Genomic DNA, 121,896 nt, shown 5'->3' with positions numbered 1-121,896 from the left:
ACCTCTAGGCAATAAGTTAACAGTTGCATAAAGAGGTGAATTGATTTTTTTTAAAAAAAAGGGTTGAATCAATAGTGATCAAATGGTTTTCAGTCAATGATAGATGTTCAATAGATTGGTTTGGAATGTCAGATGTTTGAAAATGAATTTTTTTTTAGCCAAACCCGCTTTGGGGCCCAACTAATTGCACCAAATTTGATAAGATGAGAATTTGAAAATATTTAGAGGCCAAAATGATATTGATCATTAGGAATGTATCAAAGAATTGATCACGTTGTATTACTTAAGGAGGTTTGTAGGCTTGAGTTTTACTTAAACCAAATTAAAGAGAAGCCTTTTGTTAGTGGTTGGAGATGATAAAGATGATGATGCAAGTGATAAAGTCAAGGTTGCTATCTCTGACTATGATGCATAAACTCAATATTGATTTAAGTTTGATTTCTCATCATCTTAATAATGTGGTTTCTTCAATGAAGTTGATATATACAATATTCACAAGTTTGTTTCTGTTGAACTATGAAGTTTTTGTTTTCATGCTTTATGCACCTTATGCTAGGTTTTAAGATGCGTTGGCATAAGAACTTCCATGTCACTTCTTTATTGACAGGAGAGGGCTAGCTAAAGATCTCTCTTATGTTATACTTTCTACTTCGTAAAAGAATGGTTGGAATTGTGAAAACAAATCTAGACACCCAGTTGGCAAAGGTAAAACCCATGGTAATAAGAGCTAAAGTAGTAGGGGCATGTATTGAAATGATGATGTTTCATGGCTCAAGATTAATACATATAGTGGCAAAAGTGAAGAATGATCCAATGGATTTATCATGGGTTAAAGCCTAGAAGGATGTCATGACTCACAACAGAGTATGTAGATGAAATGTGACCATAGAAAATTTTGGGGGGGGAGGGGGGGGCATGTGAAGAGGAAGGAGAGTCTTCCATTTAAAAAAAAATTCCTTCATCATTCGTGGCATGAGAGGAGGGAAGACTCTGCCAGTGCAAAAGGAGAGGTATAACTGACACTCTTGCAGTTGGTTTGGGTAGCAATCTTCCAACTCTACCCTCAAGAAAGAAATCAACACTACTGATGCCTCCTCTACATGTTCTTCATGGCAGTGATTGGCCTTTTCTTAGGGTTGCCAAAAGTATTTTTGAAGGTAATTTGGAAAATTCTAATACTGTAGCTTGCAAATAAGAGGACCAAGGGAATGATGCTGATTGGGGTGAAGACAAATGATAAAGAAATTGCAGTTGGAGATGATGAAGATGGGGAATGGGATATGGAGGAGCTAGAACTTCCTCAAGATGTTGGTATCAATCATAATACATTGTTTCTAATCCCAACATATGGTATGCCAATCAAAGAAAAAATGCAAAACCAAGGAAGACGCCACATTCAAGCCAAAAAATGCAGGAGGACTTTCATATAGCACTGCCCATGTATGTGAGCTAACCCATAGCTAGCCCATGTTTGGTCAAGATGGAGACATTAAACCTAGGCATAAACCAATCCATCATGGGATGTTTATTTGTGAACTTACTCTAGATTTATTACCATGCATTTTCCTCACTTTGAAGCAGGTGCCGGGTCTTCAAGCAACTGTTTTAACACATGAAAGTTTAGTGCAGTTTTGAGAACCCATTCACCCCATTTGCATGAAAGCATTAAACCTTCATTGACCATCCTCATCAATGGAGGAGACCTCGTAGAGAGAAGGAAAAAGAGAAAATGGTTTAAATTTTTTATCCCACATGGGGCAAGCGAGGAAACATTTTAATGTTTAAATACCCAAATGCACACATAAAAAAATGTCTTAAAGATGCCCTACCTTTTGAAGGAAATTGCTTGCATGTGGGACTCAACTAATGGATGACTTAAGAAATTTTGAACACCTGAACATGAAAATCTAAGGGATGACATGGAAAAAGAAGAATGAATCTTAGATTGACACATGGTCACTAGTGGACCCAAAATGGATGATCCAAATCTCACCACATGGTGAGATCCAATGGCTAGCACATTCCTACATTGCGAAGATGCACAAAAGATATGTAATGTGGTAAAGCACTTGGTGCCATGTGGTAGTGGGCCCTAGTCTATGGTGATGTGGTAGGAGTAACTCCTAGACCAATAACAAAGTACCACGTGGTAGCTACATGGCAGGTGCAGATAAAGAAATGATGTTGCAATTGTTTGGGTGATCAAGCAACGAATGAGGTAGTGCCATGTGGTAGTAACTGGCAGATCAATTAGAAGGTGCCATGTGGCACTTGGTGGTAGGTGATGATGTAGAGGTTGACCAATAAGATGGTGACATGTGTTAGCCTAGTCAAAGTGGGTTTGACCCAAAATGCACGGTAAAGGGAAAATAGAGAATGTTAAAAACTGAATTTTTAAATAGTTTTCTTAAAAATCCAGTGCAAGAGAATTTAATTTTAAAAAAGAAAAAAAGATAAAGCTAAAGTTTGAACTTTAGAAATTTTAAAAATTTAAAAGGGTGAAGTGCAGACTAGAGACCATTGCTAGGGGCATATTTTTCAAAACTAGATTTTGGAAGTTTCTGATAAGCCCATATAATGATATTATATATTACTGGAACTGGGAGAAGATGGACTTTCTATTTTGGAGTTTTTTTTTGCATAGGAATATATTTGTTTAGGTTATACAAGGTTCTCTCTCAGATTCCCAATTCGCAACCACATTAGGTATTGAAGTGCAAATGTGAGTTCTAGTAGGGAAATGAGCTGAATGTATGTAAAAGACAATAAAAATGTAGTTAGCGTTGAGTTTTGTCACATTCAAGTCAGTTAAATCCATATTATATCATTATTTCATGATGCATTTTAGATATTTGAGCAACACAAGGGTTTTTATCATTTATAAGAGATATTTTCAAGTTTGTTACAGAATAATGATGAAAACTAAATTAGATTTTAGGGGTAGAAAGAGGAGATATGTTTTACAACAACAAAGAATGGAGATTCAAGTAGACACATGTCATCTTCAAATTAGATCTGGGATTCCATTCTTCCTCTATATCTTTCTCTTTCTCATCCATTGTAAGGGTTCTTGTTTTGGAGAAAATTTCTCATTGCTGTGATACCATGTGTGTTCCAATCTTGAGTTTTCTCAAATTTGTGAGGCCATTGGTCCTAGTTTTGATGTGTTTTCATCACTGTGACACCACATTCTTCAACATATTTTCTCTTGTATGAATAGCAGTAGTGAAGATAATATAGCTAGTTCTGATATGTTAGGCATTTCTATGTTTCAATTTCATGCACCTAAATGTATAGTTTCAAGGAAATGAATACAAATGAGCAAGAATCTCTTTAGTTTCATTTTGATTCTTGTCTCCTATCTCTGTAATATGCAATCTTATGTGGTTTAAGGACAAAGAATTAAGACCCATTTACACCCCCTTAAGGTTGTATGTTAGATATATTTTGCTGTTGGAACAAAGGGCCAAGTAAATCCTTGATGTGTTTGATAGGGCTACTGGTTATTTGAGAAGGATATTTCATAAGAATGATGTCTTTATGAACACCAATGTCTGATTCACAAAGTGATAGGATAGATTTGATATCTTAGTGTATGAAATATGTCACTGATATCACATATGTTTGTATTTAATTTGTGGAATTTACCAATAGATAAGGCACTGATCAGCTATAGGATCAACTTGTTCTTACTGCTGCATATTCGGAGTTTTGCTAAACTCAACATCATTAATTAGATATCTTTACCTTTAATGTTGAATGAACTGCAAGTGTTACCCTCACTCAACTTGTGGATTTCGTAGAGTTGTAATTTGCTACTGCACATCTTTGTTATTGCATAAGTATAGGAAAAATAAGGGTTTTATCTACTTTGTTTAGATTCATTGTGTGCTTTAACAACTGGTGCCATATAAATGAATCTGAGGTACACCCATCTAGGTTTTGCAGAGCCTGAAGTAGAAGAAGGTTCTAGCCTTATAGTTGGCTCAGTGTCTGAAAGGATATGTTAAGGATGGGAAGTAGCTTCCTTTAGATGTATCTTGTTCTCATCAGGGTAATTTGAAACCATGTTGTTTCAAAACACCAACATGATATTTTCTCAAGCTTCTAAACTTCTTCACTAAGAACCACAATGCTCTAATACCAATTGTTGGAAATACAAAGTAGGAAAGGTTACTAAGGGTTGGGGAGGGGGGTGGGGGGGGAGGGGTTGAATCAAGAACCAATAAGACTTCAACTTATTTTACCAATTAATCCTTCATAAAATATGTTGATCTAATTGCATGCATGAAAGCAATAAAACATTCATAACACTTTGGCACAAGAAATGGTGACCTAGATGTTGGATACAATTTTCTAATTATGTGTTGTCTTTGATGTTATAAAAATGTCATATCAGTTGGTAGATAGTGTTTACAGACCTCAGTTGGTTAGTAAGGCAATTTTTTATGTCTACTGAGCATTCCTGGAAATTACTCTATGTAGACAGTATCTACCAAGCTCACTCGGGCATCAAAGGAAATTGTGGCAAAAAGTAGTGTTAACGAAGTTCTCATGGTTAATGAAGGTGAGTTAGTGTTTATTGAGTTCACTCAGTCTCCAAAGGATTTTGCAAGTTTGCAGTGTTAACCAAGCAACTGTTGGTTAACACAAGAAATCATTTTAGGATCAGTATTTACCGAGTATGGTTGGCCAATGAAGGATTTTATTAATTTGAGAAATGAAGTTTAATTATTTGAAATATTGATTCTAGCTAACTGAGGTAATGATTATTGGTAATTGTAAGTTATAATTGGGCTGACTTGATAATCTAAATGGCATAAATGAAAGGTGAAGTTGAGATTCTAAAATGAATGAGCGAGTATGCAAGTGTATTTATTATTTGAAGAGGAAAGTGTGGGAAAATTAGAAGGATGGTTAGATATCCTTGAGGAGCAACAAATTTTTATTCAATCAAGAAGGATCTAGTGTGAAGCAGAATATAGATTTGTAATCAACAATTTAGTTGCATCTCATTCAGGTCATTTCATTGTTACTTTCCTACCATTGTAGCAATAATCCCAAAATCTCTTAGTAGAGTTGGTTTAACAGCTAGTTGTAAATCCTCTAACAAGGTGACAATTCCATTGAATTTTTTTAAAGACCTCTAGCAAGGCCACTCCTAACAAGGTGATTAAATTTTCTAACAAGGTCACACCTAATAGTGTGTATTTCAAACTTTAACCAGGTTGGCTCCTAACAGGGCTCACTTCAAAAGAGTGAAAATAAGTAGCTAGTTACTTGGTGGTTTTTCCCATATTGGGTTTCCACGTTAAAGCTGGTGTCTCATGTGTTCATGTTATTTCTTTTATGCTGGCATGTTAATCACTGTGAATGTTTAAAGATCAGTAATAAGTATAACATACAATGCATTTACCGAGTCACAACATTTTCAGTATGTTTACTAAGTGACAACAATAAATAGCTTTATCAGACATCTAAGGGATCTATGGATTTATTTTTCTGGTAACTAATTAACCTTGCTCTTAGTTACTCCATCTATATTTTCAAAATTTGGTATCAGAGCTTTTGGTGCTTGTAGGAAGGGTTTCAAGGACCTAAGATAAAGATCAGGATGTCTTACAAGAGAGAAATTCCAAGGCTTAACAGAGATAACTTTTCAGCATGGTAGGGTCTCATGAGACTTCATCTGGCTTCCATTGGTGATTCATTATTGAAATAACTTGATGAAGAATACACAACTCCTTCTGGTACATTATCTGTTGGTGAAATTGCTGAGAAAAAGACTCATAACACCATGATGATAGATATTGCATCTACTTTAAGCTATGAAGAATTTGAGGATATCAAGGACTGTAAAACTACCTTTGAAATGTGGAACAAACTAAAAGATATCTATGGTGGTGATGACAATGTAAGGAGAGCTAAAGCAGAAAGCCTTAGAGGACAATTTGATCAGATGAGAATGAGAGAGGATGAAAACATTGCCAAATATGTTGAAAGGATCAAAGCAAGTGTCAGTGCAATCAAAGCTTCTAGAGGAGAGATCAAGGAAGAAATAGTTGTAAGTAAAGTTCTTAGAACATTGCTTCCCATTTATGCAATTAGAGTAGCCGCAATTCAAGAAAGAAGGTGTGAGACAAATCATAAGATAACTTTGGATACCTTAGTAGGAAGATTGACAACCTTTGAGCTAGATAACTATGAAAATTGTGTTCCAACTTTCAAGGATATTGAATATGAATTTGAGGTCAAGCTTTTTCTTAAGGAAAGGTAAGAAAATAAAAGACACTCAGTCAAAAAGTGAAGAAGAATCAAAGGAAAGTTCTGACAGTGATCTTGAAGTTTTTGAAGCTCTACTTGCAAGAAAATATTCCAGAGGTAGAGGAAAATACAAAGGTAAAGTTCCCCTAATCTATTTTTCATGTGAAGAAATTGGTCATATTATAGCCAGGTGCCCAAATAAACAAAGAAAGGATGAGAAGAAAGGTGACAAGTGCAATGGCAAGAAAGATTTCAATTCATTCAAGGATAAAGGTAAGAAAACATGTTTTATGGCTAAGGATTCTGATAATAGTGAAGATGATTTAGTTTACATTGCTATGAAAGATGAATTTGATGATGATGAAGAAGATGAGATGACACTTATCTCTCATGTGAGCAAAAATGATACATGGATCATAGACAGTGGATGTTTACATCATATGACTGGTGACAAATTAAATTTTGAACACTTTGAAGACTATGATGGTGGTAGTGTAAGGTTTGGAAACAATGAACCTTGTTGCATAAAAGCAAGAGGTTGAATCCCCTTAACCAAAGAACTTGTATGTGATAATTCCTATTGGGTTGAAGGACTAAAACATAATCTATTGAGTGTGGCACAACTAATCAACATTGGATTTAAGGTGGAATTCATGCATGGCAAGGCAAGACTATTGGATGACAAAGGAAAACTAATTAGATCAAGTAAAAAAACAAAAGGTAACTTATTTTATCTTGATCTTGGTGAGTGCTCATGTTTTATTGCCCAAGTTGAAGAAAGTTGGTTATGGCACAGAAGGTTATGTCATGTAAATTTTGATAACATGGTGAAAATAAGCAAATTGAGGAAAGTAAGAGGCATTCCTAGTTTGAAGAAACCTGATGTTGGTCTATGCAAGAATTGTTAGATTGGTAAAATGGGAAAGACTAGTTTTAAAAGTAAAAACTATCAGTCTGAAGATATTTTAAAAATTGTGCATACTGATTTGTGTGGACCTATTGGAATTGAGAGCTATACTAGAGAAAAGTTATTTATTCTTTTTATTGATGACTACTCTAGAATGATATGACTGTTATGTATCTAAGAGAGAAGTCAAAAGCATTTAAGAAATTCAAATGGTATTTGGCAAGAGTAGAAAGGGAAATAGGGAAAATATTGAAATGCTTGAGATCAGATAGAGGTGGTTAATTCATCTCCAATGAATTCAATAACTTTTGCATTGAAAGAGGAATCAAAAGATAGGTATCAACCCCTAGAACTCCTGAGCAGAATGGAATAGTTGAAAGGAGAAACATATCTATCATGGATTGTGCAAGGACTCTAATGATTGAAAAGATCATTGCTATCAAATACTGGAAGGAAGCTATTAGCACTGTAGTTCATACCTTAAACTGAGTACAGTTGAAGAAGGACTCATTCAAAACTTCCTATGAGTTATGATATGGCTATAAACCCAATGTAAGTTACTTGAAAGTATTTGGAAGTAAATTTTACATCTTGAAAGAATCTAAAAAAGGAAAATTTGATGTGAAAGGTGATGAAGGTATATTTTTAGGATATTCTTGCAAAAGTAGGTCATATAGATATTTGAATTTGTCTACTCATAAAATCACAGAAAGTGCACATGTGAGAATTGATGAGTTTGCAAAAAAGACTAAAGAAGAAAGCACAAAGGAACTAGAAGATTACAGGAGATTTGTTTACATTAAACCTGATACATTGCCAGACACATCTATCAATGAAGAGACTTCTACTCTTGAGTCTTCCTCAGTCACCAAGTTGTAAGAAGTTCAAACCGAGTCACATTCTAAAGCTACTTAGCCAATGTCTACCAAGTCTGAGCAACCAGAACCTGATGCTAAAGTTCAAGAGGATGACAATGTAATTCATTCAAAAGGTAAAGAACCTTTATTGGCCAAGTATGTCAGGAGGCATCATGCACCAGATCATATTATTGGAGATAAATCAAAAGGTACTATGACAAGAAGTAAGCTAAAAGATACATGTTTACTTGCTTATTTTGAACCTAGAAATGTTAAGGATGCATTGGAAAATGAAAGTTGGATTGAAGCTATGAATGAAGAGATAGAGCAAATAAAAAAGAAAAAAACTTGGACTCTTGTACCTAGACCTAAAGATAAAAATGTGATTGGAACAAAGTGGGTATTCAGGAATATGTTGAATGAAGATTGTAAGGTATCAAGCAACAAAGCTAGATTGTTATGTAAAGGCTACTCTCAAGAAGAAGGAATTGATTATGGTGAGACTTTTTCTCCTATTGCAATATTGGAAGGTGTCAACACCTTACTTGCATATGCAATACATAAAGGATTTAAGGTATATCAGATGGATGTTAAATCTACATTTCTCAATGGGTATTCTTGATGAAGAAGTCTACATTGAACAACTTGAAGGTTTTTTTGATCCAAAAAAAAGGGATATGGTCTGCAAATTACACAAAGCATTATATGGTCTGAAACAAGCTCCTAGAGTATGGTATGAGAGATTGCATAACTACCTTATTTATATTGGTTTCCAGAGAACTAATAATAACAATAGTTTGTACATCAAGGAAAGACTAGACAACAAGATTGTTTTAGCATTAATTTTTGTGGATGATACTTTGTTTATAGGGAATGATGATCTATGAAAATAATTTTTAGAGAAAATGAACAAAGAGTTTGAAATGTCTATGTTTGGTGAGATTAAGTTCTTTGTTGGTCTTCAAAAATAGTAGAGCGATAATGATATCTACATTACTCAATCTAAGTATATCAAGGAGATACTCAAGAAATTTCATATGGAAGATTCAAAACCAATTGAAACACCTATGTGTACTAGACTAAAGCTTACCAAAGATGATGATTCAAAAGAGGTAGATCAGACCTTATATAGATCAATGATTGGAAAATTACAGTATGTAGTTCATACAAGGTCTGATATTGCTCTTGCAGTTGGTATAGTGGCAAGATTCTTGACAAAATTGAGAGAAAATCATATGATGGAAATCAAAAGAATTTTGAGATACTTGAAAGGTATTGAAAATTATGGCTTGTGGTATAAACTTAGAGGAAATCTAGAATTAAAAGTGTTTACTGATGCTGATTGGGTAGGAAATATTGATGACAAAAAGAGTACAAGTGGTGGAGCATTCTTTCTTGGAAAAAGCTTGGTATCTTTGACAAGTAAAAAGAAAAATTGTACATCCCAATCTACAGCAGAAGCAAAACATGTTGTAGTAGCAGTGAACTATTCTAATATTGTTTGGTTCAAATAGTTGTTGGAAGGCATGAAGGTTGAGATCAAAGAACCAGTTGTTATGTTTTGTGATAATACAAGTGCAATTAACATATCATAGAATCTAGTGATGCATTCCAAAACCAAGCAAATTGCCATAAAATATCATTTTGTTAGAGAATTGGTGTAGAATAAAGAAATTAGATTGGAATATGTCCATACTAAAGAGTAGATTGCAGAGATATTCAGCAAGCCATTACCTAAGGATGCATTCTTGTATCTAAGAGGTAAGTTAGGAGTCATTCCCCTATCTGAAGCTCACTAAAATAAAGTTTTAGTGATGCATCAACAAGAACCAAGTTGAAGATCTATTAGTTGATGTAGCATAGTCAAGGGAACATTGCATATGAATTAGTACTCAAGGTACATTGATAATCATTTGGTATGTGTTGTCTTTGGCATGTGTTGTCAAAGAGGGAGAGTTTACTGACATATCTTTCTGAAATTTGTTTAAGGGAAAGTTTTCTATTTTGAAGAAGAAGCTATGTAATTCCTTCATAGAGGGAGATTACTACATTAGAGAAGTTTGTGGCATAAAATCTAAGAGGAAGAAAATTCTTGTTAGAGAAAGACTTGTTTTCAAATTTTATTATGCTGTGACATGTTGTGTTGCCATCAATGCCAAAGAGGGAGATTTTTGGATACAATTGTCTAATTGTGTGTTGTCTTTGATGTTACACAAATGTCATATCAGTTGGTAGATAGTGCTTACCGAGCTTAGTTGGTCAGCAAGGCAATTTTTTGTGTCTATCGAGCATTCCTGGAAATTACTCTATGTAGACAGTGTCTACTGAGCTCACTTGGGCATCAAAGGAAATTGTCACAGAAAGAAGTGTTAACTAAGTTCTCATGGTTAATAGAGGAGAGTTAGTGTTTATCGAGCTCACTCAGTCGCCAAAGGATTTCACAAGTTCATAGTGTTAACCAAGCTTCTATTGGTTAACATAGGAAATCATTTTAGGATCAATGTTTACTAAGCACGGTCGGCCAATGAAAGATTTTGTTAATTTGAGAAATGATTAATTATTTGAAATATTGATTCTAGTTAACTGAGGTACTGATTATTGGTAACTGCAAGTTGTAATTGGCTTGACTTGATAATTTGAATGGTATAAATGAAAGGTGAAGTTGAGATTCTAAAATGAATGAGTGAGTATGCAAGTGTATTGATTGCTTGAAAGGAAAGTGTAAGCAAATTAGAAGGATGGTCAGATATCCTTGAGGAGTAGCATAGTTTTATTCGATCAAGAAGGATCTAGTGTGAAGCAAAACATAGATCTATAATCAGCAATTCAGTTGCATCTCATTCAAGTCATTTCATTGTTACTTTCTTACCATTGTAGCAATAATCCCAAAATCTCTTAGTAGAGTTGGTTTAATGGCCAGTTGTAAATCCTCTAACAAGGTGATAGTTCCATTAAATTGTTTTAAAGACCTCTTGCAAGACCACTCCTAATAGGGTGATTAAATCGTCTAACAAGGTCACACCTAATAGTGTGTATTGTAACCTTTAACTAGGTTAGCTCCTAACAGGGCTCACTTCAAAAGAGTGAAAATTAGTAGCTAGTTACTTGGTGGTTTTTCCCATATTGGGTTTCCACATTAAATTTGGTGTCTCATGTTTTCATGTTATTTCTTTTATGCTCGCATGTTAATCACTATGAATGTTTAAAGATCAGTAATAAGTATAACATACGCTACATTTACTGAGTCACAACATTTTCAGTATGTTTACTGAGTGACAATAATAAATAGATTTATCAGACATCTAAGGGATTTGTGTATTTATTTTTATGATAACTGATTCACCCCCCTCTTAGTTACTCCATCTATATTTCCAACACTGGAAACCTTCCAAATAGAAAGTAAAATTGGGGTGGGAATGATACCCACAAGCTTTAGTACTGCAGTATAAATTTGGCCAGTTAAGGCTTACAATTGATCACTTCTGATGATCTGCCCTTTTAGGAGCAATAAGAATTGCTAGGTCCACCTTTTTAAAGGATTTACAAAACATACAGTGAAGTATGCTGTCAGTAAAGAGATTTGTCAAAGACTATTAAGTCTACGTTGTTAAAGGATTTAGCTGATACACCTATTGGGATGAACTAGTGGTTAATCTCTAATCTGCAACTTTGATTTGCTGGTTGAGATTCCTTTGAAATGTGAAGATCAGCTTGTTGTGATAGATAAATCTTTGATGTCCCTTATACTGCTTGTAGCCTTCTTACTTCAGACTTCTGCTCTTTATATTTGCTTCATACTTTCTTCTTATTTGGATGTGATACAATACATTACTTATATATCAATCCAAATCATAATTCATCAAAGTCAACTACAACATAGATTTCCATCGAGATCACAAAGTTAGCCCAACTACTAGCACTCAGGTTCCAAAGACAAACTTGGTGATGTTCTGATACTCGACAACCATTGTCAACACTTAGCATTGTCATGCTCTCGATAGACATAGAAGCTCATTTCATACTAATCACTTCCAAGTAGCTTGAACTTGATCAACACTTGGGACACAATGAACACTACGAAACTCAACATATAAAATAAATCACTTGGTTGACACTGTGTGGCTTGATCAACACTAACACTGTGATCTTGGTATAAACTGAATCACTTGGTTGACACTCCTTGGCTCGGTCAATGCTAGATTCACATCACTGACATTTTGAGCTTAGTAGACACTAGAGAACATAATTGGCATTGTGTAACTTGGTTAATACTATGAGGCTTTGTTAGCATTATCAATGATCAACTCAATAGATACTGCTTGGTGTGAACCAAATATAGATTCTAAAACTTAGTAGCAACTATAGAACTCGGTAGTAACTGGATTGCTTGGTTAACACTACAAATTACTAGATAAGCTTGGTAGCAGCTTAAGCAATTGACTAAGTGTGAGTCACTAATAAAAAAAATTAACCTTAATGTCAATAGTTTATATATTAGCACATAATTTTGTGGGTACCATCCCCACTAGGGTTTTCCCTCTGATGAAGGGTCTCCCTAGTTAACAAATCTAGTGTAATTTTGTATGGTTTTCTTGTTGTGGTTGTTGCACTTGGTGATTACTTGTTTCAGACTTAATAAGGATAAAAAAAGTTTTTTTGATTACATAAATAATTCAGCCCCCCCTTCCCTTTCAATTATCTTGGTGGACTTTACTTTCTAATAGTTGCATTGTGTATTAATTGTCCTACTGCACTTGACTAGGTTCCTATAGTTGTGTTTACTTATGTGGTTGACCATGTGAATTATATGTTTATGGTTCCATTTATATTGTTGATTAATTATCATAACTTCCATTATTAAATGCTTTAAAATTTAAAAAATGATTTATCCATATTGGATTCATTGGTTTATTGTGCCACAAATAATTACCTTGTCTTTCATTAGTTTATGCAGAATAGCTTGTTCAATGATTATTTAAATAGAACTAATTATATGCTTTAATTATGTAGTTATACATACTTGTTGCTTTGGCTATGATATATTGTGCATCTAAACTTGATTGTGTTCATTTACTATACATGACTTATATCCCTAATATTGGCCTATGGAGTTAGTGATCAAACTTTTCATGTTGAGCCAATCTCATCCTAGTATGGGTGATGTATCTTTATTATGTTATTTTAACCCTTCGATAATTAGTAAATTTGGATTCATTTTGTGATTAGACTTGTCGATGTGTCTGTGCATTTAGGAGTCCATAGTTGTTGAGGAAAAGGTTAGATTAAATGCTATTTTAATGGCCTAGAGGGATTTTATTGTTTTATTTAATATTTATTTTATTGACAATTAATTTGCCTTAGTTAAATTCTAATTAATTGGAATTGCTTGGTTTATTTGGGAAAGGGGGCAAATAGATTATTAAGTGGGTTAATAATCTATTTTTATAAGTCACTTGTCAAAATGCTTATATTATGCCAAAAAAAATTTCTACTCACTTTCTATTTTGACCTTTTTTCAGAAATGAGGAAGTTCCTCCAAAATCCTCTTGGAGAAATTCCCTCATTTTCTCATTGTGATCAATTCGATTGGAAAATTTGAGAGTGGAGTGGCTCATTGGATTCATGTTAGTATTTCTCTACTTCCTCGATGGTTTTGTATGATTCAATGACCCTATTATTTTATAGTGGTGTTTCTCATTTTTCCATTTTGTCTATGAGGTAAGACTTTATGGTTTATTTAGTTTTAGTCCATTTTATTTCCTATTTTTGGTTGCTAAATGTTAGGGAGTGGAGAACTAGTGTTCCCCTCTATTTTTATGCAAATCCATCACCTAGTTGGGCGGGGGTGAGTATTTGATGTTTTTAGCATAAGGGTTTGTAAGTTTTTCTATTGTTATGTTGCTAAATTTTCATAAAGTATTCAAATCCAAGATTTTATTGGAAAAGTGTGATGTTGGGTAGATTTAGACCAACGAATTTTAATTTTGTCAATTTATTTGATGTTTTATTTTTGGGTTTTTTGGCATTGTCTCATTTGACATGCCATCTAGTTTTTGCCTGTTTCTTTATTTGGCTTGATTAGGATTGGATCTTGTAGCCCTTTTCTTAATGATTAGGATTGTGGAGTCAAAATGGTTATAGACAATTCCACAGTATTTTATTTCATGATTCGAACTTGTATTTCCATATTGATTTTTCATGGACTTGTGTCTTTTTTTGAATTTTCTAGATTATAAATCTGAATCTATTAATTGAATTTTATTTGACCCTTGGTCTTGTGACCCTATTCTTGTGTTGGGGTTTCAGTTGAGTTTCTATCTAAGAAGTTTGAATTTTGGACTTTTTATTCTTACCTTGTTTTACATGCCACCCATATTTGGTTGGGGTTTTAGCAATGTCTTCTTGGATGATGGAAATAGATTGTATTCCATGTTTCCTTGTTGTTCTTCTACATCATGGACATTGGGATTCATGTAGAATCCATACTCCTAGATTTAGGTCAGTTGAGTGAGTCCATGGTACTTGGTGATTTATTGCATTACTGAGATTTGTGTCAAATTCATACTCTCAGATATAGGTTGGTTGAGTGAGCTTGTTATACTTGTTTCATTATTGCATTCATCATATCTAACCCTTGCATTGGTATTATGTGATTACATTCATTAAACTGGTCATGCCTACACATGAGCACATGCATGTGTGTATGATGAGATCTTGTGAGACCCTAACTCTCAGATATAGGTTGGTTGAGGGATTGTTCATTTGGGGGTTGGGTTAGGAACTTGCATTTCCTACAAGCACTCATCATTTGATGAACATGGGTATGTAGGGTACATGTGTGGAGTGGCTTCTCTTGTGTATGACAAGGTCAAAAGTATTCTGACAAGGTAACATGAAGAGGTTTTGACAAGTGATAACCAAAATTAATAAATGGGTAATAAAACTTAATGATAAGATAAGAGAATACCTGTATGGTTAAGATGAGGGTGTGTGCCTATACAGTTAATCTGAGGGCATGGTGTGATGGTTTCCCAAGGGATTCATTTTGCACCAAATATAGATCAACTTGCCAATGAAAAGCCACTTATACCCCACTAGAGTCCCTACATAATTATCATATTGTGGTTCTGACCAACAACCTAATGTATTGTACTATCTTCATGATCATATAGATATTGGTATCATATTATGCTTGGTGTGTGTGTTAGGCATGGGTGATTTGTCTTATGTGATTGTGGTTGGATCATTATCTCCATTAGCATGACAGAAGTGGGCCTACGGGTACCATGTGATTTGTAGGCATAGCTACCTATACCATTGTTGGGGACCAATGTACAAAAATGATTCATGTCTAGTCTTGGGGCTAGAGTTGATGTTCTCTTGGATTTTTTGTGATTTGGAATATATTTCCTTGTGAATTATGTTTTAATTTGGATGCAATGTTTTCATGCTTTAGATTATGCTTAATATGTTTAGTCATTGCATTCTTTTATCATGACATTAGATATAATTTCTTAGTTCATGCTACTTACCATAGATATGGATTAGCGATGTGATTGGTGTATTAGCATGTTGGATGTACTTATTCGTGTGATGTTTAGAAATGGTTATTTGGTAAGTTAGATCTCTTAAGGTAACACTAATGATCTTGTTGCCAAATTGAGGTTCATGCTTAGGGGTATGGCGAGGATCCTTCAGGTCTCATGATGCAATTATGGTTGGGAGGAAATGAACACATATATTTTCATTTGGTTGCTTCTTTGCCCGTGTTTTTCCTTCATTGTGATGTTTCTTCTGTACATATTTCTTTAAAGATGTTGCTTTTGTACATGTTTCTTTGAGGATGTTTATTTTCATGGATTAGAATAGTATGATATACATGTTAGGTATGTTGAATCTCTCTTGAATCTTTTCTCCTTGACTTTGGTGGTTCTGATACTCCTCAGTATGGAGGTTCTAACCCTATTTTCTTCCTATGTTAGCTTTGTAGTCTTGTCTGTTGACTTGGGTGATAGTGGAACAACATATCATACAATATTGGTGAATTATCACCTCCAATATAAAGAAATATAGTATAATACTGGTGAAGTATCATAAAAAAATTATATGGTATGTAATATGATACTAATGAAGTGTAGTATTGTAGTTATATGTTCTATTTTACTGTAGTTATGTAGAGTATCGTGCTACAATTCTTGGGAAACTTGTACGTCCAAACAATGGGTATTTCTTGACTTGTCTAGTGAATGTCGATGGGTGATTTGGATACCCTTTTGGGATCTCTAGACCTTGGCAATTTGTCTATGGGATACACAAGATTTAGATGTCAATTTTGGACATCCTCTTAACATTGTTAATAGTAGTTTTAACTTGTATGTATTAATCACTTGGGGACTTTGGATTTGGACATTAAAATGAACCTTGATCATGATGTTAGATTAGATCTTGAGATGAATCCTTGTATGAATCATTCATGTAAGTGGATATGGATACATTTGTAAGTGATGAATGCTTGGGGATCTTTGGTGGATTGGTGATGCAGGAGCATCCCATACTCATCCGGGGCACATTGGAGATTCAAGGACATATAGAGGTCTTGGAGCATCTCATGATATCAATTGGTCTATTTTACAACCCATCATGGTTTTTGAAAGAACAAAAGGTTATAGTTTTGTATGATGTATGGGCTGATTCCAATGTTGAAGAGTTGTAATTGATCCTTGGAATGGGATCTAGTGGTTGTTTAAGGTAGAGAAGTCATTAGTTAGGGTCTAGTAGTATGTCATAACAACCCCAAGTCGTTGCATACGTTAAAATAGTCAATAAGTCCCTTTAGACATAGTTTCATGCTTTAAAAAATTCAAATTTTGCATAAGAGCCATTTTGGAGGGAAACCTTCTAATTTGAATTTTATAAAGGGATAGGTAGTGAAACGAATTGGATTTAGTTAAGGAGGTTGAGAACTATCTCCCGAACATATATATATATATATGTGTTGGTACGGCCTGTACCTTAAGATAGTACGGATTGTTATAGAATTTGCAATAAAAGTGCTTCATTTCAAGAGCAATTTGAAGAATCCTTTGTTTTGTAAGCATTTTTTGATATTGGAATGAATGGTAATATCATTTTAGATATGTATTGAGGTGATTCACAAGGTTTTGCACTCAGATTTGAAGATTTGGTCATCAAAATTCTGTACTGTTGGCTGTAACAGTTATATTTTAGGCATTTTTGACAGTTTTCTTTGATTAATCATGGTATTTCCATGAAATGTTTACTGTTTCTTCATGGAATACCATCCATTTAACATGTATTATGATTACTAACCTTGTATTGAGCATTTAACCAGTGATTGGTGGCCACCAAAGCAATTAAGGTGTGAAAAAAAGAGGAAAATCCAAAGGGACAAGTATAGCAGCAGAGAATCTACCTTAAGGAGGTAGGGTTTTTATGTTTGCTGGAGTTAGAGCATGCCATAAATATGGTGTTCCATCTTTGAACAGATTCTAGAAGTGATTGGAAGTGGGAGAACCGTAAAGCCCTTGTTTTATGTCATTTAATGAGAGGGTTTGTTGGAAAGCGTGCCTGGAAAGGTCAACTTGAAATAAAGATTAAGGAATCCTTAGTTTGACATCAAAATACCATACTGTAGAAAGTTTGAGAGTCAGGAGACAAGTTTGAAGGGTACTTGCTTTGTAAAAGTGGCTTAAAAGGCCTAATTTTGAGACAAAACTGTCCTATTCCGTACAATCTTTCCAAAATAGTGATATCTGATTTTTTAATATGTTATAAAACTCTGAAAAGGGTATCTAAAAATAATATTTTTTCTACTTGGTGTTTTGTAAAGTTTGGAAGAAAAGTCAAGAAAACAGGGTCTACTGATCCGAAGAAGAGAGTAGCCTAGTCAAGAGGGGTAACTTGGGTTTGTGCATGAACTTGGTTTTGGGATTGTAAAACCTATTTATACATGTCATTTTGAGTCTGTTGAAACACTTTGTGGGGTTCAAAGAGATAGTTGAGGGTCTATTCCATATTTGTGGTATTTGCCCTTTAAGGTGTTTTAGAACCTAATAGGAACCTTGGGAGTTTGAATCAGTTTTGTGGGAATCCATCACCTTTTGCATGCCACTCTGCATCAATTGGTCATTTTTCTTTCGTTGCAATCTCTTTTATGTTTGTAGTTGTGTGTAGCTTTTCTTTATCTTCAAAAACAAATGTCTATCTTTGTTTATCCTTGTTCCCAAGGATCTCTAGGTGGGGCATTAAGATTTTCCTAAATTTTCATGAAGATACGTGGGTAGAAAGGTTTATTATCATGATTCCAACACCTATAATAATGATCGTATTGGAGTGTCAAATATGAAGGTATTACCAAATGAGTGAAAGAAGGAATTAATGTTAATAAAAATAAAGTTAACTTTTCAAATTAAATTTCAAAAAGTAACCCAAATAAAAGTGTATAAGTTCATTCTTTACCTTTTGGAAAAGTCATTTGTAACTCTTGATTTTGAAGGTGAAGAAGAAGAAAAGAGAAGATTCTGAGAAGGGGAGAGCTAGGGACATCATAGATGGAGGTGCTTTGATAGATTGTGGTAGATGATGTAGAGCTAGATGAGGAATGCCTTAATATATGTGCTTATCTTACTTCTGTTTCCATATTTTTGTTCCTCTTTGTATATTTAAGAAGTTGATGTAGATATCCTATGGATTATATTGGACCAAAATCTCAAAATGTCAGCCTATACCTAGGAAGCTAATGTGTACCTATGAAGTAAACATGTACCTAGGGGTGTAAGTTGACCTATACCCAAAAAATTTGACCACTACCTAGGAATTTGACCTATACCTTTGTAGCTCAATTTTCTAGATTTGATGCTTGATGATTAGATACTTTATTTGTGCCTGCAAGAGTTTCCCATTATATGGAAGCAATATATAACATCAACCATGACATATGTGCATAATCACATGGTAGAAATAGATGCTGAGAGATACAAATGTTGAGAGATATAAATATTGAGAGATACATGATTGTATTGGATAGCCCAAATACCACAACTATAGTACCATAAGACCGTATTATTAGCTTTGATAGAGAAGTGGGACAAGGATACATGCATATTCCACCTACCTATGAGGGAGATGACTATCACCATAGAGGATGTGTACTCAAACTTAATGACTCACAGTTTGGGGATTGATGGTTAGACAATGAGTTCAGTGGGGGATAGAAGAGATTAGGGCAGACTTTGATTATTGTATGGGATTACCATACAAGGCCATAAAGAGGCTTGATTAGGTCAAATTGCAAGGCATAGTAATTGTTAGAGCCCCTTTGATATGGTGTGCACAATTTCCACCATGGTAATTCTTGACATAAAGGGCACAATATGTTTTTACCCCTCTTAAACATGTGGTTTGGAGAATGGAGAGGGACTCAATTATGTATGATTGGGGAAAAAGAATGCTTGTAAATATGTACTGTGAGGTAGGTAGATCCATGAGATATTAGAGATAAATCCTAGCAAGTATGAAAACTCCTAAAGGTGTGGTCCTTTGAGCATATCAACTAAATTAGACCAATGGAATCACTAGTGGTGATACCAACAAAGTCATCGAGAGCCTTTGCATATCCACTAAGCTTGACATGGAAATTTGGGGGTGTTCTATACTAGAGAGTCACATTGGACCATTTGCTAAGTACTGATGTGATATGGAGGTCAAATTGTTTGATTGAAACATGGTCAAAAATAGCAGTATAATTGAGATGGATGAAGAGATAGAGATTACTAGAGGACAAGTATGAATACATTGTGATGCCCTACTATTATGATAGAGTGTTGCAATAGTTTGGCCTTCAACAGGCCCCCCCTAGACTAGTACCTTGGTATATCCATTGGAAGATATATATAGAGAGGCTTGGGAAGATACCACAATCGATATTAGATGATATAGAGTTGACAAACACAAAGAGCCTATATGATGTCATGATCCTTCCTCCAAGAGATGATACAATTTTATCAAGGGATTACTTTCAATTTCAAAGTATTGAGGGAGTGAAAGTTATATTCCCCATAGATTACCTTATTGGAGATTCTGGTCCATGTTATAGAGGGTAGTGTAGATCATCAGATTATAAGAGAAATGATGATGATGCGAGTAGATAGAATGATGATGACGAGACAACACTAGAGGGAGATGCTATAGAGGTGGATGGGGAGGAGGAGATACTAGAAGTTGGAGGTGTAACAAAGGAGAAGCCACTGATGATCAGAGGCATAGTAGAGGAGGATACATGAGCCTTGGTGCATGTCATTCCCCTATATACACAACCAATGTGACCACAAAAAGATACACCACCTTCCAGGTTGAGATGGGAGAATGTACAGAGAAGTCAATTTGTGTCCCCAATTTCATCTCAAGAGAGAGATCCCAACTTCCAAGAGGAAAAACTAGGTATAAAAGAAAGATTTGAAATTATATGAATATTTCTTTATTATGAATAATTGTAAGTATATGATATGTATTCCAAAATACTCTTAGGAGTGAAGGAACTTTTTGAGTGATGTCTTCAGAGATACAACACTTGTATCCAAATATCCTACCACATCTTTACTATAATGTGATTGGAAATGAGATCTAGGGAGATGCATGGATATCTTTACACTCATGGCCTTTGAATTCTAGTTAAGGAGAGAGAATGAGGATTTTTTAGAGGGTGAGAACACAGGGATATAAAGCTTACTATAGAGTTAGCAAAATAGGAGTTCCTCTAGGAACTACACCCATACCTCTATATCACATAGACCATCGCCATCACATGAAATCTCCAAGAGATTTGGATCAGAATGTCCCAAGGATGAGAAATGATGTATTTGGATATATAGAGCACACTTGTATAGTTCCTCTTGTATACCAAAATGTTTGATGATATAAATGTGTGTGTGTGTGTGTGGTTGATTTTCATCCTTATTGTCTCTTCTAATGTATTAATGATTAATTTTTATAATTACATAAAGATTAGAATCATAAACATGAAGTAGATAAAGAAAAACATGCACTACCATTTTAAAGTGTAATATTTTAATGATAAACATCACAAGCCATATTTAAGAAAATATACATAATGTTCAAAGGGAAAAAGTAAGTACATGAAGATGATGCATGAGCATCCTGGGGTAGTTGTTAATCATATATGTTGGAATGGTTTTGATATTGGGGTTGGAGAACTCAATTGAAGGAGGTGTTGCTTGGTCACTATTGGGATAGTTTTGTTGAAAATAATTATTCAATTGTATGTTGTCTTTGATGTTACACAAAATGTCAAGCCTTTACCAAGAAGTTAGTGATATTCAAGCTCACTTAGGAATCGAAGGTTGTTTCCTTTATATGTTGAGCAATTAGTTATAACCAAGTTCAAAGACAATATTGACCAAGCTTAGTTAGTTAATGAAGCAAAGTCTCTATAGACCAAGTTTAGTCAGTTAACAAAGGAAAGTCAACATGAAGTAAGTATTGACTGAGTTGGGTTGGTTAACATTAGAACTTCTGTTCTACCCAAGTTGGGTCAGTTAACAAAGGGATCCTCTATGTTGACTGAGTACTCAATTTTGTGTTAGCCATTTGACAACATATTTAGTCTAATAAATTTATTGGTTAATATAAGCCAAGTAAAGGGATGGAAATTGTTTTATCAAAAGAGAATTTGAGCTGACTTGACAAGGTGAATCATATATATGAAAGGTCAAGTTGAGAATTGAAGAAGATGAGTCAAGAAGAAAATTTGAAGGATATCTATAAAATACAAAGTATCTGAGTTGACCGAGCTGCAAAGAACATTCTAATCAAGGAGTATAGAGTAATCAAGATAGAGCTAAGATTTGAATCAAAAAAAGTTAATTGCATCAAAAATTAGGTCAAGTCATTATTACTCTCTAATAATTGTAGTAGTGAATCAAATCTCCAAACAGAGTTAACCTAACAACTATTTAGCAAATCCTCTAACAAGGTGGTATTTCTAGATTGAAGTGTCTAAAGACCTCTAACAAGGCCAATCTTAATAGGGTGAATTAAATCCTCTAATAGGGTCATACCCAATAGTGTGTTTTGTAACCTTTAAAAAGGTTGGCTCCTAACAAGGCTCATTTTAGAAGAGTGAAAAATAGTAACTAGTTGCAATTGGTGGTTTTCCTAAATTGGGTTTCCACGTTAAATCTTGGTGTCTCTTGTGTTCATGTTATTTCCTTATATATTTCTACAATTAAGTTAATAAAGGCTAATCACATTAATATCTTCAGATATAATTATCTTTGTACTAACTGAGTGACAATAATATATTCAATGTTAAAGAAATTAAAACATAATATTTAGTGTTAACCGAGTTACAACATGATTTGGTTTTATATTTGTGTTGACATATTAAAAGGGAATTGGATTTATTTTTGTAGTAATAGTTTCACCCCTCCCCCATTAGTTACTACTTTCCATTTCTAACAATTTCTTGGTTGTAGTTCCACCCGAGGAGCTTGGTGAGTGAAGGAACTCAATTAAGTTTTTGGTGCTTGGTTGATATTCTGCTTGGTGCAACCTATGTTCAATAATGCTTGTGGGAGCTTGGTAGATGTTCTTGGTTTGTTTAGTGGTTTTTACTAATGGCTGGTAGTTTGGTTCACTAGATGGTGTTCTTGGGATATTTGATCAACCAACTTGGTGCATTTAATGTGCGTATCATGTGATCATGGTTTGGATCAACCTTGGGATATTTGAGTGTTAGAATATATAGTCCACTTTTATAATTGAGAGGGAGGGGGGTTTAATCAGTTATACAATTATTATCACAGTTATGAACCTTAAACAAAAATAACCATATGAGTAATATAAATTGAAACCACAATCAGATACTCATACACAATCATTATAGATATGTTAACTAGGGAAATCCTCGATCAGAGGGAAAACCCTAGTGGGGATGGTACCCACAAGATGATGTACTAATATAAATATTCCTTGTTATGGGATGGACCCTATTAGGTGTCTATGAATACATTCAGTACATGTGAGTCCCTGTTAGGAGACTTTGAGTCCTTGTTAGGAGATTCCAACCCTATTAGGAGTTGTGGAAGACAGTTGGACCCACTGCCCAAATAGCTTCAAGGGAAAGATCAATGAACCCACTGTCCAAAAGATCTCTATACTATTCCTCTATCTCATCAAGTGGACTTTTGCTCCTTTTGAACTTGTAACTAGATCAAAAATCTCGCATCCAATAATCCCTTGGATTGCTTATACACATTTAGTAAGCACTCTGCTTTTTTTTGCACTTTTCACTTCTTACAACAATGGATACACATTACAAACAAGGAAAACATATTTCCTTTATACCATATCTTCATAATAATTCTTTAATTCAACCTTGAGGCTTTCCCAATTAATTATAATAAGATAATTAATTAATTAAAATTACAATAGCACCATCGGCTCATAGTCTATACAAAAGTTTACATGTGTGATATTAGGGCTTGCACACTCATTGACATCATCAATTGAATATCCTCTATTACTACCTAATTGCGAATCTTCTTACTCCATCTCAGATGTGATCTAGCAAAAAATCATTAGGAACTTCTTTCCTAATACTCTATCTCTAAACTGCTTTGTATAAATCAAGTAAATCTTCCTTATGTCTTTGACTTAGACTCTACGTACTTGACCAAGTCATCAAGACATGTGCTGAATATGTTTGTAACTACACATTACCAGACAATCAAACCATTGTCTATACCATTAAGATCTATGTCTTCTACTCAACCAGTCTTTATAGAAACAATGCTATGTTGACATCAATGACAAACACAATCATGAATGCAACATGTCAATAATCTCCAAAGCTTAGGATAATCCCTCAATGTAGTATCATCAACATTGATGTAAACAATCTCCCCCTTTGGTATTGACTGAAACATAGATGAAAAAACCATCTAAGTTCCAAGAATAACAAATAGTGTTTTGTTGCTGCTACTGACTAGCATCATTTATCCACATGCTAAAAAGAATCTCAAAACAAAAAGTGCACAATAGGTGCATGCTCCTACTTCTTAGACATCAATTGTTTACTTCACATTAAAAAATTCTCAATACATCAGATGCACATTCCTACTTCCTTTCATGAATATTTTTAAATCTCTCTAAAGAGACATCTCTCTCCCATACTTAGGAGAAGTTTCTTTCATGCATACTCTCCCCCATGCCTTAGGAGATGATCTCCCCCATGCCTTAGGAGAAGTGTTTTTTCATGCATACAATCCCCCATTGACATCAATGTCAAGGATGTCAATCTCAATGCTAGTTCATACCAATTGATAAATACCAATTTCTAAAATGTTGCCCCAAGTCTTCAAACAACTTGAGTGTCCAAAGACACTATTCAATACCAAATACCAAGAGTCCCCAGTGACTTAGATCATCATAGATATTCCCCCATATGGGAGGCATCAACATTTAGTCTAGGCTAACAATAGTGCTCTGTACCACTAGACTGACGTAATCTTTGCATCACCTACTCATAAGTAGGCAGGGGCATAACCCCAACCATACCTCTTAATTACTCAAATGTATCTTTAGGCAAAGGCTTCATAAAGATATCTACAATCTAACCTTTAGTACTCACATACTCCAATCCAATCTCCTTTTCTGCTACCTTCTCTCTCAGCACATGATACTTAATAGATATATGCTTAGTCTTAGAATGTAATACAAGAACTTAGACATACTCACTGTACTTGTGTTATCACAATAAATGATAACAAGTTCTTCAAACTCAATTTTGATAACCTTCAACATCTGGTTCATCCACATAACTTGATTACAATTATTTTTTGCTGAAACATACTCTTCTTTAGTAGTATTATGTGAAATATAATCTTGCTTCTTGCTTAGCCAAGAAACCAATCTTCCTCCAAGAAAGGATGCTCCACCACTAGTGCTCTTTCTATCATCCATACTGCCTGCCAAATATACATTAGTATATACACATAGAGTGAAATCACTTGATCTGGCATACCAAATTCCATAGTCAAATGTCCCTTTCAAATATCTAAATATCATCTTCACTGCTACAAAATGATACTCCTTAGGATTAGCTTGAAATCTAGCTACAATCCCAACTGCATTTTCTATATCTAGTTTGGTGTGAGTCAAATATTGCAAACTTCCAATCATGGATACTTCTTCTTCTCTATTACAAGTTTCTCATCTTTGATAGATAACTTGTGACTAGTTATCATAGGTGTACCAATAGGTTTACAAATTTCTAAACCAAACCTTTTTAATAGATCATTCAAGTACTTAGCTTGTGAAATAAAAATATCATCACTGTTCTATACAATATGCAATTCTAGGAAAAATTTCATTTCTCCTATCATGCTCATTTCAAACTCATTTTCATTTTTTCTAGAAAAATTATCACTTGCTTCATCATTACCTCCAAAAATGATGTTATCAACAAATATTACAATAATCAACAAACCATTTTAAACTTCTTTCAAATACAAGTTACTATTTGCCATACCTTTAGAAAATCCAAGCTTTGCCAAATAACCATCCAACCTTGCATACCAAGTTATAGGTTCTTGCTTTAGACCATATAAAGCTTTCTTTAGTCTACATACCATGTCTTTGTATTCTGATAAAGGAAAACCTTCAGGCTACTCAATATATACCTCTTCTTCAAGTTCTCCAATCAAAAAGGTTGATTTAACATCCATTTGATAAATCTTGAACTTCTTATTTGCTGCATAAGCAAAGAAGATCCTTGCTGCTTCCATTCTATCTATAGGTGCACATGTTTCCTCATAGTCTATGCCTTCTTGCTATGAATATCTCTTGCATACAAGTCCAACCTTGTTCCTCACAACTTTTTCTTGCTCACTCATCTTATTTCTAAATACCCATTTGATTCCTATCACATTCTTGTCTTTAGGTCTAGGAACTAACTCCCATGTACCATTCTTCACAATATGATCTAATTCTTCCTTCATTTCTTGAATTCAACGATCATCTTTACATGCTTCATCTGCACTCTTAGGCTCAATTTGAGGTATCAAACATATCTCCTCATTTACTTTGTTCTTTTTCATCACACCTTTGTCTTTGCTTGTAATTATCTATGTAGAAGGGTGATTCTTTATCAGATTCCTATTAGAGGTTGGAGTTGACATCTCAAATCTTATCTTTTCTCTAGGTTTAGATCTCTACTCTCCTCTTTGCTCAATAATTGGCACATAATTCTAGAAATCATTGTTACTCTCAAAGAAAACTTCAGTATTCTATATAAAAATTCTAGAATTATTTTCTTCTTTAACTAAATTATAATCTACCATATTTTCCTTAGTTCCAAACTTTTCATTAATCCTTACATTTTCACATTCAACTATTTTCTTAGTTCTATAGTTAAAACATCTTTTCAATGAATAACCAAGAAACATACCTTCATCACTTCTTGGATCAAACTTACCAATGTTAGCATCTCTCTTAATGTGACATTTTCTCCCAAATATTTTGAAATACTTAACTGATGGTGAATGACAAAACCATAGTTCATAAGGTGTCTTGTTCATACCTTTTCTAATCTGTACTCTGTTCAGTGTGTATATTATTGTATTGACTGCTTCTCTCCAAAATGTCTTAGAAACATCATTCTCAAACAACATGGATCTTGCTACTAATGCTACTAACTTATTTCTTCTTTTAGAAATTCCATTTTTCTCAGGTGTTCTAGGTGAAGATAGTTTCCTTTTGATTCCATTCTCTTCACAAAATATGTTAAACTCTATAGAGGTGAATTCTCCTCCTCAACTAAATCTCAAACACTTTATCTTAACACCATATTCATTCTCAACTCTATTCTTAAATATATTAAACTTCTCAAAAGCTTCAAATTTCTCCCTAAGAGATGCTACCTACATCATTCTATTCAAATCATCAACAAAAATCATAAAATACCTTTCACCATAGAATCCTCTTTTTCTAGAGGGATAACTCAAATCCATGCAAATGATCTCCATAATCTCTTTTGTAGTTAACTTCTTGCTGGAAAATGATACTTTCTTCTACCTAGAAAAAATACATTTTTTACACACAACATTAGTAGGCTTTTTAATCTTAGGCAAGTCTTTGACTGCAAAAGTGCTACTAACCTTCACAATATTATCAAAGTCTATGTGACAAAATCTTCTATGCCACAACCAACTATTATCCACTTTAGCTACCAAACAAGCCATTTTAGTAGGATTCAATAGAAATACATTACCTATGGATCTAATGATAGTTACAATTAGCTTACCATCTCTATCATTGATAATGCAGGTCTTCTTAGTGAATTGCAATTGATAACCCTTGTCCACCAACTATCCAACACTCAACAAGTTATGCTTCAATCCATCAACAAAATAAACACCATCAGTGTTAGTTTTACCATCAAGAGTAATGGACCTAATTCCTATTATATGATAGGATGCATTATTACCAACTTTAACAATACCTCCATCATGATTCTTGAACTTCACAAACTTATTCATATCACTAGTCATGTGATGTGAACAATCACTATCAATTATCCAATCAAATTTCTTTTCCACTTGGGAAATTAGAGCTCTTTCTTCTCTAATTTCTCTATCATCTTCCTTGATAGCCACAAATCCCAATTCATCATCACTTTCACTTTGGCCTTTCTCATCATATTCTTCATCTTCATTTGCATACAAACAATTTCTATATCTATTTCTTCTAGGCTTAAACTTTCCTTTATTCTTTTTCTCTCTTTTAGGACATTTAGATGCATAATGACCAAATTAATCATAAGTTCAATATTTAAATATTTTCTTACCATATTTTTATCTTCTCACAAGAAGGATTATTCCTTTCTCAATCTTCTTGTCTCCATCAAATCTGCTGCTACCAAAAAAATCTCCACTTGTGCTCGCACTCCTTGTCAGATTAGGTTGAATGTTCAGGGCACTGAAAGCTATTTTGACTCTTGTTAGATCTCCAAACACTCTCAAATCTACTTCTACTGATTCTAATCTTCCAAGCAATGTTTTATTTGTGAAATCTCTAGTGCAAGGAATTACTAGTTGAATCATCTGAGCTACTTTCTTGGATGGTGGTGTCAAAATTTTCAAGATCTTCCATATAACTTCATCTTCTTCCTTAGTTCCACCATGAGACTAAATTCTTGCAATTTTTTTTGATATTATGCCAATATAGCTTCTTATAGATTCATCTTCCATCATTTAATTAGCATCGTGAAAAGCACATATCCAATTCTATTATCTAATTCTTTTTGCATGATCATCACATTCAAAAGTAGATTCTAATACTTTCCAAATTTCATAAGATGTTTCAACTAACTTTACTTGACTGTACTCATTCTCTAGAATAGATTTTAATAGAGCTTCTCTTGCTCTCATGTTACACATGAATAAATCTCTTTCTTCTTCACTACATCCTTCAACCTTTTCTTCTTCAATGGTTTTCTTCTTACTCTTTGTCAAGATCCAATATCCTAGACCCATGCATAACATATGAGTCTTCATCTTCTCCTTCCAACTATTATAGTTTGTGAGCAGGGGAGGGGGGGGGGGGGGGGGGGTGGGGGTGAATCAGTACCAGTGGTGGGGGGGTGAACGATATGAGTAATATAAACTAAAACTACAATAAGATAGTCATATACAATAACACTAGACACGTTAACTAGGAAAACCCTTGATTAGAGGGAAAATCCCAGTGGGGATGGTACCCACTACTAGAGATATAAGAGGAGTAACTAAGAGGGGAGGGGTGAATTAGCTACCACTAAAATAAATCCCAGATCCCTTAGATGTCAGCACAAAACATAAACACTACTAAAAATATTATTTCTTTGCAAACACACAAGCACTCTATTAATACTTATAATATATTGTAACTTGGTAATGACTAAAATGACAACTGTAACTCAACAAATGATTTAGCATAACAATATTAAGATATTATCTATGATTAATATTAATTAACTTAGTTACATACACATGAAAGAAATAGCATGAACACAAGTGACACCAAGATTTAATGTGGAAACCTAATTTAGGAAAACCCACCAATTAGAACTAGTTACTAATTTTTACTCTTGTGAAGTGAGCCCTATTAGGAGCCAATGCTATTAAAGGTTACAAAACAAACTATTAGGTGTGATCCTATTAGAGGATTTAATCACCTTGTTAGGGGTATCCTTGTTAGAGGTCTTTAGACACTTCACTCTAGAAATGCCACCTTGTTAGAGGATTTACAAATAGATATTAAGCCAACTCTGTTAAGAGATTTAGATCACTTCTATAATGGTTAGAGAGTAACAATAAGATGACCTAATTTTTGATGCAATTGGATTGCTGATCATAGATCTCAATTCTAGCTTGAATACTTGATCCTTCGTGATTGGATGTATCTTTGTAGCTCCTCAAGAATATTTTGTTTATCCTTCTAATTCAGTTCCTCTTAGCATCTTCTATTCTTCTATACACTTGCACACATTCAATCCTCAAATTGACCTTATACTTATATCATATACATTGTCAAGTTAGCTTGAATATAACTTAGAATAATTAATATTTATTTCCTCATTTGGCTAGAACCAACAAAAGAATCTATTGAACTAAATATTCCAAAATAAGAAAATCCTTTATTAGTTGACACTGCTTGGTAGACATTAACTCAGAAATGATTTTACTATGTTAGTCAAGTGAACTCAATTAACATTGCATCGTCACAAACTTTCTTTGGTGATTGAGTGAGCTCAATTAACATTGGTTCCATCCAACTTACTTTGTTACTGGAGTGAGCTCAGTTAACACTTAAATTTTATGAACTTCTCTTTGACACCTAAGTGAGCTCGGTAGACATTGCCTTTTAAACTTGGAAAACACTAGAATGCACAACAGAAAGATGAAATTGTCTTCATCACCCAAATGAAATGAATATACACTAACTAGTAAAGATACGACATTTTTTGTAACATCAAAGATAATACACAATTAATAAATTATTTTCAACAATCTCCCTCTTAGTCATTGATGCCAACACAACACATCATAATTTACAATGAAATTTTTGAGCAAAATATTAGTAAGGATAATATCCTTAGTTTCATTCTGATTCTCATCTATGAGAACTCCCTCTATCCATGTGGACTCTCTCTACCTTCAGTTTCTCCTTTTGTCAACAAATTCTATCTTCAACATCTTCTTCTAATAGCAAACTCTCATTTTCTTGATATCAGACCAAGTTCTTCCTCTTTGACATTTTTGCAAATTCTCCTTCATAGAACTTTTCCTCTTTATAAAATTTCTACTAATATGACAACAAACTCTCCCTCTTTGAAATCTTATGCCAAAGACAATATTCAGTGAATAGAAATGTACCTCATGTACTGATTCATATGCAATCTATCGTTTTCAATAGTACATCAACATAACTAATCTTCAACATGCTCTAGTTGATGCATCACTAAACTTCATTTAATGAGCTTTAGATAGGGGAATAACCCATAACTTACCTCTTAGATACAAAGATGCATCCTTAGGTAATAGCTTAGTGAATATATCTATAATTTATTCTTTAGTATTCCCATATTCTAATCTTACCTCTTTATCTTGCACCAATTCTCTCAGAAAATGATATTTTATTGCAATGTTCTTAGTTTTGATATGCACCACAAGATTATTTGATATATAAATTGCATTGGTGTTATCACAAAAGATAACCACTGGATCCTTGATCTCTACCTTCATACCTGCCAATAGTTGCTTGAACCAAACAACTTTGGAACAATTAACTATTACTGTAACATACTTTTCCTTTGTTTTAGATTGAGAAATACAATTGTACTTCTTTCTTGTCCAAGACACTATTCTTTTACCAAGAAAGAACACTCCACCATTGGTACTCTTCCTATCATCAATACTTCCTGCCCAATCAACATCTATGAAGGCCTATAAATCCAAATTGCCTCCTTTCTTGTACCATAATCCATAGTCTTCAGTACCCTTTAGATACCTCATTATTCTCTTTATTGCCATCATATGATTTTATTTAAGATTAGCTAAAAATATTGCTACCATACCAACTATTAATGCAATATCAGGCCTTGTATGCACTACATATTGTAGTTTTCTAATCATTGATCTATATGTGCTCTGATCTACCTCTTTGAAATCATCATCCTTAGAAAGCTTATGTATTGTAGAAATAGGTGTTCCAATTGGTCTTGAATCTTCCATTCCATACCTCTTTAGTATCTCCTTGATATACTTGGATTGAGTAATGTAGATACCATCATTTTTTACTGAATCTATAAGCCAACAAAGAATTTTATCTCTCCAAACATGGACATCTCAAATTCCTTGCTCATTTCCTCTAAAAATTCTTTACATAAACCATAATTTATAGTAAATAATGTTTCATCCACAAAGATTTCTACCAATGCAATTTTCTTGTCTGGTCCTTCTTTGATGTATAGATTGCTATTATCATTTGTCCTTTGAAAACCAATCTTTATTAAATAGTTATGAAGTATTTCATACCAAGCTCTGGGAGCTTGCTTGAGTCCATAAAATGCTTTGAACAATTTACCAATCATATCCTTTTTCCTTAGATCTACAAATCCTTCTAGTTGTTCTATGTAAACTTCCTTTCCAAGAAATCCATTCAAGAATGCAAATTTTACATCCATTTGATAAACTTTAAATCCTTTATGCACAACATAAGAAATTAAAGTCCTAACACCTTCTAATATTTCAAAAAGAGAATTTTTTTTTATGATAATCAATACCTTCTTCTTGAGAATAACCTTTGCATACTAACCTTGCTTTGTATGTGGAAACTTCTCCATCTTCATTCAGCTTAATTTTGAAAACCCACTTTGTGCCAATTACATTCTTATCCTTAGGTCTAGGAACAAGAGTCCAAGTGTTATTCCTTTATATTTTCTTTTTCTCTTCATTTATTGCTTCTATCCATATCTCATTATCTAAATCATCTTTAACTAATCTAGGTTAAAATTTAGTAAGGAAACATGTACCTTTCAATTTGTTTCTTGTCATTGTTCCATTTAACTTGTTTCCAATGATCTGATTAGGTGCATGGTGCCTTTTGACATATCTTGATAACACATGTACTTTGGATTTAGGACATGTTCCACTTGCCTCACCATTATCTTCTACATCATGCTCAGGTCCCACTATCTATGACTTAGGTCCTTCAAACTTGGTTTGCTCTGGGTGCAATGTGGTAGCTTCTAATTGTGACACAAGTCTTTCAAACTATGATTTAGGTTACACTAGATATAACTTGATAGCTTCTAGAGATTTTGGGGACTCGGGAGTTGAAGTCTACTAACTTCCAATTAGATTTGGCAATGTATCAGGTTCATAATAGATAAATTTTTTGTAGTCCTCAAGTTCTTTGCTACTCTCTTCTTCACTCTTTTCTTCAAAGTCATCAATTCTCACATGTGCACTTTCTATGATCTTATGAGTGGATAAATTCAAAAATTTATATGCTTTACTTCTATAGGAATATCTTGTTAGTTTATGGTGACTGATCAGGAAATTACTGTACATAATTTGTGGCCAACATGTTGTAACTAATTTTTACCCTAAAGCGGTAGAAATAATTGTATAAAAGGGCTTAGGGTTAGGGATTTTCATAAGATATGATGCAAAAATTTATTTTTGGGGTCGTATTGAGCTGTAAGGGATTGTGAATAGTAATTAGGTTGTAATCAATGGATCATAATAATATTGGACTCACTGTTTGGTGGACATATCCCAAGGATTGGGTGAACTATGTTAAATCCTAGTGTTGTGTGTTCTCTTCTTTGCGATCTATTTTTTTCTAATATTATTTATATTTGCATATAATTTTTATTTTTGTCTGAGGTTAATCCTAACATATCATAGGAATATACCTTCATCACCTTTGACATCAAAATTACCTATCCTAGATTCCTTCAAGATATAACATTTGCTACCAAATACTTTCAAGTAACTTACATTAGGTTTGTAGCCATACCATAGTTCATAAGGAGTTTGATTTGAGTCTTTCTTTATCTATACTCTATCCAAGGTCTATATTGTAGTACTGATTACTTCCTTCTAGTATTTGATTGCAACATTCTTTTCTATTATTAAAATTCTTGCACAATCTATGATGGATCTATTCCTTCTTTTAGCTATACCATTGTATTATGGTGTACCAGGGGTTGATACTTGTCTTTTAATTCCTCTTTCAGTGCAAAATTTATTGGAAATAAATTCACCACCTCTATCTAATCTCAAATACTCTAGCTTCTTTCCAGTTTCCTTCTCTACTCTTGTCAAATACTGCTTCAACTTTTAAAATGCTTCAAACTTATCTTTTAGATACATTATAGTCATAATTCTATAACAATTATTAACAAAAAGGATAAAGTACTTATCTCCACTATAGCTCTCAATTTGTATAGGTCCACATAAGTCTATATGAACCAACTCCAAGACTTCTTTAGAATGATAGTTCTTTCTTTTTAAACTTGTCTTTCCCATCTTAACAATTTGAGAATTTTTGCATAGGCGCATATTAGGTTTCCTTAAACTAGGAATACCTCTAACTTTTTTTTTTCTTATCTTGATTAGATTATCAAAGTTCACATGACACAACCTTTTATGCCATAAAAAACTTTCTTCTACTTGAGAAATGAAACATGAACTTTCACTAAGATCTAGGTTGAATAAATTACCTTTTGTTTGGTTACCAGACCCAACTAGATTTCTTATTCCATCTGGTAGCTTGACCTTCCCATTCATGAATTCTAACTTGAAACCAATGTTATTCAATTGTGCCACACTTAGTAAATTTGTTGGAATACTTTAGAATAACTGAGAGAGGGGGTGAATTAGTTTATCCAAGGTCTAGATGTATAAATAAAACTTTTCATAGCTTACTGAACCCATAAAACATTTGTCTTCATCATGCATCCATAAGATTATGCAATCACTTAAAAATTTTAGGTTACTATCAAATCAACTTGTACAAATGTAAACATGAAATATAATAGATTTATTGACACACTTGACATAATGATTTATGTGGAAACCCAATTTGGGAAAAAACACTAGTAACATGCTACTCTTTTTCAGTCTTCTGAAGTGATGCCTCATGAAAGGCAAACCCTATTAAAGGTTACAATGCAAACTATTAAATGTGACCCTGTTAAAGGATTCCAATCACCCTATTAGGAGTGAGCCTTATTAGAGGACTTTAGACCATTCAATTAGAATGTCACCCAATTAAAGCATTTACAAATGATTGTTAGGTCAACCTTAATCCAAAGGATTTACCCTAGAGTAATAGAATTATTAGAGAGTAATAGTAAGGCTTGATCTAATAACAACTTACAACTCCATTTGTAGATTATAGATCACTATTTGAGTCTTCCATTCTACATGGCTTTCACTCATTGTAGCTCTAATAGCTTGTTAACTCTTCAAGCATTCATATCCTTAAACCTTATTTCTTAACATGCCATTGTAGACTCTTCTCTTAGGTCAAATGATGAAGCAAAACCCTTGACTCCTTTTCTTCCTTAGGTTCTCGCACATGACAACCTTTGCTTATGACCATCCATTCCTATAGATAGGAAATTAAGATCTTTTGCCACTCATTCTCCATCGTCCAATTTAGGGTTAGGATAGATTAGGTAGGATATAATGAATCTATCCCACATTCCATATCTCTTCTAGAAAATTCTCCTTGAATCCTCTTTGAATTTTCCTAAAAATGGTTTACCTTGAGTTCTGTGCCTCCAGCTCATCAATCTTATCTTCCACCTGGTTCACACAATCCAAGGAAACAAACTTGTCAGCTCAGATCAATCAAATTCATGATCTTTTAAATAATGTAGCAACTCAACATTATTTTGCTTCTGATGCTTGACATATACTACATTGCTCGACATCCTCTACAAAATCACTTGGCATGAACTAAACTTATTGGTGCTTGACATTAACTAAACTTTACTCGACATCCACTATTTTTCTCGACATACACTAGAATAGACTTTTAATTGGCTTTGACTAATTTTATGTTCATCTTACACTAACTTTTCTTAGCACCTACTATCCACTCGGTTAAGCTTGGTAGATAAACTTTGTGTAACTTGTTCATCTAAACTTTCTTAGTGTAATAAGCCTTTGTAACCTTAACTAGATTATCAATGCATCTTATTATCATAGTCTTACTCTATTCTTGTACTCCTTTACATAATCATAACTCAACCTTTCCTCTAGGTCCTATTTTTACATCTTTTGATCAAATCCTCTTCATCAATCAAATAAGTGATAGTACTTAAATCATATAAGAAATTGTCTTACCAGCAAATAGCAGGTTTGACATTAGTGACAAAACAATGATTGAAACATATTGATCATACTTGTATGTTCTCAACAATCTCCCTTAGAAAATCTCCCTCTTTTATTGCTTTCAATCTATTCTCAAAAATGATTTAGTCATTCAACCCAATAAGAATTATCACATCTAAGTTCATTGGTTAGTGAGATACAACCTTTTCCCTTTATGCAGCATGGTTCATTGTTTCCAAATCTCACACTTCCACCATCATAACGTTCCATATTTTCAAACTTTGTTTTGTCACTAGCCATATGATGTGAACAACCACTATCAATAATCTATGTATCACTTTTTCTAACATGAGAGATAAGTGCCATTTTATCTTCTTCATCATTAGATTGATCTTTTACAGCAATATGGACCATCTCATCATCATCACTGCTATTTGAATCTTTAGCCATAGAACAAGATTTCTTACCTTTTATCCTTGTAGTCCTTGAAATCCTTCTTTCCTTTGAACTTTTTGTGCTTCTTTTCATATTTATCTTCTCTGTTTGGACACCTTGCAACAATGTGACAAACTTCTTCACAAGAAAATCAAATTAAAGGAATTTTACCTTTATGCTTTCCTTTGCCTTTCTGATACCTTCTTGCAAGTAATGCTTCAATAGTTTCAAGGTCACTATCATAAATATCTTCTTCTTTAGTTTTAGATTGTTTTCCTTTTGACCTTTTCACTTTCTTCTTGAGTGACAACTTGGCTTCAAATGTAGACTCAAGATTGCTAGAACTAGGAACATAATTATCATAGTTATCTAGCTCAAATGTTATCAATCTTCCAACTAATGCATTCAATTTTATATCATTCTTTGGATTGCATCTCATTTCTTGAATTTATGATACTTTTATTGCATATATAGGAATAAGTGTCCTAAGAAACTTACTTACCACCATCTCATCTTCAATCTTTCCTCCTGAAGCTTTGATTCTGTCATTGTACTTTGCAATGTTCTCATCTTCTCTCATCTTTATTTTATCAAATTATCCTCTGAGACTTTTAGCTTTAGCTCTTCTTACATTATCATGTCCCCCATAGATGGATTTCAGCTTGATCCACATCTCATAAGTAGTTCCATAGTCTTTGACTTCTTCAAATTTGGCATAGTTGAGAGATGAAGCAATATAAATCATCATAATGTTATGACTCTTCTCTGCAATTTCTTCAATAGTCATAGTTCTAATAGGTGTCACATATTTTGTGTCTAGGTACTTTAGGATTGAATCTTGAATGGTTTCCAAATTTAGTCTCATGAGTTCCTGCCATGCCTTGAAGTTATCTCTGTTTAGCTTAGGGATCTCCCTTCTGTAAGACATCTTGATCTTTAGATTAGGTCCTTAAACCTTCTCTACAAGCACCAAAAGATCTGATACCAATTATTAAAAATATAAGAGGAGTAACTAGAGAGGGGAGGGGTGAATCAATTACCACTAAAATAAAATCCAAATCCCTTAGATGTTAGCACAAAACATAAACACTACTGAAAATACTATTGCTCAGCAAATGCACAAGCACTCGATTAATACTAACAATATGTTGTAACTTAGTAACCACTGAAATAACATCTATAACTTGGAAAATTATTTAACATGAAAATATTAAGATATTATCTATGATTAACCTTAATTAACTTAGTTTCATACACATGAGAGAAATAGCATGAACATAAGTGACAGCAAGATTTAATGTGGAAACCCGATTTCGGAAAAACCACCAATTGCAACTAGTTACTAATTTTCACTCTTCTAAAGTGAGCCTTGTTAGGAGCCAACTCTATTAAAGGTTATAAAACACACTATTAGGTGTGACTCCATTAGAGGATTTAATCACCCTGTTAGGAGTGGCCTTGTTAGAGGTCTTTAGACAGTTCACTCTAGAAATGCCACCCTCTTAGAGGATTTACAAATAGTTGTTAAGCCAAATCTATTAATAGATTTAGATCACTGCTACAATGGTTAGAGAGTAATAATGAGATGAATTAATTTCTAATGCAACTAAATTGTTGATAACAAATCTCAATCTGGCTTAAATACTTGATCCTTCTTGATTGAATGTGTCTTTGCAACTCTTCAAGGATATTATGTTTATGCTTCTAATTTACTTCCTCTTAGCATCTTCTATTCTTCCATACACTTGCACACATTAAGTCCTCAACTTGACATTATACTTATATCATATCCATTGCCAAGTTGGCTTGAATATAACTTAGAATAATTAATATTCATCTCCTTAGTCGGCTAGAACCAACAAACAAATCTATTGAACTCAATATGCCAAAGCAAGAAAATCCTTTGTTAGCCGACCCTACTCAATAGACACTAACTCAAAAATGATTTTCTTGTGTTATCCAACTAAACTTAGTTAACAGTGCATCTTCAAAAAATTTCTTTGGTAACTGAGTGAGCTTGGTTAATACTGGTTCCATCTAACTCAACTTCTGCGAACTTGTCTTTGACACTTGAGTGAGCTTAGTAGACACTACCTTCTGAACTTGGTAAACACTGGAATGCTTGGTAGACATAGGAAACTATCTTCATCACTTGAGTGAGATTGGCATACACTGACTAGTAAGTATATGACATTTTGTGTAACATCAAAGATAATACACAATTAACTAATTGTTTTGAACACCCACAAAATGATTTACTAATATAAATATTCCTTGCTAGAGGATGAACCTATTAGGAGTCTATGAATACATTTAGTACATATGAGTCCTTGTTAGGAGACTATGAATCCCTGTTAGGAGATTCCAACCCTTTTAGGAGTTGTGGAAGACAGTTGGACGCACTGCCCAAATAACTTCAAGGGCAAGATCAATGAACCCATTGTCCAAATGATCTTTGTACTATTCCTTGCACAATAATAGAATTTTACTGTATTGTTCCTTCCTCTTCCTCTATCCTATCAATGAGAGTTTTTCTCCTTTTGATCTTGTAACCCGATCACAAATCTTGCATCTAATAATCCCTTGGATCGCTTACACATATTCAATAAGCACTCTACTTCTTTTTGCACTTCACACTTATTGAAAAAATGGGTACACATTACAAATAAGGAAAATATGTTTCCTTTATACCATATCCTCATAATAATTCCTTGAGTCGGCCTTGAGGCTTTCCTAATTCATTATAATAAGATAATTAATTAATTACAATTGTAATAGCATTGTTAGCTCACAGTCTATAAAAAACTTCACACAGGCAATACTAGGGCTTGTGCACCTTCTAATGTCATCAACTAACTATCCTCTATAACTGCCTAAATCTGCATCTTCTTACTACATCTAATATGTAATTTTGGAAACAAACATCAGGAACTTCTTTTCCAATACTCTATCTTTGAACTGCTCTCTATAAATTATGTACATCTTCCATGCATCTTCAACTTAGACTCTATACACTTGACCATGTCATCAGGACACTATGCCAAACACATCCATAAATGTGCATTACCAAACAATCAAACCATTTTCCATACCATTAAGATCTCTGTCTATTACTCAACTAGTCTTTACAAAAACAATGCTATGTTGAAATCACTGAAAAATATAGTCATGAATGCAACATGTCAATACTCTCCAATGCTTAGGATACTCTCCCAATGTAGTATCATCAAAATTCATGCTAACAATCTCTCCCTTTAGCATTTATGGAAACACAGATGAAAAAACCATCTAAGTTTTAAGAATACCAAATAGTGTTTAGCTGTAGCTGCTAACTAGCATCAGTTGTCCGCATGCTAAAAAGAATATCAAAAAAACAAGTGCATACTCTTGCTTCATAGACATCAATTGTTTTCTTATTTTCTAAAGAAAAAAATCATAAATGAATTTAGGTGTAGCAGAATGAAGGGGACAAGCTTCAACCCATTCAGGAATTAGTTAGTAGTTGTAAGAATATAGGTATGTCCTTGAGAAGAAGAAGTAAATATTTTACCAATGATATTTTACCCATCTTGTATATAGGAGCATGGATAATACTATTATGTTTTTTAAATTGAGGACACTTTTTAACAAAGGTGAAGGAGTCTCGTTCTATAGTTTTCCAATAATATCCCATACAAAGAAGTTTATTAACCAATTACTTTCCACCAAAATTTCCCCTACAAGATGCAACATGGGCTTCTTGTAAAGCCACAAGAATATCTATTTTACCTTGGCATCTAGGAAAAAGGCCATCATAAGAACACTTGTAAAGAATGTCTACAAGTATAGCATATTCACCTACAAGTTTTTGAATTTTATTTCAAGAAATTTTAGTCACTAATTCAAGGAAGGTACCATCTCTTAGATAATGAAAGACATGTGAATAACATTCATCTAATTGCACATTAAGGAAAGTAGTATCCAACATAGCATCATTGGAAATAGAAGATTAGAGAGAATTTGAATAGTAAATTGAAAACGTGTCATATTATCCTTTAAAAAAATAAGGGATGTTATACTCACCATAGCATCACTGCGTTTGTTGCAATTTTGAGGTAATGATTGAATAAAAGAAAAAGAAAATTTCTCAAGAAAGATCTTATAAAGATCATGATCCTTAATCAATTTATCATTCCTAGCTTGATAAGCTTAATTATTTTTTTGCACAATCAATGGTGAATCACAAAAGATGCTAATATTCTTGATTTGATAGGATAAAGTTAATTTCACTCTAGTAATAAGGGATTCATATTCCACTATATTATTGGTGCAATATAAATTAAGTGTGTATGATGAAAGAATTGGTTTCTTTTATGGAGGTATCAAAATGACTTGGTATCAGAACTGGTTTGACATCTAGATCAATCAAAATATAATTCCCAAGTATCATAGCTTTTGATTGGTAAGACAAACTCATCACAAAAGGAAATAGGATTTGATGTACAAGAAGATGAAGGAGCCTCAAAAAAAAATAGTTAAGGCTTGTCCTTTAATAGATTTTTGAAAAATAAATTTTAAATTAAGCTTAGTTAAGAACATGAATCATTTGGCATGATGTCCTAATTAGTCAATTTTTTGAGGAAAGATGTTTCAAAGGATCAAATTCTACTATAAAATTAACTTTTGTATTAAGGAGATAATATTTGATCTTTTGGAAAGTAAAAATGAAGACAAGAAATTGATTATTAGTTTTAGTGTATCCAGTCTCATAGTAAATAAATGTACAACTTATATTTATCTAGGACATTCCTTCCTATTTTCATCACACTAAGCCAAAACAATGATCACGACCTTATACAAAGTCAATGTATAAAGAAAGAATGGTTTATTTGGCTGTGTAGGTTGCAAGATAAGTCTTGAATTTGTCAAAAAATGTTTACATTCTTAATTACATGAGAAAATGTGATATTTTTGTAGCAAGGAAGTAAAATGTTATCTATCATAATGTCCATGTTAGGAAGAGGAAATTCATCCTTGAAGGAGGCTTTATTTGAGTCATGGAAATTAGTAGACATCTTGATTTTGTTTTCACCTTTAGAAACAACTAACCTTCGAGATCCAAGGGCAATAGTTAGTCGTGTTGAAAAAAATTGATACTATTGACATTAAGATCAATTTGTCTATTAGTGACTCAACACTTAGTCAATTGGTTACATTGCTACCAAGCCCTACAGTTGCTACCAAGCCTATTATATAGTTTGCAGTGTTAACCAAGTGATTTAGTTGCTCCTAAGCCAAGAAGTTAGAATACAATATCTTCTGAGCACCTGAGTCAACATTCAATGTTTGCCAAGCTACATAGTGTTTACTGAGCTTCATAAATAATGTACAGTGCAAACCAAGCATAACAGAGGCTACCTGGCTATTCCATGGAAGTGAAGAAGATCATAGTGTTAATCAAGATCTGTAGTGTTAACCAAGTCCATTAATGTCTATTGAGCTCACAGGGTTAAAGAAGTGGATCTAGTATTGACCAAGTCATGTAGTGTCAACTGAGTGATCCAGTTGCTACCAAGTTTTCTTAGAGTTCACCAAGTCACAGAGTGCTGACCAAGTTCAAGATACTTGGATGTGATTAGTATGGACTGAACTTCAAGTTAAATTGAGTGTCAAAGATTACCAAGCATTGATAGTATTTTTCATCTATCAAAACATCATCGAGTTTGTCTTCAAAACCCAGTTTCCACTAGTTAGGCCGACTTTGTATATTATGATAAAATTTGTATTGTAGCTAACTCCAGTAAGTTGTGATTTGGATTGGTATATATGTAATGCATTGTATCATATCCAAATAAGATATATGTGTAGAGATATGATGAGCATAAGTACAAATTAATAAGGTTACAAGTAGTATAAGGGACAAAAAAGATTTATCTATCATAGTGAGGTGATCATTGTAACACAAGGAATCTCAACTAGAAAATCAGAGTTGCAGATCAACGATCAATCATTGGTTCATCCTAATAGGTGCATCAATCAAATCTTTTAATAGGGTAGACTTAACAGTCTTTGCTAAATCTCCTAACCAAGTGCATACTTTATTGTATGTTTATAAATCCTTTAACAAGGTGGACCTCACAATCCTTATTGCTCCTAATAGGGCAGATCACTAGAAGTGGTTAATTCATAAGCCTTAATAGGTTAAAATTTATACTCTAGTACTAAATCTTGTGGGTATCATCCCCACCCTAGTTTTACTTTCTATTTGGAAGGTTTTTAGGTCACCATATCTCATGTCAAAGTGTTAAGAATGTTTATTTTCTTTCATTCTTCATGCATGAAATTAGATCATAATATTATAAGAAGGATTAAGCTATGAAGCAAAGTTTTATTGGTTCCTAATTCACCCTTCCCCTCTTAGTTACCTTGCCTACCTTATATTTCCAACAATTGATATTAGATCTTGTTCAAATTATCACATAAGAAGTTTAACATCTTGAAAAATATCAGAGGTAATGGAGGTCTATAGGCTAGATAAGGCTATTGACAATGAAAATTTGGATCTTGAATTGGCTATCAAATAATTGAAGAAAGAAAAGGAGAAACTCTATCAATCATTGAAAATAAGGAAAGATCTTGTAGTAAAAATGAATGACAATCTCTTCACTAAAGAAATAATTGAAGACATATATCCAGAAAGAAATTTAGATGAAGTTGATGAAGCAATTAGAGAACTATTAGAAAAGAATTCCAATCTTCAAGAAGAAGTTAGAAAGCTAAAAAGAGAATAAGAAATCCAATCAATGAGTTTATGTGAAGTCATGGAAGAAAGGACAAAGCCAAAGAAGAGATAGAATAAAAGAATAATGAAATTCAAAAACTATCTCTTCAGCAAGCATACTTCATTGATCAACTCATTAATACTAATGAATAACTTTTGAATCTATGATCAGAGAATGAAAGATTGTAGAATGATCTCAACATTGGAAAGAAAACCTATGAAAGAATGATGAAATCTTAGGAAATCATGAATCAATTAAATGAACAAATTCAGTATAGGCACAAAGGTAAAGCTGGAATAGGATACATAGAAGAATATGAATCATCTTAGCAAGGTGCTCAAAATAATAAAAGACCTATTTTAAATCATTGTGGTAAGGTCATACATCAAACAAATTCTGGAGTAACGGTAAAGAAAAATTCAATAGAAAGTGTTACAATTGTAATCAACATGGTCATAGAGCAAGTGAATGTAAAGAGAAACCTAAGTTTGAACTTAGGTGTCACATTTGAAAGAAACAAGGACACAAATATTTAGAATGCAAAGCCAAGTAGAAAAATATGTGAAAGCAATATTTGCATGAGATTACAACACATGGTGTAGATGTCACTACTATAGTGAATTTGGGTAGATTGGAAAAAATTGTGTGAAGCATCATATGAGGAAAAAATATACTACAAATAGATGTTTTATTTGTATAGAACTTGGAAATCTTGCCAAGAACTGTATGAATACAAGTAGAATTGAAGATGAAAAGAAAGCCAAAGCTATTGATATTAGAAAACAAATGAGGTAGTAATGGGTACCAAAATCTCCAGAGAATGCAAACCAAGATCATGAAGTGAATGACACCCAAGTCAATGAGTTGGGTGGTTCAATCATTTCAACTTAGTTCATTATGAAGATCACTGGAGTTATGATTTAGAAGAAATTATCTAACATCAGTTCCATCCAGTAAGAAGAATGATCCAAATAAACATTCAAGATGCAGAGAGATCACTGTGCATAATTAAAAGAAGGAGACCTTACCAAGCAAGGTCAGGTAACAAGAACTTATTGAGCAAGGTTAGGTTATGTATTATTTAAGACACAAATCTGGTAGTTCCTAGTGAGTGATGATGACTCTATTGAGCTATAGATATCTCCCGAGCATTAATGAAAAAACCAAGTGGAGGAAAACCTATCATCGAGCGAGTATGAAGTACAAAGAATTAATGGCAATCAATCAAGGGAAATTTGTTAAAAGAAAGAAATCAAAGACATTTTTTTCACTACAAATTTCTAGAGCTATTTGTGTAGAACAATTTTAGAGCCCTCGAGAAAATTGAGTATTTTTTGTTGAAGAATTCTTGAAGTTTTCTAAAACCCTACCGAGCATGGCGTCTTCAAGAAGAAAAGCAAAGAAAGGGTCTAAAATGTTGATTTTTAGAGTTGACTAAAAGGAACCTAATGCAAGGAAGGACAGGGAAAACTAGGGCCAATGACACACACAACTCTTTGAAACACCTTGCAAGAGTTAACACAATGGAAGCAAACACAAAGAATAGAAACCAAAGGAGGAAGAAGAGTAAAACGCTTTCATTAATTCTTAAAATATTCAACATACATGCCTAGGTGTAAGGCCTTCTAGGTTATAGCTATATAAAAATAAGCTCATACACAAAGATCTAGCAACAATTCACACTTTCCAGTTCTGCTTTGCAATCCCCTTCAAAATTGCATAAAAACTCTTCTCTAAAAACTACTTAGCTCTAAGCCTAAACACTCTATTTATACTAGCCAAAATGGCTTATAGATCATTCTAGAACATGGAGAAGCCACAATTCAGCTCTCAACAAATATTAAATGAAAATAAACTAAAATTAAATACAAAAGTCGGCCTACATCAGCAATTAACTATCATAAAATCAATGTCCAAGAAAAATCATGATATCTCCTAGCTTTGATTGAGTTAGAACTTTCACTTTGAACTATGGGTAGATATCTAGGTCCTCTATAACTCGTTAAGTGCACACGGTCTGATTCATTAAGGAAAAGTGCGCATCCATTTTGAAAGTCAAGCACAAAAAACTATCGTGCAAAATTGCTAGAAATTGATATTCTGTGAGAATTGGCATATCTCCCAAACTATAAGGATATAGAACTTGTGCTCTAAAAAATAGATAGTAATTTAGTCCCTCTTCAATATCTAAATTACACAACCATTCATTAATTATTAAAAATTAGTTACACAATCTGCAATAGGGACCCATAAATAAGAAAATGCAGTTTCAACGTAGTACCTAGTTTCAACAGTAAAATAAAAATTGAAAACATGCAGAATAGCAGTGTAACCCAGGATGTTCCTAAATCAAACAACTAGGGTTGGAAGAAATGATTCTCTAGAATCATTGAGATGTCACAACCTGAGCTGAATCCAACTCAGATTGAGAAATCCATGAAGCATCTTCCATAGGTTTGTTCTTCCACTTCACCAAATATTCATAATAATCTTTTCCCCTTGTGCTCTTACCAATTCTATGATCCAATATCTATTCAACTTCTTCAATCTGATTCTTTGGATAGTCCTCTAATATAGTAACTTCATCATCTAACTCATGATACTTATACAAATCAGCAATATTGAATATAAGAGATATATTCATGTCATCAGGTAACTCAAATTCATAAGCATTACCACTATCAAATTTTTTCAAGATCACACAAGGTCCAAACTTCTTCATCTTCAACTTACTGTATGTTCCAACTAGAAATCTTCTTTTCTTTAGATGAACCATCACCTCATCACCAACTTAAAATTTATGGTGTCTCCTAGACTAATCATCATTCTCCTTATACTTCTGATTACTTTGTTCTATCCTCAACTTTACTTCATTATGCAAAGACTCCATATAATCAGAAAATTCTTCTCCTAAAATACTTCTCTTTCCTTCACCAACAATATCTCTTAAAGCTGATACTTCTCTAGACTTCATTCCAATAACAATCTCAAAAGGTGTCTTTCCTATACTCCTATTCACATAATTATTATATGCAAATTCAGCTTGTGCCAATACTACTTCTCAATTACTTGGCTTATTCCCAACTAAACATCTTAGCAAGTTACCCAAACTTCTATTCACAACCTCTATTTATCCATCTATTTGTAAATGAAATGTAGAACTAAACTTCAATTCAATACCCATCTTCTTCCACAAAATCTTCCAAAAATAACTAACAAACTTACTGTCTCTGTTAGAAATAATACTGTTTGGTAATCCATGTAATCTCACAATCTCTTTAAGGAAAAGTTCACCAACATGCTCAACATCTGATGTATTCTTACATGGTATAAAATGAGCCATCTTAGAAAATTTGTCCACAACAAAAAATATGGAATCATACCCTTTACTGTCTTAGGCAATCTAAGAATAAAATCCATACTGATATCTCTCCAAGGTTTCTTAGGAATAGTAATAGGTGTATACAAACTAGTATTTTGACTCACTCATTTTGCAACTTGAAAAACTCCACAACTCTTTACAAATTTTTGAACATCCTTATACATTTGTGGCCAATAATACTTCTCTTTCAGCAAACTCAATGTCTTATCAATCCCAAAATGTCTAGCTAATCCACCACTATGATTTTCCTTAATTAGATTCAACCTCATAGAACTTCTAGGAATACACAAGTTAATAATTTTGAACATCATACATTCTTAAATGAAATACTCATCATACTTACTTATATGATCTATCATATTTGGTGCTCTGCACTCTCTCCATGCCTCACAAAAATCAGGATCAGCATCATACAACTCTTTCATTTCATCAAAACCAAGAACTTTAACCTTCATTTTAGTCAATAGAGAACATCTTCTACTCAATGCATTAGTAACTATATTGGTAACTCCACTCTTGTGCTTAATGACAAATGTAAAATTTTGCAAATACTCAACACACTTCATATGTCTTTGATTCAATTTATGTTGACTTCCCAAGTATTGTAAAGCTTTATGATCAGTATATAACACAAACTCCTTCGGAATCAAATAATGTCTCCACTTCTTCGAAGGTTGAACAATAGCATAAAATTCTTGATCATAAACAAAATACTTCTTTTTAGCATCATTCAACTTTTCACTAAAGAAAGCAATGGGTTTACCTTTTTGAGTTAATATAGCTCCGATTGCATTACCACTTGCATCACATTCAACTTGAAATACTTTTTTGAAATTAAGAAAAGCCAATACAGGTAATTCAACAACCTTTTATTTCAAAGTCTCAAAACTCTTATCAGCTCCATGTGTCCACTTGAATTCCTTTTTATCTCCTCTCATTGTGTCAGTCATAGAATTACAAACAACACTAAAATTCTTTATAAACTTCCCATAAAAACTAGCCAAACCATGAAATGATCTTACCTCACCCAAATTCTTAGGTTTAGGCCTTTACAAAATTGCTTTAACCTTCTTAGGATCCATCTTTAATCCATTAGCTGAAATCACAAATCCCAAATACACAATCTCCTCTTGCATAAAAGAACACTTTTTTAGATTAATTAACAACTTTTCCTCTTTCAACCTTTTCAATACTTGTCTAATATGCTCAAGATGTTCTTCCTCAGTCTTATTAAATATCAAAATATAATCCAAATAAATAATAACAAACTTACCCAAGAATCTTTTCAGAACTTCATTAATCAACCTCATGAAAGTATTAGGTGCATTAGTCAAACCAAAAGGCATAACCAACCATTCATAGAAACCATCTTTTGTCTTGAAAGAAGTCTTCCATTCATCACCTTCTCTGATTCTAATTTGATGATAGCCACTCTTCAAATCAATCTTGGTAAAATACTTTTCTCCACTCAAGAAATCCATTATGTCATCCATTCTTGGCATAAGAAACTTATATTTCACTATGGTCTTGTTGATAGCTCTGAAATTAGTACACATTCTCCATTCTCTATTCTTTTAAGGTGCTAATACAATAGGTACAATACACTCTGATCAAACCTTTTTGCAACAATTCATGCACTTGTCTATTAAGTTCTTCATTCTCTATAGGTGTCAATCTATATGGTGCTTTATTTGGCAAACTGGCTCCAAGAATCAGATCCATACAATGACTTATGCTTCTTACTAGAGGTAAACCATCAAGAATATCATCAACAACAATATATTTATACTCATTTAGCAATTCTATAATTTTTTATGTCATTCTTTCATTACCAACTTCTATTACTTGGTCATTACTACCAACACTCGATCCTCTAGGAACTATAACAAAGCAAACTTGATTCTTCTTTACTTCCTTTTCAAATTGCTTTCCATTAACCATGAAAATTTTTATTGTAGTACAACTGACCTCATTTGGAGTTTCAATCAAAGGAAACAATGTTTGTTTCTTCCCATTTACCCAAAGAGTATATTTATTCAATCTTCCATCATACACAACATATCTATCATATTGCCAAGGTTTACCCAACAAAATATAACAACAATCCATGGGCATAATATCACACAAAACTTCATCAAAGTAATGTCCAATTTTTAACTTCACAACACATTTTTCACTTACCAATATCTTATGCTCATATTTGATCCATGAAACATGATAGGGTTTGGGATGTTTCAGCCTCTGTAACTGCAACTTTGTAACCAACTCTTTAGATGCCAAATTTTTAGAACTTCCACTATCAATGATCACTTTGCAACATTTTCTAGCTATCCTACATCTTGTCTTGAAAAGACCTCTTCTAGGGACAAGTTCCTCACCATTTTCCTTATTACATAAGGTTCTTCTCACCATTAGATTTTCTCTAGCCTTAGGTCTGCTTGGTGAAATCTCAATGTCTTCTTGAATCACAACATTTCTTTTAGTCTACCCACTTTCAGAGGATCTACATTCAAAGGATCTATGCCCTTCTTTGACACATCTGAAACAATTACCATGGAAAACACCTCTAGGATAAGAATTACCTCTTCCTTGGTAAGATTTAGTACCTCCTCGATATGAGCTACCACCTTTCCACTCAGTCTTGTCTTTTTCATCACTCTTCCATTTTGATTTTCCTTTATCTTGCACAAAAATTTTAGATCAACCACCTTCACCATAAGATCTACCTCCGCCTCACTAGAATCTACCACCTCTACCTCTTTGTCTTTGTTCATGCTTCTTTGCTAAGATCTCCTTAGCTTTCAAGGCATATTGGTATGCTTCTTCCACACTATCCAACTTCACAAAACTTATTTCATCTTGAATTCCATATCTCAATCCATTTAGGTACCTTGCAATTTTCTCAACATTATCATCCACATTTCTAGATTTGATGTCCAATTTATAGAATTCCTCGGTATACTCTTTCACAATCATGTCCTTTCATTTCAAATTTTGCATCTTTCTCAACAAGCTAACTTGGTAATCAACAAGAAGGAATTTTTTCTTTATCTTTTTCACCATCTTCGGCCAAGTTATAATCTTCTCCTCTGCACTCCTTTGTCTATCAGTTTGCAAATACTCCCACCATAGTGAAGCATGACCTTTCAGCCTAGTAATTGCAATCTTCAACTTTCTATTATTAGGAGTGTTTTCATACTCAAAGAACTTCTCCATATACAATCCAATCTAACACAACATTGGTATCCAATTTTCCATCATAAAGAAAAACTTCTACAACACGAGGCTTTGAATTTTCCCTAGACAACACTCACAACAATCTTTCCTCATCTTGATTTCTTCAAGTTCTAGATTATGGTTTAGTGTTGTTGCTTCATCATCACTCACATCATCAAGATGTGTTCCTCTCCTTTGGGCTATCTCTACAACATCTAATTTGGCTACAATTTGTATCAATTGATCCAATATAGCATTATCAACATTTCCTCTACCATGAACCATATTTACAAATCAGGTTCCTAGAAGATCATAACCCTTTGCAAGTTATAGGTCAAATCCATAGATCTAACACCCTAAAACCAAATTTGAAATAGGGTTCTACATGATCCAGTCTCCACAAGGATGAACCTCAAGCTTTGATACCACCTGACACAAGGAAGGACAAGGAAAACTAGGGTCAATTGTACACCCAACTCTCTAAACCATCCTGCACGAGTTAACACAATAGAAGCAAACATAAAGAATATCAAGAAAAGGAGGAAGAAGAGTAAAATGATTTCATTGATTCTTCAAATATTCAACATACATGGCTAGGTGTAAGGCCTTCTGGGTTATGACCAGATACAAATACATTCATACACAACGATCCAACAACAATTCACACTTTCCAGTTCTACTCTGCAATTCCCTTCAAAACTGCCTTAAAACTCTTCTCTAAAAATTACTTATATCTAAGCCTAAACACTCTATTTATACTAGCCAAAACAAGTTATAGATAATTATAGAACATGGAGAAGCCACAAGTTGTCTCTCAACAAATATTAAATGAAAATAAACCAAAATTAAATACACAAGCCAACCTGCATCACCTTCTAACTATCCTAAAATTGATGTCTGAGTAAAATCATGATATCTCCTAGCTCCAATTGAGTTAGAACTTGTGCTTTGAATTTTTGGTATATATCTAGGTCTACAACCCTTAAGTGTGCAAGGTTTGATTCATTAAGGAAAGGTGTGGATCCATTCCAAAAATCAAGCATAGGAAACTGTCGTGCAAAACTACCAGAAATTAATGTTCTGGGAGAATTGACATATCTCCCAAACTATAAGGATATAGAACTTGTGCTCTAGAAAATATATAGTACTCTAGGCCCTCTTAAATATTTAAAGTGCACAACCCTTCAATAATTATGGAAAATTAGCTACACAATCTATAGTAGGAACTCAAAAACTAGAAAATGCAGTTTCAACATAACCTAGTTTCAGTAGTAAAATGAAAATTGAAAACATATAGGATAGTAGTGTAACCTAGGATGGTCCTGCATCAAAACCCAGTTTCAAGTTGAGCCTAGTGATTATAGAGGTACTTGACCTAGCTAGTGCTCACTCTCAAATTTTTCCTAAGGTATTGCTCATGCATAAAAGATATTCCTTTTATCACTATTCTATTTAGGAACTCATAACCCTAGAGATGAATGAAGCATTCATGGAATTTTGTGTGGATGGTACATTAAAACTTGAACATCAACATTTTGAAACCAAGGGCTTGATGCATATCTCTCATATGCCAAAAGACTTTTAGATTAAATGGATGAGATATATCCTAAGCCATGTTCACAATGGGTAGTTATGGTTGGAATAACCCATTTAGATTACAAAGAAAATGATTCACAAAATTACTAGGCTTCCCATGCTAAACAAAGCCAAGACAACCAAAATCCTAGGTCGAGTTGAATTGGAAAAGTGGACCCTTGATGAGTGGGATGAAAGATGAATGAAGATTAGTGGTGTAATAGACATGGAGCTAAAGTTCAAAATTCATGTAATTGCACACAAGATTCATAGCTCTAGTCGGTTAAATAGTGTATCATGCAAAGCTATTGATCTTGCATACAAGGTTGTGAAGAATAAACTATCCTTCGATCTTGTTGAGTTACTGTTCAATTAGTTCAACAAGAACATGGAGAGAATTAGAGGATCAAAGAATAATCCATATAATTTTTGATATCTTTTGGCATTTTTATTCTTCTTTGTTCATAAGTTTTTCCCTTTCAAAGGTATAGTAATATGGAGGAAATATGTTCCTATTTTTTATCAAATCAATGAGTATATAGTAGAGATTGGTGAAAAAATTGATAGCATCATGGACAACTACTTTGAAACATTCAAAGAGAAGATGGATAATAGATTTAGGATTCCCAGAAAACTTGTAGAAGACTACAAGGATGATATCTATTTTATGGTGGACTGTGACAAAGTACATAGTTAGGTAGTCAGACCTAGAGTGGCATGGGTTAAGCCTCTAGGGTATGAGGTTAACATTGATGACACTAAGGATATCATAGAGGCTCTTCTAAATGAGCTCATGGATCCTAAAGTCACATATTTTAGAACATATGATGAGGCAATGGAAAAAATTGATCTTGAAATCAAGCTACCTCAAGAAGTGAATAAAGGAAGGAAAATAGTAGAGAAGATACTAAAAGGCACAAAAATAGCAAGTTCTATTCTAATTCTTACCAAGGGAAAAGGTGATGACGTAGAAGATAATGATGCAGAGGATGAAGAAGAAGCCAAATCCAAGGAAGAATAACCTCTCAGGAAGAAAGGTAAGGTTATCATAACCAGACCTACTAAGTCATCTCCTATTGTATTCACTAGAAGAGTAGCTAAGTCAAGGAAGAAATTGAAGTTAGTTGAAGATGAAGCCAAGTAGTTAATCTTCAAAAGAAATGCACCTACACTTCAAGAAAGATTAAAGAAAATGGAAGGAGCTGGCATGGAAAATTTCAAATCTCTTAAGTATGAGACCAAGAATGTAGATGAGAAAAATGAGATTGAGGATATGCTTGTGTCAAAATTAGGCAAATGGAAGTACTCACTAGATCATATTGCACAAAGAAATTCCTAATGAACTTCTACAGGTAATCAAACCTAGATGAGAAAGTGCAACAAAGACTGTCAATGACATCTTTGAGAAGACTTTGAAGCAACTCATGCAAAATCTCAAAAAAAAGGAGGTAAAGGAATCCTTGAAGAAAAATGAAGAGAAATCCACTCTTAAATTCAAAACATGTGTGATATTGCTAAGATACATTGAATATGTGGTCAAGGTAACTATAACTACATGGAAAAAAATCTATCAATTGCATCAACCTAGTGACTTTGTTGTTCATGTTGATGACACAGATGATGATGATGATAAGGAAGGAAATATAGAAATAAAAGATGATGAGTTAGATGATGTTAATCTAGATGATGATGAGGAAGAATAAGAAGCTACTAGAGGAAGACTTCTATAGAATCAAAGCATTGAGGAAACTGATGCAAAGAAAATTGCAGCAATAGTCATGGCCTCATTTCCTCACTCTCCAAGCATAGCCTTAATGACATCTAGCTCAGAGATAGCTTCTATCGAGTTGGGTGTCAATACCATTTCTATACCAAGCACCCAACCTAGCTTTGAATCTATTCAACTGAACATTTCATTGATTGAAGTACCCAATACTTCATCTACCAAGCAACAAGGTCCTCCATCATCAAGCTTGACAGAGAAGAAACAAAGTATTTATGTTAGTGTTGTTTCAAAATTTGTTGCTAGTCCATCATTTCCCATAGTTATTTCTATTAAAAATATATCCATAGAAAGTACAATGATAGTTGAGAGCTAGTATGAATCGAGTATTGAAGTCTTAGACAAGGGAAAACATTTTTTTTCCACCATTCTGAAAGAAAAGGGTAAAGAAGTAGAAGCTTTCCATCTAGATGAGGATATAGTTATGCCAAATTGGGATATCTCTACCCTTACTCCTGATCAAATGTACACCATGGGTGAATTGCTGAAGAAGAGAGCTAAGAAAAAAAAGCTTAGATAAAAGAAGAAAAAAGACAATCAAGTTTTTGAAGACATCAAGAGCATATTTGGTGATGCTCTAAGTATTGAGGTTGATAGTACTCAACATATTCTTGATTAGTTAGTAGAAATTGTTCACAAATTCAATGAAGACTTGAATGGACAAGAGAAGTTGCTATAGAGAGCTAAAAGAAAGTTTGAAAATAGAGTGTTAGAACAAGTTGCACAAAGAATTCTAATAGATGAAGTAGAGTTAGCTAGTATTCTTGTTTCACTCAAAACATCTATTAATAATGTTGTTTCATTATTTGTCAAGTGACACATCTAGTTTTACAAATGATATCCAGGAGAAATTGTCCAAGATAGATGAAGACATGAAGGAAAGTGCACACCAGTTGTTACTTGACCCAAGCCATAAGTCTACACATTACACAAAGATCAGGTATCTAACAAACTTACAAACAAAATTATTGAAGGAAGAAGTCAAGATCAGGGCCACACTTGCAAAAATCTGGGACATGATTCTTTCAAACTTGGATGCATTGTAGAAACACATTGCACATGCAAAGACACTCATCCATGACAAAAACTTCTTTGTAGCTAATCACATGATGAAATTATTAGTAGAAGTTTTGATCGCATTGCATGAAAGTAAGGTACTATGGGAGATTTGGGACAAGACAATGGTACTTATTCTGAAGGTAAATTCTAAATTCTTGTCACATTTTGGTATTATCATATATTTTTTATACACCTTTGGAATTTATGTCAAAAAGAGGGAGATTTATATATAAGATACTATAAAGGAGAATAAATATACTATACTCCATTTGTATGTATATACGTATTGGGGACCAATATAATATCATGGATATACATGTACAGATAAACAAAAAACATCTTTACAAAAGCAATTTTGAAAAATATAAGTAAAAATAGAGTATGTTACCTAGTCATAGCTTGAGTAAGTCAAACTAAGTAGAAGACACAAAATGATGGCAAAGGAAGTTTTGACTTATATTTTTGAAGTTCAAATTTTTGGTTTGATAAGTATTTTTGTCACTAATGCCAAACAAAGAGATTGTTGACATTAAGGTCAATTTTTATATTAGTGACTCAACACTTAGTCAATTGGTTACATTGCTACTGAGCTCTATAGTTTCTACCAAGCCTATCATATAGTTTGTAGGGTTAACCAAGTGATTCAGTTGCTCCCAAGCCAAGAAGTCAAAATGCAATTGTTGGAAATATAAGAGGTGTAACTAAGAGGGGAGGGGTGAATTAGTTACCACTAAAATAAATTCTAGATCCCTTAGATGTTAGTACATAACATAAACTTAATTGAAATTACTGATGCTTGGTAAACACCAAGGCACTCAATTTACACTAGTAAATGTTGTAACTCAAAAAATGCCTAACATAAAAGTCTTAAGATATTATTTGTGATTAACCTTACTTAAATTTAGTTGGATACACATAAATAACATGAACACAAGTGACAACAAGATTTAACATGGAAACCCAATTTGAGAAAAACCACCAATTGCAACTAGTTACTGATTTTCACTCTTCTGAAGTGAGCCCATTTAGGAGCCAACCCCATTAAAGGTTAGAAATAATACTATTAGGTGTGACCTTGTTAAAGAATTTAATCACCTTATTAGGAATGGCCTTGTTAGAGGTCTTTAGACACTTCAATCTAGAAATGCCACCTTGTTAGAGGATTTAAAAATAGTTGTTAAGTCAACTCTATTAAGAGATTTAGATCACTGCTACAATGGTTAGAGAGTAATAATAAGATGATATAATTTATGATGCAACTGAATTTCTGATTATAGATCTCAATTATAGCTTGTATACTTGATCCTTTCTGATTGGATGTATCTTTGCAACTCTACAAGGATATTCTACTTATCCTTCTAATTTGCTTCCCCTAAGCATCTTTAAATCTTTTATTCACTTACACACATTCAATCCTCAACTTGAACTCATATTTATATCATACACATTATCATGTCAGCTTGAATACAACTTAGAATACTTAATATTCATCTCCTTAGTTGGCTAGAACTAGCAAACAAAACTATTAAACTCAATATGTCAAAACAAGAAAATCCTTTGTTAGCCAACCTTGTTGGGTAGGCACTAACTCAAAAATGATTTTCCTATATTAACCAAGTGAACTTGGTTAAAATTGCATTTTCAAAAAGTTTCTTTGGTAACTGATTGAGCTCATGTAACATTGGTTCCATCCAACTTCTCCTTCATTAACTGAGTGAGCTTGGTTAACACTCAACTTTTATGAACTTCTCTTTGTCACCCATGTGAACTCGATAGACATTATCTTTTGAACTCGGTAGACATTGTCTTCTAAACTTGACAAACTTTGGAATGTTCGGCTAACATAGGAAAATATCTTCAATTCTCAAGTGAGATTGACATACATTGACTAGTAAAGATATGACATTTTGTGTAACATCAAAGCCAATACTCAATTAATTAATTATTTTCAACAATTTCCCTCTTTGGCATTGATGGCAACACAACATGTCATAATACAATAAAATTTTTAGAGAAAGAATAAAGTAAGAAACATATCCTTAGTTTCATTCTAATTTTCATCCATGAGAACTCCCTCTATTAGTGTGAACTCCATTTGCCTTCAATTTCTCCCTCTATTAGCAAACTTTTCCTTCAACATCTTCTTCTAATAGCAAACTCTTCTTTTTTGATATTAGACCAAGTTCATCTTCTTCTCTGACATCTTCAAATATTTTTTTTGTGAAATGTATACTCTTCCTCTTTAGAAAATTTATGTGATATGACAACAAACTCTCCCTCTTTGACATCTCATGCCAAATGTAATATTTAGTGAATATTAGTTTACCTCATGTACTGATTCATATGACATATGCCCTTTCCAATACTACATCAACTGACTGATCTTCAACATGCTCTAGTTGATGCATCATTAAACTTCATTTAGTGAGCTTTAGATAGGGGAATGACCCCTAACTTACCTCTTAGATACAAAAAATCATCCTTAGGTAATATCTTAGTGAATATGTCTACAATTTGTTCTTTAGTATTCACATATTCCAATCTGACCTCTTTATCTTGCACCAATTCTCTTAGAAAATGATATTTTATAGCAATGTGCTTGGTTTTGGTATACATCATAGGATTCTTTGATATATTAATTGTATTGGTGTTATCATAGAAGATAACCACTAGATCCTTAGTTTCTATCTTCATACCTACCAATAGTTGTTTGAACCAAACAATACTGGAGCAATTAATTGCTACTTCCACATACTCTTCCTCTGATGTAGACTAAGAAATATAATTTTGCTTCTTGCTTGTCCAAGACACTAATATTTTACCAAGAAAGAACACTCCACCACTAGTTCTCTTCATGTCATCAATACTTCCTACCCAATCAACATCTGTAAGTGCTTTAAAATCCAAATTGCCTCCTTTTTTGTTCCATAATCCATTATCTTTATTACCCTTTAGATACCTCATGATTCTCTTGATTTCCATCATATTATTTTCTTTAGGATTTGCTAAGAAATTTTCCACCATACCAACTGCTAATGTAATATCAGGCCTTGTGTGCACTACATTTTGTATTTTTCTAATAATTTATCAGTATGTGGTATGATCTACCTCCTTGGAATCATTATTTTTGGAAAGCTTATGTCTAGTAGACATGGGTGTTCCAACTGATCTTGAATCCTCCATTCCAAACTTCTTTAGTATCTCCTTGATATATTTGGATTGAGTAATGTAGATACCATATTTCTTTTATTGAATTTGCAGTCTAACACAGAATTTTATCTCTCCAAACATGGACATCTCAAATTCTTTACTCATCTCTTCTAAAAAATATTTGCATAAGTCATCATTTCCAATAAATAATGTGTCATCTATGAAGATTTTAGCCAACACAATCTTTTTGTCTGGTCCTTCTTTAATATACATTTTACTATTATCATTTGTTCTTTGAAAACCAATCTTTGTCAAGTAGTTATGAAGCCTTTCATACCAAGCTCTAGGAGCTTGTTTGAGACCATACAATACTTTGTGAAATTTACAAACCATATCCCTTTTGCTAGGATCTACAAAACCTTTAGGCAATATAGATTTCACATCCATTTGATAAAATTTATATCCTTTGTGTCCAACCTAAGCAACTAAAGTTCTAACACCTTATAATCTCGCAATAAGAGAATAAGTTTTACCATATTCAATACCTTCTTCTTGAGAATAGCCTTTGCATACTAACATTACTTTGTTTCTAGAAACTTCTCCATCTTCATTCAGTTTATTTTTGAAAACCCACTTTGTGCCAATTACATTTTCATCCTTGGGTCTAGGAAAAAGAGTCCAAGTCTTATTCCTCTCTATCTATTCTATCTCTTCATTCATAGCTTCAATCTAAATTTCATTATCCAAAGCATCTTTCACTAATCTAGGTTCAAGTTAAGTAAGCAAACATGTACCTTTCAATTATTTCTTATCATTGTTTCATCTGACTTGTCTCTAATGATCTAGTTAGGTGCATTTTTCCTTTTGACATATCTTACTAACACATGTACTTTGGATTTAGAACTTGTTCCACTAGCCTCTCCATGATCCTATATATCAAGCTTGGGTCCCACTATCTATGACTCAGGTCCATCAGACTCAATTTTCTCTAGCAACAACTCGATAGCTTCTTACTACAACTCAGGTCCTTTAGATTGTAACTTGGGTTGCTCTGGTTGCAACTTGATAGTCTTTGGAGATTTTGCGGACTTAGGAGGTGAAGTCTGCTAACTTCCAATTAAACTAGCAATGTATTAGGTTCATAGTAGACAAATTTGCTGTAATCCTCATATTCTTTGTTTCTCTCTTCTTCACTCTTTTCTACAAACTCATCAATTCTTACATGTGCACTTTCTATGATCTTATGAGTTGATAAGTTCAAACATTTATATGCTTTACTTTTGAAGGAGTATCCTAGGGATATGCCTTCATCCACTTTGAGATCAAATTTACCTTTTGTAGACTCTTTTAGAATATAACATTTGCTACCAGATACTTTCAAGTAACTTACATTAGGTTTGTAGCCATACCAAAGTTCATAAGGAGTTTGAATTGAGTCTTTCTTTAGTTGTACTCTGTTCAAAGTATGCACTATAGTATTGATTGCTTCCTTCCATTATTTGATTCCAATACTCTTTTCTATCATCAAAGTTTTTGCACAATCTATGATGAATCCGTTCCTTCTTTCATCTATACCATTGTTTTGTCATGTACTAGAGGCTGATACTTGTTTCTTAATTCCTTTTTCAATTCAAAATTTATTGAACTCATTGCAAATGAATTCACCATCTCTTTCTGACCTTAAACACTTCATCTTCTTTCCAATTTCTTTCTCTACTCTTGCTAGATAGCACTTAAACTTTTGAAATACTTCAGACTTATCTTTCATATACATTACATTCATTATTTAGAATAATCATTAAAAAAAAGAATAAAACACATATTCATTGTAGCTCTCTATTCCAATAGGTCCATGTAAGTATGTATGGACTAGCTCTAAGACTTCTTCAAATTGATAGTCCTTGCTTTTGAAAGTTGCCTTACCCAACTTACCAATTTGACAAATTTTTCATAGGCACATATTAGGGTTCCCCAAACTAGGAATTCCTCTCATTCTTTCATTTTTGCATATCTTGATCATATTATCAAAGTTCACATGACATAGCCTTTTATGATATCACCAAATTCTTTCTAATTGAGAAATAAAACATGAGATTTCACTTAGATATAGGTAGAATAGGTTACCTTTTATTTGTTTACCATAACTAACTAGATTTCCTTTTCCATCCTGTAGCTTGGCCTTCCCATTCATGAATTCTACCTTGAATCCAATGTTGTTCAGTTGTGCCACAGTAAGTAGATTATAATTTAGTCCTTAAACCTAATAATCATTATCTCATCTAAGTTCATTGGTTACTGAGATACAAAATTTTCTCTTTATGCAACATGATTCATTGTTTCCAAATCTCACACTTCTACCATCATATGTTCTAAATTTGATGTGGGTATGTTTTTGGGAACTCTAAACCTAGATGAGTTGATTGATTTGATCAATGAACTAGAGGAGTATTTTGAGTATGAGGATATCAGGGACCTAGAGAGGGTTAAGTTTGCAAAGGCCATGCCAAAATTTGGTGGCAAGAGATTCAGTTGGAAAGGAATAGAAGAGGAAAGGAGAAAATCACAAGGTGGGATTGCATGGTGGAAAAACTAAAGAAGTAGTTCATTCCTATTGATTATGAGCTTGATTTGTTTAAGAAAATGCAAGGGTTAAAGCAAGCAAGAAAATCTATCTAGGAATATATGGAGGAATTTTATAGACTTCTTATTAGGGTAGGGCATGCAGAAGCTAATAAGGAGAAGGTTTCCCGTTACCTCAGTGGGTTATGACCTAGCATTTAGGAGGAGTTAAGTCTAGTTAGAATGACTAGCATTGAAGAGACATACTAGTTTTCCCTATGAGTTGAAGAGAAGATAAACAAAAAGTTTGATGGAAGGAAAAGAGGGCATGATCAAGGAGGAAGGGGTGGTGGTAGGTCATTTGGAGGCCAAAATGAGATGCAAAAGAAAAATGGAGGTGTGGGTACTAGCATGAACTACAGGAATGAGGTTTTCAACTACTTCCATGATCAAAACTTTGGAGATCAGAGAGGAAGAGGAAGAGGACATGGAAAAGGTTTAAGAAGAGGAGGCTTTTGTGGTACTTGTTTTCATTGCAATGAAGAAGGTCATCATGCATTTGAATGCCCTCAATGACAAGGAAGGATAGATAGGAGAGTTGATGATCAAACAAGGGTTGCTCATGTGGATGAGGATGCACAGTCATCACATTCTAAGGATGTAGAAAGAGGAGAGGTTCTCATAAATGAAAGGGTCTTAATAAGCATTGAGACTGAACCTAGACAAAGGAGGAGTTTGTTTTGTACCAGGTGCTAGTGTGAGGATAAGTGTTGTGATGTGATTGTTGATGGTGGTAGAACTGACAACTTGGTGTCTGAGGAAATGGTCACTAAGCTAAAGCTCAATAGGGAGAAACACACCTAACCTATTAGATTTCTTGGATGAAGGATGATCATAAGGTCCTGGTCAGTGAACAATGTTTGGTGAAGTTCAAGATTGGGAGTTACCATGATGTACTTTTCTATGACATTATTCCAATGGATGTCTACCATTTATTGTTGGGAAGATTGTGGCAATTTGATAGACATGTTATACATGACGGTCATGCAAATAAATACTCTCTAACAAAGGATGGAGTTTTCCACAAATTGAAGCCATTGATAAAGGAAGGTGAAAAGGTATGCAGTAGTGCTAGGATATGTCTTGTTGATAGAAGAATTTTTTTGGATGGTACAAAACATCAGCGTATGTGTTATGCTTTGATTCCTAAAATAGATAAGGAAGGTCGTAATGAAATTCCACTTGAAGTTTTAGGCCTATTAAGTGAGTATGGAGATGTCATCTTTGATAATGTTCTAAAAGGGTTGCCACCAATAAGGCAGATCAGTCATCAGATATATTTAATCCTTGGAGCTATTTTTCCTAACAAGGCTACTCATAGGATGACTCCTACTAAAACTAAGGAGCTAAATAGACAAGTTTAGGATCTATTGAGGAAGGGTTTGATTCAAGAGAACCTAAGTCCATGTGTAGTACTTATAGTACTAGCAGCAGAGAAGGATGGAGAGTGGAGAATGTACACAGACTCTCAAGCTATAAAATGGATAACCATCAAGTATCGATTTCCTTTGCCAAGAATGGATGATCTTATGGATTGCTTGAGTGGAGCTTAGTACTTCACAAAGATAGACCTCAAGAGCGGCTATCATTAGATATGAATACTAGAGGGAGATGAGTGGAAGATTACATTCAAGAGCAAGGAAGGTCTATATGAGTGGTTAGTCATGCCCTTTGGACTGACCAACGTGCCAAGCACCTTCATGCAGCTTATGAATGAGGTACTAAAAAAATTCTTGGGAAATTTTGTTATTGTCTTTGTGGATGATATTTTAATTTTTAGTAAGAATTTGGATGAAAATTTATTGCACATTCGTAGTGTCCTTGAAAGGTTGAGGGAAGAGAAAATGTTGATTAATTTGAAGAAATGTAGCTTTATAAAAAAAGAGTTAGTCTACTTGGGGTTTTTTGTATCATTTGAAGGTCTCAAAATGGATCTAGAGAAGGTAAAGGCCATCTTGGAATGGCCTACTCCAAGGTCTACTATTGAGGTGAGATCATTTCATGGTCTGGTTAGTTTTTATAGGAAGTTCAATAAGAATTTTAGTGGCATATGTGCACCCCTGACTGAAACAATAAGGGGGGATAGGAAAGAGTTCAAGTGGACTACAATAGCTACAAGGAATTTTGAATTGTTGAAGAAGAAGGTGATATAACAACCTATGTTGGCACTTTCTAAATTTAGTAAAGTGTTCCAGGTAGATTGTGTGGCTAGTGGCACTGCTATTGGGGCTGTATTGAGCCAAGAAGGTAAGACTATTACATATTTTAGTGAAAAATTGAATGATGCAAAGAAGAACTATTTTGTTTATGACCAAGAGTTGTATGTAATAGTTCAAGAATTAAAGAAATGGAGGCATTATTTATTGCCAATACCTAAATAGCCAAGGTAAATTGAACTAGAGACATATGAAGCGGGTAGAGTTCATGCATAGCTATACATTTGTGTTGAAACATAGAAGTGGAAGGTCTACTAGGGTTGTAGATACATTGAGTGGGAGGTAGTTGTTGCTGGCAGTAATGCAGTTTGAAGTGGTTGGGTTTGATGAATTCAAGAATCTATACCTTGAGGATCTTAATTTTGGTAAAGCATGGAAGGCTTGTAAAGAACCTATTACTATAGATAGAACCGAGTGGCTAGATTATTTGATTCAAGATGGTATGTTGTTCAAGGGTAGTCAATTATGCATTCCAAGGAGTTTCGTGAGGGAAAATTTGATCAAAGAGAAACATAGTGGGGGAATGACAAGACACATTGGTCGAGATAAGACCATTTCCATTCTTAGAGAACATTATTTTTGGCATCAAATGTCTCAAGATGTGAAGAAATTTGTGTAGAGTTGTCAAGTATGTTAGCAGCCAAAAGATTTAGTCATAATACTAGACTTTATCAGCCATTGGCTATTCCATCAAGGCCTTGGGAGGACATAAGTATGGATTTTGTTCTTGGATTGTTGAGGACACAAAGGGGTGATGACTCAGTATTTGTGGTGGTTGATAGGTTCTCCAATATGGCACATTTCATCCCATGCCACAAGACTCATGATGCTATACATATTGCAGATTTTTTGTTTAGAGAGGTGGTGAGACCACATGGTCTCCCAAAGAGTATTATTTCCAATAGAGATACTGAATTTGTGGGGTATTTCTGGAGGACTTTATGAAAGAAGTTGAGGATAGAATTAAGGTTCAATTCTACACATCATCTGTAGTCTGATGGACAAACCAAAGTGGTAAATAAAAGTCTGGGAAATTTGATGAGGTGTTTAGTGGGAGATAAGTTAAAGGGATGGGATTTGATTCTACCACAAGTAGAATTTTCTTACAATAATTCTATAAATAGGATTACTGGTAGATCACCATTCCAAATTGTGTATGGAAGTAGTCCAAGGATTACACTAGAATTAAGGAAAATGGAGCAAGGGGAGAGGACAAGTGCCAAGAAAGAAGATTTTTTGAACATATCAAGAGCCTACAAGAGGAGGTCCATGCACACATCACCAAGATGAATCAATAGTATAAATCTAGGGCAGATCAAAGGAGGAGACATAAGGAGTTCCAAGTAGGGGATCTGGTTATGGTACACTTATGAAAGGAATGATTTCTAGTGGGTACTTACAACAAGCTGAAGATGAAGAAATTTGGCCCTTGTAAAATTTTGAAGAAGCATGACTCGGGAAATGCATATGAGGTGGGGTTGCTAGATGGGATTCACATTTCTCCTATCTTCAACATTGTAGACTTAACATAATATCATCATGATGGTGCAGATGAGGGGTTGATGCTGGAGCCATGTCCAATTCCTACTTCTAAGAAGGAGGAGATAGAAGAGATTCTGGATAGTTGTGTGGGCAAGAGTACCAAAAATAGGTAGTATGAAGAGTACCTGGTGAAGTGGAAAGGATGACCAATAGAGGACTCAACTTGGATATCAACAACAGAGGTTGTCCATTTGGGTTTTCCTCTACCATAAAGTGATAGGGTCACTTTTTAATCTACCCTGGGTGTCTGATGCAGGAGCATCCATTGGTGTAAGGGCAATCCTGTATCACTAAAAAATATGCTTAGAGATAGTTTCTATTTAATGTGTTTTTATTTCTGGATACCCATTTGGGTCAAATAAAAGTTCCAACTCTCACAGTTCCACTATTAGTTTTTTGGGTTAGAGTTTTTTAAGCACCTTGGGATGCATGTAAATGCAAAAAATGGATTATTTTGTAATAGAGCAAAAATTATGATGAGTTAGAGGATGTAATTTGGAGGGATGATTATAATTTAATTTAAAGTGCTCCAGAAAAAGAATCAAGTGAAAAGACTTTACGGTTAGAAAGTTATTACAATTTTAAGTTTCCTAGAGACCTCCTAAGAGTGCTTCAAAGTCAGATTTGGGTCACTAAATGGCCTTGTACTAGGCCAAAAAATGAGGGACAAGAAAATCTTGTCAATAGGGTTGTAGAGCACTTTGAGAGCTTTCCATAAATGTAAATGGTTTGTCAATCAGAGTCCTAGTTCAAAAGTTATGCCTCCCAGAAGTTAGACTACCATTTCTGGATTCTTCTAATTTTACACTGACTTCTAACATGACTTCTAGAACCTTTCATTTTGGTGGTGGATGCCAACTAGCATATTCTAGAATTTATTCCTAACCCTAAATGAATTGGGGTATATTTAAGAACATTTCTAACATTGTAAAGGTAGTTCTTAGTGGAGTTAGAGAGAAGGTACCATGTGGAGGATTTCTTTCTCCAGAATCATACTATTGTAAGCCCATAGGGCATTTTTCATTGATAATAATATTTCCCTTTTCCTATGTGTTCATTCTAGTCTTTGGTTGTGTGTCCATCAAATGTACAAAAAATAAAGTTTTCTCTTGTTGTGATGAAAAGAGGGGAGATCATTATATGTCCCAAAAATTCAGCCAAAGAATTATAAGAAGGAAAGATATGCAAAGAAGGTTCTTGGTCAAATGTGACAAAATGAGGACTCAAAATTTTGAGAGGTCCACTAGAAAAATGATTAATAATTATAAAGAGTAGGGTTTTATTGTAAGGATTTAATCCTAAACAATAAGTACACTCATGGACATCACTAACTAGGAACATGAATTTCTTGTTCAATTTTTTTGTAACCTTGTCAATTAAATCCATGTTTAGAAAGTCAAAAATAGTGAAGACCATAATGAGAATCCATAGCTAAAATAATCAAAGGATCTTCATAGCTTACTATGTCATAACAACTAGGCATAATGGTTTCTATAGTTTTATTAGATGAAGCACTAAAAAAGTTACTTAAGTCACCCAAGAGAGGAGTGAAGGTGAAAGTTTCAGTCTTTGTTTCAATTTGAGAATTCATAAATGCAAGGTCTAAAGCTATATATATATATATATAAACCAATGAATGTAGGAGTAAAATCCAAGTTACCCCAATAATAATTAGAAATAAAATAAGAAGGAGAATCATCTTTTGATTTTTGTTTGTGTTTGATTCAAATACTTGTTTTTCCTCACTTGATTGAGAAGCCTTGGTAGGTTTTATGTTCAAGAAAATATTAGGTCTAGCATCCACATTAAGAGAATACATCTTGTTGATATAAATGACTTTAACCTTGTAATGGAGTGTTGTAGCAATAGCATACATAATTTGTAACCAAATCTTTCCTCATAAAAGGTTGTAATTGAGAGGTTTAAGCATCACATGGATAGGAGTATCTAAGATAACTAGACCAACTTTGATAGACAGAGTTAAAATTCTCAAATTCTTATTAGTAATCTTATCAAAGCCACAAATAGGAATATTATTAGGTTCAAGAGTAGGACAAAACCATAATATTGATCTTGAACCTCTTTGGAAGGTAAATCTTCTTGAGTAAAATAAATATGAGAGGAATAGGGATAGCATGCATTTATTCCTAGAAAGAATTAATGTTATCGTGATCAAGGAGAGGAACAAGAAGAGTAGATAAATCATTTTTTGGATATTTATGATAAGTAGGAAAAGTTTGAAGAAGATCCCATAGGGAATTTTAGTAGGAGTATACTACAATTGTTAAACCAAATCGGACATTTTCCCAAGGGTGTTAGGAAAATGAGGTGCTTGAGGAAGCACAAGTTGAGAGAGTAGTAAAGAAGTTGGAACAATAGGAATATTAGGTCGATAACATAGGGAGGTATGAATAAATAGGGCCAAAGGCACACCTAGTTATTCAACTCACCTGCACAGAGTCAACACAATGGAAATAACAATAAAACAAACAACCCTAGGAGATAGAGGAAGAAAATGCCTTCGTTGATATATGCATTCAAGGATCTATTACATGCCCACCTATAAGGACTTCTTGGTTATGACCATAGAACAATTCAATTACAATCTTTGATGATCCAACTTCACATTCTGCTTCTACTCCCTCTAAGTTACTCCTTAAGATTCTAACCAAGGTCTCTTAAATACATGCATGGCCACAAGTTGGCATGTTGCAAATACAACTAGATAAACTCTTATATTAAATGTTAGGCTAGGCCACAAGTCATCCCATAATAGATATCTAACATTAAATTAAATACAAAGGTTAGCCTCAATAGGAAACTAAACACATACAACTCGACAAACAAAGCCTCCATGAAATATTAACACTCACCAACCACACAAACTCAACAACTAAAGAAAAATCAACAACCACACAAACTCAATAATCAAATGAAATTGGAAACCACACAAGATTGACATCCAAAGGATGACTTGGTAACCAAAGAACACTCCATAGCAACTAAGAACTCGACATCAACCAGGAAGCTCGACATCCACTAAATGCTTGACACCCACTAAATGTTCAACACCCACCAAAAATTGATTATGTAAGACATTGAAACTCAGTAGAAAATAGGAAAATTGAAAATATGTAGGATAGTAGTGCAACCCATGATGCTCTTGCATCAGACAACTAGGGTAGAAAGAATTGATTCTCTTGAATCATGCAAGTGTCACAACTCGAGTTGAATCCAACTTAGATTGAGAAATCCATGTAGTATCTTCACTAGGTCTATTTTTCCATTTTATCAAATACTCATAGTAGTCTTTTCCTCTTATGCTCTTACCAACTCTCTATTCCAGTATCTGTTCAACTTCTTCAACCTTCTTCTTAGGATAATCATTTGACACATCCACTTCATCTTTTGACTCATGATATTTGTATAAATCATCAACATTGAATATATAAGATATATCCATGTCATCAAGTAACTCAACATCATATGCATTACCACTATCAAACTTCTTCATGATCTTACAAGGTCTAAACTTCTTCATCTTTAGCTTGCTGTATGTTCCTTTCTTCAAATGAACTATTACCTCACCGCCAACTTCAAAAATATGATGTCTTGTAGACTTGTCTGCATTCTCCTTACACTTCTGATTACTTTGTCCATCCTCAATTTTACTTCCTTATGCAAAGACTCCATTCTGCAAAACTTCTATTCTCTTCACTAGCAACATCCCTTAAATTTGATACTCCTCTAGGATGCATTCATATAACAATCTCAAAAGGTGTCTTTCTTGTACTCCTATTTATAGAATTATTACATGCAAACTCAGCTTGTGCCAACACTACTTCCCAATTACTTGGCTTATCTCCAACTAAACATCTTAATAAGTTACCCAAGCTTATATTCACAATCTCTGTCTGTCCATCTGTCTGTGTATGGAATGTAGAACTAAACTTCAATTCAATACCCATCTTTTTCTACAAAGTCTTCCAAAAAAAAACCAACAAACACTTCTTGGTAATCATGCAATCTTACAATCTCTTTGAAGAAAACTTCACCAACATGCTTAGCATCCGATGCCTTCTTACAAAGTATAAAATGATCCATCTTAGAAAATCTATCCACAACAACAAATATAGAATCATACCCCTTCACTATCTTAGGAAATCCTAGAATAAAATCTAGCTAATGTCACTCCAAGATTTCTCAAGAATAGTAATAGGTGTATACAAACAATTATTCTGACTTAGTCCTTTTGCAACTTGAAAAACTCCACAACTCTTTACAAATTTTTGAATATCCTATACATTTGTGACTAGTAATACTTCTCTTTTAGCAAACTCAATGTCTTATCAATTTCAAAATTTCCAACCAATCCACCACTATGCTTTTCCTTAATCAAATTCAACCTCACAGAACTTCTAGGAATACACAACTAAACTCCTTTGAACAACATACCTTCTTGAATGAAATATTCATCATACTCACTTATGTGATTTGTTAGATTTGGTGCTCTGCACTCTCTCTACGCCTTAAAAAAATTAGGGTTAGTCCCATACAACACTTTCATTTCATCAAAACCAAGAACTTCAACCTTCATCTTAATCAATAAAGAATGTCTTCTACTCAATGCATCATAAACTCTACTACTAACTCCACTCTTTTGCTTAATCAGAAATGTAAAATTCTACAAATACTCAACCCAATTCACATGTCTCTGATCCAATTTATGTTCATCAACACAAAATCCTTAGGAATCAAATAATGTCTCCACTTCTTCAAGGCTTGAACAATAGCATAAAATTCTTGATCATATACAAAATACTTCCTTTTAGCATCATTGAATTTCTCACTAAAGAAAGCAATGGGTTTACCTTCTTGACTCAATACAACTCCTATTGCACTACTACTTGCATCATATTCAACTTGAAATACCTTACTGAAATTAGGCAAAGCCAATATAGGCAACTCAACAAGCTTTTGTTTCAAAGTCTCAAAACTCTTATCAACTCCATGTGTTCATTTGAAATCCTTTTTATCTCCTCTCATTGTCTCAGTCACAACATTACAAATAGAATTAAATTTTTTTATAAACTTCTTGTAAAAACTAGCCAAACCATGAAATGATCTAACCTCACCCACATTCTCAAGTGTAGGCCATTCCAAAATTTCTTTTACCTTCTTAGGATCCATCTTCAAACCATAAGCTAAAATCACAAATCCCAAATACACAACATCTTCTTGCATAAAAGAACATTTTTTAAGATTAATCATCAACTTGTCCTTTGCAAATCTCTGCAATACTTGTCTAACATGCTCAAGATTTTCTTCATTAGTCTTACTGAATATCAAAATGTCATCCAAATAAATAATCACAAACATACCCAAGAATCTTTTTAGAACTTCATTCATTAACCTCATGAAAGTACTAGGTGCATTAGTCAAACCAAATGACATAACCAACCATTCATACAAACCATCTTTTGGCTTAAAAGCAATCTTTCACTCATCACCTTCTCTGATTTTGATATGATGATAGCCACTCTTCAAATCAATCCTAATAAAATACTTTTCTCCACTCACAATCCATTATGTCATCCATCCTCAGCAGAGGAAACCTACATTTCATTATGATCTTATTAATAGCTCTAAAATTAGTACACATTCTCCATTCTCCATTCTTCTTAGGTACTAATATGGTAGGTACAACACATGGATTCAAAATTTCTCTCATCAAACCTTTTTGCAATAATTCATGCACTTATCTATTAAGTTCTTCATTCTCTATAGTATTAATAGCTTTATTTGCCAAACTAGCTCTAGGAATCAGATCCATATAATGACTTATACTTCTCATTGGAGGTAAACCATTAGGTATATCCTCAATAAAAATCTCCTTATACTCATTCAAAAATTATGTAGTTTCTTCTAGTACTCGATTACTACTACTAGCTGTCACTCGATCACCACTAACTGGCACTCGGTTAACATTATTTTCTGGCACTTGGTTACCATTGACACAACTCCATTTTCTTGGAATTATAGAAAATAAAACTTGATTCTTTTTCATTTTCTTTTCAAATTGTTTCCCATTAACCATGAAAATTCTTACAGTAGTGCAATTAACCTCATCTAGACTTTCAATCAAAGGAAACAATATTTGCTTCTTCCCATTCACCAAAAGAGTATATTGATTCAATCTTCCATCATGTATATCATATCTATCATATTGCAAAGGTCTACCCAACAAAATATGACAATAAACCATAGGCATAATATCACACAAAATTCATCAAAATAATGTCCAATCTTGAACTTCACAAGGCATTGCTCACTTACCAATATCTTATGCTCATCTTTGATCCATTAAGGTTTTCCTTTATCTTTCACAAAACTGTCAGATCTACTGCCTTCTCCATAAGTTCTACCTCTGCCTCTCTAGAATCTACCATCACTAACTCTTTGTCTTTGTTCATGCTTCTTTGTCAAGATCTCCTCAACTTTCAAGGCATATTGGTATGCTTCTTCCACACTTTCCAATTTAATAAAACTTATTTCATCTTGAATTCTAGATCTCAATCCATTTAGATACCTTGCAATTTTCTTAACATCATCATCTACATGTCCAGATTTGATGTCCAATCTATAGAATTCCATGGTATACTTTTTCATAGTCATGTCTCTTTGTCTTAAATTTTTCATCTTTCTCAACAAGCTAACTTGGTCATCAACAAGAAGGAATTTGTTCTTTACCTTGTTTGCCATTTTAACCCAAGTTTTGATCTTTTCCTTTCCTCTCCTTTGTCTATCAATTTGTAAATGCTCCCACCATAGTGAGGCATGTCCTTTCAATCTTGTAATTGCAATCTTCACCATCCTATTATTAGGAGTGTTTTCATACTTAGAGAACTTCTCCATTTTAGAGATCCAATCCAACACAGCAGTGGTGTCCAATTTCCCATCATAAGGAATAATTTCTATAGTAGGCTTTGAATTTTCCCTAGAAAATACTCTTAACAACCTTGCTTCATCTTGATCTTCTTTAGGTTCTAGATTAGGGTTTTGTGTTACTACTTCATCATCACTTACATCATCAAGATGTGCTCCTCTCCTCTAGGTGGTCTCTATAGCATCTAATTTGGCTGTAGTCTCAATGTATCTAATATTGTATAATCAACGTTTCCTCTACCTCAAACCATCTTTACAAATTAGGTTCCTACAAGATTGTAACCCTCTAAAAGTTGTAGGTAAAATCCTTAGATCTTCTAGCCCAAAAAAAAATTCACTTAAGGTTCTACACAATCCACTCTCCACAAGGATGAACCTCTTCTTTGATACCACCTAACACAGAGAGGTATGAAGAACTAGGGCCAAAGGCACACCCAACTATTCAACTTGCCTACATAGAGTCAACACAATGGAAATAACAATAAAAAAAATAACCTTAAGAGATAGAGGAAGAAAATGACTTTATTCATATATGCATTCTGTTGGCGCTTAAAATTGAAGGCCCGATTTTGAGCACTATTGAGAAATCAAGCCCCTTAAATGCTTTTCGATGAGTTTGTACCCAACTATCACTATGAGGCCTACGAGGTGTTTAATGCTTCTAGAAAATTTCACTCAGTGCATTTGCATGTTCCATGAAGTTAATTTATTATTTTGAGCCTTCTTGTGAAGTCTTGTTTTAAGCAATTGTCAAATCTGCATTTTACCCTAAGTGTCAAATAGCGACAGGAGGCCGTGTTTGCAACTAAATATCTTGCACCCAGAAATGTTTCATGACTTACTGCTTTGGGAATGTCTAGTGTCCATACCTAAGAACATATATTTCAGATTTTGAGTTGTTTCAAGTCTATTTGACTAGGTTTTGACTCCCTCAAAGTTGGTCATTTAATATTGTCATGCTGATGCAATTAGTTCAAAATTTTGGGAAGCCCTATTTGACATGTTATAACATTGACCCAGTTGACCAAAATGTGAAAATTCCTTTTGTGTTGCATTTTAGATGTCAAAAACCTATTATGTTTCAAGTTTTAGCTTATGATGAATCTATTTGATCAATTTTCAAATGCGATTCTGAATGCAATTTCTATCTTTTTACTGGTGTTAGCATTTGCAGTTTTGTCGGGACCCCTGTTCATAATGTCATATCTCCTAATCTGTGATTGGCAAGATTGAATGGATTATACCCCTATGTTTTACTCTAAAAATAATTTAAGTGTGCCAGTTTTTAAGTCTTGACGAATCCATTTGCACACTTTTCTAGGTCCATTCCATTCGCAAAAAATGTTTTCAAACATTGTTTCCAGTCTGTAAAATCCAAGTAGCCTACTTTGACTGCTTGTCATTCACGCCTAGTTATTCATCATGAGCCCAAAGCCTATATTTATACTCTCCTCATGACAGAGAACCAACCTCCCAGTTTTTGTCTTCCCAAGTGTCCATTTGCCCAGTTTTTGAAGCCAAATCCGAACGCAGTTTAGTGTTTTTAAAAATGTTTATGTGTAGGCAATTCGAAAAGATCAACTTTGAAAATGAATATCCTTTGACCTCAATTTTTTCATGAGATAAGATCTGACAAGATGCAAGTGTGTGGAACAGAGAATCAGTGTGTTGATTTTTAGAGCCTGGTTATTTGTTTGGGTTAGTTTTTAAAGCTAGCTGAGAGATCCTATTAGTAGAAAGTTGAATGTTGTAGATAAGTGATAAAATAAGTTTTGAATGATTGTTCAGTGATTGAATGTGTTTCAAATCAGTATCAGGCAATCAGTGGATTAGTTTTATGGATCAGGTGTTTGAAAAAAATTTTTTTTATAGCCGAACCTACTTTGGGATCTGGCTAATTCTGCCAAATTGGTAAAGCATTATGTTTCAAGATGTTTTTTTTAAAAAAGTGGACATCATAATGGTTGCAAAAATTATAAATTCTCAAGATAGAAGAATTCTTAGCCAATATAAGAGAGAGCTACTACCAGAGGGCAGGAACCATGTTACTAAAGCTTAAAGATATGACAATGCCCCTAAAATGGGAACACATTGCATGCATTGCTGGAGATGGTGTAGCTCTAGGAAGACTCCATGTGGCTCGGGCAATGGTTGAGGCTATATATGTTGATAACAAAGCAGGCTTTTAGCAAATACCTATATGATGATGAACTTGCTTATGCTATGAGGAGTGGCAACCCTTGCTCATCCATCGGCTTTGAAGAACCCTATATCTGTTGTCAAAAGACTTAAAGAATCTAACCTTCATGTTATTGAACTATAGAAGTGGTGGAAAAGTAGCTAGATTTAGTGAATTGGCTGATGCTTATGGCTTACTAAAGATTGGAGGGTCTGAGTTTCATGGAAAAGGTGGCCCTAATGAAATTGAATGGGAAAAAGCAGCTATTCCAGATTCAACAATGCATGAATTTCTCAAAGTAGCCCAACCTATTTGGTGTGATACTCTTAAGGATATCTTACGTGGCTTTGTAGAATCTTTTGAACCAAAACTAGATAAGATCATTTTTCCCAATGGTGATATGTCTTTAATATGCAACACCACTGATAACAAAGAGAAACACGTGAAGTAGGGGAGTAGCTATGAGGTAACCCATGGCAACATAAAGAATTCACATGAGCAAGAAGAACAGGGGCTTCATGTTGAGGAGAAAATTACAAAGTCTGCCGCCAAACAATGAAATTTGCCAGTGAGCCATGCAAACATTAAAATGGTAGTAGCAAAACAAGGGAGGCATTAAAAGAACAAAGTGCCAAGCATAAAGAAACCCATGCGCATGAAACATTCAAAATGCTGGAAGTGAGCAGAGAATTCAGCGCCAAAAAAAAAATGAAGCTCCACATTTTCAAATGTGAAGTTTTGGTTTTGCAAAACATAATGCACAGAAAAGAAGGAAAACACCCTTGTATAGAGAAAAGCTCATGCAGTGGCAATTGAAAAGGAGAGCCCACATCATATAAATGGAAGCTCAACGCCAAATACTATAGCCCATGCAAAAATAAGGAAGCCCACATCTGAGAGATAGGTCACCATTTCAATAAGTAACACGCAGTCAAACAAAGGGTAGCTCCACGTATCCACATTGGAGAGAAGGGATGACACCAGCAAAAACCAATATCAATATAATGGCCACAACTTGTAAGAAGGTGGGCAACCCATTTTTTGGCCATAGTTCATGCCAAAGGAAGACTGGATGTTTTTCATGGCGGCAAGAAGTGAGGGAGTAGGAAGCCACTATAATAGGGTCCACATGGGCAGTAAGAAGTAGGGTCTATGCATTAAAAAGGCGCACCAAGTTTGGAGTAGAACCAACACATGTAAAGTGCAGATAAGCCATGACATTGAAAGCAATGCAAAGAGAGTAAGCTGCCAAGGAGAATCAAAGACAATAGCAAGAAGAATTGAGACCAACCAATTTACAATTTGAAAGGATTGTTTTCAAGGTCCCTAAAGATATCGATAGTAAAAATAAGAGATTGCTTATTTTTCTCTCAAATATTTCAAATGGCTTTAAAACTAGGAAAGAGAAAAGATCATCTTTTTTTGTATGATGTAGATTTAAGGGCATCTTTGATTCCAGATATAATGATTGGCTACTCAATTGTGCCTCATAAATCAATAGAGACTCTCCAGTCAATTTCATGGAGCTCCTTAGCAGTGTCATGAATGAAGCAATCCACGAGGGGTGTTATTAGTGCAGGGTCATTGTTGATGGAGGTAGCTTCCATTTTTAGTTTATCCCACATTGCTTCTGTAAGGGGATTTTTTGGTCTTTAAATACAAAAGCATATGATAAGATGGTATCATAAAGACAATACATTTTGAAGCCAAAGCTACGTACGCATGGGTCCCAGTTGGACGCTATAAGAGCTAAAGTTTTGAAGGAATATTTGCATGTAAAAGCTAGTGATGTCAGCAGGTAATAAGTTGCCAAAAAAGTCAAAAATCTAGTGACTCGCTATCTCACCACCAGAAAGTGGTGAGAAATTTTGGCTAGCGTAGTAGCGACTAGCTGAAAAACTTCCAAAATTTGGTGAGAGTCAAAAATGGTCGTGGGTCCCACTTCTAACAAATTGAGCAATGAATTAGATCATGCCAAGTGGCAGCGAGAAGGAGGTGATGTGGCAAGATCCAGAAAGATGAAGGAGATAGTGCCACATGGCACATCCAGTGGTCCTCACTATCTCGCTAAGGAGAAGTTGCTCACGCGATAACATGGCAACATAGCGAGGGTTGATGAGGTGACGACACATGGCAACAGGTCTCGATAGCGATGATGAGGTAGGTGTTGACTGGGCCATGATAGAATAATAAGGCATCCAATTAGAAGATGACACGTGGCAAGGTTAGTCAAACTTGGTTTGACCCAGATTGAAAAGGCAGGAGAAATTCAAAAGTTTCAAATAAATTTTTTATTTATTCTTCTTAGACTTTCACGTGCAAGAGCAAAATTTTTAAACAAAATTTGACTTATAATATAGTTTAAACTATATGAAGGGATTAAATTTTTGTATTTTTAGATGGAGGCATAGAGCAGAGGCCTAATTTTCAAAAAACCATAACAGGGGCAATTTTAATTCAAAATAGATGCTCCAATATACCACTGGAACTATGAGAACCTAAATTTTCCAAATATGAAGTCAGTTTATGCATAGGTCTTCATCGCTTCACACTGTAGGAAAATTTGTAAAATCCAAGGCATTGGTTGCAGAATAGACAAATTTGATCATCAAGCATCAAAGTTGGTTAGAGGGCTGTTTTAAAAGGCTTGGTGGGATTTGAATGTTGAGAAAATCATCCTTAAGCCATTTTTGTGCATTCTTGAAGTCACTTTGTAACTGGTTTTTCACTTTAACTATGGTTTCATTTTAACACCAAAATTAGTTATATTCTTTCATCATGAGATTTCTAAGATATTCTTCCTTGTAGAGGCAAAAGGTGAAAGGATTTGATTCACCAATTGAGAGGAGAGAGTGTAGAAAGAGGTTTTTTCATTTTCTGGGGAATGAATTTTGAGTGGACACATGTTAGATGTAGAGCAGATTTGAGAATTCACTTCTTCCTATATCATTCCCTTTCTTTCTCATTATATTGGTTCCAATTTTGAGAAGAAAATCACTCACTGCTGAGACACCATTCTTCAACATTTCTTCTTGTATGAACAACAATTTATATTTTATGTAGATAGTTCAATTTTTTTAGGTAATTTGTGAAGTATTTTTGTACATCTCTCATGTATTTTGTTTCAAGGAAAACAAATAAAGCACATCAAAAGGTTTCAAATTCAATCTGAATCTTGTCTCCTGCTCATGGATATGTAATCTTTTCTAATTTGTGAATCAAGAGCATAAATTAGGTTGCATTTCATTTTGAAATGTATGTGATTAAAATGTCTTACTGATGGAACAAAGAGCCATGTAATTGCTTGGTGTTTATCACAGGGTTTGCAGATTCCATGATGGGATAATTTGAGTATGAGATTCAAATCTGAAGCAGATGTCTATTCACAAGGTGAAGGATAGATCAGGGATCTTGATGTACAGATATGTTTGAGATTTTTGAAGATGTATGGTTATAATTCATTTAATTGTCCAATAGATAAGGCACTGATAAGAGATAGGATCATTAGGTTTTTTTGCTCATACCTGGGTCTTGCTGATATCAACATATTAAATCAAATGTTTCCCCTTTCATGTTGAAATTTATTCAATGTTAACCTGCACTTAGCTTTCCATTTTCATGAGTTATGTCATTAGTTTTTTCATGCTTATGAATTACTAGTTAAGTATAGAAGATTTAGGGGTTTTATCTGCTATTCTAGATCTTGATTATGCTTATTGCACTGGTAACATAGTCGGATCTCAATAGGTTCACCCACCTAGGTTTTGCAGAGCCTGAAGTGCAAAAGGAGTGTAGCCTTATAGTTGGCCCAGGTTCTTGGTGAATTGTGTCCATTATTAGAGATTGCTACCCATAGACACATTCTTTCCTTGCATACTTGGTTATTAAAACACTGTTAAATTAGGAGCCAACACATTCAAGGATCTATTACATGCCTAGCTGTAAGGTCTTATAGGTTACAACCATGTATCAATTCAATTACAATCTTCGATAATCCAACTTCGCATCCTACTCCTACTCCCTCTAAGTTACTCCTTAAGACTCTAACCAAGGTCTCTTAAATATATGCATGGCTAAAAGTTGGCCTATTGAAAATACAACTAGATAAACTCTCATATTAATGTTAGGCTAAGAAACAAGTTGACTTGCAACAGATATCTAACACTAAATTAAATGCAAAGGTTGGCCTCAACAAAAAACTACACACAAAAAAATTGGTAATGAAGCCTCCATGAAATACTGACACTTGACGAACACAAACTTGACATCAAAAGGATGACTCGGCAACCAAAGAACACTCGGCAGCAATTGAGAACTTGGGATTAACTAGGAAGCTCAACTTCCACTAAACACTCGACACCCACTAAATGCTCAACATCCACCAGAACTCAGTAATTTAAGACATTGCAAGTTGGCAAAAACTAGGAAAACTGAAAACATACAGAATAAAAGTGCAACCCAGGATGCTCCTGCATCAATTGAGGATTATTTTCAAGTTTCATAAGAATGTGCTACTACATCATGGTCAAGTTTTTCCTTAAGAACTATCATAGGAAAAACTTTAAGATTAATAAAAAGTTAAGTTATTGGTTTTGAAGGGCATCCTTTGAGAGTTATAAGAGGCTTAGAAAATTGAGCAAGCCTTGAGGGTTTAATATTACACATAGTGTCACATAGAGGAAGTCATGAGAGAAACTTGTTGTAAAGGTTTTTTGGAGGAGATGTAGTGGAAAATGAAGGAGGAATAGAAATATTGATGATATTATTTGATACTTCCACATTTCCTCAACTAAACACATCATTAGGCTGGTTAATGAATGCATCATCAAATTACCCATGAAATAATTCATACATCTAGATAGTAAAGTAAACTACTCAAAATGAAATGCAACTGTTATTATATTTTCTTTAAATAGAAATCAAATGAAAATATAACAAAAAAGATTTGTTTTCATGATCTTATGTTTATAAAATTTAACAATAGAAATAAAAATGCAATACATATAAAAGATTGATCTAATTGCCAAGATCAAACAAAGGAGGGTTCACATCAATTTACCAAAATGTTGAGGGAGAAAATGGTAGAACTCAATGATTGAGATATTAATCCACCTTTAAATATTAAATATAAGGGAAATAAGGGCTTCCAAGAATAATCACTCAATGTAACTCAAGTTGGATAAGAAAATCCTAATGAGATGGAGGGATGCTCATACAAAACCCAAAATACATCAAGGAAATATGCAAGTGAGTCCTAACTTATGCAATGTTAATTGATTTAAGAGAAATATAGAATGACAAGATCTAGACTTGATATATGAAATTGAAAGAATATACATTAAAAAATTGAACATTTAAATGATAATGAAGAATAAAAACCATGCCTCTAAAGCATGAAGAGTAGATTTGCCTAAATTTGAGATTTAGGCAATAGATTGTATTCGAAAAAGAAATGGATCTAGAAGTGTGATCAGGAAGCTAAAAGGAAAAAAAACTAGAAGAAATTTTTTTAGAGGAAAATGTCACTTTTAGTTGACATATACATCAAAAAACTAGGTATAGGTCATATTTGGGGTAAATGTCACTTTTGTTTTTATAGGTAACTTTTATTTGTTTTAAAGTAGATGATAAGTTTTACAATGTATTAGATATTAAAAGCTAGCTTCTATTCTAAGTATCTTAACACAAAGCTTAAATGACTTCTACCCAGAACCCCATATTACATTATACAAAATGGGCATAAATACCCAAACAAAAAACCATACACTATTGCATTCTTAGTGACCACACATAATAAGGAAGAAGAAAAATAATAATACCAATGACTGAAAGAGACACAAACATAGACCAACATCACATAAACTACTTGTCTAAGTCTTCTTTGGTGAAGTTTGGGATCCCTTGATCAACACCCTTCACCTGCTCCTTTCCCTTGCTCACAAGCTCCCAAGGGAACTTATTTCCTAGTATGGTAGCAATGCCCACATCTACCTTCATAGCATTGACAGATGCCCCTAACATCATCTCTTCCCTTGAGGTCACCCAAGTAGTATGGTGAATTAGAGGATCCCCTAGCTTCCTCATGCTCTTACATGGTGTTAATTTCATTAAACCTTTCCTAGTGTCCTCCTTATACCACACTATCTCTACTAAGAAAGTGGTTACCTTCCTCCACCCTTTCACATCTTTCAGAATGTGCACACCATGGGGAGAGGCAAAGGACTAGATGACTAAAGGTTGAACTTGAGAGTTGCTACTCCCAATGAACCACTGGGGACATGAACCAAGTCCAACCCAATTTCCAAAATGACTTTGTCGATAATGTCATTGATCCCCAAAAATAACTGAGGGTTCATACTGTTAGAAATAATAGTTCACCAAGATAACTAAGGGTTAGGGGGGTGAATCAGTTATCCAATAATTAAAACATTTATCAACCTTAAAAAATATTATCCATTCAACTAAAGTAAACAACATCCATAACAAGATACACATAAACAATTATACTAGATATGTTAACTAGGGAAACCCTTGATCAGGGGAAAAACCCTAGGGGGAATGATGCCCACAAGATGATGTAATAATATAAATATTCCTTGTTAGAGGATGGACCCTATTAGGATCTTATTACAACATTTAGTACATATGAGTCCCTATTAGGATACTTTGAATCCTTGTTAGGAGTTGTAGAAGATAGAAGGACCCACTGTCCAAACATCTTCTAGAGCAAGACCACTGAATTCACTATCCAACTAATCTCTCAACTATTCCTTGTAAAATAATTGTCTGTACTATACTTTAACTTCTTTTCTCTGTCCTGTCAATCAGACCAATCACTATCAAACATTGTAGACTAGGTCACTAACCTTATATCCAAATATCAAACTTTGGATCATAGAATAAAATCTTGGTAATGAAGTATCCTTCACTTCTACTTTGCTCTTCTTATCTTCACATTCCACTCTATGTGCTACTTCTAATCATTCATATTCATCCATACATGATAAAGGAAAATGTCCTTCCTTTATACCAAATCCATAAAACAATTCCTTGAGTCAGTTGTAACACCTTCTCAATTAATTATTATAGGACCACATTAAGAACACATTATACTTAGTGATAATGTTAATCTTTGACCTCATAACTTGAATAATTTTCTATACATATAACATTATGATGAGCAAGCTTAGCCACATCATCACCAACATGTCTTCATCACATCTTTAACTTCAACTTCTCAGTATAACAAATATGTTAAGAGATATAAAATATTTACTAGAGCATGCCTCTATAAACTCTATCTCGGAATAGTCTTCACTGAAACTTGCATAACTTCTTCTAGAATTAATATCTTATGCTTCCAAGGTTAGCTACATATACTAGACACATAGTATAATCTCCCTTTAACCTTTCTACTAAAACTACTCAATGATCTGTCTATACCAACTTGATCTTTACTGTTGTTCTTTTGTCAGATACCATAGAAAACTACTATGTTGACATCAATGACAAACACAATCATGAATGTAACATATAATCATGATAATGATCTAATCATGTTTCTACAATACTCCCCCATAGGAATATCATCAACATTCATGCTTGCAATGCATGCAAGCTACCACAACTCACCTTACTTCTTTCTTGGATTCACTTACCATTAATGCCAACACCACAAATAGAGGTGCAATATACGAATTGGACCTCTGCTTGCAATATGTATTGAGGTATTCTAGTCCAAATATCTCAAAAATGGCTGTAATAAACTTCTCCTCAAATAGAAGGATTTTAATCATCCTTCTCACCAAAATATTTCCCTCAAAAGACTGTGTCTGGTTATCCAATTCCAACAAAAAGTTGGCCTCCATCTCAAAACCCACATGTAACCCACTGCTTACACAAAAAAATCTAACCCTTTTCTTTAACTATCCCTCAAACCCTCTAGAAGCACTAACTCTGAAGAGTGCTAGATTAAGATTCCAATGCCTTTGTGACACATGAAGAGGTAAAAAATTATGAATGCTCATCCAACTTGAGCAAACTAGTTTATAACTGAACATGGTGGTCACTCATGGGGTGGGAAATTTAAGTGTCCAATTCCAAATTCCTAATCTACCAACTTTATTGTAAAAGTCTAAGGTCTTAAAAAATTTCATATTTTCTCTCCAAGGACCCTTCCACTCCAATATTCACCAACTTATCTACTAGTTTGTTAGCCTTTTGATATGTGTGGGAAATTTAGAAATCTTTGAACTCCTACAGTAGAATCTTTATCTGATTTATATACTTGTCAAGATGTCATGCCTCCAATTTCCCTTTCTTAATTCCATTGATAATAATCTTAGAGTCTCCATCCAAATGCACTTTTGTTATATTAATTTTGGTCCCTAAAACAAGAGCCTCTATTACTACTTCACATTCTACCACATTATTGGTGCCATCCCTTAGGCATTTGGCACCAAGGGCTAAGATGTTTCCCTCATGGTCCCATGCATTGCACCCACATCTCGATGGCCTAGGATTTCCTCTTTCCTCCCTATCAAAATTTATCTTAATCCACCCCTTCTTAGTGAGAGCCAAATGTAATTTTCTCTTTGATGACAAGGATTAACCCTTAGAATCTAATTAACAAGCTGAGATAAATGTCACTCTTGGTGGATGTATACCAAGACCTAAAACTTTTACAGAACCTAAAAGTTTTACAAAGAGGGTACCCAAAAATATTTGGGCATACCATTTTTGAAACCCAAAAATATAAGAAATGTGTGTATGTGTGTGGCTATATTGGTGATTTCTATAGATCTATAATGTAAGAGATATGAAAAATGTTATGGATCTAATTCTATGAGTGAAACCTGAACATGTAAATGTGCATGTGTATAACTAGATATAAAGCAAAAAATAATCAAATCTTAAAATAGTTTAGAAATCATACCAAACTTCCAAGGTCAAAGTAACATAATTGTCCTCATAATCCCTTTGTAACACCATAATGTTTGAATGCCTAATTTCAAGAATAAAGATGAAAACCTCCATTTTGCCAATGAATGGATGAATTCAAACCCTTTAATTTTACCTTGAAATTTCTTTGTGTCAAATTGGGTTGTCCACATGTACTTACATTATCATATTATAGTCATTGATATTTCCAAATGAAGGGGATGTTGTGTTTTGATAGTGAAACTTTGAGATTACTTACAGTAGTAGATGCCTACCATAGGCAAGAACCCTCAAAATTCAAGCTAGAACTAAGGCCCAAAAATACAAGCCCTAGGTATAGGTCCACTTAAGTCAACCTTTACTTGGTATAGGTTAACTTTAGTTGATGAATACCTGGGAGGCCAAAATCTCAAGGAAAGGTCTTAGGGTCCCAAATCTAGGATAACTCTAGTAATAATTGGTTTGAAAATTGAGAAATGAAGGTTAAAATAAAAGAAAATGCCTAGAAATTATATCCTACCTTCATATTTGCATATGAGGAAGAAGGAAAATTAAGGAGGATGTTTTAGTTCCTACCCCAATTTTTCTTAGGAGAGAGAAAAGGAGATAAATAAAGTTTGCTATGAGTGAAATTATACAATGTAAATGCATCAAAGAGGAGCTAAAATATCATAAATTAATGTTCTTTCAATTCAATATGGTACACTAACTTAAGAAACTAAATAAATTGTATAATTTTTTACAAATTTCATTACATCCTTATAAATTTGTGGCCAATAATATCTTTCACTAGTCAAAGTTATTGTTTTGTGAATATCAAAGTATCTAGCAAGTCCTTAACCATGCTTATTTTTTTATCATATTATCCCTCATTGATCCTCTAGGTTTGCACAACTGAACTCCTATGAAATTTTTATCCTAAATAAAATAATCCAATCATTTTCTTTGGGAGATTGTTATCGATTACTTACAAGAATTCCATGCATCTGAAAAATCAAGATATGTCTCATATAAAGTCTCCAATTTATCAAACCAAAAAACTTATATCCTTATTTTTATTAGAAGATTCATCCTACTCAATGTACCAGCTACTTTATTTGATAATCTACTTCAATGCTTTAACACAAAAGTGTAACTCTGCAAGAACTCAACCCATATCATATGTATCTAATTTAACTTACCTTTATTACTCAAATATTTAAACTCTTTTTGATCCATATATATCACAAATTTTATTCAGTAACAAGTAATGAATCCACTTCTAAAAATCTTGAACTATGGTATCGAACACTTGGTTGTAAATTGAATATTTCTTTTTAGAACCATTCAAAATTTCAGCATAAAAAGAAACCAGTCCTTCTTGACTTAACACATCTCCAAAAATAGTTTTAACTTGCATCGTAATCCATTTAAAATACTTAATTAAAAATTGGTATGGAAAAACTAGATGTTCAAAATATTTCTACTTTATTGAAATCTGATATAGCAAAAACTAATTGTTCATAATCTTTCTGCTTCAATAACTCAAAAAATTAGCCAATCCATGTGATGATCTAACTTTCCCAACATTCTCTTATGTTGACCATTCAAAAATTACCTTCAACTTTTTAGAATCCATCTTCAAACCTTTATTTGAAATCACAAATCATAAATACAGTTCTTCCTTCATGACATAACATTTCTTTATGTTGATCAACAACTTTTCTATCTTCAATCTCTACAATACTTACCTTTTATGCAATAAATGTTCCTCTTTAATCTCATTGAAAATGAAAATATCATCGAGGTACACAATCATAAATTTACTAAAGAATCTCCTCAATACCTCATTCATCAACCTCATGAAATTTCTAGGGGTGTTAGTCAAATCAAAAGGCATAACCAACCATTCATACAAAGCTTTATTAGTCATAAATACAATCTTCCATTCATATTTTTCTCTAATCCTAATTTGATGATAACCACTCTTCGAATCAATCTTAGTAAAGTACTTTGATCCACTCAAACAATCCATTATGTTATCCATTTTATGCAAAGGAAATCTACACCTTACCATGATCTTGTTCATAGCTCTAGAATCTATACACATTCACCATTCTACATTCTTCTTAGATGTTAATAATGTAGGTAGTACACAAGGGCTCAAACTATCTCTATGTTGTAAATATTCTTAATAAAGCTAAGTTACTGAGAGGGGAGGGGTGAATCAGTAACTTCTAAAACTTATAAAATTTTAACTCTTAATCCAATAGTGCAATTACCATTTAATCCTTTACATATAATTTGATCTAATCATATGCATAAGAAGCTGAAAACATGAAAGCATTCATAACACCTTTACACAAATATCTGGTGACCCAGAAACCTTCCAAATAGAAAGAAAAACTAGGGTGGGGATGATACCCACAAGCTTTAGTACTACAATATAAAGCTTTTCTATTAAGGCTTACATTGATCACTTCTGATGATCTTCCCTATTAGGAGCAATAAGGACTGCTAGGTCCACCTTGTGAAAGGATTTACAAACATACAATGAAGTATGCTCTCCATAAAGAGATTTACAAAATACTATTAGGAGTACCTTTTTAAAAGATTTGACTGATCCACTTGTTAAGATGAAATAGTAGCTAATCTCTGATTTGCAACTTGGTTTGCTAAATGAGATTCCCTTAAGTGTACAAATCACCTTGCTGTGATAGATGAATCTTTGCTACTCCTTATACTGTTGTAGCCTTTGCAGTTCATGCTTTCTGCTCTTCTCTTAATATTACATTACATATGCATGGTTACTACACATATTGGATGTGATACAATACACTACATATATACCAATCCAATTATAAAAATTACAAAGTTGGCCACTACACAAGTTTACACAAATATTACAAAGTTGGCTAAGGTGTAAACACTCAGGCTCTAAAGACTGACTTGGTGAAGATCAAATACTTGGCATCCACTGTCAATGCTCGACATTGTCACACACTTAGTAGATGTAGAAGCTTAGTCCATATTGATCAATTTCAAGTAGTCTTGAACTCAATTTGCACTAGTGACTCGATAGATACTATGAAATTTGTTATATAAATTGAATCACTTGTTTACCTCTACATAGCTTGGTAAAAACTATCACCTTGAGCTTAGTATAAATTGAGTCACTTGGTTAACATTGAGTAGCTCAGTTAACACTAGACTTGCATCACATTAACTATGAACTCAGTAAGCACTGCACAACTCAATTTGCACTGGTAAAATTGACATATTCTGGGATGCTCAGTTTATACTACTGATCTTCATGGTAACTATAATTGCTCAATAAACACTGGAGTTTTTCCAAAGGACTTAGTAGCAACTGTAGAACTCAGCAACAACTAAAATTCTTTGCAAACATTGTTAGCTATACATTAAGCTTGGTAGATACCTATAATTTGAATAAGTGTATGTCACTAATAACAAACTTGACTGTTATGTCAACAATCTCCCCCTTTGGCATTAGTTACAAAAACACTTATCATCAAAAACTAAATTCAAAAATTTTCCTGAATACCTTTGTCCATCACCTAGTGATTCTTAGCTCAGTAGAATATATTGGTTTTGAGATTTTTCAAATTTGGTTTTGTAAGATATATATCTATACATGGTAAGGATCCTATATAATATACTATACATCTAAATACATTCCCTTGCTATATACAATGTATATTCCTGTACACATCTGTCTCCCCCATTTCCTTTGTGTATCAATTCTACAATGCATTTTCTCCCCCATAACTTATTATTTCCATATCTTCTCTATATCTTCTTATTCACAGTATATACTCCCCCTTTTTGACATTAATGCCAAAGATTTATTCTATATATTTACATGTTAATGCCAAAATGAGACAAAAAACCTAAATGTACCTTGAGTATTATAGCCAACATTTTGTCCCAATTTCCTTGGAAGACCTTACATCTATGAAGTGCAGTTTGTATTTCTACTGACAACTCAATCATTTGGTCTACTATGGAGAAGTTTTTGTCATGGATGAGGGTTTTGGAATGTGCAATATGCTTTTGAAGTGCATCCATGTTGGGATGAATCATATTCTAAATATCTACTAAGGTAGATCTGATTCTAGCCTCTTCATTTAGCAATTTTGCCTATAACTTAGTCAAAAATTTAATCTTATTGAAATTTATAGGACTTAAACTAGGGTTAAGCTGTAGCTACTGAGGACTTGCCTTGAGGCCTTCATCTATCTTGGACAATTTGTCCTTTATTTCCTTGGTAAAATTTGAAACATCATATAGCTTACCAAAAAGTGATGACACATTAGTACAAGGTGTTTCCAGACAACCCAAAATGGTAGAGAGTTCTACTTGATAAATAGAAAATTTTTGAGCAATGTGCTCCAACACTTTATTCTCAAACTTCTTTTCTACCTTCTGCAGTAACTTATCTTGTCCATCTATATCTTCATTGAACTTTTGAACTACCTCTGCTAGTTGGTACAAAATTGGTTGTGAAGTATCAACCTCTATACATACCACCTCCGCCAAAATATTCTTGGCATCCTTAATGATTTTAAATTCCTTATCTCTTTCCACTGTAAGCCTCTACTGCTTGGCTTTCTTTTGGAGGAGTTCACCAAATGTCTACATTTGGTTTGAAGTGAGCTTGGAAATGTGCCAATTTGGGATTAAAATTTCCTCATCTAGGTCTATTTATTCCTCCATCTCCTTTCCTTTGCTCAAAATTTTTGTGCTTAGTTGAGCCTTGGTCTCAACTATCCTTGCACTTATTTCTTGTGTACCTAAAATAGAAACAATAGTAGACATACTAGGACTAGTTGTAAAACTTGATACTGAACTTATTGTAGAAATACCTAAAGTAATACCTGTACTAACCAAAATTGATGAATTCAAAATTGATGTGTCCAAAATTGACATTTTTAACATGATAGAAGAGGGAAGAGTTTGGAGCTCAGTAGATGAAGTGGAGGTCACTTCAGTCAATGATGTGCTTAACTAAGTTGGTGCAAAGATTGATTGGCTAGTTGTGCTTTGTGTGCTGGTCACAATCAATCCTATAGAGCCATCTCCATACTTGATGTAGTCAATCCCTTGCTTGGAGAATGAGGAAGTGAGGCTATAACCACTATAGCAATCTTTATTGGGTCAGTTTCCTCATCATCTTGCTTTTCTTCCTCGGTAGCCTCTTGCTCCTATTCCTCTTCATCATCAATGTTATCAAAATGAGTTGCTTCTTCAACATTAAATCCTCTTCATATTTCTCCTCTTTATCATCATCATCATATTTTACTTCAACAAAAAAATCACTTGGTTTATGAAGAAGATATATATTCTTTCATGTATATGTTGTATTCTGTAAAACATGCTCAATATCTTTTATCAAAACTAGACAAGTATTGAATTTTAGAGTTAATTTCTCCTCATTTTTCTTTAGAGATTCCTTAATCTCCTTGTTTATTAAACTTGAAATAAGCTACTTTAGGGTTTTCTCATAGATGTCTTTTGCAGTTTGCATGGAAAATTCCCATCTTGGCTTAATCTTATCCAAAAAAAATTTAGGGAGTTGAGAAGTAAGCTGGTTTGGTGAGTATTTCCACTTACCCATTTTGTTCATCACCAGGTCTTCAATCTACTTCTTTTCTTCCTCAGTCCTAGTTTCATACTTTAAAGGTTTAAATTTTTTTATATTTTCTCCTTCCTATAGTTCTTTCAGTCTATCTTGGAAGGTGGGTGGAGGTTTCCTAAATATTATATCTCTTCCTTCCTTATCAACTTTCTTTCTTGAAGATCTTCTTGTAAATACAACAATGGATATCTTGGTAGGCTTGGTGATAATTACCATGCCCTTCTTCTTTAATGGTTCTTCTTCCTTATATTTTTCCTCATCCTTTGCATCCTCAATTTAGCAATTCTTTTCTTTCTTTTGTTTACTACTTGAGGGTGCTTGATCTACAATTCTATCCTAGCTTTTGCTTCATCATAGGTACCAAAATATGTAGCCTTGGGATCAAGTAGTTCATTTAAAAGTGCCTCAATGATATCCTTAGTTTCATTAATATTAACCTCATATCCAAGAGGTTTCACCCATGATATTTTAGGCCTGACTACTTGAATGCATACCTTATCACTATCTACCATGAAACATACATCACCCTTATAGTCTTCTACTAGTTTTCTTGGAATTCTAAATCTATTATTCATTTTCTCTTTAAATGCATCAAAATAGTTATCCATGATACTATTATAGTTCTCTCCCATCTCAAAAATATACTCATTAATTTGGTAGAGAACTAACACATCTTTTCTCCATACAATTGATCCTTTTGAAGGGATTTTTTTTTTAACATAAAAGAATAAATAGGTCAATAGAGAACCAAGCTTACATGGGTTGTTCTTTTTCATCTAGATGCTTTCCATTTTCTTTTTGAATTGCTTCAATAGTAGATTGGCAAAGTCAAACAAAAGATTGTTCTTGACTACCTTGTAAGCAAGGTCAACTACTTCATAAGGCACACTATTCAACCAGCTAGAGATATAGATCTTATGCACTATGATATGAATGTTGAATTTTAATTCCACATCAGTCATACTAATTATCTTCATGCCTCTACTATCTCATTCTACTAGGGTTTTCTTCTCAAGTTTAGCCCGACCTAGGGTTTTGGTCATTTTAGATTTGGCCAACATTGGGAGACCAGTGATTCTATGAATCATCTTCTTTGTGATTAAAATTGTCTGCTCCAACCATAGCTAGCCATTGTGCACCTGACTAAGAATATACCTAATCCATTTTACTTGAAATTCATGAGACATATGAGGAATGTGTCTTAACCCTTTTGTCTTAAGGTGTTGATGCTCAGGTTTCAAGACACCATTAACACACAACTATCCTAAGGCTTCATCCATTTCCAAAGTGACAATATCTTGAATTGTGCATTTAAAGTGAGAATGAATGTCATTTATCAATAGTACCTTTGGAGGTATTTGAGACTATGCTCCACTTGGATCTAGGGTTTTGGCCATTGCAGGGGTGAGTTTGAAGTTAGAGCTTTCCATTCACCATGAACTAGTATGTTAGAACCTTGCTTTTCCTTGCTACTAATGGATACCATCTTCACTTGGTAGGGTTTGAGAGAACTTAAAATTTTTAGTAATAATTCACCCAAATCACTTGGAAGCTCTAAAGATCACACTACACAATAGCTCTCAAAAATTCATAGTGAAAATGACTTTGATTTCATTCCTTTTATCAAATTTTTCCATAAGTGCTTGGTGTAGATGGTAAATCAAGTTGATACGCTATCATCCACTTCTTTGCATTGATTACTCAACAAAATTCTTCCATCATTCAATAGCCATATGAAATTTTAGTTACTCCTAACCTCACTCGGTAGTGTCTATGACCCAACGTCACTCATTAAAGAAGGTAACTTGATAGTGACTGGTACCCTTTTCACTTGATGATCTATTTGTATCTTGAATATAGATATGGATCTTCTACCTTTTCAATTTGGAACTATTTTTAATGTCTTCTTTGGTATCCTAGTCCTAGTTTCTCTTTTGAGAAATCAAGTAGAGATTGTGAAGTCACCCAATTCTTGAGTGACTTGTTCATCATTGCTTGGACTTTCATTCTTGGTAGACTTTGGAACCCATTACTGTCTCATTTGTTTTGGGATGTTATCGACTTTTTCCTTCTTCTCATCTTTAATTCTACTAGTATTCATGTAGTTTTTGGCAAGATGACCAAGTTCTATACAAATGAAACATCTTTTAGTAGTATCTATTTTCCTTAAATGATGCTTTACACAATTCATTCCAATGTGTCCAAATTCTCCACAATAATGACATCTGGACCAAGCATTGTAGTCCCAACCAAATATAGCTTTCACAATTTGTTCTACTTGATTTAATATCTTGGTTTTGAACTTTGATGATTTGTGCCCATGCTTCTTGCATTTGTGGCATTTCCTTCAAATCTTGGTTTCTCTTTGCATTCATTTTCTCTATGACCATGTTGATTGTAATTGTAAAATTTTCCATTGAATTTTTCTTTTCCATTGCTCCAACATTTGTTTGAAGTATGACCTATCTTATCACAATGGTTTCAAGTAAGTCTTTGATTCTTTTAAGCTCCTTTCTTGGATGATTCTCCTTCTTTTGTATATCCAATTCCTACTTTTCCTTTTTTTCTATAGAGATTTTTCTCATTCAATTGATTCATGTCTGCTTGGTATTTCATCATTCTTTCACTGATTTTCCTTTCAGATTTTAGATCATTTCACAATCTTTCATTTTTAGATCTTAGGCTCATGATTTCTTCATTTGCATTTGAGAGCTAATCAATGACCTTGATGAAGGGATTAGTGCTAGATTTCATTGTTCTTTCCTTCTATCTATTCTTTCATCTTGTTCTTCTCTTCCATGACTTCACAAAGCCTTATTGACTAAATTTCTTGTTCTCTTCTTAGTTTTTTTACTTCTTCTTGTAGGGAACCTCTTTTCTAAGAGTTCTTTGATTGCTTCACTTACTTCATCTAGATTACCTGAATGAAGATCTTCAATTGAGAGAGTTATTCCTTTTCTTTCTTGAGTAGGGCAATAGCTATTTCCAAATTAGGCTTCTCATTGTCAATAGCTTTGTCAAGTTTGAATATCTCCATGGCTTTGATCTTTGCTCAAGCTGTTAAACTTTCTTTTAAGAACCACTAAGCTCCAATACCAATTGTTGGAAATATTATTAGCAAAGCTAAGTTACTAAGAGGGGAGGGGTGAATCAGTAACTTCTAAAACTTCTACAATTTTAACTCTGAATCCAATAGTCCAATTATCATTTAATCCTTCACATATAATCTAATCTAATCTAATTTTATGCATAAGAAGCTAAAAATATGAAAGCATTCATAACACTTTGACATAAAGATTTGGTGACCAAGAAACCTTCCAAATGGAAAGTAAAATTTGGGTTGGGATGATACCGACAAGCTTTAGTACTATAGTATAGATTTGGCTTGTTAAGGTTTACATTGATCACTTCTGATGATATGCCCTTTTAGGAGCAATAAGGACTGCTAGGTCCACCTTGTGAAAGGATTTACAAATATACAATGAAGTATGCAATCAATAAAGAGATTAAAAAAGATTATTAGGTCTACCTTTTTAAAGGATTTGATTGATCCAATTGTTAGGATGAAATAGTACCTAATCTTTGATCTGCTACTTGGTTTTCTAAATGAGATTCTTTTAAGCATACAATTCACCTTGCTATGATAGATGAATCTTTGCTACTTCTTATATTTCTATAGCCTTTTTAATTTTCACTTTTTGATCTTCTCTTAAGATTACATTACATATTCATGGTTACTACACACATTGGATGTGATACAATACACTACATATATACCAATCCAATTATACAAATTACAAAGTTGGTCTAATTATACAAATTAAAAAGTCGGCCACTATACAAGTTTAAACAAATATTACAAAGTCAGCTCAAGTGTAGGTACTTAGGCTCTAAAGACTAACTTGATGAAGTTCTGATAGTCGGCATCCACTATCAATGCTCGACATCATTGTGCACTTGGTAGACATAGAAGCTTGGTCCATACTGATCACTTTCAAGTAGTCTTGAACTCAGTCTACACTAGTGACTTGGTAGATACTATGAAACTTGTCATATAAACTAAATCACTTGTTTACCTCTGCATAGCTTGGTAATTACTATCACAGTTATGTAAATCAGTTTTTGGATTTGATTGTGTGGAGATTTTTACCATCAATATTTTGAATCACACTACGTGATCCATCATCAGGATGAGAGAGCAAGAGATGTCCATACTAATCACTTTCAAGTAGTCTTGAACTCAGTCTACACTAGTGACTTGGTAGATACTATGAAACTTGGCATATAAACTAAATCACTTGTTTACCTCTGCATAGCTTGGTAATTACTACCACAGTTATGTAAATTAGTTTCTGGATTAGATTGTGTGGAGATTTTTACCATCAACATTTCGAATCACACTACGTGATCCATCATCAGGATGAGAGAGAGCATTCTCTCTCATCCTGATGATGGATCACGTAGTGTGATTCGAAATGTTGATGGTAAAAATCTCCACACAATCTAATCCAGAAACTGATTTACATAACTGTGATAGTATTGTGGAAATCTGATCGCATTAATTACTATCACCTTGAGCTCAGTATAAACTAAGTCACTTGGTTAACATTGAGTAGCTAGGTTAACAATGGACTTGCATCACATTAACTACAAGCTCGGTAAGCACTGCACAATTCAATTTGCATTGGTAAACTTGACATACATTGAGATGCTCAATTTATGCTATTGATCTTCATGGTAATTGTAACTACTTGGTAAACAATGTAATTTGTCCAAAGGTCTTGGTAGAAATTGCAGAACTCAACAACAACTAAAATGCTTTGTAAACACTATTAACTATACAATAAGCTCAGTAGATACTTACAATCTAAATAAATGTATGTCACTAATAAAAAACTTGACTATTATGTCAACACTCTGATTAAACTATACCATTAAAATGGACACACTGCATTTTGAGACCTTTTAGTCCTCCTTAGTGAGGTTTTGGAATCCTTAAATATACATATGTTCCCCATGGGGTTGTGAAGGTTGTCTTGAATTATTCACTTTCCTTTACCAAAACTTGATTATATCCAGAGAAACCATCCATCATTTACATTAGCTCAGAACCAGTCACTTGCTACAACATGGCTTCCACATTAGGTAATCCATAATTGTCCTTCAAAGATGCAATGTTTAGATTCTTGAAATCCATGCATAATCTTATATCTCCATTTTTATTTCTAATAGGTACCAAATTTGAAACCCAAGTGGAATGCCTAATTGGTTTGATTATCCCCCCATCCCTTAGTTTCATCAACTCTTCTTGCATTTTGGGAGCTAGGGTAGGGTTTACTAGTCTTTGTTTTTGTCTGAAAGGTTTTACATTGTCTTTTAATGGTATGACATGTTGGAACAAATCTTCCCTATAAGCCTTAAGATCATCATATGACCATGCAAAAATATGTCTATACTTCCTAAGCAAGTCAATCAATGTTTTTATGATTTTAGCATGCAGATTTTGGCCAATATAAACCTTTTTGGGAGCTTCATCAGTACCCAAGTTTATCTCTTCTAATTCCTGAGGCTTAGGGTCCTTAACTCTTGGTTTTACTCTATCCTAGTTATCAAAAATATTTTCCAAGACCACTAACCCCTTAGGCACCTTATTGGTTTTCAATTGCATAATCTCCTGGCCAAAAATGTTTTCCTTACCATCTATGGTTTCAATTAGTTCACTACAATCCATTTCCTGACCATTGTACTTGTCTTATTTAAAAAAAAAATTGTAATGTCTTTGTCATTTTCAAAGACTTGCCAATTTTCAATATTATCAGGTATGGAAGGTCTATTTTGTACCTCAATTTGAGATATTCCTGCAAACGATATCTCCTTAGGCTTGATTTCTACATTTTCTAACAAATCAACCATCTTATTTTGAGTCCTATCTCTCCATGAGATACCAAATGCATCAAAAGATTCTATCTAATCCCAAACTACATTTCTATACCACTTTAATCTCCTATTCTTAGATGCATAAGTTTCTTTTATCTGGGAGATGACTAATTCAGAATCCCCTATGACATGTAACTTCTTAATCCCATGATGTGTGGTAACTTTCAATCCTAGCAACAATGCCTCATATTCTGCAATATTATTGGTGCAAGAAAACTTCAAAGTGAATGAATATCTAAAAGTATTTCTCTCAGGGGAAACAAAAACTACACCTGCCTCTGCACCCTCTTTTGAACTTTTCCCATCAAAAAAAATTGTCCATAACACTGGTGAGTTATTGCAACACTCAACTTCATGTTCAATGATAGCTGGCAAATTTTCAACTTCTTGAATAATCAATTCATCTCTAAAAGCATTGACACTAGTGTCTAAGAAACAAGTGGAGTCTCTGCCAATTTCTTCCCCTAAAATGTGACTGACCCTAGGCTCTCTATTTACCTTGACCACTTTATCCCCTATGTGGAAAGTAGCATAAGTCAAATCACATTACAGGCTTCTCCCCATGGCAACACTCCATTTTTTGGAGAGTAGCATTCCATAGGGTGGAGGTATATCCACTACAAGGACAAACATTGTTAACTCTACTTCAGGTTATGTAGCTAATTTGAATGGTAAAGCATTTATGGTGCCTATGATTGGGACTTCCCTAGCATCCATTCCTCTGCATCTGCCCTGCTTGGTGTCCACTTTTAACTGTAAGGCTTCTATTACTTTAAAAGGCATTATGGTGTTAGAAGCCCCTGAGTCTATCATACAATTTTTTAGGGTCTTCCCCTTTATGATCAGATTGAGGAAGAAAGGGTCAATATCTTCTATAAATGCCACTGAGGAATCATCTAAAAACATCTGGGGAATTTGGATATGATACCACTTTCTTCTATTAGTAATGGGGTTTGTTGGGAAATAGTTTGTCCTACAACAATATTATTGTTTCCTATCCCTCCCAACCATGATAAAGCTTTTCTCTTATGTTCTTCAATTCTAAGAAGTTTAGACAAAGGTACTTTTACAATTATTTGGGACAACATAGATATCATATCAATAGGTTCAACAGTAGTGGGTTTTACAAGAGTACCTAGAGTTGAAGTCTTTTGAACAACAGGCACCACTATTTTCTTGATAATATCAGGTTCTGATTTCTTTGGTTGCATAATTACTTTTGCTATTTCATTTATTTGAAATTGAACCTTCTTTTTTGGTTCCCACTTCTTTCCCTTGTTGTCATTGATCTTAGGTATATCCACATTGACTTTCTTATTTTGATCATTCATCTTATGGGTGATATCTTTGATGAATACACTGGATGGCTTTCCTGCATCATTATTTACTATTGTATTTCTCAAATTGTAGTTACTATGGACCTGAGAAATCATTTTTTCTATAATTCTGTCAATCTCTTCTTTGGAGGGCATTCTTAAGCTTGTGTGACCTACATTAGAAGATGTAACACATACTTTATCTATATCATAGCCTTCATCATCTGAAAGCACTTGCTGATGATGTAAATGATAAGCAATTCCCTAACTGGTAATATCATTTTTAGGTTCCTCAGAATCAAAATCTACAAAGTCATCACACATGCTCACCATATTGCAACTTATATCATCATGGATTTTTTCTTCACTTCCTTCTTCAGGCTACACGCCTTGATCTTGGGCAAATGATCGAGCAACAACACAATAATAAGTAGAATGAGGTGATTGACATACAATGCACCATGGTACATCATCATTCATATTTACAATATTCCTTTGCAGGGGATCTAGGGTACCCTTATCCTTCACATTTTGTGTTTGGTTGGGGATTGGCTTACCATCTTTCCACTGGGTGGTGTAAGGGTAATTTTGCATTCTAGGTTGCCTATTGAAACTATTGTTATTTTTAGGGGTTCTCTCAGCAACATTTGGCTTATTGAAATTAGTGGGATTCATCTTCTTGAGCAATTCCAAAACCTGGCCTATAGTAGGTTCTTCGGGCTTCTTTCCTATAGGAGTTTTATCACCTTCCCTTTTGTTATTGTTCTTGGGGTTAAAAAGATTTGGATCATCCCTCCTACCTAGTTTTCCAGATGCCTTCTTATTATTCTCTATATTTATTGAAATTTTATAAGCATCCCTTAAAGTCTTGGATCCTTATCCCTCAATTGATAAGCCATTTTTCTATCAAAAGCATTGAAATATGTTGTAAGACAGACATCCTCATTTAACCTCATAACCTGAAATAGTCTGTACATACCTTTCTAGAATCTTACATTGAAGTCGAATGTGGACTCATTGGGATTCTTCTTGATGTTGTTGAATTCACTTAACATGAATCCTACATTAGTGTTGTCTCCATATTTCCCCTTAAATAATTTCTCTAAGTCACTCCATGAGGTGATACTATCATCAGGCAACCTCCTAAACCAATCCCTTGCATCCTTAGTTAGTGAATGGACAAACAATTTCATTACCATATCTTCATGTTCAACTTCATAATCATTCAACATATCAATGAAAATTCTCAAATGTTCTTCACCAGTAACAACATTATTCCCAGAGAACTTAACCACTTTGTTTCTTAAATCAAATGATATGGGATGTGGAGCACCAGGAATACCAACAAATGATATTTTTCTATACTTTTCTAGGTATACAGGTTTCTTCTAGAAACTAGGAACATTTGAGGTACTAGCTATGTTAGCTTGGCTTAAAGGAGCAACTTGGGATTGTTGAGGTTGGACAAAGGGGACTTGGGTGCTAATAGTGGATGATGAAGTAGGGGCCGATTGGGATATTCCCTAAGTCAATATTTTTGGACCACTAGCTGGTGCAAGAATTGTAGGTGGTATGGACAAATTGGGCCATGAAACCAATGTAGAATTAGATTTTATGAATTGGATTTTTCTCCTAGTTTCTATATCTTGAGCTTCATTCTCAACCTTCTCAAGTTCTTTTGCAAGATCTTCCTTCTCTTTTCTAGCCTTCTCTAGATCTAGATCTAATTTTGACATGGAAGGTTGAATGGGTTTGCTTGGTAGAACTTGAGGCTCATTTATTTGGATTCCTATAGCTTTTCCTTTCCCTTTATTTGGAGCTTTTACAGTGGGCTCTACATGGTCCACTTGAATAGGTTTATAGGCTTGGACTTGAGGAATAACTAGTTCTTGCCTTTGATTCAAGCATTTTTCTTGTTCTTGAACTTTAGCTCTCAGATTGTCTACATCTCCAAATACATCAGTATGGAGAGTTGTGGTATTTTCTTCTAACTTTTTATTCTGCTCCTTCAAGGCAACCATCCTTCTTAGTAGAGCATCCCTTTCTATTATGGCATCCAAGGTGGCTTGCTCCTTTTCTTTTTCAAGATGAATGCATTTAGCTTCTTCTTCAGCAATCCATTTCTTCAGAACTCCTATCTCAGAATGCACTTCTTTAGGATTTGTAGAAGTAGTCTCTAAATCAGCAGGATCATCTAGATCTATAAGATTGGGCTCCACGTATGGGGCTGCTCTAGGATTAAAAGGATCATCAAATGAGCTCCTAAATCCTAGCCTATAGTTCATATCTACTATAGGGTCTGGCCTTGATGAAGCAATTCCTACCATGGACACATCTTTGTCTTGAAAAATTCTCTCATTTGGTAACGGGGTACTAAAAATGCCTCCTAAGAGTCTTGTAGTTTCAAACTCAGAACTGAGTGAAGAAGACTCTCTCCCTAATACTAGTTGATACTGGGAATTGATGGATGCATTACCTCTAGGTTTCTAGGTGGGATTTGGATCTATCCTTTTTTTATTCTGGTTCTTCCTACCACCTTGTAGTAAATTAGTATACATTGGTACATTAGGATTAGCTCTCATGCAAGCTCTTGTATTCTTTCTCTATTAAGCCATATTTACCTTTTGTTAAAATAAGCACTAGCTTCAAAACCTTGACTGAGTCACCACCTGGTTCTTAGGAAAATACACAATGACAATTATTTTTGACTCAAAGAAAACAATACACAAAATAGAACTAGAAATATCTGATATGGATAGACCAATCAGTGAGATCATAAGATTGCAACTCTTGCTTGTTAGATAAGACACCTGGATAGGTTGGATACATCAGTGTGTAGCTATGGTACTTGGGCTATACTCTCTTTAAATTCTCAAGGTTTGTCACTAAAATATTCCCTTATAACCATGGGAAAAACTTAGATAACCTGACACACACGTACATAGTAGGACCAAAGAAACTGCAGTACTTTTCATAGATGTGTTGGACAACTCCCCAGCAGAGTCACCATTTTGTTGGAGTTATAAAACTACTAAGCAACAAAATGCTTAACACCAAGATGACAATACTCACAAAACCTAAAGACTAGCCAATTATTATTAGCAATTGTATGTGAAAAACCATTTGGGCCCAACTTCAACAAAACCACAGGTGGTTTTCTACTCTTCTAGCTCTAAAAAACTAGGTTCGGTATACCCAGGGATGATACAAGATTGGGAAAACTGTATGAGAATTATTTTAGTTTCATTCTAATTCTCGTCTCAAATCCTCAAATACATACACTATTATTGATAACTTGATAAACACATCCCATATAATAGAAATGGCCAAAAATTCTTTTATAGATCTGCAGGTGTTCTAAAAAATAGTGGCTAACTGAAGCTAAAATATTCTGTGCAAAAAAGTACTGGCCAACTTTTAAGATCTATAAGAAATAAAAGTAAAATTTATTTAATTCTATATTTTTGACAACCATTTGTGACATATTTCTCTCTCAGCTGGATCAAATTTGATCAGTGCCTAATCCATTGGGGTTCAGAGTCTACAACAAATTCTTAGATCTAATTTGTTGCCTTACAACAAATTTTTATCAGCAGTTCTTATCAGAATTCATCATTCAAAATACTTTCCACTACTACAACAACCTTATCAAATTCATCAAAGCTTTTACTTAATCCATTGAACTAATAGCAGTGATGAACAGATATACAACCTAACTAAATTGTATTCAATTGCACAAACCTTTACTCATACAACATCAAGATAACCAAGTAATCAAAAGGAGACAAAGTTTAGTAAGAACTGATATGGGGACAACTCAAAATTTGTATTCATTTTCCTTGAAAATTTTATACAATTTACAATAAACTCAGAATGACCTTCAGAAAGAAACACAGATCATTCTATATTCATGTATTCTCAAGATCTAATAGAGAAAATACATGACCAATTTCCTCAAAATAATGGACCAAAAATAGACTAAATATCACTTACCTTCTCTAGCTCTGGGATCTCACTTATATAGTGTGAGATGCAAAAAGCTTTAGGCTAAGAGAAAATGATAGGTGTCCTTTACAAGGAAAATTTACGTACACCTATCACAAAATGACAAAAATGTGGGTAACATAAGATATCCAAATCAAAACATTCTTTTAGGTGGGTCAGCTTCTATCACATGTTCTAGTGTTGGTGGGTTGGCTATTGATCTGATCTTTCTTCATATGCAATTGCCAAATTAGCCAATGATGAAGTTTGTTCTGACAATGGCACATTAATCTCCACATGTGGGTCTTCACCGCCTTTATCCTATATTGTAGGAACAACATCTACCTTTTCCCTTTCTTTAGTTGTATCAACATCTTGTGGTCCCGGGTCTGTAGCTGAAAGTGACAGATTATTCTTGTCTTCTTCTTCTAGTTGGGCCTGAGTAGCGATGTTGTCAATAATTTGGATTTCCTCACCTTGCACTTCATCACTATCATTTTCACCTTCATCAAACTATTCACCAGGAGCCATTTCTACCATCCACTTGTCAAATAATGTGTCATCTAGCCAATTGAATTGCAAAATATCTGTCTATCTTTCCAGCACATATTCAGCTTCATTATTAATAGAAATGAATTCTTGTTTTAAAGAATCAAAGCATATTTGGGCCTTCACCATTTCTTCTGTTGTGTTAGCCCACCATGCATGCCCTATTTCATTAATGACTTGATTCATTCTTAAATAGAATAAATCATTGAGTTCCTTTTCCCATTCATCTTTTCTTTTCAAATTATTCTTTTTATCTAGGCCACGAGGAAACAAACTGAATTTCTAGCTCTTGTACTTGTTCAAGCAGCCCACTATTTTTTTTTGCAAATGAATCCTTTTATTATCAAAATCAGCAAGATCAGAAACAATATCAATTTTTTTTTCAATTTGATCAAAAGAATCATCTATAATAGAGAAACACAAAAATGTTATTTCTTTCTCCCTTCTTACCCATTTATTCACAATAGGCATTAGAGCCTCATCATTGGCTTTCAAATCCTCCCAGATACTGATAACCCTGGCCAGTTGATCATAAATTAGTGGCCATTCAACTTTGTCCCCCAAATATGTGAGATATTTCCTTAGTTTATCTTCATATTTTGATTCCAATTCTATGTGTAAGGCCCACATTTTACATTTTTCTTCTTAAAAATCCTCAGCAGTGTAGTACTGTGGCTTTTGGGGTGTATCTGGTATTTCTATGAGGGGGCTGATTTGAAGGGTTCAACTGGGGGGCGAGGGTATGTTATTATTGGCCTAGTGGATTTTCCCAATAGCTTGTTCTCAAGCTCAATTCTCTTTTTCACCTCTTTATTGTAGGCATCCACCACTGTTTCATACTTGCTTTGTAGCTCATTCATTTCCTATTCTTCCCTTTTTGTAGTAGCCAAGGAAAATTGAGAATAATCCACATTCATGTGGGCTGCCTGTACATGTGAGGTATCATCAACTCTCCTTACAATGATACTCCCTATTAGTCCTAAATCATCAAGTTATGATGGAGTAGCCCTGGATCCTCTTTTTAATCACCACATAACAAGAGCAACTTGGTCATTACTGAATGCAGTTCCCAAGAACTCCTTTTTATCTAGATCTTGCAATCCCAAATTATTTAACACAAAATTAAAAATTGAGGCATTAGCAATGTCCCAATTGGGCAATAATAAAATATTTGCAGCCTTTACCATCTGTCTCTCCTCTTCAGGGGTTATATTATGGAACTCTTCTATCATTTGTTCCTTTATTTGATCCTGAATGGAGGCTTCATCCATTTTTGGATGTTTTGCTTTCATATTTTTACATCTTTCCTCAAAAATTTGCATGCTTGCTCTCTAGGAAAACTAATGGAAAGACCTAGACCTTACAAAACTGTCATCAGACAAAAATTGATGACTAGCTTGTTCTAAAATAGTGTCTTCCCTTCCCCTGAAATCTACTACAGTTAACTCAAAACCTAGCATAGGAGGCTCCTAGGGGTTCCCTTCATGAATCTCTGCCTGGGTAACTAAGACCCCCCCTTGTGATCCAATTTTTTCAATATACTCATTAGTGAGCTACTCCTCCTTAATTCTCATAGGGGTTTGGGAAGGTGAGTAACTTTCATCATGTGGTTTCTCTTCCCTTATTATCTTTCTTCTCTTAGGAGACAGTTCAGGTGGCCTTTCTTAAAAAATAGCACTAGTAGATTCAACTATTTGTTTTCCTTTATTCACAATGGGCCTTTGATCCTAAATGACAGTATATCCTAACCTCCTTTGCACAATTAATCGGCCTGCCCCTATATTGGGAGTGAAACCCAATCTTCTCATCATTTCCCTAGCTTTATCTGGAAAAGAATCAATGAAATGTTGCTTCTTCTCATTCATTACCTCCATTATTTTGGGGAATGTACTCATAAGCTTATTTATTATATCTGCGGTAGTCATAGCATTACTAAGAGGGTTGTAATCTTTATCAAAACAATTAATAAAATTCAAAACTTTTGAATATACTCTCCATTTTTCTTTCTTTGTTTCTTGCTCCTGCATAGAGTACTCATTCCTTATTATATCTTCAGGGAAATAAAAATCATGCTAAACTAGATGAAGCTTGATTCTATGCCTAAGAGTAGAATTAAAGAAATCTTCTGCATCACAAAAATGAGAGTGAGATACTACCATTTTATACTATTCCAAATATTTGTAGAGGAAGACTCACCCTTCCTTGGTTATTACAAATGGGTGGGCTACTGTGCTTGTGGGAAAAATTGATCCTCTTCCCCTTTTGTGCAAAAAGGCTTCTTCCACTCCTCCCAACTGCCACAAAAATTCAGCCACTCCTACTTTTATGGGCACTTGGTAAGGTAGTACATGGGGTGTCCCTCTATATCCATAAACTCTGATGATAGTTGAAACTGAATAAGGGATGACATCTCCCCAATTATGTGAAACTTTCAGACTATGGGGTTTGTCCATAGGCCTAACAAGGTGCATTAATGCCTTAGGAATTTTGGGATTGTCACTCAATATGAGGCATCATAGTTTGGAGGCAAAGTGCCTGTCAAATCTAACAAAACTAGCATTTTTTTCCTCTCCAATCATATTTGCACTCCATAATTGAACTGGCAGTGCTTCCTCCTCTTGTTCTTTGTTCATAACCATTTCTTTACCAAAGTATGTAGCCCCCTTAAACAGAAACATGTTCATTAATAGGGAATATTGGCCCCAAATCTTTTCAACTTACCCTTTGCAATCGCTACCAATCCACTATGAATCTCATCAGCCAGATAAGAAGAAAAATCAAAAATTATTTCCACAATGAATGAATAGATTTGAGTGATCATATACATAAAACTCACAGGGATAAAGTCTTCTTCATCCTCTCCAAAAACTCTGCACAGGGTCCTATATATCTCTACTACCCTAGCATTGAAGCATGATTTCTTAAAAGGTTCTTTAGAGGATGATGTTATTGTTGGTAGGGTTCCAATTCTACTAATGTGGGCCTTTAGTGCACCTTGTCTAACTACATTCTTCTTTGACATATATTCCTTTTCTAATTCTATCAAATCAATGGGCACATGATACCTAGTGAGAGGTCCTAAATGGAAAACTTCCCTAATCTCTTATGGACTGATGATGATTAGAAGTTCACCATCGACTCTTCTCACTACCCTAGTGGTTTGATCATAACTCTTTGCCATGGCCTCAAGGAGGTCATAATCCATATACACACTAGGAACAACTAGCTTTCCTAGGTCAAAATTCCATATATTGGCATGTGGGGCATACAATTTCCTTTCTACAAACCATTTCTTGAACAAATTCAGACCAGTCTGTGAAGTTTGAGCATCTTGGACCCAATTACCCTTGTCATACAATCCATTAACTATCCTCAACCTAGAATTTAATGAGGTCAACCTCTTAACTTGCACTGTCTCTACAGTAGACTCAGGTAGCAACTCAAGCAAGTCATCATGGACATTTCTATCCAAATAATTTACTTGACCTAAAAATCCCTTCTTTGGAGGCATCTTTGATTATGCTTTATAGAACTGAAACACCTATAGAGATTACAACATATTTACTTACTTGAATTTCATCCTCGTTTCCCTCTGTATTCTTGCAAATTTTTTCTGCGAACAAACTACTTCACAAACCCGCCAAACTCCATCATGATTTTCTTCAGTAATTGCTCCTGCTCAGGAATAGCTCAAAATCTTTTCTAGTGTAAGGTGAAATTGGTGAAATATATTTTGTATTATACTCTATTTTTCCTCACATGCAAAGCTTTCATGTCTAATTAATACACAAAGTGGCACCATATTCTGCATTTAAATCTGCACCATCGATCTTTTAAAAATCCTACGATTATGGGATATGGAGAAAGACAACTAGGCATTGCACTTGAAAAGTTGGTCAATCGATCCAATGAAAATTATCCATGTATATAGCTCTTTCCTTGATGGTGCTTCTATTTGGACCCACTGGCAATTGAGGACATGTGTCAATAGGTCACTACTTTGCTATACATAAAGAACGAGCATCTTGCCATAGCGAAGCAGCGACAACCATTGATCTAATCTTGATCTTGCAGATGATATGTTACTGTACTACTTAGAAAGACAGTGATTGGCCCTTATTCACTACCTCGCTATACGTATCCCTCTAGCAACTCTTTATGGTGAGACAACAATGGCTATTGATCTGAGGTTAAATCAAAGGTGGATAAATTGCATGAATTTTCCTGAAAGTTGGTGGGCCCCATACTCGCTGTGTTGCATAGCTTAAACAACTTGCAATTTTCCAAAGTGATATAGTGAGGACTATTGATTCTGCTTTGTTCTAACGATCAAGATCTCTTGTACACTTGATCAATGGGGCATGGGTCTAGAGTATTGATGACATATGAAATTTTGCACAGCTGGCACCCCACAAGACTTTACTTCAGTCCTAGTCATCATCCCACGTTACTAGAGGTCCCACTAGCTATTGATTTTATGGTGCCTTGTTACTTTGCTAATGACAAGATGCTAGAATTTTTTGATAGCAAGGTAGTGAGCTCTAGAAAATTTAATAAATCTTGGCACCATAAAATACAAGGACCCATTAGATAATTATTTCTCCTACCAACTGCTTCTGAGAACAACAATTATTACTGGTCATGCCACCTAGACAACTCATGGGTACCAATAAATTTTGAGGCCACCGGCTCTTTAATTTTATGACACCTTGCTACTTCACCAATGGCGAGATGACCAAGATTTCTGATAGCGAGGTAGCGAAGCATAAAAAAGATACTCATTCTGGTGCTGACTTTTGACTATTTCTAACTGAGTCCCTCTTCTAGCTCTGGCAGTACTTGCAAGGTGTACGTGACTAAGAAATTGGCCATAAAACAATTCTCTGACTGTCGTGTCTTCAATTTGCGATCCCGTCTTATAACTTTCTGGCTCTCGCTATCTCGCTATACATAAAGAGTGCCCATGTTTTCATAGCGAGGAAATGACAACGATGGATCTATTTAGATCAGACGTCTAGGGAATTTGAGAGGAAAAGTAACTCAGGGGCACGGAGGATAAAAGACAACAGAATATTTGCTCAATTTAAAATTTAAACATTTCACACCTAACCACTTAAGAATGGAGTGAAACGTAGGGTTTTCACAAGATTTTTTAAAAAGCTTAATAGAAGGATGACTTAGCTAGGAACCCTACTCACCATTAAAGGAGAAAATCTGAATTTTCTATTCCTAGACAAAGGATTTCTATCACGTGAAAATTCAGACCAACACTAGGTACTATCTATTGGTTAACAGTTTGTCCCTCTTGCTAACTTGGCTTTACCTTGACTCTAGATACCCAAAATGTGGGGAAACAAAAGGATGTCATCAAAAAATGGGTTAGTTTATGTGTTAAATCACTGCCCTCTAAATTATAAGGTACATCTCCCTTACATGTAATATATGTGATGAATTGTGTTTTTGATAGATCATTGGGATGGGGGTATGCTTTTAACCTAAGAGCTGAAGAGGATAAACTAGGATGTTCACAACTACAAACACCCCACATAGAAATAGATTTGGGCAACCTATAACACCCAATAGAATGGATATCACAAGCTACCTTGAAGCTCTTTTAGCATCTACTCCTACTTCTAAGTGTAGATTAGTCCTACTAAAATGCAATCTAGAGATAAAGCATAGATGCGTATGAAAGATGAAATGGAATCCACCTTGACTAATAACTCTCCACCAAAATAGAATGTAGTAAGATATCACTAGCTTTAAATACATATTTCCTACAATCTCATCAAAACTATTCTAAAATGTAAGGTTAGCTCAGCTGAAGGAGACAATAAACATAACAATAGAAATGTTGATCTCAAATGGAATTAAGACCACACAAGACCTAGTTGTAGATATGTATCGAATCCACCATTTCATACAAGCTCTTGATTCTCACTTAGTATCTAGAAATACAAGGGGAGAAGTTGCATAATTTTTTTGATCCTCTCTATTACCTCAGAAGATTACATATATAGGCCCCATCTTAGGGTTCTTAGCCAATTATAATTTCATCAGTTACATTAACAGAGCATTTGAATTGCTCAAAAACCCAAAAATATAGATTACAATCTAATACAACAAAGAAAGAAAACATAAATGATTAGAGACCCTCAAAATGGTTCAAATTCATATCTTATCTATAGTAGTCACATTGGTGCCAAATCTTATATTTCATATCTCAATGGTTACTACAACTTTGAATTTCCATTGTTGATCTCAAATCAATGGTCTAGATTAAACCATGAGAAACCTTCTTTGTCTTTTCTTTTACACTTTCCTCCATGAGTCCCCTTTTTTTACATGCAAGAAACTATCATTTCTACACTTCAGCTATCTTTTGTGCATTTATGAAAAGTGAGAATATGAGCATCGCCAATTTGTTGAAATTTGATGGCTGAGATCAAAAGCTCTAAACTCCCTTTTCTGTTGCATCGTCACAACTATGGTTCTTTTGATACCTTCATTAAATTTGGTTTTTTTCTTTATTGCTAAGGTTAACTCAAGGTTTTTCTTAATCTTTTGTGATCGCACAATGATGCGACTGTCATTGATCTCACAGATTGGACTGCAAAGATTCATCAAACTTTACTCTTTTTGTTTACTCTATAATGTAGGCCCGTTGATTCCACGTATTGTGTTCTCATTTTATCACTTTGGTTATTCTTCATGCAACTCTTTATAGAAATAATGAAAACCATCAATCAACTAAAATTAGATGATTAATATGAAACTAAAAAGACTTTATATTATCATCCTTGCGATCTCATGATCTTATGATCTTACGATATCTTGTCTATCACACATTTAAGAGTCTACAATTTCAGCTTCATGATGTTAAGATAACATGCAACACTTAAAATTATTATGATGCCCTTTATCTTCGTATGATCGAGACTTTTCATTTTGGCCTTTGAGATCTTATGGTAACCTAAAGCACTTACGATTTGATGATAATGAACACACCGTAGCATCTCATCCCTAGAGATTCACACTTGTGATGATACGATAACATGAAATTTGTAAGATTACTATACTCATTTTCACCTTCTAAAATCCTTCATCAATCTTTCAACATGAGAATCAACCTACAGTGTGACAATGATATGATCATATGATCAGATGACAACTACATAATGCATTAACTTAGATATTTGAGGCTCCCTATCATATGACACTCATATTTTTCTTTACATGCTTTATGAGCATATGACAACATGATCTTATGATGCTTCATAACTTCTTAACCCTTAGACCTTAGCCTCTTTGATCATATGATATCTCTTGTAGCTTATGATCTTATGATAATGCAATTTTATGATATCATCATAGCATCTTATGTTTTCAATTGAAGTCTTTTGATCTCCAGACTATCATAGCTTCTCACCCTTTCCTTTTGTATATGCTATATTAGTATGTTAGAAACACTAAATTAAGAAATCAAAAACATTTACAAACTAAAATACCATAACATAAATGAGAGACTAAAGAGGAAACCCCAATTGGAAATGTGAGCCAAATGAATGGACTCTCCCAATAGGATTTAGCTCTTTGCTTGGTAGATGAGTCTAAAGGTTGGGATGTATGCTCAAGTGCTCAAAATTATCTTCAATGGATGATGGATAAATGGAAAATTGGTAGCTTTGTGAGCTCTCAATTTGGCATTATAAGGGTATGGTTTAAAGGCTTTGGTTCTCAAACTAGCATTATAACTTTAGCTCAAAGGTTGTGATGAAATGGCTTGGGAGGGGATTCAATTTATAGGCTAAGGTCTTGAGGGATGGAGGGTTAAGATGCAAGGAGAGATGAAAGCTTAAGGAGGGCTAGGATGCACTCAAAGGGGAGCACATGGATTGTGCTTGTTTAGCACCAACCAGGGAGTGACACATGTCACAAGGTGAGTGGATGGAGGGAAAGGGATGGATGAGTCAACAAAGGAGGCTCAAGGGATAATATCTTCATAAAGACCCTTCATAATGGCTTCTAAGAGCAATGAATGGGCTTGTAAGAGTCTTTATGGCTTTTGTAAGAGCATTCATGGCTTGGTGGTTGGGATATTTTGGAGGGAGTTGAGATTGTTGACTTTCCTTGGCTTAGGAAAGTCTTAAGCTTACTTAGGGAATGTGACAAGTTTAGGGGGTGGATTAGGCTTGGGTTTAGGATTAGATTAGGGATGTTAGAGATTTGCAAGTGGATGGCATTCATGAGGGTGGGTGAGTTAGTGGCTAAGCTTGGTTAGTATGGGTGGATGGGTTGGATTAGGCTAAAAAGAGGGTTTAGGGATAAGTTAGGGGCTTATTAGATTTGAGGGTTTTATTTATCAAATAGATTTATTTGATAAATGGGGATTTTGGAATTAGATAGAAAAAAAGGATTTAATTGATAAATAATAGGTTATTTGATTTATCAATTATGACTATAGATGATTAATTAAATTAATCAACTAGGGGATGGCAAAGGATTAATTAAATAGGATTACCAAAGTAGTGTAATCAAATTTAGGTGTCTACACCTTTTACTGCATATGATCTAATGATCTTGTAGCATCGCATCACTATTTCTTTCCTCTTTTGATCTCACAATAAGGGCATCATTTTCATACCAACATAACTCTTCAATACCTCTCGATTTTATGACTAGGGCATCACTTGAAAATAATTGAATGGGACCCAATCTGATAGGTAAGCATTTAACTTTCAACTAGCCAATAGCATGCATTCTGTCATCCATTTGACTTTTCTTCAACCCACATAGCTTATTATGATTGCATCTAAACTGTCCATGCACTAAATTGACAACGCTTGTTTTCTCATCTTCATATTTGATCTCAAGAGGGTTTTGACTATTTTCTTTAGCATGAATTCCTTTCTTTGCATTCTGATCTTGATTGTCTACAATGTCTTCCATTAAACATATAAAATAACATGAATCATTGTCTTCAACATGATTAGGAACAATGAAAGATGAATTAGTAGAATATCTAGATCTTCTTCTCATTGGGAAATGCATAACAAACCCTCCAAAACCTTATCACTTAGCCTTGGATTGGTGCATTGCTCATATAATCTTCCTGTATCAGGTTAGCTCAAAGGAAAGATGACAAGATAGGCCATCCTATGGAAAATCTAGACTTAGATATGACATTGCATTGAATTAACCCTAATCTTAATAACTTAAAAAAAATATAGGAGACTAGAATCATGGCAAAAATATCTTAATACCCTTTTGACCATATATTCTATTCTGTCCGTTATCTTCCAGTTTCATCTACAACATATTTTGAAGTTTTATGTGGCATTTCTAATTTTTCCACTAGGACTAGATTGATCTAGACTAGGTCAACCTAGACTATGTTAACCTAGACTATTTCAACTTAGACTAGGTTGACCTAGGTGGACCTAGTCCTTGGTGATTATAGAGTTTGGGGTCCAAAATTTCTTAAGTTTACCAATTAATTAATTTACTTCCCCAATTGGATTGTGTTATTTTATCACCCAAAAACTAGTATAAAAGGAGGCTTTGGGGCTTCATTTTCATATGTCATTCTCAAGTTATTTCATCTCCAAAAGTGAGTATTAAATGTGTTCTTCAAGAAAACATCTCCAAGCATTCAAGTCTAAGAATCTCCTTCTTGCATCAAGCTTCTTCCTTCAAGGTGGTAGTGGAGTTTGACTCTAAGGAGAAGATCCATCATTCCAATCCACTCTAGTAATTCTAAAATTTATTCGTGACATGTCACATACATTTTGATACATCAAATTTTGTCTTCTTTGATTTCCTTATGGTTTCTTTGAGTCGGGGCTATTATACTTAAATACTTGATCACATATCAAAGAAAATTGCATCTTCAAAGGTAATTGAATCTTTCACTTGGTATTATTAAGATCTACTACATGCAAGCATTTCCTTTAAATTTACATTTATCAATTATAGTTAATTCATTAACCTAGGGCTTGACCAAGGAAAGCCCTCATTAAAACCCACCCCAAACCTTTCATTGTTGTGTTGATTTGTAGGTTTAGAGCAAAAATGATTATAGATCTAGAACCTATTTTTTGAAATATTTCTAGAGTTGTCAGCTACAAATCATCAAGCTACATCAACCTAGTTGTAGGTTGTCTTCCAAATATGACCTAGTCCTTCAATATCATATTTTGGGGATATTTAGGGGGTTTTCCCTTTCGTCATTTCATTCTAAGATCCATGAATGAATATATAGGTATAGTTTGGATCTATGAATTTTGGAGAAAAAATACATCCTCCTCTACACATTTTAAGGTGAGTCATTTATATTTTATTTCCTTTCATATCTTTACCCCATATTTACATCTTAATTGGGCTAATTGTCTTTACATAGTGTACAGGGTAAAATACAGATAATTAATAGGGTTTAGAATAAAGCATATGAAAGTGACCCTAAACCCATATTTTACACATACACTTAAATTCTTATGATATGGGATATAAATATAGAGACTACTATTAAAATGAATAAATAAAAAGGTACTTACCTCTAAAAAAGAATTGGCTGAAAACCCTGTCAAACAATCTCAAAGAACTAAAACTGCAAGTTCTACAAAACCCAAAAATCTTTTTCTTTTCTAAGGGTAGGTCAAATTTGATCCAGATAATGGGAAAAAATTATATCCTAGGGAAAAATTTTGCCCCAAAAAGTTAACCTTGATTTGCACTACTTTGACAAAAATTTTGTTTGTAGATCCTACAAGTTCGATGAAAAGGGTATCTAAATCTACACTTTAATTTGTTGTTCCACATCTGTACTTGCAAGAAAAATGATTTTTTGTTTGTTTGATGGGGGGTTTGCCTTAGTCAAATCCCAGTTTAGAATCAACCTTGAAATCGAATTGAAATTGCAATATGTACAAACAAAGTAAATGGAACTATTCACCTTTCTTATATTGAAATTCTTGTGGAGTATTTGAATCCTTGAATCCACAAGTAGGTATGCTCCAAATAAATGTAGAATTGTGTGTAGGATGTCTCAAATCAATGAAATTATATCTTCAACACCAAGCTTGAATGGATCCTGGATTAGGAAGAGGCTTGAATGGATTGGATGAATCTTCAACAAGAGGGCTCCATAGTTGAATCCTGCAATGGCTACTAATTGTTCTCCTTGATGAATTGAATGCTTGAAGATGAATTCTTTCTTGAAATTGATAATGCTTGGATTCTTGATCATGAAAGAGTATAAATTTATCTCATATTTTTATTCTTTGTTCTTGTTCTCTTGAGTGTTCATAGAGAAAATGAGAGGAGAAGGCTTTTGTATATAAAGATCTAGGGAACAAACTTCTAGAGAAGGCCAACATGGAAGCATTAATTCCCAATGAAATTTAAGAGTGTACCATTTTGAAACCCAAAAAAATTGACCTAGAAGTGAGAAAACAACTCTTTCCAAAACCCAACATCTAGAAATCATGATCCTTGAAATTTGGACCTGGGGTCAGACATGAGGTCAACCTTGCCCTAAGTCAGGGTCAAGGTCATCCTTGACCTAGGTTAGGGTTGAGATCAACCTTGACCTAAAAGGTCATCCTTGGGACAATAGTCAAGAATCTCAGGATTTCAATCCAAAATGCCAAAAAAGTGTAGAAAGAAAGTGGAAAAGGAGTCAGAACATGGGAAAAAGCCAAATCCAAGTTAAAGACCCATTCAAGCTTCTTGACATGACACCAAACCACTTACTTAGAGGGCTAAACACTCTTAACATAGAAGTGATTCTATTTTAAGATGATACATTTAGCCCCCACTTTAGCAAGATTATGGACTCGATGCAAACTCTTGGTAAAGTAGATCATTATGAAAATATAATCTTATTAAAGTCAAAGAGATATATTAAGGAAAGAAAATAAGAAGGATAAAGAGTTCTTAAATATCAAGACAATATCCATAGACAACACCCATTACAAGACAACAAGGTCACAACTTCTATGAGGCCATGGAAGGGATGAATGCAAAGAAATATCATGCAAGAAGTGAAAAAGTAACCCTTGTGAGGGATAACACACAATTCAGCTTCCAAGGTGAGAGATTTATCAACCATGGAAACCCAATATCAAACAACAAAATAGGTTATGATCAAGGACATAGATCCTTAATGCAAACCAAAATGTTCATGTATGGTTGGATTTTATATAATAGATAAATACCATTTAACCAAGGAAAAGTGGATCTCGAAAAGATAGAAAAGAAGGAGATGACATCCTTGCCTCCCAAGCATAGGAATAAAGATGGAAGGGGACCTATTATATTGCTTGCAACACTGTACAATACAATGAGCCCCCAAAGATTAGGCTAACATTGTTTACATAATACAAATCTCCATATTAGAAACACAAATGTTATTGAGAGAAAACATGATTAAAATACAAGTCATTTCCACATCATATATAAATAACCTTAATATCAATGAGCTACCTAATCTTATAATGTAAAGCTTGACATTCATTAGTAGAGTGATCATGAAATCTATGATATAAACAAAAAGGAAGAGTCTTTGAGTGTGGACTATGTTTCTTTTTACATTTAGGTCTAGTAATCATCTTAGAATGAAGGAATTTAGGAAAAATAACTTCTTGATCAAATTCCTTCATAGGCTTATCATGTTTTGAAGTGTTATTTGAGATGGTGTTAAAATTGATTTGTTGTTGAAGATTAAATCCCAATCAATATGCATGTTTATGCCCCCCATTCTGTAAGGGCATTTGAATTCCTTGTTTATGCTTACCACATGCTTGAACATTGAATCCTTGTTTAATTAGGAACTAATAATTGAGACCATAATGAGAAGCCATATCAGAAGGAGTAAATGAAACTTCATTAGTCACTAAGTCATCATTAGTAGGCTTGATAGTTTCATTTTGAATAGAAGTAGCAAAAAAGTTGTTATGAAGAGATTTAGAAGTAAAAATTCATTGTTCAAACTCTCTTTATGGCTTCATAAAATCAAGATTAGAAACCTTATTTTCTCTAATAAATGTAGGATTAAAATCTAAGGTTCCCCAATCATCATTAGGAAGAGCATTAGAAGAAGAAGGATGACTATTAGAAATAGAAGTAGTGTGGTTTTGAATATTTAGACAAGGATTTGGTGCATCATTCACATGAAGTGTATACATCATATTATTATGTATAAACTTGACTCTACAGTGAAGGGTGGAAGGGATAGCATGCATCTCATGCAACCAAGGTCTACCCAAAAGAAGGTTAAAATTGAGAGGTCCATGCATAACATGAATAGATGTATTCAAGATGATCGGACCTACTTTGATAGGTAAGGTAATGATTCACAAAGTGCTCTTAGAAATGTTATCAAAGCCACCCATAGGAACATTATCAGGTTGAATAGTTCAAATATTGATGTTAATTTCTTTGAGCATGTCCATGGTACATACATTAAGCCTAGATTCATCATTAGTCAAGGTCTTATGAATGATACTTTTATCGATAGTAACAACCACCATAAGATCATCATATTAATTTTGAACTTCTTTAGAAGGTAAATCCTTTTGAGTAAATACAATGTCAGAAACACTCAGGGTAGTATGCATGCATTGTAAGAAGTTATTGATGTTCTCATGATTATGAGGCAGAGTAGGAAGAGTTGCTAGAGATTTTTGCAAGGCTTCATAGTAGGTAGGTGAATTTTGAAGAAGCCCCCATAAAGAAATCTTGGCAAGGGTATTTTGCAATTGGTTTATCAAATCATACTCTTTGATAGGAAGATGGGGTGGAGGAGGAAGAATGGGTTGAGAGGGTGGCAAAGAAGTAGAAACCACTAGATTAGGTTGAAGGTTACTCCTTCTACAATATGTGTGGGCTATAGAACCTTGGTCAGTGAAAGACTCTAAAGACTCCATAGATTTACCTTTGATAGTAATGCGGGACCAACCTTTGATAGTCAAAAAAGGTTCTAGATAAACCATTTTAGTTTTCTCAACACTACAAATAGATTCATAAGAAGGAAGCAAATAAGACATCCTAGGAGAAGATGACCTAGAATCTTGATTCTCCATAAGATCACCACTAAGAGGGAGATCATTAAGGGAAGGCATATCATTCTCCACTAATGCCTCATCACTAGAAGGAATCTCAAATGGTAGTAAAGCATCTATAATGTCATCTTCTTTCACTAAAATATCTACATTAGGGGAGGGTGTTTTAGAAAAAGAGTTATCACCATATATGAATATTTGATCCATTAATAAATCACCCTCTTGCATCAAAGATTCTTTACTAGGAGGTCATAAATAAATGTCTTTATCCAAGGGATCATCCACAATGGCTTCATGGGGAAGAGACTAATCAATAGCCAAATCCAAAGGTTCATCCCAAATAGGAGCATTATTATCCCTATGAATAAAGGACATTTTAAGAGTTCCATAAATCACTAAATCTTGATCCCAAAAGGGGGAAGAAGGTACATTATAGTCTAAAGTAGGCTTATAGAAAGGACATATATTAGGAGAAGAATTAACATCAATCCTCAACTCATCTCCATAAAGAAAAATATGATGGAGAGATATATTAAGATCTTCTTCTTGCTCTAATATATCCTTGCAAGGTAATTCAAAAGAGAACAAAAAAACATCACTCGCACTACACAAAGTCTTTCTAGGTGTAACACCATGCAATGGTAAGGTAAGAGGAGAATGTTGTGTAATCCCAAAATTTATAGAATAATGTTTGGAAAACATTTGAAACAACTTGTGTAATATGATAATGAATAAAGAAATGCATAAAAAATAGATCTAGATGCATTCAAATGAAATTTATAAGCATGAAAAGAAAATCAAACACCATAAACACAATAGAGCATCTAATTCCACAAAGCATGAAAAATGTAAATGTTCTTGTATTTTTGAAGAAATTTTGTAATTTATTTATTTATTTTTGAAATATAAATGCAAGAAATCTAACACAAAAAATACAATAGGAAATCTAATTCCACAAAAGAGAGGGGGTAAGCTTGTCGGGTTCACCAAAATGTATAGGGTAAAATATGAATGATGAATAGGGTTTAGAATAAAACATGTGAAAGAGACCGTAAACCCATATTTTACACATACACTTAAATTCTTATGATATGGGATATAAATATGGGAGACTAATATTGAAATGAAGAAATAAAAGGTACGTATCTCCAAAAAAGAATCAGCTGAAAACCCTAGCAAACGATCTCAAAAACTATTGATTTCCGCATTCTTTAACCAAAACCCAGATAGTGGGGCACAATTGTACCCTAGGGAACAATTATGTCTCAAAAAGTTGACCTTAACCTGTGCTACTTTGACTAAATTTTTGTTCGCAAATCTTGCAAGTTTGATGAAAAGGGTATCCAAATCTATACTTTAATTCAATGTTCCACACCTATACCTAAAAGAAAAATGGTTTTGTTTGTTTGATGGGGGTTTTCCTTAGTCAAAAATTAGTTTGGAATCAACCTTAAAATTGAATTGAAATTGTAATATGTATAAACAAAGTAAATGGAACTATGTAATGCCTTGCCTAGAGATCCTTGGAACAAGGATTTAATACAAGCCAAGATAATTTTTTTTTTACAAGTATGAATGCACATGACAACATCATACTGGGATCACATAGATCACAACGAAAGACTTTACCAACAATTTGAGCAACCAATGAATCTCCAAATGCCTCTACTAAACAAAATGACCAAAAATGAAGAACACAACTGAATTTGAATTGAACAAATTCCAAATTCAAAATGTGACACCAAAGGACTGAAGAGTTTGGATCAAACTGAAAAGTGCCCGTTACCTGCCCACACAGGTCTTGCAAAAATCTAGGTGATACTTTAATACAGCAATGGAAAGTATCACACGACATTCCTAAAGGAGGATGACACTTATAGGGATTGGGCGATACTACTCTCAAAGGCGTGCAATACTTTAAGGGTATCATATGATAGTTCTTATAAGGAGGTATGATACTGGAACATATTGCATGATATTTCTCCAAGAGGCATGTAATAGAATCAAGGGACACATGATAGATCTCCATTGGGTGTGCAACACAATATTATATCACCACATGCTGACACATGGTCACCCAAGAAAAGAGAGAAAACTACTCTAAGGGTTAAAACAAGGAATGAAACGGGAAAACAACCTCCACACCAGGGAGTACCAGATCTACATAGATCAAGGAGCAAAAACTCAAGTGCATAACCAACAATATGCCAAGGAACAAGAAAGAGGAACATCTATCCATCTAAATAATAGAAATAATAGAACGTACTGAAAGCAACATCGTAGTGAACATAAGCAACATTACAATGTATAGAAATAACATCAAAATAATTGAACAACAAAACTAAGTACGTAGTTCCTCCCAAACATCAATAGCATCATAAGACCATCATGGGCCCTAGCCATCCCCCGTGCATAACATCCCAAGCCACCGATTAGATCATTGGTACTATCGTAATAGGGACATCACTACTAAACACATGCTACAATAAAAGCATAAGGAAATATAACATGCTAGTAGTGAAGCATAATATAATACTACCAGAAGATAACATCACCTATCACATGCTAATCATCATAATAAGGAAATCTAACATGCTAACCAATAAGCAATAGATAATCCAATATAACAATTCACATCATCTAGTCATATGCTAAACATCATAATATGGGAATGTGTTAAATAAACTAACATCATCTAAACATGATATCCAAGAATTCCAATGAAAGCATAAATTACAAGAAAACATACTTCAAAATCTGAAATATCAAGTGAAAACATCCAGCAATGATTGCACTAGGACAAAAAACCATCTCTATACATTGGTCCCCTATAGCGGTGAAGGCAGTTATGCCTCGCAACCATGTTGCACCCATAGGTCCACACTCGCCATGCTGATGGAGATAATGATCAAACCACAAACACTCAAAGAAAAAATCAAAGGCTATCACTCATGCCAAATAGTAATGATGACTGTAACCAAGAACCTATGACAATGCAAGAAGTATAGGTCCTGGTCAGACACTCAATAGGCTACTAAGTAGGGGCTGACATCATGGAGAGTTGCTTGGCATCCAAAAGACCAAGCTTGGCCAACATGTGGACACACTCTCAAGGTACTCCCTTGGAGGCCATGACACGAATGTGGACACTCACTCAAGGTACTCCCTTGAAGGCCAATGCATAGAAATTTTTCATTATCTTAAGTTTTATTACCATTCACACATTTCTTTAATTATCACTTGATTAGAACTTCCTTTGCCAACCCTATGGGACCAAGGTCACCAGGCTACGAGATAGAAGCTCCCTCCATATGCTACCCTAACCTACCCATGCTCATCCTATAACAAGTGCCTGTGGACATGCATACTTCCATCCCAACCCCAATAATCATAACTTCTGGAAGTACCATGGAAGATCAGGCCTCGCAAGTCACCCGACAATTATATATGCACGTACTTGTGTGTGGAACACCACCATCACAAAGATCATAACAAAAGGACATGATGAGAACATAATGCAAAATAAAACTCAACTAAAAATAACTCAGGAGGATGGATTCCACATGAATCCCAAGAACCAATAAAACCATACATCATGAAATCACTCAATCGGCCTCAATTGAGAGTATGGATTCTACTCAATTAGAGAGTATGGATTCTACACGAATCCCAATGATGCAACAAGACTAAAAATCATGAACTCACTCAACCAGCCTCAATTCAAGAGTATGGATTCTATACAAATCCTAGTGTCCATGAAACAAAAGAAAAGATCCAAAAGAAACCATAACAACAGGCATAAAATCACTCAACCGAACACAATGTCTAGAGTATAGATGTGACATGCATCCCAATGCAAACACACAAAGTGCAAAAAAGGTTTGACTGATATCCAAATGGATAATCTAGGTGCATGACCCAAATCGTGTCAAGAAAACTAGAGAAAATAGGGTGGCATGCAAAACAAGGTAAAAACCCCCAAAAATAGAAAACCTTGAAATTAAAACCCATTTGGCCTTTGGGTACAAAAACCCAAAAAATCCAAAAAATCCAAAAATAAACAAGTTCAAATGCCATATGCAAAAATGGCCAGCATAACAATGCACAACCCCAAACCCTCATCTCAAAAAATAGGGAAATGTTCGTACCCACCCAATCGATTAGAACTAGCATACAAAAATGGAGGGGAACACTAGTTCTCATCCTCCAAACAAATGGCTACCAAAAAAAGAAGTTGAAATGGAGCAAAAACAATAAAATGGGAAAGCCTTACCTCACAGCCAAAAGGGCAAAATGAGAATCTAAACCATAAAATAAATAGCTCACAAAAGCAGTTGAAAATCATGGCAATTCAAAAGTGAGAAGTGAGGAATTAAATTCCTTTTTGGATATTTAGTCAATTTTCAAGTGAATAATTGATTAGGGAAAATAACTAGCCAACCTAGTTAAACACTGAATCAACCCAAATGAAAATAGATTATTCCTATAAATAGGAATACATCTATGGAAAAGCTGCCATAAACTAAAACAAATCAATTAAAAAACCCAAAAACACATAAATTGTCTTAACAACTTTCGTGACAATGCGAACCTCTAAATGCACAGACATGCTCACTGGTCTAATCACATAATGCAAATGAGTTTGGATTTAATAATCACTAAAAGGTTTAATTAAACAATCAAAATAAGGATATGTTTACCAAACAAGGGAAACATTGGTAAAATATGAATAGCTGAATCATTAACTCCATGTGCCACTATCAAGGATATAAATCATACACACTAAACAACACGATCAAGTGTAATTGCATATAATAACATAGCTGAGGCAATAAATGCATTAAATCACCTAATTTAACCATTTATTTAATTATATTAAAATAATCTATTTACATCACTCACATTTGTATAAAGAACAAAAATGCAGGAATGAAGTAAATAACCATAGCATTAAATCCATCACATAACATAATCAGTGATATGTCCAAATATCAGATAATGATATATCATCATAAAACACACTGTCATATGAAAATGGAATCATCATGCAAAATGATTAACTGAAAAACATAGTAGTCTAACATCTATGATACTAAAATCAAGGTATAATATCCAACCCTCAGGTCCTCTCAAATGTAAAACATAACATAAGTAACAAATATCTCTCAGATCAAAATATAGCAAGGTAAATGTCCACAACACATAACCAATATAATCACACATGGACAATCCATTTTTTAATCATTTAAGCATTTAATAAAGGTTTATTAAAGAACAACAAAAGGGAAGTTAAAACACATAAAGTGAAGAGAGTCATAAACATGACTAACCACTGCTACAGGAACCTAGTCGAGTGTAGCATGGTAAAAAGTACATAGTGCAATCTTTGCACACATCTCAGGGTACTCATGGAACAACGTCATGATACCACATTAATCCTGTTAACCACTAGCACAAACATCAGTGAACCATAAATCACATCATAATCTCATTACTCAGCCATAAGCATAATCAAAGCAACTAATAAAGAAACATACATCAAATTACCTCAATGGTGTAGATCACTCATGGTCACAATCAAGATCCATCACAAGAAAAGATCACTAAGGTTGCATCCATCAGGATGACTTACAAAAGTCAAATGGGAGAGGCACTACAAACTATTCAACTTGCTTATATTAAAATCCTTGTGGAGGATTTGAATTCTTGAATCGACATGTAGGTATGCTTCAAATAAATGTAGAATTGTGTGTTGGATGTCTCAAATCAATGACATTATATCTTCAACACCAATCTTGAATGGATCTTGGATTAGGAAGAGGCTTTAATTGAAATGGATGAATCATCAACAAGAAGGCTCCATAAAGCTTGAATCCTTTAGGGCCATTTGGATCATGGATTAGAACGAGAATTAGAATATGGAATTCTCAAGATCCTTGAATCTACCGAATGGGAATGGGAAGTAGAAAAAAGTAGAATCTAGTATCCTTATTTTCCCCCCAAAACAAGGATTTGGTCTTCCACCAAAATAGGTGGAATTGTCCAAATACCCATTTTAATTCCATTTTTCCAAAATCGAGCATTACAAATTATTGAAATAAAATTATTTTCCCACGTTCGATCATTCAACCTAAATTGGTTTGGCGCTCATTTTGCACATTATTTTCATTCTTGTCATTGTCGTTGTTGCCTTTGCACATCTCCTTTACTCATTCCCGTGTTGCTCGTTCTAGCCTCTACCCATTCCTAGTGCTCACTCAAAAATACAAAAGAATCAAGGGTTTCAAGAAAAAATTCATAGACTAAAAATTTACCTTGTTCTGTATATGGATCCGACAGTGTTGTGTATGTATGCTTCGCTAAGCACAACTATAACTTAAGCCCCTATTTCAAATATTATGATCCACTTCTAATGGTTGTAAAGCTCATTCTTCTCTAACTAGAATGCATAGGATTTATCAATATCATTCTAATGTACAACACCCTATTTATCCATTTTTTGTGACAATATCCAATGGTCAACTTTAGCTGATCTCAAAATCTCTAGCTCCCATTTACTCTCTAGAATATTTGAATACCATGCATTAACCCACAAGTTTTACATACTTAGACATGATAGACTTTACAAATGACCAAAGTAAACCCTAGAATTTCACATTGTTATTTCTATGTGCAATTTCTAAGAAGAACTAGGATTTTAATGGCGTATTTTTTTAATTTATTGAACTACATAGCTTTTCTAAAACAAAAAGAAAAAGACATCAACAACTTTAAGGAAAATAATCTTTCAAAATGGTGGGTACTGTATTGTCCCCACCACTGGTGGCCATTTCTATAAATACCAAAAAAATAAATTAAACAAGGCTATGATCACTCACAAGAACCAAAACCAAAAAAATAGAAATCGATGGTATTCCAATTCTACAATGTGCAACCAAATGAGGGAAATGTGTATTCTCATTAGGAATTCATGGTCAACCAAACAGTCCCAAATCAAAATCCCTAATCATAATTTGGATTCCAAATTCTAGAATCCAAAAGTTAGCATTTCGAATGCCAATGCTTAATTTATATTCCAACAACCAAATGGGCCCTCAATGGCTACAAATGGATCTCCTTGATGAATTGAATGCTTGAAAAAGGATAATTGCTTGAACTTGATAATGCTTGAATTATTTATCATGAAAGAGTATAACTTTGTCTCATCTCCTTATGCCTTGTTCTTGTTCTCTTGAGTGTTCTTAGAGAAAATGAGAGGAGGAGGCTTTTTTATATAGAGATCTAGGGTACAAATTTCTAGAAAAGGCTGACATGGGAGCATTTAATCCCAATTAACCTTGACCACTAGAAATGGACCTAGATTAAACTAAATTTAAGAGTGTACCATGTTGAAACCCAAAATAGCCGGCACAAAAGAAGGAAAACAACTCTTTCTAAAACCCAACATTTGAAAATCATGGATCTTTGAAATTTGGATCTAGGGTCAGGGATGAGGTCAACCCTACCCTAGGTCAGGGTTGAGGTCATTTGTGACCTAGGTTAGGGTCAAGGTTGACCTTAACGTAAAAGGTCATCCTTGACTCAGAGGTCAAGAATCTCAAGATTTTAGTCCAATATGTAGGAAATGCATAGAAAGAAAGTGGAAAAGGAGGAAGAACAAGTGAAAAAGCCATATCCAAGTCAAAGACCCATTCAAGGTGCTTGAAATGATCCCAGACCAAATACTTGGAGGAATAAACACTCTTAACATGGAAGTGCTTCAATTTTAGGATGATACACATAGCATCTAGACTTACATTGTTTAAGCAATTAGCTCAATTTTGCATTCACATTATCCTATTAAGGGCTTAAGAGAGTACATTTCCTTGTCTTGCATTTCTCTTTATAATTCAAATTCAGTATTAGCTCCCTTCTTCCTTTGGGTCCTAGCTAATCTAATTTGGCCCATAAGTGGAATCATAATTCCCTCACATATCTATTTGACTGGCTTAGTGACCCTATAAAGTGGAGTTCTACATGTTATTTAAAGTGATTCCATTTTACCACTAAACATTTTGGTGAACCAGACATCCTACCCACTTCTCTAGGAGTTATATTTTTCTCTCTTGAGATCTCTCTTGTTTTGCATTATCTCTTTGTATCATTTTGAAGTATCTTGATCTACTTTATATGTTATAATTTGCATTGGTGGTATTTTAATCTTCCTTTGTGTTGTTTTCATATAGATTGCATTTTCATATATTTGCATTTTGAAAATGGAAAAAAATTGGATCAAGTTCATTTTTAGATTACATTTCCTTTCAATGGGGGTTTTATCTTTATTTTCAAGTTATCTTCATTATCTTTAAGATATTCCATTTTATGCATATGATGACGCTTCAATATGTTCTTTTAGTGAGGCCCATCTTCCTAAAGATAATGTTGATTAACCTTTGAATGATAATGAAACTATTTGGGGTTAACCCTTAGTTAAGGACATGGATTATTCCCTTCTTTATAAGGCCACCTTTATTCACTTTGATGTTATTATTAATAAGCCTTATGATTAATCTCTTTCTATGCATCCTATTGACATTCCTTCTATCAATGAGGCTTTGATGAGTTATGTGTGTCCTTCTCCTAAGAGTATTTTAGTGATAGAGGGCCACACATTTTATGGTCCTCCTTCTTCATATGATATATCTTACTTGAATCTAGGTCTTGTTGAAAAATATGATTCTGATGACCTTATTTTTACTAGTTCAAAATTAGATCCCAAGGGTCCTATTCACATTGACTTTAGGAGTAGTTTCTCAATTCTTAAAGATTGGGAAACCCTAGATTTCACATTGACAATATCCATCATTGACTTTGTGCATCCAATACCTTTATTTGATGAGTACATGTATATTGTATAGTTCTCTTTACATTTCAATCTAATTAAACCTAAGAGATCTTCTTTAGCTATGCTTCATCCTTTTTTTAAATTCATTGATTATGTTATGTTTTATATAACTTGCAATATTGAATGGTATCTTTTTTATGACCATTTTACTTGATACACCCATATCCATATTATGTTTCTCCTAGCTATGAGATATTATATTAGCCTAGCTTTGTCTTGATCATGAATCTCTCTTATATAAGAAGTGCATGTACTTGATTATAACCT

General features: G+C 34.0%; 1 pseudogene; it reads left to right on the top strand.

The window, feature by feature from the left end:
- Window positions 1–1,211: 1,211 nt before the first annotated feature.
- On the top strand, window positions 1,212–72,772 carry LOC149533553 (uncharacterized; annotated as a pseudogene).
- The last annotated feature ends 49,124 nt before the right edge of the window (window positions 72,773–121,896 follow it).

This window comes from Cupressus sempervirens, chromosome 10, assembly GCF_028749045.1.
Source record: "Cupressus sempervirens isolate cs-2001-9-10 chromosome 10, ASM2874904v1, whole genome shotgun sequence".
NCBI classification, from domain to species: Eukaryota; Viridiplantae; Streptophyta; class Pinopsida; order Cupressales; family Cupressaceae; genus Cupressus; species Cupressus sempervirens.
Note: the sequence above shows the minus strand (reverse complement) of the source record. Positions and strands in the feature narration are given on the sequence as shown.